Source organism: Hyla sarda, chromosome 7 (genome assembly GCF_029499605.1).
Source record: "Hyla sarda isolate aHylSar1 chromosome 7, aHylSar1.hap1, whole genome shotgun sequence".
NCBI lineage: Eukaryota > Metazoa > Chordata > Amphibia > Anura > Hylidae > Hyla > Hyla sarda.
This window is the reverse complement of record NC_079195.1, coordinates 197406062-197520790: the sequence shown is the minus strand read 5'-3', so window position 1 is coordinate 197520790 and position 114729 is coordinate 197406062. Positions and strand designations below refer to the sequence as shown.

The 114729-nt window shown below is 44.8% G+C and overlaps 2 protein-coding genes, 3 long non-coding RNA genes and 21 other non-coding genes across 33 annotated transcripts; 2 read left to right on the top strand and 24 right to left on the bottom strand.

Annotated features, from left to right (window-relative positions):
• Positions 1–4410: 4410 nt before the first annotated feature.
• On the bottom strand, positions 4411–29620 carry CACYBP (calcyclin binding protein). The gene is made up of 6 exons (XM_056532055.1): positions 29435–29620; positions 19563–19773; positions 17845–17941; positions 10341–10440; positions 7389–7483; positions 4411–4899 (listed from the first exon to the last, which is right to left on the bottom strand). The coding sequence occupies exons 1-6, from the start codon at positions 29453–29455 to the stop codon at positions 4737–4739; spliced, it is 687 nt and encodes a 228-aa protein (XP_056388030.1). The 5' UTR covers positions 29456–29620; the 3' UTR covers positions 4411–4736.
• A 23616-nt stretch (positions 29621–53236) lies between these two features.
• Positions 53237–68270, bottom strand: LOC130282982 (uncharacterized). Of its 5 annotated transcripts, XR_008846579.1 has the most exons (14): positions 67962–68270; positions 63198–63236; positions 62879–62911; positions 62651–62699; positions 61921–61963; positions 60406–60453; positions 58792–58820; positions 58574–58600; positions 57857–57903; positions 55825–55840; positions 55612–55645; positions 54608–54649; positions 53484–53528; positions 53237–53308 (listed from the first exon to the last, which is right to left on the bottom strand). It is a non-coding gene; the product is annotated as an uncharacterized LOC130282982 (long non-coding RNA). The 5 variants fall into 5 exon arrangements; XR_008846578.1 differs by lacking the exon at positions 67962–68270 and having other exon boundaries at positions 63198–64536; XR_008846581.1 differs by lacking the exons at positions 61921–61963; positions 62651–62699; positions 62879–62911; positions 63198–63236; positions 67962–68270 and adding an exon at positions 61401–61554.
• On the bottom strand, positions 53719–53791 carry LOC130283686 (small nucleolar RNA SNORD47). Its single transcript, XR_008846799.1, has one exon. It is a non-coding gene; the product is annotated as a small nucleolar RNA SNORD47 (small nucleolar RNA).
• LOC130283695 (small nucleolar RNA snR60/Z15/Z230/Z193/J17) lies at positions 54853–54929 on the bottom strand. Its single transcript, XR_008846808.1, has one exon. It is a non-coding gene; the product is annotated as a small nucleolar RNA snR60/Z15/Z230/Z193/J17 (small nucleolar RNA).
• LOC130283677 (small nucleolar RNA SNORD79) lies at positions 55713–55787 on the bottom strand. Its single transcript, XR_008846790.1, has one exon. It is a non-coding gene; the product is annotated as a small nucleolar RNA SNORD79 (small nucleolar RNA).
• Positions 56569–56633, bottom strand: LOC130283711 (small nucleolar RNA SNORD75). The gene has a single exon (XR_008846822.1). It is a non-coding gene; the product is annotated as a small nucleolar RNA SNORD75 (small nucleolar RNA).
• On the bottom strand, positions 57971–58049 carry LOC130283693 (small nucleolar RNA snR60/Z15/Z230/Z193/J17). The gene has a single exon (XR_008846806.1). It is a non-coding gene; the product is annotated as a small nucleolar RNA snR60/Z15/Z230/Z193/J17 (small nucleolar RNA).
• Positions 58670–58745, bottom strand: LOC130283687 (small nucleolar RNA SNORD47). The gene has a single exon (XR_008846800.1). It is a non-coding gene; the product is annotated as a small nucleolar RNA SNORD47 (small nucleolar RNA).
• LOC130283710 (small nucleolar RNA SNORD78) lies at positions 59547–59608 on the bottom strand. The gene has a single exon (XR_008846821.1). It is a non-coding gene; the product is annotated as a small nucleolar RNA SNORD78 (small nucleolar RNA).
• Positions 62027–62107, bottom strand: LOC130283692 (small nucleolar RNA snR60/Z15/Z230/Z193/J17). The gene has a single exon (XR_008846805.1). It is a non-coding gene; the product is annotated as a small nucleolar RNA snR60/Z15/Z230/Z193/J17 (small nucleolar RNA).
• LOC130283675 (small nucleolar RNA SNORD79) lies at positions 62764–62844 on the bottom strand. Its single transcript, XR_008846789.1, has one exon. It is a non-coding gene; the product is annotated as a small nucleolar RNA SNORD79 (small nucleolar RNA).
• Positions 62984–63062, bottom strand: LOC130283666 (small nucleolar RNA SNORD24). Its single transcript, XR_008846779.1, has one exon. It is a non-coding gene; the product is annotated as a small nucleolar RNA SNORD24 (small nucleolar RNA).
• On the bottom strand, positions 67020–67091 carry LOC130283690 (small nucleolar RNA SNORD74). The gene has a single exon (XR_008846803.1). It is a non-coding gene; the product is annotated as a small nucleolar RNA SNORD74 (small nucleolar RNA).
• A 5020-nt stretch (positions 68271–73290) lies between the features above and the next one.
• Positions 73291–83695, bottom strand: LOC130282981 (uncharacterized). 3 transcript variants are annotated; one of them, XR_008846575.1, is made up of 16 exons: positions 83436–83695; positions 82699–82737; positions 81089–81121; positions 80863–80911; positions 80230–80272; positions 79660–79711; positions 79378–79425; positions 78557–78585; positions 78339–78365; positions 77619–77665; positions 75880–75895; positions 75669–75702; positions 74760–74801; positions 73923–73947; positions 73552–73596; positions 73291–73374 (listed from the first exon to the last, which is right to left on the bottom strand). It is a non-coding gene; the product is annotated as an uncharacterized LOC130282981 (long non-coding RNA). The 3 variants fall into 3 exon arrangements; XR_008846577.1 differs by lacking the exon at positions 83436–83695 and adding an exon at positions 83278–83294; XR_008846576.1 differs by lacking the exon at positions 83436–83695 and adding an exon at positions 83142–83158.
• LOC130283684 (small nucleolar RNA SNORD47) lies at positions 73787–73862 on the bottom strand. Its single transcript, XR_008846797.1, has one exon. It is a non-coding gene; the product is annotated as a small nucleolar RNA SNORD47 (small nucleolar RNA).
• On the bottom strand, positions 75768–75842 carry LOC130283678 (small nucleolar RNA SNORD79). The gene has a single exon (XR_008846791.1). It is a non-coding gene; the product is annotated as a small nucleolar RNA SNORD79 (small nucleolar RNA).
• On the top strand, positions 75902–77332 carry LOC130282983 (uncharacterized). The gene is made up of 2 exons (XR_008846583.1): positions 75902–76068; positions 76125–77332. It is a non-coding gene; the product is annotated as an uncharacterized LOC130282983 (long non-coding RNA).
• On the bottom strand, positions 76856–76922 carry LOC130283712 (small nucleolar RNA SNORD75). The gene has a single exon (XR_008846823.1). It is a non-coding gene; the product is annotated as a small nucleolar RNA SNORD75 (small nucleolar RNA).
• On the bottom strand, positions 77734–77813 carry LOC130283694 (small nucleolar RNA snR60/Z15/Z230/Z193/J17). Its single transcript, XR_008846807.1, has one exon. It is a non-coding gene; the product is annotated as a small nucleolar RNA snR60/Z15/Z230/Z193/J17 (small nucleolar RNA).
• LOC130283688 (small nucleolar RNA SNORD47) lies at positions 78435–78511 on the bottom strand. The gene has a single exon (XR_008846801.1). It is a non-coding gene; the product is annotated as a small nucleolar RNA SNORD47 (small nucleolar RNA).
• On the bottom strand, positions 78656–78717 carry LOC130283709 (small nucleolar RNA SNORD78). Its single transcript, XR_008846820.1, has one exon. It is a non-coding gene; the product is annotated as a small nucleolar RNA SNORD78 (small nucleolar RNA).
• LOC130283691 (small nucleolar RNA snR60/Z15/Z230/Z193/J17) lies at positions 80338–80418 on the bottom strand. The gene has a single exon (XR_008846804.1). It is a non-coding gene; the product is annotated as a small nucleolar RNA snR60/Z15/Z230/Z193/J17 (small nucleolar RNA).
• On the bottom strand, positions 80974–81054 carry LOC130283674 (small nucleolar RNA SNORD79). Its single transcript, XR_008846788.1, has one exon. It is a non-coding gene; the product is annotated as a small nucleolar RNA SNORD79 (small nucleolar RNA).
• On the bottom strand, positions 81194–81272 carry LOC130283667 (small nucleolar RNA SNORD24). Its single transcript, XR_008846780.1, has one exon. It is a non-coding gene; the product is annotated as a small nucleolar RNA SNORD24 (small nucleolar RNA).
• LOC130283689 (small nucleolar RNA SNORD74) lies at positions 83092–83170 on the bottom strand. The gene has a single exon (XR_008846802.1). It is a non-coding gene; the product is annotated as a small nucleolar RNA SNORD74 (small nucleolar RNA).
• A 309-nt stretch (positions 83696–84004) lies between the features above and the next one.
• ZBTB37 (zinc finger and BTB domain containing 37) lies at positions 84005–108235 on the top strand. Of its 2 annotated transcripts, none has more exons than XM_056532052.1 (4): positions 84005–84076; positions 103549–104504; positions 105376–105475; positions 106904–108235. In XM_056532052.1, exons 2-4 carry the CDS (start codon positions 103576–103578, stop codon positions 107429–107431), a joined length of 1557 nt encoding a protein of 518 aa, XP_056388027.1. In that variant the 5' UTR covers positions 84005–84076; positions 103549–103575; the 3' UTR covers positions 107432–108235. The 2 variants fall into 2 exon arrangements, with proteins under 2 accessions (XP_056388027.1, XP_056388029.1); XM_056532054.1 differs by lacking the exon at positions 84005–84076 and adding an exon at positions 101364–101459.
• The last annotated feature ends 6494 nt before the right edge of the window (positions 108236–114729 follow it).

Genomic DNA, 114729 nt, shown 5'->3' with positions numbered 1-114729 from the left:
ACTTGGGGGTTCATATTCAGACATTGTCTTCTCTTCTACCACTGATTGCCATACAGTGGGCAAGTTTTTTTGCGTTCCTGGCAGTCGCTCAGGTTTCTTTTGGCTTCCTCATCTGTCAGGTCTGTTAGCCATCCATCCTAGGCTGTTCTTGGCATGTCATGCTATGGGATTCCCTTCTTCTCAGGCTATTGCGTCCGCGACTAGTGCTACAGTTTTTGGGCTGCCTGATGGAGTGTCCCGTTGTCTACTAGGGACCATACCAGTAGGCCAGACAGTGGTCTACATGGTTGCCTACACCACCTGTCATACATCAAACGGCTGATGCATCTGCGGCTGGTGTCCGGTACCTCACTACTGTAGGAGGTATCCGACGGGGTGTCCCATTGTCTACTATTGACCCTTACCAGTAAGCCAGACAGGCTGCTTGGTTTTCCTACAACGCCTGTCCTACATCAAACGGCTAATGTATCTGCAGCTGGAGGTCCGGTACCTCACCACTGTGTGAGGTGCCGACGGGATGAATCGTTGTTTACTATGGACCCATACCAGTAAGCCAGACAGTGGTCTGCGTGGTTGCCTACATCGCCTGTCCTACATCAAATGGCTATGGATCTGCAACTAGAGTTCCGGTTCCTCACTGCTGTGCAAGGTGCCGACTGGATGACTCATTGTCTGCTATGGACCCATACCAGTAAGCCAGACAGTGGCCTACATCACCTGTCCTACATCAAACGGCTGATGTATCTGCGGCTGAAGTTCCGGTACCTCATTACTTGTGAGGCGTCTGACGGAGTGTCCCGTTGTCTACTATGGACCCATACCAGTAAGCCAGACAACGGTCTGCATGGTTGCCTATGCCGCCTGTCATACATCAAATGGCTGATGTCTCTGCGATTGGAGTTCCGGTACCTAACTGCTGTGTGAGGTGCCAATGAAAAGCCTTGTTGTCTTCTATGGACCCATACCTCTAAGCCAGACAGTGGTCTGCAGGTTTCCTATACCATCTGTCACACGGTTAGTGTATCTGTGACTGGTCTTCCGGTACCTCACTACTGTGCGAGGTGCCCAACGGAATTACTTTCTGTTCGCTGTGTGGCTTACATGGAGCAACAGCGGTCTGCATGGTTTACTACACTGCCTGTCACACCTCAGCGGCTGGTGTTCCCGTACCCCACTACTGGGCGCGGTATATGTAGAACTGACCTGGCTGCATTCCACAGCTCCCCTGCCTCCCTCTATTTCCCAGGGGGAGGGTTTCTCAGCCTCCCCACCAATGAAAAAGGGGCACAATTATCACCTGTCTGTGTTCCCTTTTCGCCGGACATCTGGGGGTGTTCTTGTTCAGACTGTTGTCTACACTGTTTCCGCCGCCATCAGTCTCTGACCTCTGGGCTGCCGCAGACATAGCCAACTTTCCCGTACCTCACTGACTGGGTGTGGGATCTGTAGTAGAGTCCCTGCAAGTATTCAGGGTTGTTTTGTCGGACAATCCTTCGTCTGTTGGGTTCTGCACCACCGGGTCCCCCGATTCTTAGGCCACACCCCAGTACCCTGTTTTCGTGGGAGGTTGATTGGAGTGACTGAGTGCTCAGTAATCCTATTCCTGCCGACCAGACGGGTTTCCACATGGCTTACGATGTTGGGTCAACTACCATACACTTTTTCACACCGTGGACGGTAGTTCAGGTTACTCACTACCATGGTGTAGTTTCTAGGGAGTCTCCCCAGGTTGCCCCTTGGGCCTTATACAAGGCACCACATACTGGTTTCCAGGGTTACCTACTTGATCAGGTCCCTTTCTGCTGCCTGCTACTGTCTTCAGGCTGGTATCTCACTTCGCTGTGTGTTTTCATATGCGGGATTCGGCGTGTCCATGGTCCCTTCCCCACATAGCCAGACTGTGTCTGCATGATGTTCTAATCCACCTAGTCACCTCCCCAGGTTTGTACCAGTGGTTCTTGGGACCCTTTCTACCTGTTGGTCACGTTGTGTCTGCACTTTTTCCTGCTCCACATTCATTCTTCATCTCCTGAGTCTGCATCTGCAGCCTTGGTGTCTATCGCCATTAGGAGATGGGGGGTGGGCTTTTTTTTGCCTGCAGGTCCCAGGGACTTCTCAGCAACAGCAGCATCACTCTGTTCTCCTTTCTTAGGTTACACTGTTGGTCTGCTGGAGGCATACCTCCCTTCCTGCTGGTCTCTTAGATGTTTCTTTTGTGTCCGCAGACTTAGTATCCAACTACTATTGTAGGGTACCCATGTCTGTATTCTTACATATGCTAGGACCACCCTGGAGGTGTGGAGCCCACCTTTCTTTTGTTCGGTGGGGTGTGCATCGGGGCTTCCAGGGATTTTGTTTCTGCGGCGGTTGAGCCCTTCTTTTCTGACATGGGGCCTGCTGGGACGACAGTCCAGCTCCTCCCTATGCCTCCAGGTGTGTTTCCCGGGGTTTTTGGTCTGGGGTGGCTCAGGCAACTATCCGTCACTGTCTGGAATGGCTCTCAACAAGTCGTGTAGTTTTTGTCCAGCTCCAGTGTACAGGATTGTGATCCCTCCTGGGACACAATGTGGCTCCTCCAGACAGCGATGGGTTGCCGTCGGGACTGGGGGGGCTCCGTCCTCCCAGTGCCTGTCTCATGCTGTGGGGCAGCATTTCCCTGCTCCTCCTGTGCCTGGTGCACTTTCCCAATTCCCCTTCCACAGGGGGTACAGGGATCAGTGTGCTTGAGTTTTTTTCCCCTCTCGACCACTCTAGTTTTCCCTCCTCTGGAGGGTCCTTTTTGTTGAAATTTTTTTTCTGCCGCTACGATGTTGCTGTCTTGCCGTTTCCTGCTGTATAGGTGAAATATCTGGCGGGGCCCTTGTTTTTTGCTAAGGGCATTCAACAGAGCCTTTTCCTGTCTAGGCTTGTGGGCTTACTGTCCACTATCTCAGCCTGGCTCTCTCTGTTTTTTGATTGGCGACTGCTGCTCACGCAATTTGTCTCTCTCCTCCGTTTGAGAAGTTGGTACAATCTCCCTGGAAGGGGTGTGTTTTTCCTTCCCTTTTGTCTGTGTCAGTTGCACTGCAATGACACCGAAGTCTTCTGGAGTCATCCTTCTTGTGTCCAGACCCTGAGAATCCCAGCTGGGTTCTCATTTGTTTCTCCCTCCATTCCCATTCTGGCAGGATGTTTTGTTAGTGTGCTCTGGTCCGCTTGGACCACCGGGGTCTAGCACTGGTGGACCTCCTTGGCTTGGACTCTTTCCTAGGATGCTGTGGCGTGCCTTCCTTTCAGCGGTACTTCCGGTTCCTTGGGCCTGGGTGATTGTTCAGGTCTTGGGCATGTGATCCGGCCAAGACAACTCTGCGATCCCTTTAATCAAGGGGCAGTCTTTGTTCCACACTCCTTCACTGAATTTTTTGCGCACGTCTGTTTTCCTTACTCTTCAGGGGTTTGTCTTCCAGGGGACTCAACTTCTCCAGTTTACTTGTCGGTCTCTCCAGCATCCGAGATGCCCCCCTTTTTCAAGGTGTTTGCTGCTCCCTTCTTCCTTCGGGGCCCAAGTCCGCCCGAGTTGGAGGGCGTTCAGGTTCTCCGCTTTACACCGGTACGGCTAGTTTCGTCTTCTGGGTGCTCGTGGGGTCTGCGGCTGTTCAAGTCTTTGTTCTCATGCTCCAGACCTCTCTGGAGCAGGTTTCCATCTTTCTTTTTTCCTGTTGTTTCTTGTCTCTCTATGTGACCCAGGTGTCTTGGGTCTCTTCAGGGACGGCTTTTTCCTTTGGCGTCCTAGTCCATCTCCTTGGACGGGTGTTCTTCCAGGAGTCAAATTTCTGGGCCTAGTGTGTCCCCAGCCTGGGGGGGCTCGTTCGCAGGCTGGTCTCCAGTGTTTTTTTCCCCACCCTAGGGGACTGCTTTGATACGTCCCATCAGCAAGGTGTCCCCCAATAAAGAATATCTCGTAGTCTTCATTTGGGGGGGGGGGACGGGACACCACACCCACCCATTTCTTAATCTTTTTTCCGGTTCTTGGGTTGTTATCTGGGATTCCTTTCTAGGGTCCTTCGGATATATTTCCTTGTTGGTTTCTCCTACTGCTTTGTGACAAAACTGATTACCTCACTGCAGGTGGGCGGGTATATCCTGTCTGGATTTTTTCCTAGTGTCAGTGCCTTCTAGTGGCAAGAGCATATACCCATCAGTAAGGTGTCCCCCAATGAAGACTGAGATTTTACGGTGAGTACACAAATCTTTTTCTGTGTAGTGCTTGATTGAGATGATGTAAAACTACACCTCCCATCATGCTCTGAAAGACTCAGACTGTACTGTAGTCACATGTTAAAGATAATGACTCTAGAAGTAACAGTTATGTAAGTGTTGTTTAAGCAATTCCTAAATATAATTGCAATAAGTAGAACACTGGAGGACTAATCCAAAACAAAACGTATTTGGCAGAATTTATTATACAACAAAACGACATTTACAAAGATTTCCAAATAAAATTCCAGACAAAATATCTGCAATCAGATTCCAAGAAGAAAGATCTATTACAGTTAGAAATATGGAGGCCAGGGCTCTGACGTGTTTGTGTTTTGGTCTCAGTCCAATCAGGGGCTGTAGAAACAGCACAGTGCATGCTGGGAAGTAATCGGATTGTAAACAATGGACACTGTAGAGATCAACTCTACTGCAGGTAATGTAAGGCTGGTCCCTGTACAATGGATTTAAGGCGAAGGGGGACAGGAACGCAGCTCCCTTCAGAAATCCGTATCACCCTTTAGCTGTTTCTCTCGAGATTCCGCCCAGGCTTTATTCAGCGTTCTCTTCATCTCATCATCTCCTTCATCATAAATTTTCTTCAGAACATTCATCAGACCAGCACTGGGGTCTCCATCTGTGTCTGTTTCCAAGGAAGGTTTGCTTTATTTAAAAAAAATAAAACATTTTTTAATATGCAAATTAGTAAATGGGTAATAAAACTACAATATGGTACACGCCTTTAACCCCTTAAGGACTAAGCTCTTTTTTGCAATTCTGACCACTGTCACTTAATGCATTAATAACTCTGGGATGCTTTTACCGATTATTCTGATTCAGTGTGTTTTTTCGAGACATATTCTACTTTAACATAGTGGTAAATTTTCGTTGTTACTTGCGCCATGTAACATTTAGGAAGCCCCTATGGTGCCAGAACAGCAAAAAAAAGAAAAAAAAAAGGCATACTATTTTGGAAACTACACCCCTCAAGGCACGTAACAAGGGGTCAAGTGAGCCTTAACACCCTACAAGTGATGACTTTTTGTTAGTTGGATGTGTAATATTTTTTTTCACTAAAATGCTGGTTTTCCCCAAAATTTTAAATTTTTACAAGGGGTTAGAGGAGAAAATGCCCTTCAAAATTTGTAACCCCATCTCTTCTGAGTATGAAAATACCCCATCCGTGTGTGGACGTCAAGTGCACTGTGGGGGAACTACAATGCTCAGAAGAGAAGTCACATTTGGCTTTTGGAAAGCAAATTTTGCTGAAATGGTTTTTTGGGGGCATGACACATTTAGGAAGCCCCTATGGTGCTAGAACAGCAAAAAAAAAAAACACATGGCATATTTTGGAAACTACACCCCTCAAGGAATGTAACAAGAGATATAGTGAGCCTTAACACCCCACAGGTGCTTGACAAATTTCTGCTAAAGTTGGACGTGAAAATGAAAAATTAGATTTTTTTCACAAAAATGCTGGTGTTACCCCAAACTTTTCATTTTCACAAGGGGTAATTGGAGAAAAAGCTTCCCAAGATTTGTAACCCCATTTCTTCTGAGTATGGAAATGCCTCATATGTGGATGTCAAGTGCTCTGCGGGCGAACTACAATGCTCAGAAGAGAAGGAGCGACATTGAGCTTTTGGTGAGAGAATTTGGTTGGAATAGAAGTCGGAGGCAATGTGCGTTTACAAAGCCCCCCGTGGTGCCAGAACAGTGGACCCCCCCCATGTGACCCCATTTTGGAAACTACACCCCTCACAGAATTTAATAAGGGGTGCAGTGGGCTGTTGAAATGAAAAATTTCATTTTGTGTATGTGTATATGAATGGGTTTTACTTTTTATTTGGTGTAGGTGAAGTGTAGTGTTTTTAGGGTACATTCACACAGGTGAAGGTTTACAATGAGTTTCTCACTGGGAGATTGAGCTGCGGCGGAAAATTTGCCACATCTCAAACTCGCAGCAGATAACTTTCTGTAAACCCGCCCGTGTGAATGTAGCCTGTACATTCACATGGGAGGGGGCAAACCTCCAGCTGTTACAAAACTACAACTCCCACCATGTACTGACAGACCATACATGCTGGGAGTTGTAGTTATGCAACAGCTAGAGGCACATTGGTTGCGAAACAGTTTGTTAACTCAGTGTTTCATAACCAGTGTGCCTCCAGCTGTTGCAAAACTACAACTCCCAGCATGTACAGTCTCTCAGTGCATGCTGGGAGTTGTAGTTTTGCAACAGCTGGAGGCACACTGCTACACCTCCCAGCATGTCCTTTGGTAGTCTGCATGTTGGGAGTTGTAGTTATGCAACAGCTGGATGCACACTTTTTCATAGAAAAAATGTGCCTCCAGCTGTTGCATAACTACAACCCCCAGCATGCCCTTTGACTGTGCATGCTGCTGTTGCTAAGCAACAGCAGGAGGTGAACAGGCCTCACCTCCTGCTGTATCCTGCCGCCGGGACCATCGCCACTGCTGCCACCAATCCTGAGGGGACCCCTGCCGGACCAGGGGAAGGTAGGAGACCCCCGCCGGCCCCGATCACCACCCAGCAGGGTCGCGATTGATCGTGAGCCGGCACCCGTGCCATCTCACTTCTGCTGGGTAAGGGTGAATGGGGCTGTCTCGGACAGCCCCATTCACCCTTTTTTTTCCTGGTCACCAGAGACCTGGAAGAGCTGCAAATCACAGGTCTGAATTGACCCCCTCCCAGGGGTTTGCACGGGGTGACTGCTGATAGATATCAGCAGTCACCCCGGGCCAGTCCCCACCCGGCGAGCAGCGGGGACCGGAATTCCCACGGGCGGATGGATACGCCCTGCGTCCTGAATAGGTTAAGAGTACAAACAGTGATATTTTGTTCCTGCCTAATTTAGATTTACAAATCTGAGTCTCTAGATCCTATAAAAATGATGGTATATCCTAGCGATAGGAATATTTCTGTAAGAGTATTCAGATTCTGATGCATTTTTTGGCTCATCTAGGTCCAACATCCACTTTACCGAAGACCTCTGTTACTGAGTGCATAAAAAGTGTCTAAGACATATAAAAAAAATGAGGCGTAAGCCAGCAACTTTTGCACACTTCACCAGAAATTCTGTTGCATTTTCAATAATAAATCTTGGCCCCTCGTATTTGAAGATACTCACTCTTTCTCCTTTGTTTGCTTCTCAACCTGCGTCAAATAGTCCCATTTACTTTCAGACCTCTTTTTCAACATGATGAGCACCGTGTCAGTCTTAACCTGTAAAAATAAAATACAGTGAGGATTTAGGTATAGTAGACTCATGCGACAAATCTGTATGATAGTAGCACTGAAGACTGCACGTTGTGCTTTAAGATAATTTAAAATACAGTAGTTGGATTTCAATGTGCAAGATCTTTAGTTCAAGGAAATAAGCTGCCGTCATAGTTGTCTAGTACAGGCTTGTTCATCTATGCCAATGAGAAACTGATACTCAACCCAGGTATATAAGTTTATAGTGGAGGCAGTTTTAATAGCTGTTGGCTGAAGAAGTATTTGAATGACAGCTATTTTATATATATATATATATATATATATATATATATATATATATATGGCTGACTGGTGAACATGTCATTCTGGTTACAGAAAGGAGTAAGGTTTGAGGCCACCCATACACAGACACTTATCTGAAGAATCCAACCATTTCCCAACAGAGTCTGGCAGTGGCTCCCCTTCTCCCTAATCATCTCTTATCCTACTTCTTAGGAGGCGTCAGACAAGGACCTGTCTGCTTAGCCAATCACTGGGCTAAGGCAACCTCTTGACACAGGGCATACCTGTACGCCCTGCGCACGATCTATAATGCGGGGTCACACGGGTTGGTCCTGGCGGATAATAGCGTGCAGCACTGATCCTTGTGCCACGTGCGGTTAACCCTTTAGACATAGCGATCAAAGTTGATCGCAGCGTCTAAAGTTGAGAAAGTTGCATCCCAGCAGTTCAGTCGGGCTGATCAGGAACACTGCGGTGAAACCGCGGTATCCTGATCAGCTGGGACACCAAAGGAAGGTCCAAAATAGTGTATTGTTTGTCACTTTTTATAGCACAAAAATGATTAAAAAGCGATCAAAAAGTCCAAAACAAAAATGGTACTGATAAAAACTTCAGATCACGGCGCAAAAAATGAGCCCTCATACCGGCCCATACACGGAAAAATTAAAATTATAGGGGTCAAATGACAATGTTAAACATTAATTTTTGTGCATGTAGTTCTTAATTTTTCTAGAGGTAATACAAAATCAAACCTATATAACTAGGGTATCATTTAAACAATATGGACCTACAGAAGATAAGGTGTCATTTTTACCAAAAAATGCACTACGTAGAAATGGATGCCCCCAAAAGTCACAAAATTGCATTTTTCTTCAATTTTGTTGCACAATGAATTTTTTTTTACCGTTTCGCCATGGATTTGATTAAAATGACTAATGTCACTGTAAAGTAGAATTGGTGGTGCACAATATAAGCCATAATATGGAATTTTAGGTGCAAAATTTAAAGGGTTATACTTTAAAAGGTAAGGAGGAAAAAACGAAAGCGGAAAAACCCTGCGTCCTTAAGGGGTTAATGGATAAGGTCCTGCTCTGACTCCACGTCTCAGAAGCAGGGAGAATGCCATGGTCCCACTAATCTACTGTATCACTGAACATCTAGATACCTACAAGGGAAACAAAGCCTTGCATGTCACCCAATGAAAGAATTATGACTGTCAGATTTTTTGGGGTTGGTGGCTTCCTGGCTCCCTAACAGTCCCCTATCTATTCTATCCTCTGGAATCTTCGATTCTGGCAAGCTGAGAGTGATGGAATACATCCGTAATGGCTCCTGGTTGTCTCTGGAGGATCTCCAGAACTTAGGATCGCAGGGGGTTTCTGGTTGGCTCAACAGCTTCGTCACTTTGTTTGCTCGCTACCCTCGGGCTCCCTTTTTCCCAGAGTAAGGTCCCCCTTCATGTTCCTCTGCTCTGGGACTGGTGTAACTCGCCACACGCTCTCTGCAGTCTATGCCATGTTGGGGTCCCCGCCAGGCTCTCCTCCTCCAGGATATCTTACAGCCTGTGAACTTGAACTTGGTATTCCTTTTTCGAAGTCTCAGCGTACTGCCTTATTCCGCTGGGCCAATTTCTTCTCTATCTCTAAAAGGTACCAGGACGCAGGATTCAAAAGCCTAACTTCAATGGTGTCCTGACTAGCCTTCATAAAATGTTCCCTGCTACTTTACCTGCTACAGTTTTTCCATCCTGCAAGAGCTTGTATCCCAGCTCTGTGAAAGCATCCGGAACCCCCCCCCCCCCCTCCATGCGCCTGTGGATCCTAAATATACAGCCTATGGAAGAGCTCACTGCGCATTTTCATCACCGCACAGACCACTACTCTAAGACCTGGTTTTACTGGTCATTTTTTCAGGAGACCCCAGAATATCGTTCCCTGCTGCACGATTGAACCACTGTTCCAGGGCTGTCGGGACTAACACCCTCCAGATGTTGCAAAACCACAACTTCCAGAATGTCTAGGCATGCTGGGGGTTGTAGCTCTGCAACTTCTGGAGGTCCACAGTTTGGAGACAACTGTTTAAGTGTCATGATCTATTTCAAAATAGAAACAAACATACTCCACGATGAGGTTCCCTTATGGTAGGAGCCACAAGCTACTGACACTGGCCATAATTTGACTACATTGTTAACTTTCCTGTGCAAGGTGAAACTTTGCAAACTTTAAAAAAGTAAATTTGTTTTGCAGCTTTTAGGGTATGTTTACACTACAGATACGTAGCTGAATCTCTGCTCGCGGAATTCAGCAAGTGGAGATTCAGCCTGGCAGCCAGCGGTGGTAGGACCGCGCGGCACTGCGCCGTCACCATTGACTGCTATGCAGTGCTCGCGGACTTCCGCACAAAGAATGAACATGTTCTTTCTTTGCGCTAAACAATTTCAGCAGCAGAATTGTCCACCATTGAAATTTCGCAGTGTGAACGAGTCTCACGGAAGACCTATTCACACTGATGCTAATGTTGACTGAGCGGAATTTCGCTCACAGAATTCCACAGGACATACTCTTATGAAACATGTACTTACTTTTCTATAACTGCTGTCAGGGGAGATGGGCTTCAGGAGGTTGTTCACAGTCATGGCGTGATTCTTGCCATTTAGATCCTTCACTAATAAGTCAAACGATCTGCAAAAACACGTATCCACAATGAGGCTTTATAATGCATAAAGATCCCCTACAAAGGCTACTGAGGTCTAGCAGGTGTGCTAACTAGCTCCCTTAGAAATCCTACAGCAGGGAGCATTCACACACAATGGATCCGATCCGTTGCAGAGTTAACAAGGCAATTCTTATGTTTTTTGTTTTTATAAGTTTTATAAATTTTACATTCGTTTCACCAACAGGGAGAACCAACCCCCTCTATATCCACCCGTACACACCCCATATATTTCTGATGTATTTTTGAGTGCCTAGTAAAACCTGAAACTGTGGATCAGCAACATTAAAGGGGTAGTCCAGTGGTGAAAAACTTATCCCCTATCCTAAGGATAGGGGATAAGTTTGAGATCGCGGGGGGTCCGACCGCTGGGGCCCCCTGCGATCTCTCTGTACGGGGCCCCGGCTCTCCGCCGAGATAGCGGGTGTCGACCCCCGCACGAGGCGGCGGCCGACACGCCCCCTCAATACATCTCTATGGCAGAGCCGGAGATTGCCGAAGGCAGCGCTTCGGCTCTGCCATAGAGTTGTATTGAGGGGGCGTGTCGGCCGCCGCCTCGTGCGGAGGTCGACACGCCCCCTTCCAGCGGGCTGTTGGGGCTCCGTACAGGAGATCGCGGGGGGCCCCAGGGGTCGGACCCCCCGCGATCTGCAACTTATCCCCTATCCTTAGGATAGGGGATAAGTTGCTCACCACTGAATCACCACTGGACTACTCCTTTAAATGTGGAACAGATCAAGTGTGTGAATGCACCAATACAGTATATCCACCACACAATATACAGATATAATATTCCGTATTTATCGGCGTATAACACACACCCTCATTTTAACAGGGAAATTTGGAAGCTCTGTACTTAAAGGGGTATTCCAGGAAAAAAAATGTTTTTTTAAATCAACTGGCTCCAGAAAGTTAAACAGATTTGTAAATTACTTCTATAAAAAAAATAAAATATATATATTATATATATATATATATATATATATATATATATATATATATATATATATATATATATATATATATATATATATAATCGTAATCCTTCCAGTACTTATTAGCTGCTGAAGTTGAGTTGTTCTTTTCTGTCAGACAACAGTGCTCTCTGCTGACACCTCTGCTTGTCTCAGGAACTGTCTGAAGCATTAGAAGTTTGCTATGGGGATTCGCTCCTACTCTGGACAGTTCCTGAGACAGACAGATGTCAGCAGAGAGCACTGTTGTCAGACAGAAAAGAACAACTCAACTTCAGCAGCTGATAACTATTGGAAGGATTAAGATTTTTTTTAATAGAAGTAATTTACAAATCGGAAAAAGGAAGAAAATGTGTGCAGCTCACAACCAAGTCACTGAGGCTTAAAGGGGTACTCCGGTGAATTTTTTTTTTTTTTTAATCAACTGGTGCCAGAAAGTTAAACAGATTTGTAAATTACTTCTATTAAAACATCTTAATCCTTCCTGTCCTTTTTATCTGCTGAATACTACAGCGGAAATTCTTTTCTTTTTGAAACACAGGAACTGTCCAGAACAGCATATGTTTGCTATGGGGATTTCCTTTTACCCTGGACAGTTCCTAAAATAGACAGAGATGTCAGCAGAGAGCACTGTGCTCGTGATGTCAGCAGACAGCTCTGTGTTTCAAATGGAAAAGAATTTCCACTGTAGTATTCAGCAGCTAATAAGTACAGGAAGGATTAAGATTTTTTAATAGAAGTAATTTACAAATCTGTTTAGCTTTCTGGCACCAGTTGATTTAAAAAAATTTCACCGGAGTACCCCTTTAACCCCTTCCCGACCTATGACATACCTGTACGTCATGGGTGGCAAGGTGTTCCCGACCCATGACATACAGGTACGTCATGGACATTACTGCCGCTACTCGCGGCATCCCGCAGCGCCCGGAAAGATGGTGGCTATCACTGATAGCCAGCCATCTTACCGTGCGACCACGGGGGGTTTCGTCCCCCACCCCCCCCAGCGATCGCTGCTATCAGCTGGTCAAATCTGACTAGCTGATAGCAGCGTTTCGCTATCAGAATACTTAGCAGCGCGGTGTGTGAGTTCCGATCACGGGGATCGGGACACACACCGCTCTGCTAAGTGTCCCTGACCTGTCTCTCGACATCACTTACCCGTCCGAGCGGTGTCCCGAGCGGTCCCGGCGTCCTCCGTGCGGTCCCGACGTCCTCCAGGCGGTCCCGGCTGCGCTGCGTCCCGGAGGTGAGTTTCCGGCAGCAGTGCAGCATCTTCATTGGCAGCAGTGAGATCGCCGTAAAGCGATCTCACTGCTGCCTCTGAGAGTTTCAAAACTGCAACTCCCAGCATGCCCAGACAGCCTTTGGCTTTCTGGGCATGCTGGGAGTTGTAGTTTTGCAACATCTGGAGGTCCACAGTTTGGAGACCACTGTATAATGGTCTCCAATCTGTGCTCTTCCAGATGTTGCAAAACTACAAATCTCAGCATGCTCAGTCTGTCCAGGCATGCTGGGAGTTGTAGATCTCTAACATCTGGAAGAGCACAGATTGGAGACCATTATACAGTGGTCTCCAAACTGTGGACCTCCAGATGTTGCAAAACTACAACTCCCAGCATGCCCAGACTGCCCAAGCATGCTGGAAGTTGTAGTTCGGCAACATCTGATCCTTCAGATATTGCCGAACTACAACTTCCAGCATGCCTTGGCAGTCTGGGCATGCTGGGAGTTGTAGTTTTGCAACATCTGGAGGCACACTAGTTGGGAAACATTGTCCGTTTCCTACCTCAGTGCCTCCAGCTGTTGCAATTGTTGCAAAACTATAACTCCCAGCATGCACTGACAGACCATGCATGCTGGGAGTTGTAGTTTTGCAACAGCTGGAGGCACACTGGTTTGGAAACACTAAGTTTGGTTGCAAAACACTTGAAAGTTTATTACTTAACTTAGTGTTTCCAAACCAGTGTTCCTCCAGCTGTTGCAAAACTACAACTCCCAGCATGCACGGACAGCCAAAGGGCATGCTCGGAGTTTGCAACAGCTGGATGTTTGCCCCCTCCCCCCAATGTGAATGTACAGGGTACACTCACATGGGCGGAGGTTTACAGTGAGTGCTGCAAGTTTGAGATGGCGCAAATTTTGCGCTGCAGCTCAAACTTCCAGCGGCAAACTGGCTGTGAACCTCTGCTCATGTGACTGTACCCTAAAAACACTACACTACACTGACACTAACCTAAAATAAAAAGTAAAAAACACTACATATACACATACCCCTACACAGCCCCCCTCCCCCCAAAAAATGAAAAACGTCTGGTACGCTACTGTTTCCAAAACGGAGCCTCCAGCTGTTGCAAAATAATAACTCCCAGTATTGCCGGACAGCCATTGACTGTCCAGGCATGCTGGGAGTTTTGCAACAGCTGGAGGCACCCTGTTTGGGAATCACTGGCGTAGAATACCCCTATGTCCACCCCTATGCAAATCCCTAATTCAGGCCTCAAATGCGCATGGCGCTCTCTCACTTTGGAGCCCTGTCGTATTTCAGGGCAACAGTTTTGGGACACATATGGGGTATCGCCGTACTCGGGAGAAATTGCCTTACAAATTTTGGGGGGCTTTTTCTTCTTTAACCCCTTATGAAAAGGTGAAGTTGGGGTCTACACCAGCATGTTAGTGTAAAAAAATTAATTTTTTACACTGACATGCTGGTGTTGCCCTATACTTTTCATTTTCACAAGAGGTAAAAGGGAAAAAAGACCCTCTAAATTTGTAACGCAATTTCTCCTGAGTACGGAGATACCCCATATGTGGGTGCAAAGTGCTCTGAGGGCGCACAACAAGGCCCAGAAGGGAGAGTGCACCATGTACATTTGAGGCGATTTGCACAGGGGTGGCTGATTGTTACAGCAGTTCTGACAAACGCAAAACAATAAATATCCATATGTGACCCCATTTTGGAAACTACACCCCTCACGGAATGTAATAAGGGGTGCAGTGAGCATTTACACCCCACTGGTGTATGACAGATTTTTGGAACAGTGGTCTGTGAAAATGAAAAATAAAATTTTTGATTTGCACAGTCCACTGTTTCAAATATCTGTCAAACGCCAGTGGGGTGTAAATGCTCACTGCACCGCTTATTACATTCCATGAGGGGTATAGTTTCCAAAATGGGGTCACATGTGGGGGGGTCCACTGTTCTGGCACCATAGGGGCTTCCTAAATGGGACATGCCCCCCAAAAACCCTTTCAGAAAAACTCACTCTCCAAAATCCCATTGTCGCTCCTTCCCTTCTGAGCCCTCTACTGCGCCCACCGAACATTTTACATACGCATATGAGGTATTTCCTTACTAGAGAGAAATTGGGTTACAAATTTTAGGGTGATTTCTCTCCTTTTACCCCTTGTAAAAAATAAAAAATTGGGTCTACAAGAAAATGCGAGTGTAAAAAATGAAGATTTAGAATTTTCTCCTTCACTTTGCTGCTATTCCTGTGAAACACCTAAAGGGTTAAAACACTTACTGAATGTCATTTTGAATACTTTGGGGGGTGCAGTTTTTATAATGGGGTCATTTATGGGGTATTTGTAATATGAAGATCCTTAAAATCCACTTCCAACCTGGGCCCTGAAAAATTACGATTTTGAAAATCTTGAGAAAAATTGGAAAATTGCTGCGGAACTTTGAAGCCCTCTGATGTCTTCCAAAAGTAAAAACTTGTCAATTTTGTTAATGCAAACACAAAGTAGACATATTGTATATGTGAATCAATATGTAATTTATTTGGAATATCCATTTTCCTTTCAAGCAGAGACTTTCAAAGTTAGAAAAATGCTAAATTTTCAAAATTTTCATGAAATTTTTAGATTTTTTACCAAGAAAGGATACAAATATCAGTGAAATTTTACCGATAAAATAAAGTAGAATATGTCACGAAAAAACAATCTCGGAATCAGAATGATAAGTAAAAGCATCCCAGAGTTATTAATGTTTAAAGTGACAGTGGTCAGATTTTCAAAAAATGCCCAGGTCATGAAGGTGAAAATGGGCTGGGTCATGAAGGGGTTAATGCGGTTAAAGGATCAATCCCCACCGAGCGAAAATTTAATAAAATGAATACAAATTAACCGCACCTCAAGGATACTGCCCTACTGGGCACACAATGAAAAATAAGTAGAGACAGTTCGTATGAAAAGATGTGAAACATTTATTAAAACAAAAATTGAATTAAAAATGACCTAAAATGAACATTAGTTATAACATAGTTAGAGCGAATATTATAATTACAATTCTTATGCCATTGGGACCTAATGGCAAGGAAATGTATAAATAGTGGATGTAGTACTGCCGATAATATAACAGTCTGCAATTCTATTTGGTGCAAGATACAGATAATCCGGAGGAAGCTGATAATCCGGCAATGTGGATGTTATAGAGAGTAAAATATGCTGACAATAGTCTATGTGAATGAATGGATTTGCTCACCGTATCCAGAGCCGCTGGTCCCGTGCTGCGACGGGCCGATGTTGGCAAATCCTGCAGTTGCTGTGAGGTCACTAGCGGTTATTAGATATGGAGATCCTCACGAACCTGCGGAGCTTCATTGTCTGCCCAGTAGGGCAGTATCCTTGAGGTGCGGTTCATTTGTATTTTTAATTTACAAATCTGTTTAACTTTCTGGAGCCAGTTGATATGAAAAAAAATAAATACATTTTTTTTTTCACCTGGAATACCCCTTTAATACTACATCATCTCCCCCCCCCCCAACTCTAATTCCTCCCCCCATTTGCCACATCGTTCCCCCTGCTCCTCAGTCTTATTCCCCCCCCCCATGTCATATAATTTCACCTCCCTTTATGAGCCCCTGTGCCACAACATTTCACCCTGATTCCCTCTGTGCCTCATTTACTCCCCTCTGATTCCCCCTGTGCCTCATCATTTACTCCCCTCTGATTCCCTCTGTGCCTCATCATTTACTCCCCTCTGATTCCCTCTGTGCCTCATCATTTACTCCCCTCTGATTCCCTCTGTGCCTCATCATTTACTCCCCTCTGATTCCCTCTGTGCCTCATCATTTACTCCCCTCTGATTCCCTCTGTGCCTCATCATTTACTCCCCTCTGATTCCCTCTGTGCCTCATCATTTACTCCCCTCTGATTCCCTCTGTGCCTCATCATTTACTCCCCTCTGATTCCCTCTGTGCCTCATCATTTACTCCCCTCTGATTCCCTCTGTGCCTCATCATTTACTCCCCTCTGATTCCCTCTGTGCCGCATCATTTACTCCCCTCGGATTTCCTCTGTGCCTCATCATTTACTCCCCTCTGATTCCCCCTGTGCTTCATCATTTCCCCCCTCTGTGCTTCATCATTTACTCCCCTCTGATTCCCCCTGTGCCTCATCATTTACTCCCCTCTGATTCCCCCTGTGCTTCATCATTTACTCCCCTCTGATTCCCCCTGTGCCTCATCATTTACTCCCCTCTGATTCCCCCTGTGCTTCATAATTTACTCCCCTCTGATTCCCCCTGTGCTTCATCATTTACTCCCCTCCGATTCCCCTCTGTGCCTCATCATTTACCCCCCTCTGTGCCTCATCATTTACTCCCCTGATTCCCCCTGTGCTTCATCATTTACTCCCCTCTGATTCCCTCTGTGCCTCATCATTTACTCCCCTCCGATTCCCTCTGTGCCTCATCATTTACTCCCCTGATTCCCCCTGTGCTTCATCATTTACCCCCCCTCTGTGCCTCATCATTTACTCCCCTCTGATTCCCCCTGTGCCTCATCATTTACTCCCCTCTGATTCCCCCTGTGCCTCATCATTTACTCCCCTCTGATTCCCCCTGTGCCTCATCATTTACTCCCCTCTGATTCCCCCTGTGCCTCATCATTTACTCCCCTCTGATTCCCTCTGTGCCTCATCATTTACTCCCCTCTGATTCCCTCTGTGCCTCATCATTTACTCCCCTGATTCCCCCTGTGCCTCATCATTTACTTCCCTCTGATTCCCTCTGTGCCTCATCATTTACTCCCCTCTGATTCCCCCTGTGCCTCATCATTTACTTCCCTCTGATTCCCTCTGTGCCTCATCATTTACTCCCCTCTGATTCCCCCTGTGCCTCATCATTTACTCCCCTCTGATTCCCTCTGTGCCTCATCATTTACTCCCCTCTGATTCCCCCTGTGCCTCATCATTTACTCCCCTCTGATTCCCTCTGTGCCTCATCATTTACTCCCCTCTGATTCCCCCTGTGCCTCATCATTTACTCCCCCCTGTGCCTCATCATTTCCCCCCCTGTTTTTTCCCTGTGCACTACAGCAGGCTGGCCATGACCACATTAGAACAGTGACCAGTATATACACGCACACATCCAGCATACCACAGTTCTGCACCTACCGTTCGGTGAACTGGATTTGTACATTATCGGCAGGAATATTCTGAACGCCATTCAAAGTTATGTAGATTTTCACAAACTTGTCAGACTGATCCCACCCTGCCGAAAGAGAAAAAGGTTCTATTCCTATGTGCCAGTATTAGTATAATGTAAAGCTGCACCATTAAAGGGGTACTCCGGGGCTTAGACATCTTATCCCCTATCCAAAGTTGACTCCATCGTGATAGCTGTCACGCCCCCTCCCATAGGCTTGCATTGAGGGGCGGAGCGTGACGTCACATGGGGGCGGAGGTGTGATGTCACACGCTGCTGGCCCTGTGGTCGCCGGTAATCAGACACGAAGCGAACACGCTCCGGGGACTGATTATAAACAGGGTGCGGCGTGCAAGAACACGGGCGTCCCCAGCGATCAGGCATCTTATCCCTTATCCTTTGGATAGGGGATAAGATGTCTAAGCGCCGGAGTACCCCTTTAAAACAATGAAGACACTGCAGCAAAAAAACAGCATGATTTTGGGTAGGGTCATGGGGGAGATTTATCAAAACCTGTGCAAAAGGAAAAGTTACCCAGTTGCCCATAGCAACCAATCAGATCGCTTCTTTCATTTTTCAGAGGCCTTGTTTAAAAATAAAGAAGCGATCTGATTGGTTGCTATGGGCAACTGGGCAACTTTTCTTCTGGACAGGTTTGATAAATCTCCCCCATGTGCTGTATTTTGCTGCATATTTTCTGCATCTGATTTTTCTACCAGTTTACTTTGATGGGTAGGAAAATAAGCAGGAAAATAAGCCACGTGTGACCCTTCCCTTTCTCACAAAATGCTGCAGCTGATCGTCCCAGGTCCGGTGCCTGGCAAACTGCTCATGTAGCTGGAGGATTTCCCTTTTACCGGGCAGCACAGGGGAAAGGTAGTATTACATGATGAACAGTCAATTGAATGTCTATCCACGTAAAACATAGACAGCTTAACCCCTTATGATAGAATTTTTTTTTATTTTTCACTGCATTTAAGTAGCCCATGACTAAAGTGCTCAGGAAACGGATTGAGCGGAAGTCCCATGCACCTCCATAATAAAATAAGTGTGCCAAATTTTGGCCCAGTTTATGACAAAGTCTAGGGGTAAACACTTTAGTACATCTGCCCCATTGTGTTCAGGTGCATCTCAAGTGGTCAGAGAGGAATCAGTGCACTGTGCTACTGACCCACTGTAACAGGAGAACATCATGCGACATGCCATGTAACAGAGCATGAGATGCCTACTTCACAAAGATGAACCAATATTTTGCCTAGGTTGTATAAAAAAAAAAAAAAGCATACCTAAAAAACTAAAAACATTTTTTATTTAGACCGAGCTCACTACACAGCAGTGATAATTTTTACACTGTGGGCTTGCCATGCCCCTAACCCCCACAATATGGAAGTGTACAATATGGTTTTTTTTTATGCTGTTATTTGGGCTAATATATCAGATACAGGGGGAATACAGTCCGTGACATTTACTGTTGTGTTGACCTGGGTCTGCTTAGACCCAAGACTCACATGATCACTGGAACATGAAGGAGGAAGCTTTAGGGCAGTTTTTCCCAACCAGCATGCCCGGATAGCCTTCGGCTGGAAGTTGTAGTTTTGCAACAGCTGGAGGCCCCTGGCTGGGAAACACTGCCTCAGGGTCCATACATACTCTCATCCAGGTCTGTGTCCACTTTCCTCCTTCTTACCATAATTGTTGATTTTCACGGTGTAAGCGCTGGCCATGGGAGGGACCATGGCGGACGGTTTCTGGACGTCTGTGGACTCTCCCGCCTGCTGCTGTTGCCTGTTGGAAATTTCCGTCTCTAGTTTTCGTTGCTCCACAAACAACACATCCCGCACTCTCTTCCTGGTGGCCTTCTCCAGCAGCTGCTTCACTTCTTCAAGATCTTTCTGGAGCTGTGGGAAGGGGTAGAATAAGATGAATTCATTAATTCGCTGTAAATACATACATACATACATACACCCGGCGGCCATTGTACCACTAAGCCACCTGTCCTGAGAGTGACTCTGCTCAGTGCTGCCCCTGGTGGCAGACAGGGGTACCTCCTCCGGCACATACTTTCATTCAGAGGCTCCTGTGCTGCGGTCGTGTGGCTACAGATGCCACTGCCAACCAGGTGGATGTGGAGGGGAACAGTACACCTGACTGGGTGTCCGGACTATTAAATTTGCAACTCTGCCTAATAAGACTTTTACAGCGCCCCCCTAACATGTTTTGTCACTAGGTGTGACATCCTCAGGGAAATTGCCCCATAACCTCTGAGGACGTCACAACTAGTGATGAAACATGTTAAAACACTTTTACAGCGCCCCCCCTAACATCAGCACAAACACCTTACCATGGTGTACACTGAAGATATGCCAGGAAAAAGCGAATTATAAAGTACGCTTGTCAAGATTGGTGTTGGATGTGCTGGGCTTTTAAAGGAGATGTCCGGCGCAGACTTTCTATTCTTTTTCTATTCCTGCCCGGGCTGCAAAAAATAGACAAAACAAACTTTCACTTACCTCCATATGTTCTCCCGGAGCTCCGCAACAGCTGATTGGTCGGCCGGGCTGTTTGCTTCCTATTTCCTTTAGCCCGGTACTTCACACGGTGCTTCAGCCTATCACAGGCCGCAGCGATGACCCGCCTCAGCAGGTAAACAGCCCGGCCGACCAACCAGCTGTTGCGGAGCTCCGGGAGAACATATGGAGGTAAGTGAAAGTTCGTTTTGTCGTTTTTTGCAGCCCGGGCAGGACGGAATAGAAAAAGTCTGCGCCGGACATCTCCTTTAATTCACCGAATATATTTACCATTTGATTTAAGTTATGCTAATAAAAATTTAGTTTTATTCCTTAGAGTGAGGGATAAAAGTGGACCTTTACTCTGTTTTATTCGGCAGAGTTGCCTTCCAAATTAACATATGTTAGTCCACCCCTCATTTGGGTCAATTTTGAGTTATAACAAACTATTCAATTATCACATTCCTAATAGAGTATGGTAAACGGCGTAAACACAAAATAAAATTGCATGTGACAAATAAAGAAAGACAGACAAGGCCGCACTCAACGTCTTCTAGAAAGATCATTTGCTTCTCCTCATAACTAGCAGGTCGTTGGTGTATGTTTTAATCAAAATGTACAAGGCTACAAGCCCTCTTGCCACGTCACGGCCAACTGGGTAGAGCAGGTCCCTTACTTATAATGGCATAGCTCTGAGCGGAGACCACCTCTACCACAACACCAGTGCCATAGGAGGAACGGTCCAGTGGCTGAGCAACCCAAATTCTGCTCAACCTAGCCACCGCCCCAGACAGGTCGCCATAGCAACAATGGCTGCCGCACAGCATCTGCGCCAGGCTGCTAGATTCAAAGCAAATTTATCGAGCCCTGACTTTAAAGGGGTACTCAAGTTGAACTATTTTTTTTCAACTGGTGTCAGAAAGTTATACAGATTTGTAAATTATTTCTATTTAAAAATTGTAATCCTTCCAGTACTTATCAACTGCTGTATGCTCCACAGGAAGTTGTATTTCTTTCTGGAATTCTTTCCAGTCTGACCACAGTGCTCTCTGCTGCCACCTCTGTCCATGTCAGGAACTCTCCAGAGTACAAGCAAATCCCCATAGCAAACCTCTCCTGCTCAGTACAGTTCCTGTTACGGACAGAGGTGTCAGACAGAAAAGAACTCCAGAAAGAAATACAACTTCCTGTGGTGTATACAGCGGCTTATAAGTACTGGAAGGGTTAAGATTTTTAAATAGAAGTAATTTACAAATCTTTTTTTCTTTGGGGATTTATATGAAAAGGAAGCCCAGACCTCAAGGAAAGTAGAGTATTACATATATTTTGGAATCATATCTCTAAGACCGTGCTTCAAATAAACATGTTTTTTATTAATAAAATATATAATGCACAAATTCCCCTCACAGGGCCCTTGCGGGAGGAATAATTAATTTAGCAAATAAATTGATATGCATATAACATACAAAATGGTATAAAATCAATAAACGTTTAAAATATTAATAACATTTCAGCCATAGGTAATAGTGCATTGTGTTTCTTATTTAGCCTCTGATCGTCCGGATAATGGTCCATGTATATACTATTGCAATAGTGACTTGATATAATGATACTTGTTACCCGTTCCTGATACTGGCTCCTACGCTGGGGCGTTGATGTCCGTACAAGACTCGGGCTGGTCAGTAGGCGCTGGCAGGTGCGGCTGGTCCAGATTGCTCTGGACCCGGTAGATGTCGCACAGTAGCAGGTCCTCGTGGTGGCGGCATCTGATATCAGTTAGGAGAGAGTAACACCAGTAAATGGATCGTAGGAGCGGTAATGGCAACAGATCGGAACAGCACGGCAGGTAGATCTCCATACAGATGAATCACAGGAACGGCAGGTTGAAAGACAAATAGTCAAATATGATAATAGTACCCAAATTCCGGGCTCACAGTGGCTGGCACACCACAATGGCATTCAGTGCGTCTTTGTAAGATCCTGACACATACAAAGACGCACTGAATGCCATTGTGGTGTGCCAGCCACTGTGAGCCCGCTCCTACGATCCATTTACTGGTGTTACTCTCTCCTGACTGATGTCAGACGCCGCCGCCGCCACGAGGACCTGCTACTGTGCGACATCTACCGGGTCCAGCCCAATCTGGACCAGCCGCACCTGCCAGCGCCTACTGACCAGCCGGAGTCTTGTACGGACATCAACACCCCAGCGTAGGAGCCAGTATCAGGAACAGGTAAGCGAAACTGTCGTAGGGGTCGGTCGCAGAGCTTGTTATCCCACATGGGTAAGGTTACACATTGATTCTTACTGAGTAGTTTGTACACGCTGTCCATGCTATCACTTAGTCTCACTGTACATTCTCTGGCCTGGCTGTATATCAGCCTTAAGCTATATCAGATATACATCAATACTTTGTAAACATGTAGCATTCGTATGGATAGCCCATAGTGGCAAACTATTCCATATCTGCCATATATAGTGTGTGGACATTCTGTTTACTCAATTGTATGTATTTTTCCTGCTCTGCACCAGTTATTTTTGTGTTGGATTTCCATTGCACTACTTCATTTTTGCATCTATATGTTTTTTATATAAAACATCTTAATAAAGATTTACGGTATATGTTTATATTGAAAGTGGGGTCATAATAGTGCTGGGCGGTATACCGGTATGAACCGGATACCATTTTTTTTTCTCCCACAGTATGGATTTTTGCCCATACCGCTATACCGGTCGGGCCCCTCCCCCACCCTCCGAGTCAATAAAAAAAAATTAAACTTATCCGTAATGGGGGTGGTCCGGGCCATCCATTCTTCCTGTAGTGTCCGGCGGCATTCCGGGTGGAGGGTGAACCGGTCCTGGCTGTCCTCTTTCTCCGGGGGTCCTCTTCTCCACTCCTCGCAGGCTCCGGCCTAGTACGCTGCATAGACGCCGTTACGCCGTGACGTTAGGTGAGTTGCTGCGCACGGACGTCACTGCGCAGCAGCGTCTATGCAGAGTTACTAGGCCGGAGCCTGCCCGGAGTGAAGAAGAGGACCCCCGGAGAAGAAGGACAGCCCGGACCGGTTCACCCTCCACCCAGAATGCCGCCGGACACTACAGGAAGGATAGATGGCCCGGACCACCCTCCCCGGACGGTCCCTGCAGCAAGTGGGAAGGTGAGTCAGGGTTCTGGGATGGACAGGGGTCTGTATAATATACTATACCTACCTATGCCAACGGCTGTCTGGGCATGCTGGGAGTAGTAGTTTTGCAACAGCTGGAGGCACCCCTAGTTGGGAAACACTGACCTATACTATACACTACTATATAGTCCAACATGCTGGGAGTTGTAGTTTTGCAACAGCTGGAGGCTGTAGGGTTGTTTGTTACATCTATTTAAAAGGGTACTCCACTGCCCCAGTGTTCAGATCATTTAGTTCCAAAAGCCCATTTAGTTCCACTACGCCACCTCAATGCAAGTCTCAATGTAAAAAAAAAAAAAAAATACTGTGAAATACTGTGATACTTATTTAGAAAAATATATTTAGAAAAATACCGTGATTAGAGATGAGCGAACTTACAGTAAATTCGATTCGTCACGAACTTCTCGGCTCGGCGGTTGATGACTTTTCCTGCATAAATTAGTTCAGCTTTCCGATGCTCTGGTGGGCTGGAAAAGGTGGATACAGTCCTAGGAAAGAGTCTCCTAGGACTGTATCCACCTTTTCCAGCCCACCGGAGCACCTGAAGGCTTAACTAATTTATGCAGGAAAAGTCATCAACTGCTGAGCCGAGAAGTTCGTGACGAATCGAATTTACTGTAAGTTCGCTCATCTCTAACCGTGATCCTCATTTTTGGTCATATCGCCCAGCACTAGATCATAACTCCAATTTTTATTATTATGCACTCCTCTATGGGTGTCACTGGGACACGGTGGAGTTTGTGTTGCATTCTATTAGGACTTTGGTGTTCAATAGTATATACAGACATTGAATAACATTATACCATTCATATATATATAAACTGACCATTTATCCGGACGATCAGAGGCTAAATAAGTAACACAATCCACTATTACCTATGGCTGAAATGTTATTAATATTTTAAAGGGTACCTCTCAAACAAACTTTTGATATATTTTAGATTAATGAATGTTGAATAACTTTCCAATAGCATGTTAATGAAAAATATGCTTCTTTCTATTGTATTTTTCCCGATCAGTCCTGTCCGCAAGCATTTCTGACTCATGCTGGAGTCCTAAACACTCAGAGCTGCCAGCCTGCTTTGTTCACAGCCAAACAGGCTGTGAACAAAGCAGGCTGGCAGCTCTGAGTGTTCTCCTTTGTGAACAAAGCAGACTGGCAGCTCGTAGTGTTTAGGACTCCAGCATGAGTCTGAAATGCTTGCTGCCAGGACTGGTAGGGAGACCCCTAGTGGTCATTTCTTCAAAGTGGAAAATTAAATAGAAAGAAGCATATTTTTTAATAACATGCAAATGTAAAGTTATTCTGCATACATTAATCTATAATATATCAAAAGTTATTTTGATGAGAGGTGCCCTTTAAACGTTTATTGATTTTATACCATTTTGTATGTTATATGCATATCAATTTATTTGCTAAATTAATTATTCCTCCCGCAAGGGCCCTGTGAGGGGAATTTGTGCATTATATATTTTATTAATAAAAAAACATGTTTATTTGAAGCACGGTCTTAGAGATATGATTCCAAAATATATGTAATACTCTACTTTCCTTGAGGTCTGGGCTTCCTTTTCATATAAATCCCCCCAAAAATTACTTCATTCACCTTGGGTATAGGTGATTGCCCGGTTTTACCTCGGACAGTAGCTAATTGTGAGCTGCACCAATCCCTTTCATTTCTGTAATTTACAAATCTGTTTAACTTTGTGGCACCAGCTGATTTAAAAAAAAATGGTTTTCCACTAGAGTACCCCTTTAAGGACTCTCGCTCAGTTTAAAGCGATGTGGAAACTGTTGGATGCCTACCTGGAGAATCCTTCTAGGGGTACGTTCACATGTACAGGATCTGCTGCATATTTTTTAAGTTAATGGGTAGCAAAATCCGCTGCAGAAAATATGCAGCAGATCCTGTGCGTGTGAACGTACCCCAAGAGTGTATTCACATGTACAGTATCCAACGCATATTTGATGCACAGGATTTGAAGCTGCAGATTTCAAAGTAAACGAAATTAATGAACACAGCATTAAATCTGCAGTTTTCCAGCCATGTATGCAAATCAGCTCTAAGTAGTCAGGCAGGTGCGGCATCCTGAGGTAGTCACTGTGTTCCAGGCTGTAATCACGACTACTCCGATGTGATTGACTACCTACCTAGGCTCCTCCGATGTCACCGCTCTGCTCCAAAATCTGAAACGGCACTATCCCTGTGACCTGAGCTACCGTATTTATCGGGGTATACCACGCACCGGCCTATAACACGCACCCTCATTTTACCAAGGATATTTGGGTAAAAAAAGTTTTTTACCCAAATATCCATGATAAAATGAGGGTGCGTGTGTGCGCGTGTATACCCCGATACACCCCCAGGAAAGGCAGGGGGAGAGAGGCCGTCGCTGCCCGCTTCTCTCCCCCTGCCTTTCCTGGGGTCTAGAGTGCTGCTGTCGGCCCTTTTCACCCCCTTGTTATCGGCGCCGCTGCCCGTTCTGTCCCCCTGACTATCGGTGCCGGCGCCGATAGCCAGGGGGAGAGAAGCGGCGCCGACAGCCAGGGGGAGAGAAGGGGCAGCGGCACCCATTGCCGGCGCCGCTGCCCCGTTGCCTCCCCCCATCCCCAGTGGCATAATTACCTGAGTCGGGTCCGCGCTGCTCCAGGCCTCCGTCATGCGTCCCCAGCGTCGTTGCTATGCACGGCGCGGCGCTCTGACGTCATGCGCCGCGCCGTTCAGCGCATAGCAACGACGCCGGGGACGCACGACGGAGGCCTGGAGCAGCGCGGACCCGACTCAGGTAATTATGCCACCGGGGATGGGGGGAGGCAACGGGGCAGCGGCGCCGGCAATGGGTGCCGCTGCCCCTTCTCTCCCCCTGGCTGTCGGCGCTGCTTCTCTCTCCCTGGCTATCGGCGCCGGCACCGATAGTCAGGGGGACAGAACGGGCAGCGGCGCCGATAACCAGAGGGTGAAAAGGGCCGACAGCAGCACTCTAGACCCCAGGAAAGGCAGGGGGAGAGAAGCGGGCAGCGACGGCCTCTCTCCCCCTGCCTTTCCTGGGGGTGTATCGGCGTATAACACGCACACAGACTTTAGGCTAAAAATTTTAGCCTAAAAAGTGCCTGTTATACACCGATAAATACGGTACTTCTAAGCTTGCAAGACTTTAGTGTAAAGATGGAGCAGAGCGGTGACGTCTGAGGGACTACATCCTGGAGCACAGTGACTACCTGAGGATGTCGCACCGCCCCGGGGACTGCTTAGAGCTAATAAGCATACACCGTGGGACAACTTTGAAACCAATTTTCGTCACTATCACTGCCGACCCTCAGGACATGGTAAGCAAGACGATGTTACCCTATATAATTGGTTGTTACCAGTTATAGAGTGTGAAATCTGCTGACAGATTCCCTTTAAATAGTTACAGTGGTCCCTAAAGTTACAATATTAATTGGTTCCAGGACGACCATTGTATGTTGAAACCATTGTATGTTGAGACCAGAACTCTATGGAAACCTGGTAATTGGTTCTAAAGGCACCAAAATGTCATCCAAAAATAGGAAAAAGTGAGGATTAAAGAAAAATAAGTAGATAACTAATATAGATAAAGCAAATCCTTACACATAAAAGTAAGAAAGATCTGCTGGGAGCTGTAATCACTGTCTGTCAGTGTTTCCCAAGCAGGGAGCCTCCAGCTGTTGCAAAACTACAACTCCCAGCATGCCCGGACAGCCAAAGGCTGTCCGGGCATGCTGGGAGTTGTAGTTTTGCAACAGCTGGGGCCACCCTGCTTGGGATACACTGGTCTACGTAGAGGACAGGAGCTTCATCAGGGTCCTGTAAGTAAAAAAAAGTAATGGAGTCGCCCTCACTTGGTGTCCAAAGGAGCAGCTAATCCTGGCACAGGTAAAGTGCACAGAACATGTAATACCTCCCTGTACTGTAGGAGGCGCTACCAGACACCAGTCAGTGCATACGCTTCAGTAACACAGGGGTTTTACCAGTGAATGCCCATTTTGATTGGTCGGTTCTTCTGGACTGGACTCTCTGTACATTGTATGTTGAGTTTGGTTTCAACTTACGACGGTCCAGAAAAGACTATTGTATGTTGAGGCCATTGTACGTTGAGGGATCACTGTATATCTCATTCAGACAGCAGAATATCGGCCAGGACAAATTTTCTACGACCACTTAAAGGGGTATTCCAGGGAAAATTATTATTATTTTTTTTAATTATATAATCAGCTGGCTCCAGAAAGTTAAACACATTTGTAAATTACTTCTATTCAAAAAATATTAATCCTTCCAATAATTATCTGCTGCTGAAGTTGAGTTGTTCTTTTCTGTCTGGCAACAGTGCTCTCTGCTGACATCGCTGCTTGTCTCGGGAACTGCTCAGAGTAGAAGAGGTTTACTATGGGGATGAATGGCAGCTCCATCGAAATTATCAAGTAGAATTTTTACACTGGATTCCACTTAGAAATTCTGCTGTGTGAATGGGGCCCTAACTGCTAACAGGATGAGCAAGATTTTTTTTCATCCAACTCCCTTTTTTGTCTATCTTCCCTTTTGTTCCTGCCCTTTCGCCCTGTGTATTGTTCTTCCTTTAGAGGGGTACTGCGCCCCTAAACATCTTATCCCCTATCCAGGGGGATCCGGCTGCTGGGACCCCCTGCGATCTCTAACGCGGCACCCCGTAATCCAATGCATGGAGCAAACTCTGCTCCGTGCCGGATGATGAGCTACCACAGCCGTCACATCCCCTCCATGCATGTCTATGGGAGGGGGTGTGATGGCTGTGTACTAGACGTCACCCACCTCCCATAGACATGAATGGAGGGGGCGTGGTGTGATGGCACGGGGGAGATGATGTTTTGGGGCCGGATTCCGCTGTGTGAACATACCCTTACGGTAGGGTCACACAGAGCGCACACGCAGCGCATTTCATGCACCCACAGCGCAGGAGCCACTTCCTAGCTGCGGCCCGGTAGCTCTGTGCATCCGCTCGCTGCAGCAGATTTCCTGCCGGTGTAGTGTCCACGGCAAAACACAAAATATGGCACTACACCGACAGTCACAAGTGGACACACAGCGCTACCCAGCTGCAGCAGGTAGCTCACCCTTGTGAGTGCCGTCAGCACATCCGCAGCAAGAAATACACTGCGGATGTGCTCCACGTGGCTCTACCCTTAGGGCATATTTACAAACACAGAATCCGCTGTGGATTCAATGTAAGATCCACAATTGTGGATTTTACAAGGCAGTTCTTAATTATTTTTGATTTGATTGAACGCACCCTTAGGGTAGGGCCACATTTGCCGTATATGGCTGCTACCTATTTTCCTACCCCTTTAAGTCAATGGGTAGCAAAACTGGCTGTAGAAAATACGCAGCAAAATACGGCACATGTGACCATTGTTTTCCAACCAGTGTGCCTCCAGCTGTTGCAAACAAACTCCCAGCATGCCCAGACAGCCGTTGGCTGTCTGGGCATGCTGGGAGTTGTGGTTTTGAAACAACTGGAGGCACACTGGTTGGAAAACACTGTGCTAAAGGAAAACGAATAACCTGTAGCTCTTCTGTTATTGAATAACTATAACTCCCATCATGCTACGAGTTGTAATTTTGCAAAAAAAAAAAAAGCTTGTGAGAAATAGAGCACCACTATTGACAAACAGCTTGAAGAAACGCACCTAAAACAGTGTGTACTGGGCCCAGAGACAAGGCAGCCAAAATAGTTACCAGTTGGAAGCAATTGGTTTATCCAACCAGCTGTTGCAAAGCAACGGGGCATGATGGGAGTTGTAGTTTTGCAACAGACAAAGCAGGAGGAGCAGCTCTTACAAGGTCACGTGGGTCCCCAGCAGCCTCCTTACCTCCAACAGGGCACAATCCATGGCGCACAAGGCGATCCCGTCTCAAGGCAAGAACGATGAATGAAGAGATACAACCCTCTGGAACCTTCCGCAGCTGACCGCGACGTCACGGCTTGTCAACCCGCCCCCCTAGTGGGAGCCCCTTTTTTTTCACCATTCTAGAAAGCACTAGATTTTCTCCGGGTAAGGCGGCCATTTTTCTGGAGACCAATACATTTATGAGAGCGCGGAAAGAGACACAGAAAAATGGCGCCGTACGGAGTGGAGGCTCAATAAGTGCGGACGTAGGCGACCTCTAGCGACGCGAATCTTCTTCATTTGTAGGTAACGTGATAGCGCTGAGTGTAGCAGGTTACAGCGTGGTGCAGCCAGCCGCATTTGTGCAACCAAACTTTAGGCTTCTTTCTGCTGGACCAGTATTATTCCGCAACCTGTTGCTAAACTACAACCCCCATAATGCTCTGAAAGAAACCGCTGACAGGACATGACGGGAGTTGTAGTTTTGCAACAGCTGGCGAGCAGCAGACTGGGAAACACCGTTCTATGTCATTTTAGAACATATGGTAGTGGCCCGCATGTGTGAGAATGGCGCAGGCAGGTCTTTAAAAAAAGCCATTGTACCTCTAGGACTCATTCCAATGGGAAAAGTATATATTATTTGATCCATCAGAACCTATTAAAGGGGTAGTCCAGTGGTGGAAAAACGTTTCAGATTGCGGGAGGTCTGACCGCTGGGCCCCTGCGATCTCTATACGGGGCCCCGGCTCGCTGGCCAACTCTATGGCAGAGCCGGAGATTGAAGAAGGCAGCGCTCCGGCTCTGCTATAGAGTTGTATTGAGGGGGCATGTCAGCTGCCGCTTCGTGCGGTGGTCAACACGCCCCCTTCCCGCGGGCTGTCGAGGCCTCGTACAGAAGATCGCGGGGGGGGGGGCGGGTGGTAGCGGTCAGACCCTTAGGTCTTAGGATAGGGGATACTTTTTTCACCGCTGGACTACTCCTTTAAAGGGGTACTCCACCCCTAGACATCTTATCCCCTATCCTAAGGATAGGGGAAAAGATGTCTGATCGCGGGGACCTCCGCAATATAGCATGCGGCACCCACGGCCATCACACCCCCTGCCATAGACATGCATTGAGGGGACGGGGCGTGACATCACATGGGGGCGGAGTTATGACGTCATGGACTTCCGTTCCCGTGGTCGCGACCCAGACCCTCCAGCGCTTCCGGACAAGAAACAGGTGGGTGCCACATGCTATACTGCGGGGGTCCCCAGCGGCGGGACCCCAGCGATCAGACATCTTATCCCTTATCCTTTGGATAGGGGTGGAGTACCCCTTTAATATGTATTAACCAAGGGAAAACTTGTTTAAGGCCTTATTCACTGAAATATTAACGCTAAAGACTTAACCCCTTAAGGACCCAGCCAATTTTCACTGTAGGACACGGCCATTTTTTGCACATCTGACCACTGTCACTTTAAGCATTAATAACTCTGGGATGCTTTTACCTTTCATTCAGATTCCGAGATTGTTTTTTCGTGACATATTCTACTTTATGTTAGTCATAAAATTTTGTCAATACTTGCATAATTTCTAGGTGAAAAATTCCAAAATTTGATGGAAAAATTGAGAATTGCATTTTTCGAACTTTGAAGCTCTCTGCTTATAAGGAAAATGGACATTCCAAATAAATTATATATTGATTCACATATACAATATGTCTACTTTATGTTGGCATCCTAAAGTTGACATGTTTTTACTTTTGGACGACATCTGAGGGCTTCAAAGTATAGCAGCAATTTTCCAATTTTTCACAAAATTTTCAAAATCTAAATTTTTCAGGGACCAGTTCTGTTTTGAAGTGGATTTGAAGGGCCTTCTTATTAGAAATACCCCACAAATTACCCCATTATAAAAACTGCACCCCCCAAAGTATTCAAAATGACATTCAAAAGGTTTGTTAACCCTTTAGGTGTTTCACAGGAATAGCAGCAAATTGAAGGAGAAAATTCTAAATCTTCATTTTTTACACTGGCATGTTCTTTTAGACCCAGTTATTGAGTTTTTACAAGGGGTGAAAGGAAAGAAATCTTCCTAAAATGTGTAACCCAATTTCTCTCGAGTAAGAAAATACCTCATATGTGTATGTCAAGTGTTCGGCGGGCGCAGTAGAGGGCTCAGAAGGGAAGGAGTGACAATGGAATTTTGGAGAGTGAATTTTTCTGAAATGGTTTTTGGGGGGCATGTCACATTTAGGAAGCCACTATGGTGCCAGAACAGCAAAAAAAAAAAAAAAACACATGGCATACTATTTTGGAAACTACACCCCTCAAGGCACGTAACAAGGGGTCCAGTGAGCCTTAACACCCCACAGGTGTTTGACGACTTTTCGTTAAAGTTGGATGGGTAAATTATTTATTTTTATTTTTTTCACTAAAATGCTAGTTTTCCCTCAAATTTAAAATTTATACAAGAGATAATAGGACAAAATGACCCCCAAAATTTGTAACCCCATCTCTTCTGAGTATGGAAATACCCCATGTTAGGACGTAAAATGCTTTGCGGGCAAACTACAATGCTCAGAAGAGAAGGAGTCACATTTAGCTTTTCAAAAGCAAAATTTGCTGAAATGGTTTTTGGGGGACATGTCCCATTTAGGAAGCCACTATGGTTCCAGGACAGCAAAAAAAAAAAAAAACACATGGCATACTATTTTGGAAACTACACCCCTCAAGGCACGTAACAAGGGGTCCAGTGAGCCTTAACACCCCACAGGTGTTTGACGACTTTTTGTGAAAGTTGGATGTGTAAATGATTTTTTTTTTTCACTAAAATGCTAGTTTTCCCTCAAATTAAAAATTTTACAAGGGGTAATAGGACAAAATGCCCCCCAAAATGTGAAACCCAATCTCTTCTGAGTATGGAAATACCCCATGTGTGGACGTCAAGTGCTCTGCTGGCGCACTACAATGCTCAGGAGAGGAGCGCCATTGAGCTTTTGGGAAAAAAATTGTTTGGAATGGAAGTCAGGGGCCATGTGCGTTTACAAAGCCCCCCGTGGTGCCAGAACAGTGTACCCCCCCCACATGTGACCCTATTTTGGAAACTACACCCCTCACAGAATTTAATAAGGGGTGCAGTGAGTATTTACACCCCACTGGCGTTTGACAGATCTTTGGAACAGTTACATTTTTCATTTTTCAATTACATTTTTCATTTTCACGGACCACTGTTCCAAAAATCTGTCAGACACCTGTGGGGCGTAAATGCTCACTGCACCCCTTATTACATTACGTAGGGGGGGGGGGCTGCCTAATATTGTGGGGGGGGGAGCTGCCTAATATTGTTGGGGGGAGCTGCCTAATATTGTTGGGGGGAGCTGCTTGATATTGTGGGGGGGAGCTGCCTGATATTGTGGGAGGGGGTTGCCTAATATTGTGGGGGGGAGCTGCCTACAAATGTGGGGGAACTGCCTACTATTGTGGGGAACCTGCCTACTATTGTGGGGGAACTGCTGACCTAATGTGGGGGGGGGAGCTGCCTACAAATGTGGGGGGAGCTGCCTAATATTGTTGGGGGGAGCTGCCTAATATTGTGTGGGAACTGCCTACTATTGTTGGGGGGAGCTGCCTACTATTGTGGGGGAAATGCTGACCTAATGTGGGGGAGCTGCCTACTATTGTGAGGAACCTGCCTACTATTGTGGGGGAACTGCTGACCTAATGTGGGGGGGAGCTGCCTAATATTGTTGGGGGGAGCTGCCTAATATTGTGTGGGAAATGCCTACTATTGTTGGGGGGAGCTGCCTACTATTGTGGGGAACCTGCCTACTATTGTGGGGGGGAGCTGCCTACTATTGTGGGGGGGGAGCTGCCTACTATTGTGGGGGGGGGAGCTGCCTACTATTGTGGGGGGGGGGGAGCTGCCTACTATTGTGGGGGGGGGAGCTGCCTACTATTGTGGGGGGGGGGAGCTGCCTACTATTGTGGGGGGGGGGGGAGCTGCCTACTATTGTGGGGGGGGGGGGAGCTGCCTACTATTGTGGGGGGGAGCTGCCTACTATTGTGGGGGGGAGCTGCCTACTATTGTGGGGGGGAGCTGCCTACTATTGTGGGGGAGCTCCCGACCTAATGTGGGGGAGCTGGCAATCTAATGTGGGGGAATCTAATCTAATGAGCGGAGCGCTGCATTTTACCAGAAGACGGGGAGAAGTCATTATCGGTTTCGGCCGGACATTTTTTTTTATTTCGGTTTCGTTTCTGAAATTTCCATTTCGGTGCACCTCTAACAAATACCCCTATCGGTTCAGCCAAGACGCTAGAGAGAGTGTGATGGTGCAAGGGTTAAGGCCACCAGACCTCTGGGTATCCACTACTAGTCCCAGCAAGTCATCAAATTAACCCTTAGATAAATGTGTTTCCACCAGAGCTGCCTTCAGAAAGGTGAGCTCATATATTTAGAGATCAAAGACCAGAGCTGATTAATTAAAAAAGGTATCACAGTGCTATATATATATATAAAAATACAGAAACAAATGACATACAGGTACAAAAATATATAGAAGAGTTTTGCAAGGCAAGTTCAGAAAACAAAAATGAAGTTCTTACAGCATGATGATATAGCAGTCCATGAGAGTGAGTTCCAGCTTTTCTTAGGATGGTCTTGTCAGCTTTTGGCACAGCATTGAACACAGTTGAGTCCAGCATTTTAAGTCTTATCTGCTTCTTTGGAGGGAAACTCCATTCCCTCAACCCCCCCCCCTCCCCTCTGATCCCACCAGGTGGGGCATCTCTCTTCCTGACCCCTTATCTGTTTGATTATATGATGGGACCAGAGTGCATGACTTCAAAGGAGATACAAACAAACAGCCAGACCCCCAATAAAATGCAATACACAAACCCACAGTCTGAATGACCTCTCACCCCCCAGGTCTTAGTTTATACACAGATACAATAAAAACACATGTATGTTTCCATAATCGGGCCTTGGGCCTGACACCTCCCCCTTACGATGGAGACAGGGAGATCTTGCCTTTCCAGGCTAATAGATCTGTTTCCATTACTCCTCTATTTCTCCCTGACGCGATCGTACCAGTACTTCTGCCTGGACTGGGCTGCTGTGAGGTTGTCATGTACCAGCCCAGTCAATGTCTGCATCCTGTCCCTGAATCTCAGAACATACTCCACCACAGAAGTCTCAGGGGCATGTAGCCCCCCTTCCCATTCTCCCCTAACTAAATCTAGGGGTCCCCGCACTTTGCAACCATACAATAACTCAAAGGGCGAGAAACCTGTAGACTCTTGGGGTACCTCCCTGTAAGCAAATATCAGATGGGGTTAATACTTTCCCCAGTCTCTGCCCTCTGATTTTTCAAATGTTTTTAGCATTTGTTTCAAGGTGCCATTGTTACCGGACACTCTGTCCAACCAATGTAGAGGGTTGTGATCAGTTATGACAGTAAAATCCCTGCCATACAGGTATGGCTGTAATTTTTTGCAAAGCCCAGACCACAGCTAGACATTCCTTCTCTATGACCGCATAGGCCACTCCCAAATGTCCTGCCAGGGGGGGTCTCATGGGCCAACCTCAGCAGCTCTTTCCTGTACTGCCTAGGAACCACTAACGGCCTTTCTCTCTCCTGGACCCCTATCATGCCTTTGGAAAGGGACTCCCAGTACAAGATATCATTTTCCCAATATACCCGATGCCCATCTGTGTCAACACCTGTATGTTCAGCACGTTGTCTCAGCCCTTCAAGGGAAGGGTCACTGCGCAGAGCTTCCCAGAAATGCTCATTTCCCTCCCCCCATCTTGGGGCATCAGGGAGCACATTTCCCCCAGGTGAACTATCATCTCCACCTTCCTCTCCCTCAGTTCCAGACATAACAATGTTACAGGCATCATACACAGGGCTATCACTCCTTCCCTCCTTCTCCTTAGGCTCACAGGATTGGGACATATCACTCCCTGCTGGTCCCTCATCCTTAAATGTCACCAGGGGCACACCAACCCCTCCCCCTAGCCCATCTCCACTAGGTTTTAGCATTGGCAATGCATTGTCACCACATGTTACAATACACCCCATTTCACTTTTGGAAAACATTACTGGTTCAGTCACAGGTAAACATTTATCAATCCCCTGTAATCCCTTCCAGTTACCACATCTCGCAGTGTCTCCCAAAGTCTCGCACAGTACCTAAGAATGAACAGGGCTCTCTCCTAGCCCATCCAGTGTGCAGGTAGTGTCCTCTGGAGTATAATGACAGAGCATCCGACCAAAATCATTCCCCAGCAGAACATTAACAGGGATGTCCTCAGAGACCTCCACTTCCCGCAAACCTTGGCCTGTACCCCAATCCAGGTACACACGGGCCATGGGCACAGCAGGCCGCACACCTCCAATGCCTTTTAAAGCCATGGCTCTTCCAGGGATGATGTCCTCTATATCCACCACTGTCCTCCAGCTACTGGTGGAGAATTCTTTTTTTTGGGGCAAGTGGCACTCAATATTGTTGCATCTGTAACATCGGCGGGTGTCCCCCTGACCCAATGTGGCTCCTGTTGCTTTTGGGAATGATGGCAAGAATTTCCCGGCTGACCTGGTGGTGCTTGATGGTTGTGTGGCTCCCCTCCAGGTACTTGCTCCAGCTTGTGCAGATCCACGCTTTGCTGCTGGCGCCCGGTTGTTGGCAAAGTCATCTCCTAGTTCTGCTGCTTCCATGGCTGTCTTGGGCTTGCGGTCCAAAATCCACTCTCTGGCTTCAAAGCTCCGTGTTTGGAGAAACTGATCCAGGACCTCATAGGTAGTGACTTGTAGGCCCCCAGTCCATTGCCTGAATGCAGTCCTTAGCTGACCTGCATGTTCAGTGCAGCTTTCTGTGCCGCTTGGTTGCAAAGTCCTAAATCTTTTCCGATAAGCCTCTGGAGTCAGATCAAAACTTCCTGGTCACTTTCAGAGGGAAGCGAAGCAAACACATCCAGAGTTTTACCTCGCAGCCGTGGGGTTAGATATCGTCCCCACTGTTCCTTAGGTAGATGGAACTGCCGGCAAACCTTTTCAAATCCCCTCAGGAACACATCCAGATCACCATCTTTCTCCAACATGGGGAAATGTTCCAAGCGGGGTTTGTGGTCTCCTTGATCCTGCACATCACTCCGTGCGGATGAAGCATCCCCTCTCAGCCTCAGAACTTCCATTTCATGCCTTTGCTGGGCCTCTCTTTCTGCGGCTTGTGCCTGGGCCTCTCTTTCTGCGGCTCGTGCCTGGGCCTCTCTTTCTGCGGCTCGTGCCTGAGCCTCTCTCTCAGCAGTTTGGTACTGGAGAAGCAGTTGGAGTTTCATATTGACATCCACATTCCCAAGGTGTTGTAAGGCAGTCCGCATATAAGAGTCCAAGGCCTCATGGGGAGTACTGTCTTGATGGGGAGTAATGTTATATTCCCCAGGAGATATCAGTCCTTGGATGGCAGTTCCAGCTGTAGGACTTTGTATCATGTCACTCAGCTCTTCTGCACGGGCATCATACTCCACAAGATCAGCAATAAGTTGTTCCTTGTTCTTTCCTGCAGTAGGGATGTCCTTTTCTTGGCACATTAGCTCCAGTGCAGGTTTGGACTGCTTGTGATATGCCTTCATATTTCCGAGATGAGACAGAGGAGGTAAAACAGGAGATGGGGAGGACAGAACTGTATTGCATTTTTTTTGTATGTCTTTTAAACCAGCACTGAGCTCTGTCTTTGGAATTTACACACAAGAAGATGTATGCAATTTCTTTTTTAGTGCTAAGATTTCCCTATAGGTAAAATCCAGCAAGCACTAAAAATCTCTAAATATATCCCGACGCTGCCACCAGTTGTCACGATCACACCCTATCGGTCCAGCCAAGACGCTAGAGAGAGTGTGATGGTGCAAGGGTTAAGGCCACCAGACCTCTGGGTATCCAATACTAGTCCCAGCAAGTCACCAAATTAACCCTTAGATAAACGTGTTTCCACCAGAGCTGCCTTCAGAAAGTTGAGCTCATATATTTAGAGATCAAAGACCAGAGCTGATTAATTAAACATTTAATCTGATAAAAGGTATCACAGTGCTATATATATATATATATATATATATATATATATATATACACACAGAAACAAATGACATACAGGTACAAAAATATATGAGTTTTGCAAGGCAAGTTCAGAAAATAAAAATGAAGTTCTTACAGCATGATGATATAGCAGTCCATGAGAGTGAGTTCCAGCTGTTCTTAGGATGGTCTTGTCAGCTTTTGGCACAGCATTGAACACAGTTGAGTCCAGCATATTAAGTTTTATCTGCTTCTTTGGAGGGAAACTCCATTCCCCCCCCCCCCCCCTCCCCTCTGATCCCACCAGGTGGGGCATCTCTCTTCCTGACCCCTTATCTGTTTGATTATATGATGGGACCAGAGTGCATGACTTCAAAGGAGATACAAACAAACAGCCAGACCCCCAATAGAATGCAATACACAAACCCACAGTCTGAATGACCTCTCACCCCCCAGGTCTTAGTTTATACACAGATACAATAAAAACGCATGTATGTTTCCATAATCAGGCCTTGGGCCTGACAGTATTCTACGCCAGTGATTCCCAAACAGGGTGCCTCCAGCTTTTGCTAAATTCCCAGCATGCCTGGACAGTCAGTGGCTGTCCGGAAATGCTGGGAGTTGTTGTTTTGCAACAGCTGGAGGCTCCGTTTTGGAAACACTGCCATACAATACGTTTTTCATTTTTATTGGGGGGGGGGGGGGACAGTATAAGGGGGTGTATATGTTGTGTTTTACTCTTTATTATGTTGTAGTGTAGTGTTTTTAGGGTACATTCGCACTGGTGTGTTACGGTGAGTTTCCCGCTAGGAGTTTGCGCTGCAGTGAAAAATTTGCCGCAGCTCAAACTTGAAGCAGGAAACTTACTGTAAGCCTGCCCGTGTGAATGTACCATGTACGTTCACATGGAGGGGGGGGGGGCAAACCTCCAGCTGTTTCAAAACTACAACTCCCAGCATGTACTGACAGACCGTGCATGCTGGGAGTTGTACTTTTGCAACAGCTGGAGACACACTGGTTGGAAAACCTTCAGTTACGTTCTGTTACCTAACTCAGTATTTTCCAACCAGTCTGCCTCCAGCTGTTGCAAAACTACAACTCCCAGCATGCACTGATCGCCGAAGGGCATGCTGGGAGATGTAGTTATGCAACAGCTGGAGGTACGCAACTACAACTCCCAGCATGCCAAGACAGTTGTTTGCTGTTTGGGCGTGCTGGGATTTGCAGTTTTGCAACATCTGGAGGGCTACAGATTTAGAGAACACTGCAAACTACAAATTCCAGCATGCCCAGACAGGAAACAGTTGTTTGGGCATGCTAGGAGTTGTAGTTTTGCAAGATCTGGTGGGCTACAGTTTAGGGACCACTATATAGTGGTCTCAAACTGTAGCCCTCCAGCTGTTGCAAAACTACATATTCCAGCATACCCAAACAGCTGTCTGTGCATGCTGGGAGTTGTAGTTTTGCACCATCTGGAGGGCTACAGTTAGAGATCACTGTATAATGGTCTCAAACTGTACCCTCCAGATGTTGCTAGGCAGCCTCCATCGCCCGCCCGGATCGGTAAGTGGATCTTCCCCCCCCCCCTGCCTATTGTGGGTGGGCAGGATGGGGAAAATGAAAGTTAACCCCCCCGCCCCCGATCTGCTATTGGTGGTCGCGTCTAGACCACCAATAGCAGGGATAGGAGGGGTGGCACCCGTGCCACCTCACTCCTATCTCTTCAGGGGGATTGTGGGTGTCTTAGACACCTGTGATCCCCCTTCTATTCCGGGTCACTATAGACCCGTAATGACCCGGAATCGCGCAAATCGCAAGTGTGAATTCACTTGCTATTTTCCGCGATTGCCGACATGGGGGGGGGGGGTCTGATGACCCCCCTGGGCGTTTGCACAGGATGCCTGCTGAACGATTTCAGCAGGCATCCCGGTCCGATCCCCGACCGGCGCACAGCAGGGGCCGGACATCTCCATGACGTACGCGTACGTCATGGGTCCTTAAGTACCAGGTTGTCATGACGTGCGCGTACGTCAAGTGTCCTTAACCCCTTAAGGACTCAGGGTTTTTCCGTTTTTGCACTTTCGTTTTTTCCTCCTTACCTTTTAAAAATCATAACCCTTTCAATTTTCCACCTAAAAATCCATATTATGGCTTATTTTTTGCGTCGCCAATTCTACTTTGCAGTGACACTAGTCATTTTACCCAAAAATGCACGGCGAAACGGAAAAAAAAATCATTGTGCGACAAAATCGGAAAAAAAACGCCATTTTGTAACTTTTGGGGGCTTCCGTTTCTACGCAGTGCATATTTCGGTAAAAATTTAACCTCATTATTCTGTAGGTCCATACGGTTAAAATGATACCCTACTTATATAGGTTTGATTTTGTCGCACTTCTGGAAAAAATCATAACTACATGCAGGAAAATGTATACGTTTAAAAATGTCATCTTCTGACCCATATAACTTTTTTATTTTTCCACGTACAGGGCGGTATGAGGACTCATTTTTTGCGCCGTGATCTGAAGTTTTTATCGGTATGATTTTTGTTTTGATCGGACTTTTTGATCACTTTTTATTCATTTTTTTAATGGTATAAAAAGTGACCAAAATACGCTTTTTTGGACTTTGGAATTTTTTTGCGCGTACGTCATTGGCCGTGCGGTTTAATTAATTATATATTTTTATAGTTCGGACATTTACGCACGCGGCGATACCACATATGTTTATTTTTTTATGGGAAAAGGGGGGTGATTCAAACTTTTATTAGGGAAGGGGTTAAATGACCTTTATTAACACTTTTTTTTAACTTTTTTTTTGCAGTGTTATAGGTCCCATAGGGACCTATAACACTGCACACACTGATCTCCTATGCTGATCACTGGCGTGTATTAACACGCCTGTGATCAGCATTATCGGCGCTGGATCTCAGGCACGGAGCAGTCATTCGTCGATCGGACACCAAGGAGGCAGGTAAGGGCCCTCCCGGTGTCCGATCAGCTGTTCGGGACGCCGCGATTTCACCACGGCGGTCCCGAACAGCCCGACTGAGCAGCCGGGTCATTTTCATTTTAACTTTAGAAGCGGCGGTCAGCTTTTCTAAAGGGTTAATACCACACATCGCCGCGATCGGTGATGTGTGGTATTAGCCGCGGGTCCCGGCCGTTGATGAGCGCCGGGACCGACGCGATATGATGCAGGATCGCGGCCCTGCGTCGTTAAGGGGTTAAAGAACAACTCTGGGGTTTATTTCCATATATCACACACACACTAACCATCACTAGCTGTTGATCACCATTTGTTTTATTCCAGTACAGCTGCATCTATGCTTTTCAATACTGAACCTGGCTCATGTGACCACCAGTGCAACACAAAAAAAGTTACATGATAATGCCTCAATTCTAGGTCAGCTAATTTCATGTAAACTACAGGAGGACATCATAACCGACCAGATTGCTCTTATTAGCTTCCACTCACCTCCCACATTTGTATACTGCTGCTATTTTTATGGGATCAGAATATCCAGCAGAATCTCACAATAGCAGACACTGTCCGCTATTGAAAGATGGCCTCTATTAGGAAAAAAAGGCTCAAAAATCTTTCTAAATGATCGAATACTGTACTGTACTCACTCCAGAGTGTAATTACCTATAAAACATGATAAAAAGCAACATTACAGAAGAGTCTTACAGAATCACCCCTTATGACCCCCTGTACCATTTCATGCCCCTTGCCATTTTATTCCCTCTTGATCCTTCCAATGTCACTTCATTCCCTCCCCTTGAACCTTCTGTTCCACTTTATTCCCCTTGTGCCACATCACTTTTCCCCCCGTTGTTTTTACCTTGTCAGCAGGGGCTCTCAGCGGGTTTGACATTCTTCCGACTTTCTCTGCACTACACTCACTGAAAGGCTGTGAGCAGTGACGTTCCTGGCGTCACTCTTCAGTGCCCACAGCTGCTCTCAATAGGTGAAGCGAAGAGGCCATCAGAAGAACGTCAAACCCGCTGAGAGCCCCTATACCTGAGCCTGCTGGCCAGAAGAACAACAAAGGGAAGGAGATGTGGCACAAGGAGTAAGGGAGGGTAATGGCACAGGTGGGTAAAAAAAAAAAAAAAAAAAACACTGGGTGGTAAAGAGGGGCTGATGAATTTGCACAGAAGTGCAATGAAGTGGCACGGGGGGGGGGGGGAATCAAGGGGAAATGATGTGGCACAGGAGGTATTAAAGGGGGGATAATTTGGTACATTATGTGGCTGGCGGACGTACAGAAGCAGGCCTCATGGGAGCCCGGGCCCCGTACTGGGGTGTTGTCTGAACACTCCCTGACAGCGGATCGGAGAAATGACTGAGCACAGCTTCTAATCTGCAGTTACAAATCCTGCGCATCAAATCTGCGCAGGATCCTGTACGTGTGAATGCACCCTAAGTCAGAGCTTTTCATGTTGGTGCCACACTTTTTTTTAGAAGTGCATTGTTTGGTGATACACTCCTCGCCATACCACTAATAGCACGTATGACATTGCGCTGTCAACAACATGGGATGTGATACCAGTATCAGCATTTCAAATGTGGCTGCTACCTCCCCCATATGCCATTTTATCCCCTTCTGCTGCCTACCCACTGTGGAGGACAAATGGCTGCCTACCTAATGTGGGAGACTGCTTAAAAATATATAGAAATGCCCAAACTTCAAGGACAATATTGTTAATAGAAATTATACAAATATCTGCTGCCCCTTCTGGCCATCATCTGGGCGTCGCTGCGCTCCCTGGGGAGCTGAAGAGGCCTCTTACCGGGACTGGTGGCTCCTTGCGGACGGGACCGGAGAGCGGGAGGCCTGTGGTGGAGACTGGCGGGGATCCTCTCCTTGGCCGCGGCAGGATCCTGGGCGCCATCTTAAGACACTCCTTCCGGCCCTCTGTCTCCGGCTGTTGGTGTCTGCGTGGAGGAGCGCGATGGTGCCTCCGGACACCTGCACTGACTGCTGGGCCCCCCCGACGTTCTTGGAGGCTGTGGAGAGCGGCGAGTACCTTGAAGGTGCGGAGGGATGTTCCAGTGGTGCGGGAGGGAGAGCGGCCTCGTGCTGTGCCGGCCGCCATCTTGCAAGCCTGCAGGGCCTCTTGCCGAGGTCGCTGTGTTTTCCTCAGTGAGTACCTGGCCCTTCTGTGGGTAGTCAGTGGACAGTGTCCTGTGAGAGAGGGGTGCCCACCATACCTGGAGTCTCAAGAGCTGGAGGTCCCCTGGGTTGCTGTGTGAGGAGCTGTGGGGGCATTGCTGAAGGGGGGGCTGCTGTGGCTTGGGGGACCCCTCCTGCCCTTTGCACCATACCTGGGACTGTGTGCTGGATTGCTGGCTGGATTGAGTGCTGCCGGCTGCTGCAGCTTAAAGGGGAACCCTGATCCATATTTCTGTTGGCTGGACTGAGTGCTGAAAGTGTTTGCGGCTTAAGGGGGCACTCTATCTCCTGCTGCTGCTGGCTGGACTGAGTGCTGACAGCTGCTACAACTTAAAGGGGTGCCCTGACTCCTACTACTGCTGGCTGGACTGAGTGCTGAATACGGCTGCAACTTAAAGGGGTACCCTGTCTATTCATGCTGCTGGATAGAGTGCTGTACGCTAACATAACATATAGGGGTGCTATGACTCCTACTCTTACTGCTGCTGGCTGGACTGAGTGCTGAAAGATACTACACCTTTAAGCGGTGCCCTGATAACTGTAGCTGTTGGCTGGACGGAGTGTTGCCTGCTGTTGCAATTTATAGGAGTACTCTGACCCTCACTGCTGTTTGCTGAGTGCTGCAAACTGTTACCGTGCTGCTTGAGCGGTCTCCCTACTACATTACTTGCACTTTGCTATGGTGTGCAGGAACAAAGAGGGGGCCAGCACCTCTCAACAGAGAACCGGTGGGTCGTCCGCTGGTAGAAATACATTGACTCTACAACAGGAGGTGGCGGCCAAATTTGAGAGGTTTGCCCTGAGACACCCATCCCCTGACTCGCCTGACCACGGAGTGGTCCCTCTCCCAATGGCTGAAATGCCCCTTAGGGGACTGTGAGGATATTTTTGAGGCTTCTATTGAGGATCCATGTGTCTCCCTACCTAGTACTCCTCCTGAGCTTGCTGCAGCTTTCTTCTAAACCCCAGGCGGAACCTACATTGGCTGCTGTTTTCTCTGAAATACAAAGATGCAATGTGACTCTCTCTCAGCTGACCGTGCAGGTGGGAACTGTGCAAACTGACATCTCACTTATACGTCACGACCTACAAAAGGTGACTGACCGTACCTCTGCAGCGGAGGGTTGGATCAGCGACATTGAGGATACAGTTGTTTCATTGGTTCGGGACTCTACTAGACACAGCCATGATATTGCCCTACTTAAAGCTAAAGCAGATGACCTGGAAAATCGCCTGCGCCGTAATAATGTGCGCATAGTGGGTCTGCCTGAAAAATGTGAGGGGCGCTCTCCGATGGAATATATGGAAACATGGCTTAAGGATGTATTTGGGGCAGATAACCTGACTCCTCTCTTTGCGGTGGAAAGAGCTCACCGTGTTCCTACGAGGCCGTTTCCCCCTGGTGGCCCACCCCGATCTATGCTGGTGAAACTTCTTCATTACCGTGACAGGGATCTGATACTTCGGCTGGCTAGAGAACATCAACCCGTGACTGTGGACAATCACATCATCTCTTTCTTCCCTGATTTCTCAGCGGAGGTGCAAAAGAAGCGTGCCTCCTTCTTGGGTCTCAAAAAGAGACTGCGGGCCTTGGATGTACAATATTCCATGCTGTATCCTGCCAGGTTGAGGGTGGTTGCCTTGGGTACCACCCACTTTTTTGAAGGAGTGGATGCTGCTGTGAGATGGTTGGAGTCCCAGCTGCGCCGGAGGGCCCGTGGAGGCTCCCCGGGACCGGACCCGGACTGAACTGTTCCTCCCTGTGCTCATGCTGATGTTGTCATGTTGATATTTGCTATTGTTTGAAGTTGTTGACTCATGTATTTCTTTGCATATTATAGTTTAGGTTACCATGTGAGCCATATTGGGCTTTATTGTTAGTGGCCCTATTTGAATTTTCCTCTCATGCTAGAGGGGTTAGTCTGCTGGTCCACAAATCTGTTCCGTTTAAGGCTGTCTCCTCTAGCACTGACCCGGATGGTAGATTTGTCTGTGTATTGTGTGAGGTGTCTCATCGACTGCTTATTATAGTTGGTGTATATATCCCCCCTCCTTATAGTGGTGATGTTGTACGGCGTATTCTAACAATAGTATCTGGATTCCCGGTGGCCCCTGTTCTTATGTGTGGTGATTATAATCAGGTCTTAGATGCTTCTAAGGATAAGTTTTGGGGAACTCGGGCTCCTCCCTCTTCTAGACCTACTGGTCTTGCTAAGCTGTTGACTGAAATAGACTTATTCGATCTGTGGCGCCTCCGTAATCCCAGTGTTAGACAGTTCTCCTGTTACTCGGCCACGCATGGCACCCTATCTAGGATAGACATGGCAGTTGGGGATGGGACCATGGCTGGACTGGTTAGAGAAATTGCATATTTGGCCAGGGGGTTGTCAGATCACTCCCCGATCCGTTTACGACTTGATTTAACGGGGGGGGACTGGTGGAGTGTGCCCTCTGTGGAGACTGAACCCGTTCTGGCTACATTTGCTGACTACTACTGAACTAGTTGGTGCGGAACTCAGGGACTTTATTGCCCTTAATGAAGGTTCGGCTTCAGTCTCCATGGTTTGGGACTCTCCTCCGCGGTCTGTTTATTTGGAACATAAGTGTCCACAAGTCCTTCTCCATAGAGAGGGGTGAAAAGTTGACATTATCTGTGAATGAAGCTGAAGCTAGATATGTTTTGCACCCTACCCCTGGAACGAGGGAAGTGTGGCTGAGGGCGCAGGATGACTATACTAAATACTTGGAGGAGACGGCCAAACATAAGAGGTTTTTTAGTAAGCAGCGCTACTTTGAGTGTGGTGAGGGAACGGGCAAACTGTTGGCTTCCATTGCTCGGGCTCAGCAGAGGGTTGCGTATATTGGCTGTTTGAGGGATGATCGGTGGAGTGAGGTCACGAAGGATGAGGAGATCTTGGGTGTGATGGTAGACTTTTATAAGGAAGCTTACTCTACTAAGACTTCTTGTACTGGGGAGGCCTTGGGGCAGGGCATTACTTCCTTCCCTTTCTCTGGAGCAGAGGGACGAGCTGGACTCGCCCGTCTCTCTGAAAGGAATTGGAACTGGCCTTGAAAGATGCTGCTAATGAAAAGGCCCCGGGCCCAGATGGTCTTCTGAGTGAGGTATACAAAAAATTCTCAGGGATACTCCTGCCCCAGCTGTTGCGAGTGGTCGAGTCGGCGGCTTTGGAGGGCGCTTTGCCTCGTTCCATGATGGAGGCCATCATAGTACTTTATACCTAAACCGGGTAAGGACCTTTTTATGTGCTGGTTCTTACAGACCGATCTCATCACTGTGTGCTGACGTGAAGTTGCTGGCCCGGGTACTCGCCAACAGATTGAAGTTGTATTATCTCTAATTCACAGGGACCAGACTGGCTTTATGCCAGGTAAATCTACGGTGGATAACATTAGGAGAGTGTATCTTAATTTGCAGATGACACAGGAGGGCGCAGGGGCTAGATCGATTTTTTTCATTGGACGCTGCCAAGGCATTTGATAGCGTCGAATGGAACTCTGTGGGGAGTGCTGGGGGCTAGGGGGTTCGGACCCAGGTTTCTTTCTTATATTAAACTCCTTTATCATTGCCCGACTGCCCGTCTTCGGGTTAATTCCCCCATCATTTGAGTTGAGGTACGCGGCAGGGGTGCCCACTGTCGCCTTTACTCTTTGCATTAGCTATAGAGCCACTGGCTTGTCTCCTGCGATCCTCACCTAATATAATTGGATCCCGTTATGGCTCCATGGACGAGAGAGTGGCGCTCTACGCAGACGATATGTTGCTATCTTTGTGTGATACCGCTAGGTCTCTGACCCCTGCTATGTCTATCATTCCTGAGTTTGGTACCTACTCTGGCCTGCTCATTAATTGGGATAAGTCAGAATTGATGCCCCTGGATCCTTTGCCCCGTATCCCTCAGATAGCCCTCTCTAATATCCAGGTGGTTAAGGAATTTAAATACTTGGGTATTAACATCACACCCTTTTTACACGATTTTATACTTCGGAATCTGACGCCTCTGCTAGACAAGAGTTCTCAGAAGGTAGATGTCTGGTGTAAATTGACGATCTCAGGGGTAGGCCGGACTAATCTAACAAAAATGGTGCTAATGCCGCAGTTGTTATATGTGCTGCAGAACTCACCAGTGTGGATAGCCATGACTTTCATAGGATACAGCGGCTTTTCAGACAGTTGGTGGTGTGGTGGGGGGGGGGGGGGGGGGGGGCGACTGCTAGGATCAAACTTGAGACATTACAAAGGGGTAAAACTTCAGGTGGGCGGGTGTTACATAATCCCTGGCTGTATTATCTTGCCTCGCAACTACATCAGATTAGAGCAGTGTTTCCCAACCCAGTCCTCAAGGCACACCAACATTCCGGGTTTTTTCAGTTACTCCATTGGAATAGAACAGGGAAAAAATTTAAAATCCTGGACTGTTGGTGTGCCTTGAGGACTGGGTTGGGAAACACTGAATTAGAGGGTGGGCGAAGATATCGCTCCTGGGTCCTACGGGTCGGTTGTTTATGGCCAGACATGGAGGGAGAGTGCCACTGCATATTCTAGAGATTGGAGCCCTGACCAGACCTCCGGATTCCTCTCCCACTACCCAACTCCTTTGCAAGCTTTGGGGCCACGCGTGTAAGTTACTAGGTTTTACAAGTTTCATATCGTGTACACCGCTGTGGCGTAACCCAGGCTTGCCAGTTTTCTTCTGACTATGTGAAGTGGGGAATTTGGCTGTACAGGGGGTAGTCCGATCTTTTGAGGACTTGCAGGAGGAGTTCGCTTTACCGCGCTCCTCGTTTTATCGATACCGGCAACTCCATCAGGTGTACGAAACTCGGAATCGGCTGCGGCTGATGGAGGTGCAAACTAACAGGGTCCTAGAGTCGGTAGTTATGAAAAGGGAATCTGCGGGAGTTATTTCTTGGCTGTACGGTGAGCTCGAGTTTTTACCATGAACGGTTCCCCTTGACGGTCCGAACTAAGTGGGAGAGAGACCTTGGTGGGCTGAGTGATGAGTAGTGTTGCTCGCGAATATTCGCAATTCGAATATTATTCGCGAATATCGCATATTCGCGAATTTCGCGAATATAGCGCTGTATATTCGTAATTACGAATATTCGTTTTTTTTTTTGTTTTTTTTCTTCACAGTACACATCACAGTGATCATCCCTCTCTGCTTCCAGCTTGTGTGGTGTAAAGAAGGCTCGAATACTACTGTGTGAGACTGGCGTGCGAAAATTCGCATATGCGAAAATTAGCATATGCTAATTTTCGCATATGCGAAAATACGCATACGTTAATTTTCGCATACGCGTATTTTCGCACACGCGAAAATAAAACGAGAATATAACGAATATGCGAATATTCGCGAATATATGACGAATATTCGCGAATATATGACGAATATTCGTCCATATATTCGCGAATTCGAATATGGCCTATGCCGCTCAACACTAGTGATGAGGAATAGTCTATATTCTTGTCGCTTACCCCATCATTGTCCCTGTCGGAGGCTAACAGACTGTCACAGTTGTTCTTTCTGCACCGGGTGTATAAGACCCCTCTGTTCTTACATATTGTAGGTGTTCGGTCCGACTCTGCCTGCCCTAGGTGTGGGGAGCTGTAGGCTCACCTGCTTCACATGGTGTGGGCGTGCCCTGTTTTAGATGTCTATTGGGCTGATGTGTTGCGCCTTATCAGGGATGTTTATGGGGTTACACTGCTTAGAGAACCTAAGGTATGCTTACTTGGCCTTATTGGATGTGATAAGGAACCTTCCATGAAAGAGGTGGGGATCTTACGTGTGCTGTATCAAGCCAGGAAGCTGATCGCGCAGTACTGGATTACACAGACTCCGCCGAGTGCCTCTGATCTTATTAAAATAATATGGCAGTGCGCTTGGAGAAAGGGATATATTAAACGTAAATTTGATAGTATTTGGGGACCCTGGGTACACCATTTTGACCCCCCGATGACTGGTTTGTAATTGCTTGTGAGCCCTCGGCCTGTTTGTCATATGATAGGCTTATGGTCTGGGAATTTCTGTATGTGGCTTCACTCTTTTCCTTGTCTGCCCTTTTCTTTCCTCCTCTAGTGGCTTTGTTGGAGTGCCTGTAGGTACCGCTTGCTGGGGTTATGTATGCTGGGAGTCTCCCCATTGGTATATAAGTATATTCAAACCTCTAGTTTACTACTTGTGTATATTCCTGATGCTGCAGAGGGAAAAGACGGAATGTTTGTATGTACGGTGGGTGGGGTTATTGTTGGGGAAATTTTTCGTATGTTTAAAAATGTTTAAACTCTTAAAAAAAAATCTGATTTAAAAAGTAGTATGCTAAGTGTCACTTATTTGAAAGCAAAGCTGACCCTGACCAATCATTAGAATGAGCAGAGAGAAGGCCTCATTGCTGTGGGAGACATCTACAGCAGGAATATGATGCCTCTTATACAGCAAACGGGAGAAGTGGGGGTCTGAGCACTGACCATCACATGACCGTTTTTTTATGATGTCCAACACTTCAAGATCTACAGCAGGAAACGCCATACAGGCTCCTTAACCTATTACTCCGGTGAAATACTTTTTCAAGTCAACTGGTGCCAGAAAGTTCAACAGATTTGTAAATTAATGAGTGTTCAATAGACATTCGACACTGTCATAAGAGACTGCCAGCTAGTATGATATAATTGGCTATTTAATATAAAAATATGAAAATAAATGGATATGCAATATCTGGAAATCTGCCCCCACAGGGCCCTTGTGGTTAATAGGCTGACTCCAGAATACCAATATCAGTATAGATATAAGTACAAAGAAAATGCAATGACTAAAAATTCAATCCACCTGCTATGAAAAATGCTCTCAAACTGAATGACCTATAGAAAAAAAGGGACAGCCATGGGTACCAGGTTCGCATCGAGTTATGCCAATTTATTTATGGCAGCATGGGAGGCAGATACCATCTCCCCCATTCTCGGCGCGAACCTTGTACTCTGGCAACGTTACATTGACAACATTTTAATTTGGAAGGGCCCCAGGATGGACCTTGATGCCTTCATCGATGGGCTCAACTCCAACGCATACAACTTACAATTCACATCTACAATTAGTTAGGAGAAAATAGAGTTCCTTGATATTGAAATATTTCCAGTCTCAGATCGCCTCCACTGCAAAACATATCAAATTTAGCAGTTGCCACCTTCTCTCGGTGGCTAGTTAACGTCCCCACCGGACAATTCAGACGTTTAACACACAATTGTACAGAAGAGTCTCATTTCCAACAATAAGCCATAACTCTAACATCACAGTTCTTAGAGAGAATATCCCCCAGAAATTATTAAGAGATCCCTGGAGCATGTGAATAGTCTGGACAGAAAAATTCTTTGAACCTAAAGAAACCTATTGTAAAAGGAGTACAATTTTTATTTGCTGATCATCCTCTTTAATAAAGAATATAAAACGAATTGAATTTTTTTTCCAAAAGGCACTGGCACTTGATAAAACAGGATAAACTGATTGGGAGCCGATTGCCTGAGAGGCCTTCGATAGTTTACACTAAAGCCCCTAATTTGGGCATTACAGTGGCACCATCAATCAGGAAACCAGCAGGGGAAAGTGTTCCTCCTACATGGTTAAGTATAAAAGGATTTGTTCATTGTGGTATTTGTTCTAATTGTTTAATCACTAAGGGACAAAAGAAAACTTTGGAGGTCAAATCCACAGTTGGCTCCTTTAAATGGGAAATTAGTGAATTGATCACATGTAACTCAAAGGGTGTCATCTATATGTTGCAATGTGGATGTAATAGGCAATATAATCGGCAGAACTAAGCGTCCATTAAAAGTAAGAATAGCTGAACACAATATTATAAAAAAAAGGTTTTCAAAAACACCCTCTGTCTTTACATTTTTTTACAGGCACATAATAGAAACCCCGCCACCCTGACATTTGTAGGTATACAAAATTGTCAGGAAAGATTGGCGAGGTGGGAGTTATTTGACCAAAATGTCTAAGTTAGAAACACAGAAGATCTACGAGTTTGATAGTTTAGAACCAAATGGGTTAAATGCAAGTATAGAAATATTTGCGTTTTTGTAGTGGGAGGGGTCCCATATTTGGGACATTCCCCCCCCATATTGATCCCCATCCCATTCTCAAGATATCTATTACTTTTGCTAATTGTTATATATATGTATTTTATTATTTATTTGTTTCACTTTATTTTTATTATCGTTTGTATTTTTTATTTCCACTTTAATTTATTTTTATCTTTATTATTATTTTTTCATTAATATTTGTTTATTTTTTCAGTCATTTTTACTTTTACAATTTTTTATATTTATTTTCATTTTATATCTCATTCCTATCTATATGTTTTCATTATCTCAATTATTTTTATGGTTATATTGAACCTATTTGGACTGTCCTTCCTTTTTGGTATCAACATAAAAAACCACATTTTTATACATATATATGGCCACCTATTGAGGATACATTTGCTCTATACGATCTCTTTCAAATCAAAATTATACATTTAAGAAAATCTATATAGTTTTATACCTATACTTTGTTGTGGTATTGCATAGACTCCTGTTCACACAGTATACACTTATAATACCAAATCATCAGGTCTTTATAATATGTTCAAATGCTCCATACCAGAGTTTACCTGCATCAGGAGATCTCTCACATGTGATTTAATCATCCATCTATAAAAAGCTAGCATAGTAGCTACCATTAGGTTATTTTGTTTTCCACTGAAGGGGTCAGGACATTGCCTATGTGTACCCTGAAACACGTTTGGTTTTGTGTTTTATTTTTGCACCGAGATCACACTAAGGTGCAGTCCACCTGCGTTTTCTAAACTGTGCATCAGAAATCCCTCAATTTGAGAAGAGGCCACTGCATGGACTATTACCATTATCACCAAATCTGCCAAACCTTGAATTAGGTGGCAGAAGGACTATAGGAACCAGCAGACCCTCTAAATATCTGGATTGAAACCAAGGAGACCAGCGATACCTGTGTTAATTTAAAATCTTCCCGTCCAGAAATCCCGGGCGGACACCCTCCGGTTCATCCTAGGTGCCTGATACCACCAGAGGTCAGCTGACCTGCAACCAGCTGACCGCGTGCACTGATGTCACCGGGTGACGAACCGACTGGGGGGACAGCTTTCCCATAGTGGCTAGACTCATACGGGTGTCGCCGCCTCGGAAACAGAATATTTTACTGACACTACACCTCCATCAAAATCCAGGAGTGGTGAGTGGCACGAAGTGCCAAATTTTCCTTCTGACAGAATCGCTGAATCTGGACATGTCTATAGATTGGATATAATTTTATTTTACAGATTTGAATTTGGGTTTATTTTTCGTGGCCATATGAATATTACTTTACAGGAATAGTTACATCTATTGGATCAGATACATTTGTTTACAGGATAAATTGAACTGAACTGAAATATCATACACCTAATCTTGCAATAATATATTCGGGACAATATACCATTCATTTTGACTATTTTCTATAAGTCATCCAGTTTGCGAGATCATTTTTCGTAGCAGGTGGACTGAATTTTTAGTAATTGCATTTTATTTGTACTTATATCTATATACTGATATTGGTATTCTGGAGTCAGCCTATTAACCACAAGGGCCCTGTGGGGGCAGATTTCCAGATATTGCATATCCATTTATTTTCATATTTTTATATAAAATAGCCAATTATATCATACTGGCTGGCAGTCTCTTATAGGACAGTGTCGAATGTCTATTGCACACTCATTATTGACGATAAGACACTGAGGACTAAAGTGTTTTCCTTGATCCAATTTTGTATTTTTAACCCTTGAGTGAGGGTTACTTAGTTAACCTCGTGCCTTTTGCTGTGAGCTCCACTTGCCCTTTTCCAGATTTGTAAATGACTTCTATTTAAAAATCTTAATCCTTCCAGTACTTAGCTGCTGTATTCTCCAGAGGAAGTTTTTCCTTTTAAAATTTGTCTGACCACAGTGCTCTCTGCTGACACCTCTGTCCATGTCAGGAACTGTCCAGAGAGCAGTGGTCAGACCGAAAAACACCACAATCTCCTCTGCAGTATACAGCAGCTGATAAGTACTGGAAGGATTAAAAGGACAGCTGTAGCGGCATTACACTTATCCCCTATCCACAGGATAGGGGATAAGTGTTTGATCGCGGGCGGACACACACACGTTTTGGTTCAGAGAATATGTTATTGAAAAATTAAAAGGCATCATTATAGTAGGTAGTTATGGCTATTCTAGGGCGAGGAGGAAAAAATCAGAGCGTAAAAGCGAAAATTGGCCGGACAAGTGGATAGTCATGAGGGACAAGTAGATTTTGCTCCATTTTAGTCCAGTGGACAAGATACCATATCCATACATAGCATACAGGATGATGGACAATACAATGTTACAGCCTATATCTGTGGTGTGCCAATCTGGTGGGCAGAAGCAGGTAAGGGTCCATATGCCACCATTTTATCACTATTTCACCAGCCTATTAAAGACAAGACAAACACAGCTTTTATGTTCTATATCCACTTTATTACACATATTTCTGCTCCTTGACAGATTCTGTTCTTCATTTCTTTCAACCTATATAAAAAAAATATGAAATAGTAAGTTTTGCTTTTATAGCTGTTTCTTCAATATTTCATACATTAGGGTTGTCAGTACTTTTGATTTCATCTTTTTATCAGGGAGAGAGTTCAAAGTAATTGTCATCATTTCACCCAATATGAAGGCATCAGAGCAGAGATTAGTCACCTACCATATGGGATGGTTTGTAGTGGATCATAGGTTCTCTCCAGCACCTCTACAATGAGACAAGATCAGGTTATAGACCATCGATTCTGGTTACAGATTACAATATCTTCTAGGTTATATCAGGGGAATTTAAGACCAGAATTAGGGCTTGACAAGCTATAACTATTGTGCCACAGAGGGGGAAACCCCTTTAAGTCACCAAGGCCCATATGACATTAACCCCTAAGCTCTCACACTATAGCCTCAGAAAAAAGTGGAACGGTTAGTGATATCATCCTGGCTCATATGGCAGAATCATTTTCATCACTGGTTATAGGGGAGAGCAGGATTTAGATATTAAGAAATTTAGAAGGAGAAATAAATTACACTTACATTCACAGCATTCAACAAGTGTGACCTGTGGAGATATAAGAAAAGACGGTTAGTGACCCCCTAACAATGAACAGCAGGGAATCAGTCAGCTCTACATCACTCAGCTCAAGTGTCAGAGCCTGTGCCAAGCTGCCCGCACCCTTCTGCCTCGATGATTGCCGTGTGGGTCAGTGCTCAGGACTGAACCTTGTACATCTTGTAGGGAAGAAGCATTCATGCTGCAGCTCAGCCTCCGACACTTCAGTCAGTGCCCAGTGGTCTGCATCAGTGGGTCAAGTTATCCTCACAAGTAATTGGAGACCTGATTCTTACATTCATAATTTACAGACCACTGCAAGTGCCAGCAAGCCTGACTGTGTCCCAACTGGCCTTGGACAGTCACCTCCAGTGTAATGAATATTAACATGCATTTTATCTTAGAATAGGGTAGGCTGCCCAACATTTGTTCTGTGGCAGCACTAGCCAAGGTGTCATGCACTATGAAATCCCAAATGCAGTAGCCTACCATTGATCTCAATGGGAATTCCACTGCTTAGTTCACACATTAGAAGATCTAAGACATGTCAGGCAATGAGAGCCCAATGAAGCTCAGAAAACAGACAAGTCTTCTAGCAATATTAGCACAGGAATAGGGACCTTTATATTTAGCTTCTATTCTATGTTCTATACAAGTATGTCTGATTAGTCAGAGGTGTGTGACCAGGCCGGGGGGAGGAGATCAGTTTGACTGAACTACTAGATCTGCTGTGTACTTACCACATACAATCATCCAGTCACTAAGTGAACACTGAGTAATTGCTGTAGAAAAAAAAAAAAAAGTTATTAGTACAATATCCAATCCAGGATTGCATATCCCCACGAGTGCATTACTAGATATGATTGTGCCATGTATACATCAGCACTCTGGTTAGTGGAAGGCACAATATTTGGCCATGTCAGATAAAGTACAAGGCTTCCATACATGGTCACGTTACTACATTGAGCAAACTAGTAAAATTCTACAGGATAAATCAGATAGGAGCGAAAGAATGTTCATCACTGTCAGTCTGATGAACTATGAATTCATCATATTATCCTGTGCTGCACAACTTCCCTGCACACAACCCTCTAATAGTGGTCTCAAACTGTGGCCCTGCAGATGTTTCAAGACTTCAACCTGAGGCCTGTCTCCCTCCTCCCATTGTATGTGTATAACTACACTGGAGATGACCTGGGAGCAGTCTATGAGTCGGACCAAATGCTGGTGTAGTTGCCCACTGGCCCCTGGTTTTCTCATCACGCACAGGTAGGTAAGTGTTAGGTCCTGTGCCACTTGAAAAACCTTAGCATTTGTGTGCAGGCTCAGGTATGTCCATCTAAGGATATACTGGCTAATATCTCCATTTTACATCAGTTTTGAGGGTTAGCCAATGTCACTGTACATCCACCACAGTTATGCACCTACATTGCCATTTATATTATTCCTAATGTCCAACAGCCGCACCTATTCATCTGGTGTAGGAAGCCATTATGGTACTTGTGGTTTGTTGCAGACCTCCTCCATTGTATGCAGACCTGCCCCCCATTACAAATGCATATCGACATTTGGGGTTAGCATCTCCTGCCATGTGAGGCCACACCTTTGTAATTGTTCAAAGACTTCAACCCCCAGAATGCCCAGAAAGCCGTTGGCATGCAGGGGGGGGGGGGGGGGGGGTGAGGTCTTGCAACATCTGCAGGGCCACAGTTTGAGACCACTGCTCCAATACAAGAAAACTCACCTCATGGGCTGCACCTCCAGAGACAAGGCAATTCCTAAAAATGAAGACAGATTGTTATCACTGGTAAAACACAAGAAATTCTGTGCAAGTGATGACAGAGGCACGATCAGAGAAAGGTTCTCTTTCATTCTTATTCAGAGAGATTCCCATTGATTATTTATTAATTCATCATTGTGCTGTGGTAGAGGGTGAGAGATCATCATATGTACTTACATTAGAGGCCTTGTCACTGTAGAGGAAGAGAAAGGAGAGGCTTAGAAACCTGTGTATAGTAACATGTTCTAGTGGCACAGTTTAATAGAACATCACTGCCTCAATTTCTCAGGAGCTCATAATTTCGGCCTAGTGTGCAGCTATATTAATAAGCCTAAACAAACATTGGTCCAGAGCCATATCCATCCATTTCTTTTTAATCATAAAGGAAAACCCTGAAAAGCGTACAACAAGGTTGCAGTACTAGTCTGCAAATGCCAAGACACATTATCACTAGATAAGGAATACACTGAATTGCATGGCTGAAATGTTAACTATAAATGTAAATCAGACCCTTACTGTATTTTGGTCAAAACGTGTTTCCCCATTCACCATACAGAGGTGGCCTCATTGCAAATAGGACCCCAACATTCTATCGACTTCTTGTTTTTAGGCCACCACTGTGCTGATATTAGGGGGTGTAATGGTACATTTATCACAATCTGTACTAAGCCTCAAAATAAGTTATATTTTAATATAGCAATAATGCAAGTCTATTGCATATGTACAGTGCTGGTGTGCCGCAGTGTGAGCGGCTGTTACAACCTTAGATATGTAGGTGCACGCTGCTATTGCAAAACATACAAACGGAGGTGTCAACTATAGTTCATTGTATAGGACACTGACAAACTACATGCAACAGTACCCATCAATGCCAGGGTATTTAAGACCCATGAGTCCACAGCCCTGCTCCCGATGACCATAAGCCTCAGTATTTTTTATGTTGTCAGAAATCACTTCTGTCCACTACTCTTGAACCATCATCGGCTTATATCAGATCTTCCAATGAGTAAAATACACAGGCATGTTACATACTCCTCCAGCTGTGGAATTACAGAGCAGTCTGAACCTGGCTACATAAGCTACTAAAAGGGTATTCAGGAGAATCAGCTGGGCATTTATATTTGCACTAGTACAATGTACACGGCTTTATCATCTAATAATGACTGCCGCTAGAAGTGACAGCCTCCCACCAGTGTATTGATAGTGTATCTTGAAATCTAATGCATGAGACCTGACACTAGCATTGTGTGCACTGCAGCCCCTAGCATAGCAAGGCCTTTAAGGATAGGTGATGAGTTTAAGACGAGAGATCTCCTTTAAAGGAGTAGTCCAGTGGTGACTCAGTGGTGAGCAACTTATCCCCTATGGATAGGGGATAAGTTGCAGATCGCGGGGGTCCGACCGCTGGGGCCCCCTGCGATCTCCTGTACGGAGCCCCGACAGCCCGCGGGAAGGGGGCATGTCGACCCCCGCATGAGGCGGCGGCCGACACGCCCCCTCAATACAACTCTATGGCAAAGCCGAAGCGCTGCCTTCGGCAATCTCTGGCTCTGCCATTGAGATGTATTGAGGGGGCGTGTTGGCCGCCGATTCGTGCGGGGGTCGACACCCGCTATCTGGGCCTAGAGCCGGGGCCCCGTACAGAGAGATCGCAGGGGGCCCCAGCGGTCGGACCCCCGCGATCTCAAACTTATCCCCTATCCTTAGGATAGGGGATAAGTTTTTCACCACTGGACTACCCCTTTAAGATAGGGGATATGTTTTTCAGTTTTTCAAGATTGCAGGGGATCCGACCACTGGGACCCCTGCGGTCTCCTGGAAGCCTGCAGGAAGGGGGGGGGGGGGGGTTGACCACCGCACGTATTGACAGCTAAAACACCCCCCTCAATACAATTCTTCAGCAGAGCAGGAGTGCTGCCTTCAGCAATCCACGGCTCTGCCATAGCACTGTATTGAGGGGGGGGAAATGTCAACAAGTGCTCTGGCCAGAGAGCTGCTCCTCCTACGCCGCCCGCTGCTCCTCCTCCGCCGCCCCCCGCCCCCCCTTAGGATAGGGAGATCCGTTTTCTCAGGCCTGGACTACTCCTTAAAGACTAATTGAGATGTCTTAATTTCCACGTATTCTGCCTCTTCTAGGCCTTGGCAGTAACCTTATGTCTGTCTGGTTCAGTGCCAACAGCTATGGAAGAGTATCCTGAAAAATACTTACTGTAGAAGTCACAACTGGCCCAAGTCCTCAGCTTGTAGAGTAAAGACCTTTAAACAAAAAAGGCTCCCATTAGAACAGATTCTTTAGCTTATAAAAGTTATTATGACATTTCTGAAGACACATCAGATAGGAGCGAAAGACAAAAAGTATTCATCACTGTTCATCTGCTGAACTATGATCATCATAGTGTCTCCAAATATCCTGAACTATAGGAACATTTGCAATAGTTGTGATTAATCTAATGTACAAACTGGCAGATATCCCTGCTGTACCTTATGGACATTTCAGTGTTCTCCAGGAACAAACATGGCCGCTTTCATTCAGAACCACCACTGCTCATCCTCAGGTTGTGTAGGGTACAGCATCTCTGGTGGCAGTTTTGGGAAGAAAGCAGCAATGTTTCTCCAACAAAATTCAAGGCAAATACCAGATCCTTAAAGTGGTATTACAACCTTAGATATTTGCAGCATATTAACATTCATCCACCTCATCATTTCCTAACCAGTGTGCTGCCAGCTGTGGCCGGACAACAACGCTAGGCGTGTCTGGAGAGTCTTCGGCATGCTGGGAGCTGTGGTTTTGTAACTGCTGGAGGCATGCTGGTTGGTAAAACCTGCTCTACCTATCAGCAGTAGCTGCCTTACATACCCGGTGCCAATCTCTATGCTGCATATAACCCTTTATCAATTCAGCCACAGAGTTAAACCAATGTCTTACCTAGTTGTGTGTCCACATTATGCTGACCTGAAAAGAGTATAGGGAAGAGGATTAGTGTTCAGCATTTCATAGAAGTCCCTTATCTTACACTGGCAGGTTCTCAGAAAAAAGTGGAACGGTTAAAGATAATATCATCCTTAATCATCTGGCAGAATCAGTTTCATCACTGAAACCAAGATTAAGATTGAAAAGCAGTAATACTAAGAAAAGAGACTTACCAGGTTCAGCTAAGCAACGCATTCAGGACCTATAGTTAGAGAAAGTAGGTGGTTAGTTGTGCCAGTTATGATAGTAAGACATTACTAATTCTTTAGACAATGTAGCTCCAAAGTAGTCAGTCAGTTATGGGCTAGCCTCTTATCCCCACCATTCTCCTGAAGGCATTCCTTTATGGTATTATCTATTGCACATTAAGCACAAGCACGTTAGCACTTTCTCCATTATCCTGTGTACACTGTCTAATAGGACTGTTCTAGTATAGGGACAGGGTCCTGAGGCATGGGGGTCGTCCTCATTAGGATGAGAGCCCCAGATACATGCCACACAGTGAGGGGAAGGTGCTTATAGGGACATGATTGCACTACACTTTGAGGGATTGATAGGAAGTGTAGGGACAGCACATATCAGTCTTCCCTCCAGCATTTAACCCTTCATATCCCGTGCAATCTAGCCCCTGGGAAACGCGCAATAATTAAGGAATCACCCGAACTGACTAAGTAGGGGGTCTCTATTTTGATGAGTTAGTTACTGTATCACTGACTACAATATGTGCAATATATATGGGGGTGTTTAGTATTTGTTTGGTTTCTATTCTCTGTGATATTTCCCTTAGCGGTCACAGGTGAATAATATTTTAGTGTTTGTGTGTAGGGGGTTGTGTGTTTTATCAAAATATACCCAATAAATTGCGATTTTATAACTTTTAAGTCATACCCCAGTGATTTGAACTAAGACATTACTAAGGCTCAGGGGTCATGTCAGTATTTAGGTTTGTCCACACAAAATTCAGGTCAGACATTTGAAGCATCATTAATAACCCCCAACGTTACGTGTGTTCTGGATTAGTGGATGTAGTTAGTATATAGTCAGGGCATGCATAGCAGCATGTACACTATCCACACATCATGGCCCTCCATGACAAACACTAGACCTAGATATTGTACAGACAGGAGAATCTTGCCCTTTCAAGAACACTTAGAAACCCTGCATATTTGCTTGGGATTTCATTTTACAGGAGGAAAATTCTTCTGCAGACACTAGTCTTAACCCAGAATAAGCACAAACTGATCCTTCTAACTCTTCGTTCTGGTTGTGTGTTTACTGATTTCAACTTAAAAGGGGTATTGCAGTGAAAAACTATTTTAATATCAACTGGCTCCAGAAAGTTAGATTTGTAAATTACTTCTATTAAAAATATTAATCCTACCAGTACTTAGCTGAAGTAGAGTTCTTTTCTGTTAACAGTGCTCTCTGCCGACTGGAACTGTCTAGAGCAAGAGAGGTTTGCTATGGGATTTGCTCCTACTCTGGACAGTTCCTGAGAAAGACAGGTGTCAGCATAGAGCATTGTTAGACAAAAGAACTAACCTTCAGCTGCTGATGAGTACTGGAAGGATTAAGATTTTTTAATAGAAGTAGTTTACAAATCTGTTAAACTTTCTGGAGCCAGTTGGTAGGATTAAAGGGGTTTTCTGGTAAAACGCTCTTTTACATATCAAGAGAGGTGACTGCCAATAACTCATGATATACACGCTAGGTTGGGGTGATCTAAAGAGATACCAGACAAGCCAAATGTGTACAGTCAGCTTGTGTGAGAGATCAGAATTACCTACCATGTTCCTTTGTCTTTGCATTCTCTGCAGGTCCTCCAAGAGACCGCCCTAAAACCGGACAGAAGATAACACCGTTTAGAGATAAATACGCTGAGCAATGACATAGTAGTGTAATATTCAGTGGTCTGTGTCAGTGGGTCAAGTTATCCTCACAAAGTTATTGGAGACCTGATTCTTAAAAATAATCATTTACAGACCACAGCAAGATTTAATATGACTAAGCTGCCAATACAAAGCTATAAAAACACATGATAGCAACTAATCTAAACTTACATACTTGGCTGTTCTACAGGTAGTTGTATTTTTTTCACTGCAACATCCATGTAGTTTAGATTCTATTTTTTGTTGATCACTATGGGGGAGATTTATCAAAACCTGTGCAGAGGAAGAGTGGTGCAGTTGCCTATAGCAACCAATCAGATTGCTTCTTTCATTTTCCACAGGCCTCTTTAGAGGCCTGTGGAAAATGAAAGAAGCAATCTGATTGGTTGCTATGGGCAACTGCACCACTCTTCCTCTGCACAGGTTTTGATAAATCTCCCCCTATATGATCTGTGGCTCCCCCATTAGGTAAATTTAGAGCTCTGGGCATTAAGTGTCATTAATGTACAACTGTACTCATGTATCCAGTGACATTAAAGAGAATCTGACGGCTGGTTCACCCACCCAGGATACTGAGTTATAGTGTAGATCAGTGTGCCTCCAGCTGTTGCAAAACTACAACTCCAAGCATGCCTGGATAGCCTTCAGCTGTCCGGGCATGCTGGGAGTTGTGGTTTTGCAACAGCTGGAAGCACAATGGTGTAGGTGAAGAGCTGTAAAAAAAAAAAGTGGTCACTTAAATAACAGCCTCAAGAGTGAACCGGGATACAGGTTCCTCACAGGTTTGCTGGGACTTGGAAGCAATGGGCTTTTGATGCTAGCCACTGTGCTACTATTTTAGAATATTTGAGCTGATAGTAGTCACACAGGATTCAGTAATTTGAGCAACCCACGTTTTGTGGCTGCAGGTTCTTAGGCTTTGGGCCTAGATGAATTGGATTGATGCTGATGAGATTTGTGCTGCTTGATAGTCTTGCAGGAATAGAGCAAGAGAGCGAATGGATTCACTACAGCCCTTTATATAATAAGGGGCTGGACTAAGCTCATTGGTCAGCAAACCTGTAAGTTATGAACCCAGTGAACTCTAGATACATCACATGACCTCTAAAAAGGTCCTTAAGCATTTTATACATTACAACCGTGTATCACGTCACCACTAAGGCCCTGTACATATATTTTCTATACATTAAATATGTACACTCAAGACGACTAGGGGTAAGCCCTACAGGAGAGCCCTGTGAACATGGAGGGACTCTAGCTGCGGGGACCATAGACAAGGGGCAGGACCAGGTCCTGTACCGGGACACCACAGAACTCCATGAGCAGTTATCACATGAAAAGGTCTTGTCACTAACCTAGTTACATGGTTCAGTGCCAAAAGCTATTTAAGAGGAAGTTTATAATGATACTTACTGTAGATGTCCATAGTTTAGGTCCTCAGCATGCAGAATAAGACCTGTAAAAATATAGCAACATTAGAAGAGATTCTGTAGCCTAAAGTCATTATGACACTGGTACGAAGACACATCAGATAGGAGCGAAAGACAAAAGGTATTCATCACTGTTCATCTGCTGAACTATGTGATCATCATTGTGTCTTGGAATAACTTAGTAGTGGAATAGATTTCGCTATAGCCATATGTCCAACATTCACTTCTAGATTCAGTAGTGCAACAGCATAAGATAAACTCCTATGTTGCACATTAAAGGAGAAGTCTCACTTAGGTGTCTTATCACGGACAGTGACAGCTGGTATCCCCCAGCTCTTCTCATGTACGGAGCAGGTGTCTACATGTGCCCTCCATTCATCCAAGTGATGTGCTGGTGTATCTCCAGCTTTCCCATAGAGATGAATGGAGGGTGCGTGCAAACTGCCGACTCCATGCGTGAGGAAAGTAAGGGCACCGTACAGGAGATAGTGGTGGTCCCAGTCACTTATCTCCTGTCTTTCCAGTAGGAGACTAATAGACCTACATGAGACTTCAATTGTGCAACTTTATACTGAAGTATTTTGTAATATTTATCAGCTATAGTCACATTGGCTGAGAAACCCTGCCTTAGTGGAAAGGGGTTTTTATGTCCATCCCTTAATTACATTGCCTAATAAAGTCTGAGTAGTTCAGGGTAGAAGTTTAACACCAACCTGTAAGTCCAGTGTTGAGGCATCTTTGGTCATAGCCATCATCCTTGCTCTAGAAAGCAGAAGGACAATGTAAATAAACAGAACGTGCTAAAGAAAACCAAGTTCTATTCCTACACTGTATCAGTATGAAGATTAGTCCCTCATTATTTCTCAGAGAGATTCCCATTGATTATATCAAGTCATCATGTACAGATTTTTAAGTCGATTCATCACAGGCAGAAAACTTACCTGTAAGGCTCAATCCACAACTCTACTTTGGACCTAGAAAGAAAAGAGGCACAATATTACTAAGGAGAAGAGTCTGTCCACAGAGTTATGGTGCTCAGTAACTAATGCCTCAGAATAAGTATTGGTGGTATGCTAGCTCGTCATCCTGACCGTCAAGAGTAGCAAATAGGAGTCATCAGCGGCATTAGATCAGGACCAAACTCCCACCCACACACATCCTGTATGAGTAAAGTGTATCCTCAGAACAGCTATAAATATAATATAATTTCGCATTATAACTTGCCATTGGATCTTTAGCGATGTTGGATTTCCAACTTACATCATTCATAATACGTCCAATAGCATTTGAGCAAGATACCTGCAAGAAAAAGAAACACAAGGTGAGGGAGATTTATCAAAACCTGCCCAGAGAAAACATTGCTAAGTCGCCCATTGCAACCAATCAGATCACTTTCAATTTTGAAAAGGCCTCTGAAAAATTGAAAGCGATCCGATTGGTTGCTATGGGCAACTCAGCAACTTTTCCTCTGGACAGGTTTCGATAAATCTCCCCAGGTAAGTAAATCAAGACCAGTATTGGATCAATGTACCCTAGAGCAGTACTGCAAAACTACAACTCCTAGCATACCCCAACATCCAACAGCTGCCAGGGCATGTTAGAAGTTTTGCAATCTGGATGACTATACACATACCCTGCAAAAGATACTTCAGCAGCCATTGCAATATTACAACTCCTATCATGCGCTAAAATCAGTGATGGCGAACCTGTGGCATGCCAAGACCCCTGTGGGCACACGGCCATGGTTCGCCATCAGCCCATTCGGGACATCCGTGTCCCAAAAAGGAGATTTATTTATTTATTTATTAATTTTTTTTTAATACGTAAAATCTCTCGAAGGATCCATTGGGGGGACACAGACCATGGATGTATGCTGCTGTCTCTAGGAGATATGACACTGGCAAAAAAAAAAAAAAAAAAAAAAAGTCGGCTCTTCCCAGCAGGATATACCCGCCTCCAGGCCCTGAGCTAATCAGTTTTAGTTCCAGAGCAATGAGAGGACCGACAGGTCAAGGAGAAAACACGAACTGTCCGAGAACCAGAAAAAAAAAAAATATATAACTGAACTCACCCTCGGACAGAGAACAAAAGAGAAACCCAAAAGGGCGGGAGCTGTGTCCCACAATGGATCCTTAGAGAAAAGGATTTTTTTTTAAACTTACCGTAAAATCTTTCTCTATCGGCTCCATTGGGGGGGGGGGGGGGACACAGACCATGGGACGTACCAAAGCAGTCCCTTGGGTGAGAAGAAGAAAACCCGGTTAGGCAGATGGCTGAACCACCACCGCCTGCAGTACCTTCCGGCCCAGACTAGCATCAGCCGATGCGAAGGTATGAACCCGGTAAAACCAAGAAAGTATGCAAAGACGACCGGGTAGCCGCTTGCAGATCTACAAGGCCGAGGCCTTGTTCTGGAGAGCCCAAGATGCCCCCAACAGAATGGGTAGAATGAGCCAAAACCCTGAAGGGAGGGATCTTCACCCTACAGCGATAGGCTTCTGAAATGGCATACCGGATCCACAGATTGCAAGGACCTTCCGTAAGGACGAAAAAGGAATCGAACTGACGAAAGGAAGAGGTGACAGAGGTAGGTCCGAACAGCCTGCACCACATCCAGATTGTGGAGTAAACGCTTTTTGGGATGAGAAGGAGCGGAACAAAAAAAAAAAAAAAAAAAAAAAAAAAAAGACAGAAGGACGATGTCCTCATTGAGATGAAAAGCCAAAACAACCTTGGTCATTTTCTGGCCAGATCCTTTTTTTGCCTTTGTCCTGGTGAATCACAAAAACGGAGAATGGCAGGGAAGAGCTGCCAATTCGGACACTCTGAATAGAGGCGATAGCTATAAGAAATGCCACTTTCCAGGAACAAAGGTGCAAGGACCCTTCCCTAAGAGGTTCAAAAGGGGGACCTTGGAGGACACCCAGAACCAGATTTAAAGTCCCACGGGGGAAAAGGAGACCGATGAGGGGCAGTATGTGCCACTCCTTGAAGGAAGATCCAGACATGAGAATTAGAAGCCAGAGGACGCTAAAAGAATAGAAAGGGCCGAAACCTGACCCTTAACCCCTTAAGGACCCGCCCCCCCCCCCCCCCATTTTCTTTTTTTTTCTCCTTTCCTTTAAAAACAATCATAACTTTCAATTTTGCACTTAAAAATCCATATGATGGCTTATTTTTTGCACCACCAATTCTACTTTGTAGTGACAGTCATTTTGCCCAAAAAGCGACGGCAAAATGGAAAAAAAAAAAAAAATCAGTGAGACAACTGAAAAAAAAACGCTATTTTGTAACTTCCGTTTCTACGTAGTACATTTTTCGGTAAAAATGACACCTCTATTCTGTAAGTCCATACGATTAAAATGATACCCTACTTATATAGGTTTGATTTTGTCGTACTCCTATATGCAGGAAAATTTATACGTTTAAAAAATTGTCATTCTGACCCCTATAACTATTTTTCCGCGTATGGTGCGGTATGAGGGCTCATTTTTTGTGCCGTGATCAGAAGTTTTTGGCAGTACCATTTTTTGGTCACTTTATATCATGAAAAAAATGAATTAAAAAAAAAATCAATAAGTCCTATTTTGGACTTTTGAATCTTTTTGCACGTACGCCATTGACCATGCAGTTTAACGATATATTTTTATAATTCGGACATGTCCGCACGCGGCGATACCATATATGTTTATTTTCATTTACACATTTTTTTTTTATGGGAAAAGGGGGGGGGCGATTCAAACTTTTAATAAGGGGAGGTGTTAAATTATCTTTATTCACTTTTTTTGCTGTGCTATAGCTCCCATAGGGACCTATAACACTGCACACACTGATCTTTTACATTGATCACTGGTTTCTCATAATAAACCAGTGATTGATCGACGATTCTGCCGCTTGACTGTTCATGCCTGAATCTCAGGCACTGAGCAGTCATTCAGCGATCGGACAGCGAGGAGGCAGGTAGGGATCCTCTGGCTCCGGCTGTCTTGTAAGCCGTTTGGGATGCCACGATTTTGCCACGGCTATCCTGAATAGCTCCGAGCTAACCGGCATGCTTTCACTTTCATTTTAGACGCAGCATTCATCTTTGAGCGCTGCGTCTAAAGGGTTAATAGCGCGTGGCGCCGCACACTATTAGCCACGGGTCCGGGCCCAACCCGCTATGACACGCCGTGGCCCCGCTTTATAGATCGGGAGTAAAGATGAGCGAACTTACAGTAAATACGATTCATCGTGAACTTCTCGGCTCGGCAGTTGATGACTTTTCCTGCATAAATTAGTTCAGCTTTCAGGTACTCCGGTGGGCTGGAAAAGGTGGACACAGTCCTAGGAGACTTTCCTAGGACTGTATCCACCTTTTCCAGCCCACCGGAGCACCTGAAAGCTGAACTAATTTACGCAGGAAAAGTCAACTGCCGAGCTGAGAAGTTTGTGACGAATCGAATTTACTGTAAGTTCACTCATCTCTAATCGGGAGCGGGCTCATGGCGTAACGTTAAGTCATGGGTCCTGAACAGGTTTAGGGAACTGAGAGACAACCCCAGTTCCAATCCCTACTGCAAGAAAGAGAGAAGACTGGAAACCGAAAACAGCTGAGCGGAGCATCAAGGAGCAAGTTACCTGCGCGTCATCTTCAGTGTTCCGACCAGCACTCCTCTGGTCCCAGGACCTAGGCCATAGCAGTAGATTGTGACCCCTGACCGGCGGTCAGAACACTGAAGTGGGGCAGTACACAGACATACAGCCTCCAGCCATACACTGTATATGGCTGGACGCTGTATATCTGGGGGGACTGTACTGCCAACCTAATGTGGGGGAACTGTAAACTATCAATTTGAAAAAAACAAATTTGGTCATTGAACTCTGTTGAGTTTTTAAAAAACAAAAAAAAGGTTATGGCAACTGTACGAGTTTTTTCTAAACTTAACCCTCAGTATTCTGATTTAATTGCTGTGCTGGCACTTTGAGGGAAAAAAAAAGTTGGCGTGCATTTCGGTTTGGGCACTCGGGCTCAAAAAGGTTCGCCATCACTGCCCTAAATGCATAATGGAAACAAGTTTTTTAAACAGATGAATCCTATTTATAGCCTGTTCAGAGACGTTGGTATTCATCTCTCTGATGTCCCTACCAACAAGTTTATCACATTCAAACAAAGATTGTTGGACTAACATACCGTACAGTCAATAGTGAAAATGAGACTTTTATAAACACAGGCTGGAGTTGAAGAAAAGGCTTAAAAGATAGAGGCTATCCTCAAGAGATAATTGAAAAGGGCTTATATCAAAACAGAGGAAAGAGAGAACAATTACTAACCTCTAAGAGAAAAGAGAACAAGAATAAAAACAGCAAACGAATCGTGTCCTTTTGCCAACTCCCCCATTAAACAGATAATCAAAAAGAGTATTATGGACAACTGGTTTTATTTTGAAAATGATGAAGAATTGGGGAAGGAAGCGAGAGAAAAACCGATCGTTACGTTCAGAAGGTCCACCACTATAGGAGATGTCATCAAGAAAAAAACTATGGCTCAGGATAAGAATGATCATTGGTTAAGACAGGTCACCCCTAAGGGCAACTTTCCTTGCAGAAATTGCAACTATTGCCGTTATAATTTGTCCAGCAGGAATTTTATACTAGGGAGTGTAAATATCTACATTAACCAATTGATCACCTGCCAGTCGACCCATATTGTGTACTGTTTAATTTGTCCCTGTAAACAATTCTATATAGGGAAGACAAAGCAAAAACTAAATGTACATGAGGGAGGGAAAACTTATATTCTCTGTGGTCAGGGAAGGAAGCGCCTCGCTTCATCGCCCATATGATTGAACATCATGACAGTGTGGGCGAGTCGCTCAAGTTCGCTGGACTAGAGTCGACACCTAGCGGCGTTGATAAACTTATTTTGCTGCGCCTTGGGCGTTTTTGATCCTTCGCTTAAACGGGCATTGTGGTTGTTGTAGTGCCTGGTGACATCTCCTTGCTCTAAGACTGTTCTATGTTAAACAAAGATTGTATTCTCACAATTCTCAGAAAATAGTAACACTGCTGACAAGATAAGCAAAGCTGCTCCTTGTAAAAGGGTTAAACATCACGGCCGCATAAACATGGCGGACAGGCTCCCAGGTAGGGGACCTGTATAATCCACAGCCATCCTGGTAAAGGAAAGGAACAGTGGAGAGCGAACAATATTACACACGAGTAATAAAGTTACAATATTCAATGAGGGAGAAGAGGACAAAGGAATGATCTGACCCGCAGCTGCAGGTTATGGATGTGACACATGGCTTTTAAGGGACCACTATGTTCCCAATTCAAACATCTATTGGTAGAATTAAGATTGTTCCCAAAATGTGTTGCTGCACTGTACATTTGATAGTGTATTAAAAAAATAATAAAGTTATGGCACTAAAAAGGCGAGGAAAAATGTAAGTGACATTTAGGCCAAAATAGGCTGTGCCCTTAAAGTTAACCTTCAGAGGGCACAATGTACATTAGTTTTGCTCTGGTACATAGCGAACAGTGATGTACATATAGGTCACAGGGTGCAGTACTAGCTGGAACCTCATGAATAATGGCGGACATGAGCAATCCTACTAATGTCCACCATTAAATGGGCACTCATTAAAACCTTTTTTGCTATTGCATTCCTTATGGTAAATACAATATTTCTAATATACCGTACTTTAAAGCACAAAAAAAAAAAAATTATATATTTTTTTTAACAAAGCTCAAGAGCACATTTCCCCCCAATCTCATACAAAGACTTTGGACCGAAGCCCAAACACCGGAAGTGCAGCCTGGAGTGCTGAGAGGGGGGGGGCAGAAGTGAGAGGAGCTATGATTGGATGAGGCTGGACACCCCCCCTCAGCACTCCAGGCTGCACTTCCTGTGTTTGGGCTTCGGTCCTAAGTCTGTATGAGATGGGGGAAGTGTGCTCTTGAGCTTCTTTAAGCTCAAAACAGTTTTTTAATGAGTTACCATTTAACACTTTAGATGCAGTTTTCAATACTGATCACGGCATCTGAAGCATCTGCAGAGCTCAAGAGGATTCATCAGACCACCCGCATCACAATTAAGGGGGTCCGATGAGTAAAGATGACAGCTGGAGCTCCTCAGCAATCTTTGCTCTGCATTCTGGCAGACCATATAAGTAGAGAGCTCCTAATACTAATTGTAATCCGCAATTAAAAGATGGATATACAAGTCAATTTCTCTGGGGAAATAGGACTGAAGACCCTAGTCACAAACAAGTAAAATAAACATGGCTGCATGTAGAAATGTCTGAACTATTAATATAAAAGGATTTTGTTAATTCTGTACAGTGAACTGCATAAACTTAAAAGTTATAGGGGGGGGTCAGAAGGGGACAATTTGAAAAACTTACAAAATAAGTTTTACTTTAACCTGATGCAGACAAAGCCTAGGACATAAAGGGGTACTCCAGTGGAAAAAAAAAATTCTCTAATCAACTGGTGCCAGAAAGTTAAAACAGATTTGTAAATCACTTCTATGAAATCTTAATCCTTCAGTACTTAGCTGCTGTATTTTTCGAATTTCTTTTTCTGTCTGATGACAGTGCTCTCTGCTGACACCTCTGTCCATAGCAGGATAGGTTTGCTTTGGGGATTTGCTCCTGCTCTGGACAGTTCCTGACATGGACAGAGGTGTCAGCAGAGAGCACTGTGATCAAAGTAAAAAAGAACTTTGTTGAGCATACAACAGCTGATAAGTACTGGAAGGATTAAGATTTATATATAGAAGTAAATTTATAAATCTGTATCTTTCTGGCACCTTGCACTTTGTAGTGGCGAGTAATGAAGAAAGCCATGTCCCTGTAGTGGAATGTAACCCTCCGCACAGGGACACACTTGTGCTTTACAGCTGGCTCTCACTCCAACCCCTAACTGCGATCAGCACTGAGAAGGGATGAGCGTGCTGAGCATATCACCAGCAGAGGGCACCCTTACCTGCCCACAGATAGCCAATTTACTGAAATCAGCCAGTACTCCAGGATAGACACCTTATCCCCGATCCTAATGATGTGTCAGACCATTAGGACTATAGCAATCTCCAGGATGGCAACCCAGCTCTCCTTTATGGAGCTGCAGAGTGGTGGTCAACACATCCCCCTCCATACAGCTCTATGGAGAGCTGGAGATTCCTTAGTGCAGCGCTCCGGGTCTACCACAGATTCATTGAGGGGCATGTCAGCCATCACTTTATGTGTGGTTGACATGCACCATTCAGGAGAGTTTGGGGGCTGTACAGGAGATTGCAGGGGTCCTTAGTTTGTCCCAGGGATACTCCTAATTGTAAAATTTCATTTAAAAAGCCTCTCCGTGCAAAAAAAATAAAACAACCTTAGAACAGAACTATACAAGTTGCATATTGTTGTACTGTAAAGCCGATCCCCTAAAGAAGTTCCAAAATTGTGGCTCGTTTACCCACAATACCATAAAACATACCGCTAAAGAAATGAGTGAAATGTCACTAAAGTTCACTTTAATGCACAGACAATAAGTGGAAAAGAGGTAGTATAGCTCTTAACCCCATCATGACAACAGATCTAGTCCATCATAGTGCAGCACAGGATGTATGGAGAAGGCTCCTGACTCAAGCCGGCTCTATAGTTGACCCCAGTTTAACCATTTAGATCAATTGAAGAGTCTAAAAGGGACCTTTAAATGTTCTCTGGTGGTCTAGTGGGGTGGATTGTCCCACACTGTTTTGGGGGGGGGGGGGGGGGAAGAACAATTCATTGTAAAGATAACTGGAGGACTTACCTCTGCTTCTGACCTCTTCATGGCTGTAATTTAATTTTTTTTTAGCCTTAAACACATTATCCCCTTCCACATTAAAAGTTCGAATCACCACTTTTCAAAATAAAATATATATATATATATATAAACACTTGGGGAGTGATTGGCGCAATTTTCGTGCAGCTAGTTGAGAAAAAAAAAATTGAGTGCAATTTCAGAGGGACCACTTTTGGCAAAAGTGACTGAAATGCAGTGCTTTATTCTTTACTATGCAATGGATGAGATTTATTGGCTGCCTTTTTTTAAAGGGGCAGGAAACATTCATACCACTTCTGTCTTGCCTTTGAAAAGTGACACCCTACAGCAAGTTCAAAGTCTGCACAGTTTAGATACATTTAGGACAGAGGCTACACATTGATAAGTCTCCCCCTGGTAATCATCCAAACTAGTAAAATACATTAGCCATATGGTAAATTGTGTAAGCTTAAAAAAAGTCCATTGTGTATTTCGCTCACTGAAAACCAGAAAAAATGAAGCTAAGGAAGCAAAAATGTCCCAATATATAAAAAAAAAAATTAAATATCAAAGCACAACCAATGAGCCCAAATACATCCTTATACAGAAAATGCACTCATTTTTGTATGAATATTTAAAATAAAAACCTATGAATTGGTTATCATAATTGTAGGGAGCTACAGAATTTAGCTATATTACCAAAAAGTGGTCACCAAAGATTCCAAAAATGATGTTTTTGTTCAATTTTGAGAAATTTTTTTTTGTCTTTCACCAATAATTGTGGTGAAATTATTGTCATTACAAATTACGGTCTGTGGCACAAGAAACAAGCCCCCATATGGGTCTGTAGGTGGAAAGTTTAAATTATAGCTTTTAGAAGGCGGAAGAATAAGTACAACACAGCGATGTCCTTAAGTGGTTAAGGCAGATCTGAGAGGCCAAACTAATCTCAGCAAGATGGAGACCAGACAGCCAAATCAAAAAAATTCCCTGCAGAGTCCCCAACAAATGCATATTGCTCTTCAAAAATTACATTCTAAAATGAGCTCTTCTTCAGGTAACTGGAAAACTGTGCCAAGATTGAGAATCTCAGTTCTACTGGCCCTCTGAGAGATTACACAGAAGAGGACCTGTCAAACCAGATTCTCAGATTATATTCCCTAACTACTGCTAACACCCCTTATGCCCAAAAAAAAAAAAATTTAATATATAAAAAAAAGTTGAGCTTTTAAAAGCTTGTCCTTTGTGTGAGCTCCTGACAGAAGAAAGTGGGCATTCCCCAGCAGGCACAACATCACTGAAGCCTGTGAGAGTTGTGCCTCACCATGCCCCGCACAGACTCGAGTATAGTCTCCTGCCAGGCTAGGAGGAGACCAAACTAACAGACTTGCACAGATTACAGAACAGAGACACCTAGTGGCTGTTTTTTTTTTTTCCAATTAAAAATTAAGGTTGAGAATTTTAACAGCATGTAAATTGCATAGTGTCTATGTTAAATGTTTAGTTTGGTGACAGGAACTAAAGTTTGACATTTCATGTTTTGATTGAAATGGGAAGGTCCCAGCATGCTGACCAATTATTGGAGTGAGAAGCATTTGGTGTTTACATTTAGTGTGTGGCCGTTATTTAGAAGATTACGGCACATAATGTTATGCTAATGGGGTAAAAGTAGTTTTATTTGGGTAGGAGCTTTGGAAGGGGTTAACGGTGCACACTATGCCTTGTTCCCTTAACATATGGGGGGGGGGGTCTGAACAAAGTAGCACCATGCTCCGGAACCCCCCCCCCCCATCTGAAAAGGGGAAACAAAAGGGAGAAAACAAAAAAAATACTTACTAAAACAGACCCAATTTCCTGGAATATACTGCCAGGAAGTAGCCGACTTTACCTAGTGTCAGCACCTCAGGGCCAAGAGCATACACGCATCAGTAAGGTGTCCCCCAATGAAGAGCCACTGAGAAAATATATCTTATTTTACACTTTAAGTCCCTCCCAGTGGACCTAAGCTTGCATTCACTGTATAATGCTATGATCTCTTGTGTGGTATAGTGATTGGCACACCACAAATACAGCCAAGTGACATCACTAGAGCACTGATCAGGCAGCTGGTAAGGCAATCATCCGCCACCATTTCAGCTCTGACCACTAATGTTGCGGGGGTCTGATGTGCTCCCTTATCTACCTGGCATCTAGTCCCTTATTACTCCAGGGTGGGGTGGATTGAGTAGCAGATGGTGTCATGTCAAGCATGTCCACCCAGTGAAGTCTAGTTATACAAGGACTTCTGCACAGAATTAAAAATTACATGTAGCAAAAAGCGGCACAAACTTAGTTTAGCAAAACCTGTGGAACGTTGCCGAATATCCCATAGCAACCAAGCAGCTCACTTTCATTTTCCACAGGCCTTAAGCGATCTTATTGGTTCCTATGGGGGGGGGGGGGGGGTCCTAGACTAGACACCCTTTATAATCTACCAGGACAGGGGCAAAGACGTGCTATAGATCACAATAGGAAAGTTTAGCTTTTTGCAAGTGTGTGACTGCCAAACCCTGTAAGGCCAGTCTATTAGACAAAAGACAAAACACAGCTTTTATGTTCAATATCCACTTTATTACACATATTTCTGCTCCTTGACAGATTGTTCTTCATTTCTTTCAACCTATATAAAAAAAAAAAATATGAAACTAAGTTTTGCTTTTATAGCTGTTTCTTCAATATTTCATACATTAGGGTTGTCAGTACTTTTGATTTCATCTTTTTATCAGGGAGAGAGTTCAAAGTAATTGTCATCATTTCACCCAATATGAAGGCATCAGAGCAGAGATTAGTCACCTACCATATGGGATGGTTTGTAGTGGATCATAGGTTCTCTCCAGCACCTCTACAACGAGACAAGATCGGGTTATAGACCATAGATTCTGGTTACAGATTACAATATCTTCTAGGTTATATCAGGGGAATTTAAGACCAGAATTAGGGCTTGACAAGCTATAACTATTGTGCCACAGAGGGGGAAACCCCTTTAAGTCACCAAGGCCCATATGACATTAACCCCTAAGCTCTCACACTATAGCCTCAGAAAAAAGTGGAACGGTTAGTAGTGATATCATCCTGGCTCATATGGCAGAATCATTTTCATCACTGGTTATAGGGGAGAGCAGGATTTAGATATTAAGAAATTTAGAAGGAGAAATAAATTACACTTACATTCACAGCATCCAACAAGTGTGACCTGTGGAGATAGAAAAGACGGTTAGTGACCCCCTAACAATGAACAGCAAGGAATCCGTCAGCTCTACATCACTCCGCTCAAGTGTCAGAGCCTGTGCCAAGCTGCCCCCACCCTTCTCTGCCTCGATGATTGCCGTGTGTGGGTCAGTGCTCAGGACTGAATCTTGTAGGGAAGAAGCATTCATGCTGCAGCTCAGCCTCCGACACTTCAGTCAGTGTCCAGTGGTCTGCATCAGTGGGTCAAGTTATCCTCACAAGTAATTGGAGACCTGATTCTTACATTCATCATTTACAGACCACTGCAAGTGCCAGCAAGCCTGACTGTGTCCCAACTGGCCTTGGACAGTCACCTCCAGTGTAATGAGTATTAACATGCATTTTATCTTAGAATAGGGTAGGCTGCCCAACATTTGTTCTGTGGCAGCACTAGCCAAGGTGTCATGCACTATGAAATCCCAAATGCAGTAGCCTACCACTGATCTCAATGGGAATTCCACTGCTTAGTTCACACATTAGTAGATCTAAGACATGTCAGGCAATACGAGCCCAATGAAGCTCAGAAAACAGACAAGTCTTCTAGCAATATTAGCACAGGATATAGGGACCTTTGTCTTTAGCTTCTATTCTATGTTCTATACAAGTATGTCAGATTAGTCAGAGGTGTGTGACCAGGCACTAAGTACCCCAACCATGTTTAAATATGCAGTTTTAGATATTTTACAGTTCCCCTTTAAATCACTGAATTTCAGATAAGAGCAAGAGATTTCATAGGAGATCAGTTTGACTGAACTACTAGATCTGCTGTGTACTTACCACAAACAATCATCCAGTCACTAAGTGAACACCAAGTAATTGCTGCAGAAAAAAAAAATAAAGTTGTTAGTATGATATCCAATCCAGGATCGGTTTTCCTATATTCCCACCAGTGCATTACTAGATATGATTGTGCCATGTATACATCAGCACTCTGGTTCGTGGAAGGCACAATATTTGGCCATGTCAGATAAAGTACAAGGCTTCCATACATGGTCACATGTTACTACATTGGGCAAACTAGTAAAATTCTACAGGATAAATCAGATAGGAGCGAAAGAATGTTCATCACTGTCAGTCTGATGAACTATGAATTCATCATTCTCCTGTGCTGCACAACTTCCCTGCACACAACCCTCTAATAGTGGTCTCAAACTGTGGCCCTGCAGATGTTTCAAGACTTCAACCTGAGGCCTGTCTTGTATGTGAATAACTACACTGGAGATGACCTGGGAGCAGTCTGTGTTGGACCTAATGCTGCTGAAGTTGCCAACAGCCCCTGGTTTTGCTCATCACGCACAGGTAGGTAAGTGTTAGGTCCTGTGCCACTTGAGAAGCCTTAGCGTTTGTGTGCGGGCTCAGGTATGTCCATCTAAGGATATACTGGCTAATATCAAATTTTTACATCGGTTTTGATGGTTAGCCAGTCACTGTACATCTACTACAGTTATGCACCTACATTGCCATTTATATTATTCCTAATGTCCAACAGCCGCACCTATTCATCTGGTGTAGGAAGCCATTATGGTACTTGTGGTTTGTTGCAGACATCCTCCATTGTATGCAGACCTGCCCCCCCATTACAAATGCATATCGACATTTGAGGTTACCATCTGCCATGTGAGGGGGGGTTTGCAACATCTGCAGGGCCACAGTTTGAGACCACTCCTCTAATACAAGAAAACTCACCTCATGGGCTGCACCTCCAGAGACAAGGCAATTCCTAAAAATGAAGACAGATTGTTATCACTGGTAAAACACAAGAAATTCTGTGCAAGTGATGAGAGGCACGATCAGAGAAAGGTTCTCTTTCATTCTTATTCAGAGAGATTCCCATTGATTATTTATTAATTCATCATTGTGCTGTGGTAGAGGGTGAGAGATCATCATATGTACTTACATTAGAGGCCTTGTCACTGTAGAGGAAGAGAAAGGAGAGGCTTAGAAACCTGTGTATAGTAACATGTTTAGTTAGAGATGTGTGAACTTACAGTAAATTTAATTTGTCATGAACTTCTTGGCTCGGCAGTTGACGACTTTTCCTGCATAAATTAGCTCAGCCTTCAGGTGCTCCCGTGGGCTGGAAAAGGTGGATACATTCCTAGGAAAGTCTTCTAGGACTGTATCCACCTTTTCCAGGATAAGGCATCAACTGCCGAGAAGTTCGTGACGTATCTAATTTACTGTAAGTTCGCTCATCTCTAGTTCTAGTGGCACAGCTTAATAGAACATCACTGCCCCAGTTTCTCAGGAGCTCATAATTTCGGCCTAGTGTGCAGCTATATTAATAAGCCTAAAACATTGGTCCAGAGCCATATCCATCCATTTCTTTTTAATCATAAAGGAAAACCCTGACAAGCGTACAACAAGGCATCAGTACTAGTCTGCAAATGCCAAGACACAAGCACTGTAGATAAGGAATACACCGAATTGCATGGCTGAAATGTTAACTATAAATGTAAGTCAGACCCTTACTGTATTTTGGTCAAAACGTGTTTCCCCATTCACCATACAGAGGTGGCCAAATTGCAAATAGGACCCCAACATTCTATCGACTTTTTTTGGGCCACCACTGTGCTGATATTAGGGGGTGTAATGGTACATTTATCACAATCTGTACTAAGCCTCAAAATTAGTTCTATTTTAATATAGCAACAATGCAAGTCTATTGCATATGTACAGTGCTGATGTGCCGCAGTGTGAGCGGCTGTTACAACCTTTGTATGTTTTGCAATAGCAGCGTGCACCTACATATCCAACGGAGGTGTCAACTATAGTTCATTGTATAGGACACTGACAAGCTACATGCAACAGTACCCATCAATGCCAGGGTATTTAAGACCCATGAGTCCACATCCCTGCTCCCCATGACCATAAGCCTCAGTATTTTTTCTATGTTGTCAGAAATCACTTCTGTCCACTACTCTTGAACCATCATCGGCTTATGTCAGATGTTACAATGAGTAAAATACACAGGGATGTTACACTCCTCCAGCTGTGGAATTACAGAGCAGTCTGAACCTGGCTACATAAGCTACTAAAAGGCTATTCAGGAGAATCGGCTGGGTATTTATAGTTGCACAACGTACACGGCTTTCTTTAGTAATGACTGCCGCTAGAAGTGACAGCCTCCCACCAGTGTATTGATAGGTCTCATGCATTAGATTACAATATACACTGTCAGTATCATTGTGTACACTGCAGCCCCTAGCATAGCAAGGCATTTAAAGGAGATCTCTAGTCTTGAACGACCAGGGATCCAACTGCTAAGACCCCTGCAGTCTCCCGGAAGCCTCGCGGGGGGGGGGGGGGGGGTGTTTACCACCGCACGAAGCAGTGGCTAAAACACCCCCTCAATACAACTCTTTAAGAGAGCAGAAGTGCTGCCTTCGGCAATCTCCAGCTCTGTCATAGCGCTGTATTGAGGGGGCGTGTCGACTGCTGCTTTGTGTAATGTAGACACGTGCTCTGACCAGAGAGCTTCGGATAGGGAGATCCGATTTCTGGCCTGGACTACTCCTTTAAGACTAATTGAGATGTCTGAATTTCCACGTATTCTGCCTCTTCTAGGCCTTGGCAGTAACCTTATGTCTGGTTAAGTGCCAACAGCTATGGAAGAGTATCCTGAAAAATACTTACTGTAGAAGTCACAACTGGCCCAAGTCCTCAGCTTGTAGAGTAAAGACCTTTAAACAAAAAAAGGCTCCCATTAGAACAGATTCTTTAACCTAGAAAGGTCATTATGACATTTCTGAAGACACATCAGATAGGAGCGAAAGACAAAAGTATTCATCACTGTTTATCTGCTGAACTATGTGATCATCATAGTGTCTCCAAATATCCTGAACTATAGGAACATCGTACATTAGATTAATCACAACTATTGCAAAACTGGCAGATATCCCTGCTGTACCTTATGGACATTCCAGTGTTATCCAGGAACAAACATGGCTGCTTTCATTCAGAACCACCACTGCTCAGCCTCAGGTTGTGTAGGGTATAGCATCTCTGGTGGCAGTTTTTTGGAAGAAAGCAGCAATGTTTTTCCAACAAAACTCAAGGCAAATACCAGATCCTTAAAGTGGTATTCCAACCTTAGAGATTTGCAGTATATTAACATTCATCCACCTCATCATTTCCTAACCAGTGTGCTGCCAGCTGTGGCCAGACAACAACGCTAGGCGTGTCTGGAGAGTCTTCGGCATGCTGGGAGCTGTGGTTTTGTAACTGCTGGAGGCATGCTGGTTAGTAAAACCTGCTCTACCTATCAGCAGTAGCTGCCTTACATACCCGGTGCCAATCTCTATGCTGCATATAACCCTTTATCAATTCAGCCACAGAGTTAAACCAATGTCTTACCTAGTTGTGTGTTCACATTATGCTGACCTGAAAAGAGTATAGGGAAGAGGATTAGTGTTCAGCATTTCATAGAAGTCCCTTATCTTACACTGGCAGGTTCTCAGAAAAAAGTGGAACGGTTAAAGATAATATCATCCTTAATCATCTGGCAGAATCAGTTTCATCACTGCAACCAAGATTAAGATTGAAAAGCAGTAATACTAAGAAAAGAGACTTACCAGGTTCAGCTAAGCAACGCATTCAGGACCTATAGTTAGAGAAAGTAGGTGGTTAGTTGTGCCAGTTATGATAGTAAGACATTACTAAGGCTCAGGGGTCATGTCAGTATTTAGGTTTGTCCACACAAAATTCAGGTCAGACATTTGAAGCATCATTAATAACCCCCAACATTACGTGTGTTCTGGATTAGTGGATGTAGTTAGTATAGTCAGGGCATGCATAGCAGCATGTACACTATCCACACATCATGGCCCTCCATGACAAACACTAGACCTAGATATTGTACAGACAGGAGAATCTTGCCCTTTCAAGAACACTTAGAAACCCTGCATATTTGCTTGGGATTTCATTTTACAGGAGGAAAGTTCTGCAGACACTAGTCTTAACCCAGACTAAGCAAACTGATCCTTCTAACTTAGTTCTGGTTGTGTGTTTACCGATTTCAACGTAAAGGGGGTATTGCAGTGAAAAACAATTTCAATATATACTGGCTCCAGAAAGTTAGATTTGTAAATTACTTCTATTAAAAATATTAATCCTACCAGTACTTAGCTGCTGAAGTAGAGTTGTTCTTTTCTGTTAACAGTGCTCTCTGCCGACTGGAACTGTCTAGAGCAAGAGAGGTTTGCTATGGGATTTGCTCCTACTCTGGACAGTTCCTGAGAAAGACAGAGGTGTCAGCATAGAGCACTGTTCGAGCACTACCAAGAGGTGACTGCCAATAACTCTTGATATACATGCTAGGTTGGGGTGATCTAAAGAAATACCCGACAAGCCAAATGTGTACAGTCAGCTTGTGTGAGAGATCAGAATTACCTACCATTTTCCTTTGTCTTTGCATTCTCTGCAGGTCCTCCAAGAGACCGCCCTAAAACCAGACAGAAAACAACACCGTTTAGAGATAAATACGCTGAGCAATGACATTGTAGTGTAATATTCAGTGGTCTGTGTCAGTGTGGGTCAAGTTATCCTCACAAAGTTATTGGAGACCTGATTCTTTAAAAATCATCATTTACAGACCACAGCAAGTGCCAGCAAGATTTAATATGACTAAGCTGCCAATACAAAGACATCCTGACAACTGTTGCTGCATTGTACTCACCCATGTTGTAAGACGCCAGTCCCATAAAGTGACCAGAAACTAGTGACTAGGTCTAGAAGTAGAAACAAAAGCATAAGTAGAAGGTATTATACAGAAACTAATGCTGCAAGTTGTATATTAAATGCTATAATTGGAATCTAGCAAGAAGGTGCAGCATGCTAGAACTAATGGCAATAAAGTGTTACGCCAGGATACAATTGTTAACATACTGCTGTGTTGGAATGTATATAACAAGTTATGGCAAGCTGCTAATTCAGATAGAGCTAATACAAACCTCCATGGGAAAGTCAGGTTTGTTAAAGCATCATCATGTAACAGTATGGAAGTGGCCTGTAGTAACATGTGCTTTGCATATCTGGAGATATATCAGCCATTGCTACCCAAAGAGGTGATTTGCATGAGCAGCACCTAACAGGTCGCTGTGGAGTCACAGGCTACATCTATTGTACATTCTATCATTTCAGTTTTAGAACTCCATGAGCAGTTATCACATGAAAAGGTCCCATCACTAACCTAGTTACATGGTTCAGTGCCAAAGCTATTTAAGAGGAAGTTTATAATGATACTTACTGTGGATGTCCATAGTTTAGGTCCTCAGCATGCAGAATAAGACCTGTAAAAATATAGCAACATTAGAAGAGATTCTGTAGCCTACAAAGTCATTATGACACTGGTACGAAGACACATCAGATAGGAGCGAAAGACAAAAGGTATTCATCACTGTTCATCTGCTGAACTATGTAATCATCATTGTGTCTTGGAATAACTTAGTAGTGGAATAGATTTCGCTATAGCCATATGTCCAACATTCACTTCTAGATTCAGTAGTGCAACAGCATAAGAGAAACTTCTATGTTGCACATTAAAGGAGAAGTCTCACTTAGGTGTCTTATCATGGACAGTGACAGCTGGTATCCCCAGCTCCTCTCATGTACGGAGCAGGTGTCTACATGTGCCCTCCATTCATCCAAGTGATGTGCTGATTTATTTCCAGCTTTCCCATAGAGATGAATGGAGGGTGCGTGCAAACTGCCGACTCCATGCGTGAGGAATATAAAGTTGCACTACAACATCTACCTTAGTTATGTAGTCATAGGGTTAATGGAGATCTGCAGCACAATACACTTATCCCTTATTTGCCGGGGGGAATGGCCATAAACACCCTCTCCACTGAGTAGTTCAGGGTAGAAGTTTAACACCAACCTGTAAGTCCAGTGTTGAGGCATCTTTGGTCATAGCCATCATCCTTGCTCTAGAAAAACAGGACAATGTAAATAAACAGCACGTGCTAAAGAAATCAAAGTTCTATTCCTACACTGTATCAGTATGAAGATTAGTCCCTCATTATTTCTCAGAGAGATTCCCATTGATTATATCAAGTCATCATGTACAGATTTTAAAGTTGATTCATCACAGGCAGAAAACTTACCTGTAAGGCTCAATCCACGACTGTACTTTGGACCTAGAAAGAAAAGAGGCACAATATTACTAAGGAGAAGAGTCTGTCCACAGAGTTAGGCTGCTCAGTAACTAATGCCTCAGAATAAGTATTGGTGGTATGCTAGCTCGTCATCCTGGCCGTCAAGAGTAGCAAATAGGAGTCATCAGCGGCATTAGATCAGGACCAAACTCCCACCCAAATAAACACACCCTGTATGAGCAAATAGTTTCCTCATAAGAGCGCCTATAAAAAGGGCCATTACCCCACAACTGCAAATAGCAATTTAAGTCATTTGCAGTGTTTATAGTGAAGCGAGTCCCTTCTCTGTCTTCCCCTTCCGGCAGCTGACAATATACACCCATCATTCTAGGAAAAAGAAGCTAAGAAGTCTAAACTATACTGTCATGTATAGTTATGGATTCAAGATCTATATGGACAGAAGGTTAATTCAGGGATTTATTCTGATGCCATATTTGGATTCGGGAAGGAATTTTTTAAGTCTAGTATGAGGGTTTTTTGCCTTCCTCGAGATCAACGCCATAAAGACTCATTAGGAATATAGGTTGAACTTGGACTCTGGTCTTTTTTCTACCTTAACTATGTTACTATGCTACCACTTGTTCACCGACAAGCAGAAATCTTTGCAGTGAACACAGTATAAGAAAATAAAGAGACTGGGCTGTAAGGGAGCAAGCATGTTTCCTCTTTGAAAAGGAACACTGCCAAACCCTTAACACCAGATTGTGCCAACTTCACTGGGTTTCCCGGTGCCTCAAGCTGCTGCAGAACTACAGCTGCCAGCATGCTTTTAGCTTTGCAATGGCCAGAGGTACCCCGGTTGGGAAACCCCATGTTACATTTAACACCTCAGACGTTTTGCTCAGTGGCTCCGTTAAAGGAGTACTCTGGTGCAGAGTACCCCTGGCCCGCCCTGCAAAAAAAAAAAAAAAAAAAAAAAAAAAAAAAAAATCACTCACCTTCCTGGGTTCCCGTGGAGCGCCACTACAGCTGATCAATCCTCCGGTCCATCTTCTTCATACTTCTGTGTGAACGAGGAGCCGCATGGCACTCAGTCTACTATGGGGCAAGGCAGAACATCGTGGCGGCCGGCGATAGGCTGAGCGCCATGTGACGATTCGCTCACATCACCGACCGCCACGATGTTCTGCCTCGCCCCATAGTAGACTGAGCGCCATGTGACTCCTCGTTCACACGGAAGTATGAAGAGGATGGACCGAAGGACCGATCAGCTGTAGTGACACTCCACAGGAACCCAGGAAGGTGAGGGATTGTTTATTTTAATTTTCTCTTTTGCAGCCTGGGCAGGACAGAGCAGGAGTACTCCTTTAAGTGTAGAGCCCCTCACAAGGCAGAACACATTTACTGAGTACACCAGGTGTTCACTCAAGATTAATTAAGTACTAACCCCCACCCCCCAAAAAACAGATCTCAAAACCTCCATTCTCATGACACATAGTCAGTCCCTCATTGATTCACTGTTACACATTCCCTCCCCCCCAATGCTGTGGATAGGAGTATAACTCAATTTATGATCATGGAGTAGCTAGATCTTCAGCGATTCTTAATGCCAAACTTACATCATTGATAAGATCTCTGAATGCATTTCACCAAGATACCTGCAAAAAAAAAAAAATAATAATAATCAGAAAGACAAGTGTTAGTCATGACTAGTGTCATAATTGTTCTTCCTGCAAAACTCCAACTCTGTGTTTCCCCAACCAGGGTGTCTCCAGATGTTGCAAAACTACAACTTCCTGCATGCCCAGCCAGCCTTCAGCTATCTGGGCATGCTGGGACAGTTTTGCAACAGCTGGAGGCACCCTGGTTGGGGGAAACACTGACAGAGGATCCCAGGCAGTTTGGAGCCCAGTTACATTTAAAATACATAATGTCATTCTGCAGCCATTGCAAGACTACAACTCCCAGCATGCCCTGAGCACGATGGGAGTTGTACTTAAATAACCAAGGTTAAAGCCTGATCAGAGACGTTGGTATTCATCATTCTCTCAGATGTCCCTACCAACATAATTTTCATCACATCCAGGCAAAGATCATCACACAATTCATAGCAAATTGTAATATTACTAAGAAGACTAAGAGCAGCTCCTCGTAAAGGGTTAAACAGCATGGCCGTCTAAACATGGCGGACAAGCTACCGAGTAGGGGACCTGCAGAATCCACAGCCATCCTGGTAAAGGAAAGGCGCAACGAAGCAGCAGATAGAGAGCAATGTCACCACTACAGGAGACTAATAAAGTTATAATGATATTGAATGGTGAAAGCCCCAGCACACACGACTGAAGCGCACACCTACCTCTCACCACGGAGAAAGGGACGAAGAGGACTATTCAAGACCGCGTCTGCGGTTTATATATGCTACAAAATACCGGATGTGACGTCAAAACTTAGGGGCGGGGCACACCGGACTGCCTGAATTCCACCAATAGGATGTCCCATCTCGTTACTTAGCGGGAAAGCCGAAAGTAGCCGAAGAGGAGAATTTACGGAACTTGCGTAACTTCTATTGACGTTCATGGTAGTTGCGCAAAAAGCGTACTCTGTTTACGTAACTCTGGGTGTTACGTAAACAGCGTGGCTACGTTATTTGCGTACCTTCTATTAAAATTAATATGAGTTACGCAAATAGCGTAACTTCCCCGCCTCGGCTGCTTTCGGCTTTCCCGACTACCGCAAACAGGTGGTAGGAAAAAAAAATGACTTGAAGAGGAGTGATATTAATGAAGATTTTATAGTCTACTATTCTCTATCTCACGCCCTCCAGCACCTCCTACTCCCCACCCAATATGGCGCCCAATTACCCCCCCCCCCCCTTTCTCCATCCAAGGGTTCACTTCCGGGTTAAGAAGGCAGAAGAGTGAAGGTATTTTGACATAGCACTTCCGGAGCGTTGTGTTCCGGCGGTGGCCCCGTCCCGGCCCGTCCGCGCCCCCGGAGGTAGGTGGCAGGATTCATGAGGGAGGGGAGGGCACTCAGGGGGGTTGGAGTGTAGGGCGCGGCTTTAGGACCGCACGGCTCATTCTCCCGGGTCGGGGAGGGACCAGTCTATATCCAGCCCGCCCACTGCCACCCTCATCAGCCCGAATACTACTACCCCAGGGGGTAACCCCAGCGCCCGCCGCCCGCCGCCTGCACCGCCCTGTCTGAGGGGCAATAGATTTTCAATAAGCTGGACGTGGATTGGTTTACAGCTCTTTGACTGTTGTAAAACTACAACTCTCAGCATGCCCAGGGTGTCCTAGAATCCTGGGGGTTTTAGTTCCACACCGGTTGAAGACTTCTACGTTGTTTTTGCTGCGGCCACAATGAAAGAACTTTTACTATTATAGATGCAGTTTATCATGATGTGAAACTACAAATCCCAGCATTGCCCGACAGCCTGAAACACTACACTGTCCGCTATTGTGACACTACAACTCTCAGCATGCCCCCAGACCAGTGTTTCCCAACCAGGGTGCCTCCAGCTGTTGCAAAACTACAACTCCCAGCATGCCCGGACAGCCTTTGGCTGTCCGGGCATGCAGAGAGTTGTAGTTTTGCAACAGCTGGAGGCACCCTGGTTGGGAAACACTGCCCATGACAGTCTGGCGCACCATAGCTTGCTGATCACTTCCTTAGATCCTTGTTTACCAACTGGTGTGCCTCCAGCTGTTGCAAGACTACAAGTCTCAGTTTTTACTTTAGCAAGTCCGATTTTGTGATGCTAAATATTGCAGCCCAGGTGCTTGTAAATTGTGTAAAACTACAACTCCCAGCATGCCCTGACAGCCTGGAAAGCCACAGGTTACAGATGACTATCTTAGACTATGTAGAGCTTGTCCCTGTACATGAGGTCTGTAAGGCTGGGTTCACACCACGTTTTTCAAATACGGTAACCGTATACGGTTTTCCGCAAAAAAAAAAACGTATACGACTTTATCCGAAACCGTATGCATAGAGAATGCATTGTAAACCGTATTCCAAATGTTGTGTACGGTTGCATCCGTTTTGCCTCGGATACGGTTTTGCCGATTTTTCAACCGTAGGCAAAAACGCTGTCGACCACGTTTTTGCCTCCGGTTGGAAAACCGTATGCGAACCGTATGCGGTTCTTTTAACATTGTTGTCTATGAGAACCGTACACAGAATTTCAGAATGCGGTTGCACACGGTTTTTCTAATCCGTTTTTGGAGTTGACACATGCGCAGATTGGAATTTCAATAGAACAATAGTAACTTTATTAAATTGCTGGAAAACTAATTCCAACAAAATAGCAAAACCGTTGGCAAAAACTGATGCAGACGGATAGAACCGTACGGGGGAAAAACCGTATACGTTTTAATTTGGAGTCATACGGTTGCATACGGTTTTTGCCATACGTTTTTTAGCGGAAAACCGTATACGGTAACCGTATTTGAAAAACGTGGTGTGAACCCAGCCTTATGCCCCAGGGGTTTCAAAACTACAACTCCCAGCATTCTGAACAGCCGCTCAACGGCTCAATTCGCAGCATGCCGGGAGTTGTAGTTTTGCAACTGCCGGAGATCCACGGTTTGGAGACAACTGCCTTAGGCAATGCAGCCCAGGTCTGTGGCTCTCTAGTCTATGTGAAACTACAACTTCCAGCATGTCCTGACAGCCTAGAATGCCACAGATTGCAGATTACTATGTAAGAGTATTCAGCCCATGTTCTTATAGATTCTCTCTAGCGCTCCAGATTTTCCCACCATTTGGCCACCAGGATAGGCTGGGAGTTGTAGTTGCACAGCAGCTGGAGCACAACAGGTTGCAGATCACTACTTTAGGCCAGTGTTCTCCAAACTGTGGACCTCCTGCTGTTGCAAAACTGGCTGTCTGGGATTACTAGGAGTTGTAGTTTTGCAACAGCTGGATGTTTGGAGACAACTGCCTTGGGCTATTCAGCGATGCAACCCTTGTGCAGAGGAACAGTGTTGCAGTTGCAAATTGCAACCAATCAGATCACCTCTTACATTTAAAAAAAAAAAAAAAAAAAAAAGGCCTCTGAAACGTGAAATCTGCAATCTAATTGGTTGCTATAGGCAATTGCACCACCGTTCCTCTGCATAAGGTCTGATAAATCTTCCCCAGTGCATCAAGAAGAATAGGAAAACTTGCCTTCAAAGGGTGTGCGGCTTAATGGTTAAGGCTAGGTTCACACTGCGGAATTTCTGGACAGAATTTCTGCCGGAGATTTAGCCAGCGGCATTAAGACCGCACGGACTGCATTGCCGTCCCCATAGACGGCAATGCATTTCCGGGTGGATCTTTTGGGAGATCTGCTCAGAAATGCATTGACATCTATGGGAACGGCAATGCAGTCCGCACGGTCCTAGTGCCGCCGGCTTGATCTCCGGCAGAAATTCTGCCCAGAAATTCCACAGTGTGAACCAAGACTTATGGTTATGACAGTACAGAGGCAAAAATGCCACATCATTGTGCCTATAGCAAGCCAACTTATATTTGGTCCAAACACTAGACCAGGGGTAATCAGCTATCACTGATAGACTTCAGATGTTTAAGAGCCGCAAAAGATGCGCATTCCCAAAAATTAAGAAATACATGTAGCTAGTGGTATTTATTCATATGCTACAAAAAAATTTCTACTTATCCCGGTCTCCGCTGACACCTCGCCTCCCGTCGCATTGCTGCTCCGCTGCCAATCACTGGCTACAGCAGTGTCCCCTCACAGTCAGTGATTGGTGGAGCATTAAGGCAACATCATGTCTACAGCTCCAGGAAAGCTAGGAAGTTAGTTAGGTAGGTGGGTGGGTATTTAGGTAGTTAGATGGGTAAGTAAGTGGGTGTGTGTTTAGATAATTAGGTTGGTAGGTATGTGGGTGTTTATGTAGTTAGGTGGGTTGGCAGGTGTTTGGGTGTTTAGGTAGTTAGGTGGGTAGGAAGTTGGGTAAGTGTTAAGATAGGTAGGTGGGTGTTTAGATAATTAGGTGGGTAGGTAGGTTTGTGGGTGTTTAGGCGGGTAGTTAGTACCATAATAATCGGCCCATCAGACACACATTACAATTCTACTTATGTGCCCACTGCTTCTGGCATTGGAGCACTGTGTGCCGCAGGGCAGAGCAGACAAAGCACTTAAAAGGGAAAGCCCCCTTTAAGATTGCATGGTCTATGTCAAGGAGGCTGACCCTATACCAGAGGCAGATTCATTCAGTTTAAAGTAAAGCTGTCATCAGTGTCACCTGCACTAACCTGTGGGTACAGACAGGTATTACAGGTGAAAATGATGACAGCCACACTTACCTGGTCCTGTTCCAAGCTCTGGTTCCCCCGCAATCTTCCGCCGTATCTTCCATTCCGGGGCCGACATGGAGCTTTGTGATGTCATCGCTCCTGCTTCTCTGCTGGGTTCCCCTGCTAGCAAACAGCAGCAGTGACGTCACGAAGCTCCGCTCATGCTCCAAATCTTCCCCACAACGAAAGAGACAGCAGAAGATTGCGGGAGAACTGGAGCACGGAACGGGATCAGGTAAGTATGGTTGTCATCAGTGTCACCTGCACTACCTGTCTGTACCGACAGGTTAGTTCAGGTGAAACTGATGAGATTTCCTTTAAAGGGAACCTGTCACTTTCAAAATGCTTTCCTCTCTGCAGGTATCAGGTTATAGAACTGGAGGAGCTGAGCAGATTGATATATAGTTTGTAGGATAACTTGTCATTTAATCATATAAATCTCTGCTCATTCTGGGCCAAGTAGTCATGTTGGCGGTCCTACTCCGTGATTGGCAACAGAAGATGATCCAGCAATTCAAAAGAATGTTCGGCTTTATTAGGTATTTTCAGGTAAAATTGTGCATCCACTTCACACCACAGATGCCATCTTGACGCGTTTCGAGCGCATGTTCTCTTTGTCAGAAGATGATTGACGACTCTCTACATGCACACTTATAGAGGGACAGCTGTCAATCACGAAGTAGGACCGCCCACATGACTACTTAGCCTAGAATTACCAGAGATTTACATGAACAACATAAAAACTATCCTGCAGATTTGGCTTTCCTCCTAAATCTGTGGAAAATCCACAATAAACCTGCAGTGTTGTGTTTTTATGGCCTTTTTTTCTACATTCTTCATGAGATTAGAAATCCTGGAATCACGTGATCAGAGAATTCTAATGGATAGGAGGTCACAGACAAAAAAAATTATATATTGAGACCCACTTTTTGGGAAAAAATGCTACAAAAAAAAAAATTTTAAGCCAAAAAGGAGTCACACATAGGAGCTTTGTGGACCCTTCGGGTTCTACTTCACCTTTCTAAACTGCAATGAATTGTCAGACTCTGGTTTCTATGGTACCTATGTCTTGTTTTCTCCATAAAGCTTTATTGTTCTTATGAGAAAAGTCCATCAATGTGTTTATTTGACTAACCAGAGGTAAGAAGTGCTGGTACTTTCCTCGGCTACTCCTTATTAGGTTATCTGATCTGTAAACTGTATGGGGATAAGTGATGTATATATGTAACAAATCACTCGAGTCACTATATACATAGAAAAATAGGTATTAAAGGGGTACTCCGGTGAAAACCTTTTTTCTTTTAAATCAACTGGTGGCAGAAAGTTAAACATATTTGTAAATTACTTCTATTAAAAAATCTTAACCCTTCCAGTACTTATTAGCTGCTGAATGCTACAGAGGAAATTCCTTTCTTTTTGGAACACTGATGACATCACGAACACAGTGCTCTCTGCTGACATCTCTGTCCATTTTAGCAACCATGCATAGCAGATGTATGCTAAGGGCAGCATGGTGGCTCAGTGGTTAGCACTGCTGCCTTGCAGTGCTGGGGTCTTGGGTTCAAATCCCACTAAGGACAACAATTAATTAAGCATTAATATTATTATAATAACGTCAGCAGAGAGAACTGTGCTCGTGATGTCAGCAGAGAGCATTCCAAAAAGAAATGAATTTCCTCTGTAGTATTCAGCAGCTAATAAGTACAGGAAGGATTAAGCTTTTTTAATAGAAGTAATTTACAAATATGTTTAACTTTCTGCCACCAGTTGATTTAAAAGAAAAAAGGTTTTCACCGGAGTACCCTTTTAATCTCCTGTAAGGGCTTAGTCATACTTGTGTATTTTGCTGCAGATTTTCTGCAGCTTATTTTGCTGCCCATTAACTTGAATGGGCAGCAAAATTCACTGGACAAAATCCGGACATGTGAACGCACCCTAAAAATATATTATTTTTATACTTTTTTTTTTTTTTTACTTAAATGGGTAATGCGCTTTAGGAAGTCCTTCATTGACTAGGAGAGTCCCACAAAAATAAGCTACAGTACAGGGTGTCCTGGTGCTAGGACCCAGAGCATTATGCTGTGATCTGCTGTTGAATCTGACAGCAAGTGTCCTGTTTAAAGGGGTACTCCGGTGGAAAACATTTTTTTTTAAGTCAACTGGTGCCACAAAATTAAACAGATTTGTGAATGACTTCTATTTAAAAATCTTAATCCTTCCAGTACTTATCAGCTGCTGCATGCTCCAGAGGAAGTTCTTTTCTTTTTGCATTTCCTTTCTGTCTGACCACAGTGCTCTCTGCTGACACCTCTGTCCATGTCAGGAACTGACCAGAGCAGGATAGGTTTGCTATGGGGATTTGCTCCTACTCTGGAGAGTTCCTAAATGGACAGAGGTGTCAGCAGAGAGCACTGTGGTCAGACAGAAAAGAATTCCAGAAAGAAATACAACTTCCTCTGCAGCATACAGCAGCTGATAAGTACTGGAAGGATTACAATTTTTAAATAGAAGTAATTTACAAATATGTTTAACTTTCTGGCACCTGTTGATTTTATAAAAATTGTTTTCCACCCGAGTTCCCCTTTTAATTTTCCTGCAGTGCCTCCACAGGGCCCATAAAGAATTACATGGGTCCAATTTATACCATTGGGCCTTCCATGAAATGCATGGATGTGCGAACTCCTGCAAATTTGATGTTCTTCAGATTCTCATGTTCTTCTGAAACCCCCCACAAACAACATGTTCTTCTGAAAGACCCCTTCTATTAAAGGGATACTCCAGTATCCCTTTAATAGACACTAGAATTTGCAATAGCGGCCATATTGGTTGTCACTCAGCTTTTCGAGTGGTTATATTTTGATATAACATATAATTCAGGTTTTTAATTGCAGTTAAGGAATACAAAGACAGGAATGGATCTGAAAAGATGAGCAGTCTGAGTCTATTATCTATACGTGTATTTATGATCATCTATTTCTGGCTTTGTGTTAAGTAATTGCAATTGAAAACCTGAACATGTGAACACACCCTTAAAGGGGTACTCCAGTGGAAATGTTTTTTTTTTTATGTCAACTGGTGCCAGAAAGTTAACCCAGATTTGTAAATTACTTCTATTAAAAAATCTTTACCCTTCCAGTACCTTTTAGCAGCTGTATATGCTACAGAGGAAATTCTTTGCTTTTTGAATTTCTTTTTTGTCTTGTCCACAGAGCTCTTTGCTGACAACTGATGCCCATATCAGGAACTGTCCAGAGCAGGAGAAAATCTTTATAGCAAACCTATGCTGCTCTGGACAGTTCCTGACACGGACAGAGGTGTCAACAGAGAGCACTGTGGACAAGACAAAAAAGAAATTCAAAAATCAAAGAATTTCCTCTGTAGCATACAGCTGCTAATAAGTACTGGAAGGATAAAGATTTTTTTTATAGAAGTAATCTACAAATCCCCTGTCTATTAGCCCACACACATCACTGCATACGTGTGAGACTGCAGAGTCTCTAGCAGTGAGCTCTCAGCCTTGAGAGCAGGGCTACATTGTTTCAGTCTCATTCAATCTGCAACATTGTATTTATTCCAACTAACACTGCATCACTATACCTATTGAGACGGCCGAGTCTCTATTAGGGAGCTCCCACATAAAGAGGCGGGACTTTACCGTTCACTGTGGACATTACTGTTGCTAATACCAACAGTCACCAACCATTTTTTTCATCATTTTTACAACTACTGCTGCTATATTTATTGGGATTTTTTTTAAATGTGTACATACTATAATCTATATGCTAGATAGCCACAGACGTGTGGTCACCAATTAATTCTGTATTAGAAATTTCAATTTCAATTTATTAGATTCCTTATATAGGTATATTTTTTTGCCATATTAAATATTATATTACTGTTTCTGTTGAACCACAAGGGCCCTGTGAGTCACGGTATACTTACATTTTATCTAATTATTTTATACACACAATTTTAAATAAGACAATTTTATTTATCCAATATTCTAGACCCTGAGCCTCAATTATTTTACTAATTTACAAATCTGTTTAACTTTCTGGCACCAGTTCATTAAAAAAAAAAGTTTTCCACCGGAGTACCCCTTTAACCCCTTAAGGACCATGGACGTACGCGTACGTCTAAGCTCACTGGTAGTTAAGGACCAAGGACATACGCATACGTCCATGGGAATTTCGGTCCCTGACGCGCACCGGGCGGGGACCGGACCGGGGTGACTGCTGATATCGATCAGCAGTCACCCCGCGCAAATGCCCAGGGGGGGTCATCAGACCCCCCATGTCGGCGATCGCTGCAAAACGCAGGTGAATTCACACCTGCGATTTGAGCCGATTCCGGGTCATACGGGTCTATGGTGACCCGGAAAATAAGGGGGATCGGGGTTGTCCAAGACACCCACGATCCCCCTGAAGGTATAGGAGTGAAGTGGCAGGGGTGCCACCCCTCCTATCCCTGCTATTGGTCATCTATAAGCGATGACCAATAGCAGATCGGGGGCTAGGGGGTTAACTTTCGGTTTCCCTGCTCTGCCCACCCACAATAGGCGGGGCAGAACGGGGAAACCGAAGGGGACCAGCACCGAAGTCCACTTACCGCGGCGGAGGCAACGATCAGCGACGGGGATCGGTGGCAGCAGAGGACGGCGATGCGGCTCTCTGGCTGGTGAGTTGCCTAGCAACATCTGGAGGGCCACAGTTTGAGACCACTATACAGTGGTCTCTAAACTGTAGCCCTCCAGATGTTGCAAAACTACAACTCCCAGCATGCCCAGACAGCTGTTTGGACATGCTGAGAGTTGCAGTTTTGCAACAGCTGGAGGGCTACAGTTTGGAGATCACTGTGCAGTGGTCTCTAAACTGTAGCCCTCCAGATGTTGCAAAAAACAACAACTCCCAGCATTTCCGGACAGCCACTGACTGTCCAGGCATGCTGGGAGTTTAGCAACAGCTGGAGGCACCCTGTTTGGGAATCACTGGTATAGAATACCCCTATGTCCACCCCTATTCAAATCCCTAATTTAGTCCTCAAATGCGCATGGCGCTCTCTCACTTCGGAGCCCTGTCGTATTTCAAGGAAACAGTTTAGGGCCACATATGGGGCATTTCCGTACTCGGGAGCAATTGCACTACAAATTTTGGGGGTCTTTTTCTCCTTTTACCCCTTATGAAAAGGAAAAGTTGGGGGCTACACCAGCCTGTTAGTGTAAAAAAAATGAAAAAGAATTTACACTACGGAAATACCCCATATGTGGGCGTAAAATGCTCTGCGGGCGCACAACAAGGCTCAGGAGTGAGAGCGCACTATGTACATTTGAGGCCTAAATTGGTGATTTGCACAGGGGTGGCTGATTTTACAGCGGTTCTGACAAACGCAAAAAAATAAATACCCACATGTGACCCCATTTTGGAAACTACACCCCTCACGGAATGTAACAAGGGGTAAAGTGCACCTTAACACCACACAGGTGTTTGACGAATTTTCGTTAAAGTTGGATGGGAAAATGAAAAAAAAATATATATATATATAATTTCACTAAAATGCTGGTTTTACCCTAAATTTTTCATTTTCACAAGGGAAAGTGAAAGGAAAGTGCTCTGTGGGTGCACTACAATGCTCAGAAGAGGAGCGCCATTGGGCTTGTGAAGAGAAAATTTGTCTGGAATGGAAGGCCACGTGTGTTTATAAAGCCCCCATAGTGCCAGAACAATGGACCGCCCCCCCACATGTGACCCCATTTTGGAAACTACACCCCTGAAAAATGTAAGTTTTCATTTGCTCAGCCCACTGTTCCAAAGATCTGTCAAACGCCAGTGGGGTGTAAATGCTCACTGCACCCCTTATTAAATTCTGTGAGGGGTGTAGTTTCCAAAATGGGGTCACATGTGGGGGGGGGGTCCACTGTGCTGGCACCACGGGGGGGCTTTGTAAACGCACATGGCCCCTGACTTCCATTCCCCTGACCTTTTCCAAAAGCTCAATGGTGCTCCTCCTCTTCTGAGCATTGTAGTGCACCAGCAGAGCACTTGACGTCCACACATGGGGTATTTCCATACTCAGAAGAAATGGGGTTACAAATTTTGGATGTCATTTTCTCCTATTACCCCTTGTAAAAATGTTAAATTTGGGGAAAAATCTGCATTTTAGTGAAAAAAATTTTTTTTTTCATTTACACATCCAACTTTAACAAAAATTCGGCAAACATCTTTTCCAAAGTAGTAGGCCATGTGTTTGGTTTTTTTTTGCTGTTTTTGGGGGGCATTTTCTCCCATCACCTTTTGTAAGAATGGTAAATTTGGGGGGAAAAACTGCACTTTAGTAAAAAAAAAATTTTTTTCATTTACACATCCAACTTTAACGAAAAGTCGTCAAACACCTGTGGGGTCACTGGACCCTATGTTATGTGCCTTGAGGGGTGTAGTTTCCAAAATGGTATGCCATGTGGGGGTTTTCTGCTGTTCTGGCACCATAGGGGCTTCCTAAATGTGACATGCCCCCCAAAAACCATTTCAGAAAAACTCACTATCCAAAATTCCATTGTCGCTCCTTCCCTTCTGAGCCTTCTACTGCGCTCGCCGAACACTTGACATACACATATGAGGTATTTTCTTACTCGAGAGAAATTGGGTTACAAATTTTGAGAGGATTTCTCTCCTTTTACCCCTTGTAAAAATTCAAAAACTGGTTCTACAAGAACATGCGCGTGTAAAAAATGTAGATTTTGAATTCTCTCCTTCACTTTGCTGCTATTCCTGTGAAGCACCTAAAGGGTTAACACACTTACTGAATGTCATTTTGAATACTTTGAGGGGTGCAGTTTTTATAATGGGGTCTTTTATGGGGTATTTCTAATATGAAGACCCTTCAAATCCACTTCAAACCTGAACTGGTCCCTGAAAAATTCTGATTTTGAAAATTTTGTAAAAAATTGGAAAATTGCTGCTGAACTTTGAAGCCCTCAGATGTCGTCCAAAAGTAAAAAACAGGTCAACTTTATGATGCAAACATAAAGTAGACATATTGTATATGTGAATTAATATATAATTTATTTGGAATGTCCATTTTCCTTATAAGCAGAGAGCTTCAAAGTTCGAAAAATGCAATTTTCAATTTTTCCATCAAATTTTGGAATTTTTCACCAAGAAATTATGCGAGTATTGACAAAATTTTATGACTAACATAAAGTAGAATATGTCACGAAAAAACAATCTCTGAATCTGAATGAAAGGTAAAAGCATCTCAGAGTTATTAATGCTTAAAGTGACAGTGGTCAGATGTGCAAAAAAGCTCTGGTCCTACAGTGAAAATTGGCCTGGCCCTTAAAGGGGTACTCTGCCCCTAAACATCTTATCCCCTATCCAAAGGATAGGGGATAAGATGTCAGATCGCCGGGGTCCCGCTGCTGGGGACTCCCGGGATCGCCGCTGCAGCACCCCGCTGCCATTACTACACAGAGCCAGTTTGCTCTGTGCGTAATGACGGATGATACAGGGGACGGAGCAGCGTGACATCATGGTTCCGCCCCTCGTGACATCACGGTAATGATAGCGTGGTGCCGCAACGACGATCGCAGGGGTCTACAGCAGCGGGACCCCAGCGATCTGACATCTTATCCTCCTTTGGATAGGGGATAAGATATCTAGGGGCGGAGTACCCCTGTAAGGGGTTAAGGATGGAGTTTTTTTTTGTTGTTTTTTTTATTGCCTCCAGGTAGTGTAGTACGACCCATGATGCATCTGGTAATTTATGCTGCCACACTGAAATTAGCTAAAAATATTCACATGCTGATTTACCCAATGCTGTATAAGCTGTATGTTCGGTATTGTTCCTCTGCTCTTCCCTAGATCTTATTTGTCAGTGAGCGCAGTCGGCGTGAACAGAATGGCAGCTGTTGTGACATCGTATGTGATAATATTATTCAGCGCTGAAACCTGAAAGCTTTTCACATTTTAATTTATAAGGATTTTTCTTGGTTCCGCGGTTACAGATGTGGCAGTATTAGTCTTATTTTTTCTGTTTCATTTCATTTGGGACCACCACCCTCAGTGTCCAGGATAAAAGGTAACTCAGATCCTGGCCATTTAACCACCTAGACCACTGCATCTAGGCCAGGGGTTCTCAACCAGGTGTACATGTACCCAATGTGTACGCCAAGGGTTATGCATGGGTACGGCAATTCAATGACAAATACCAGTCATGCATTGGCCAGTATTTGTCAGCGCAGAGCGGGATTGGACGCCATGGAAGCTCACTATACTGTACCGTGGCCGGAGCTGCAGCCACTTTACGTGAGCTGCAGTGGCTGCCAGGCCTGACGTGTGACGTCCCTGACATTGCACCGAGATGCCGTCACAGCGCAGAAGGACGTCACACGTCAGTGCGGCCCTCCGACTCCCGCCAAACAGGATAGACACAGGCCTGGTAAGCATGTTAAACTAAGTCTAACACCGCAGTATGAGAGGGTGTTATTGTATGTATCTCATATATTGGCCCAGGGGGATCGGGGGGATATACTTTCACCCTTTGGGGGTACAGTCGCCACTGATGTAGGCAGATAAATATTGGGTAGGTGTGCCCATTGCCATGATGCACTTTTTGGAGTTGTGATGGTAGTATCAATCCAATGGGATGCAGTAATTTTTTTGCAGGCTTGGCATAAAAAGCTGCCTTTTGAGCATATCAGGATAGGAGTATTTCTTACTAAATTCTAAATTCTTCAGGAAATTGACACCCATTTACAAAAAAATTATGCACCCCCAAAGATATGTCAGGCATGCAGTTATGTCTAAGGCAGATACAGTCATGGCTGTAAATGTTGGCACCCCAGAAATGAAGTATTTCTCACAGAAAAGGATTGCAGTAACACATGTTTTGCTATACACGTGTTTATTCCCTTTGTGTGTATTGGAACTAATCCATAAAAGAGAGGGGAAAAAGCAAGTTGGACATAATGTCACCAAACTCCAAAAATGGTCTGGACAAAATTATCGGCACCCTTAACTTAATATTTGTTTGTACACCCTTTGGAAAAAATAACTAAAATCAGTGGCTTCCTATAACCATCAATAATCTTCTTACACCTCTCAGCCGGAATGTTGGACCACTCTTCCTTTGCAAACTGCTCCAGGTGTCTCTTATTGGAAGGCGCCTTTTCCCAACAACAGCAGGGTCATTGTCCTGCTGGAAGACCCAAGATCTCAGACGCAAACCCAGCTTTCTCGATCGGCTCCATTGGGGGACACAGACTGTGGGTATATGCTGCTGCCACTAGGAGGCTGACACTAGGCAACAAGAAAAGTCGGCCCCTCTCAGCAAGATATACCCGCCCACAGGCACCTGAGCTAATCAGTTTTAGCTTAGTGTCAGTAGGAGGCAGACACAGGTCTGGAGTTCTCCAGACCTGGTCGCTTATTTTTCTTATTTTTGAGTTTAGGGGTGTAAATTTAGATTTTTCTCTCCCTTTTATTTCTATCTTTTTAGGTGGGGTTTTAGGAACATAGTGTTCACTGTTTCCCCATTTGCAATGAAGGGGCACAGGCATCGAGTTATGCACTGTCAACCCCTTTTCACCAACGGTAAGCACCTTGGGTTGTACCTCTGGGTCCGGTCCCCCTACCTTCCCTGCTCATCTCGCTGTTTCAGCCCGGCATGATGCAGGTGTTTGTTTACTAGCTGACTGAAGCCTTCATTAGGTAAGTTTTCTAAGGACAAGGTGAGTATTTCTTTCCCTTTCTTTTCAGGTTTGTAGTCCTGCTCAGGATTCGCAACCTATGTAGCCCCCCTATTTGGAGCCCACTCCTCTTTATTCACTCTGGAGACAGTCTCCTGCTCGGCCATTCTGAACATTGGGGATATAAACAGTGGTGCAGGACATTTTAATATGTGTTTTCACATTATTAGGGGCATTTTCACAGCTCTTTTTGCATGCGCCCGGCATATTTTCGCATCGGCCGCCTCCGTATGCAATGCGACCGGAGTGCCGGAGTTTCTGTTCTCTGTCGGCCGCGCTGTCTCCTTTCTCCCGGCTGCACTTTCCTTACTATACTTGGCATACAAGTTTTTTTTTAATGATGGCTGCGGCGTGTTCTCCTCACGGAGTTTAGCTCCGCCGACTCCCTGCCGGCAGGGATTCCGGCCCTATAGTGCTTCAGCGTCCGTATTGAGGGTTCTTGTTCCTTCCTATCAGCGCGGTGCGTGCACTGCAGGGGTCATTTTGAACCAATGAGGGCCTGGCTGGTGCTGTTTCTGCCCCTCCTTCTCATTGGGCTAGCCCTCCCCTCCCTCTCTCTCTCTTCTCTGCTGAGGACCGGTGTTTCTTCACTCAGCCTGCTTCTTCTCTTCCTGAGGGACACAGACACTGGGTGAGACTGCTCCACTTTTACTTTTGCTTGCACTATGTCCGAACCCAGAACTAACCCCCCCTCCCCCTCCAGACATGTCCCTGCGGCCCTAGTCACCTATTACGCCTGTGTGGGCTGCAAAACTAAAATGCCTTGTGGCTCTGCTAAACCCACTTGTCCTGCCTGCACCACTGCGCTCCCCAGCCCTCCTGGTATATCTTCCCAGGACGTTCTCCTGGTCGCCATCCTAGGTCTCCAGAACTGCGTACCAGGTCCGTTTCTCCTTCATCCAAGGCTGCCACCCGCTCCCACTCTCCTGGGGAACTGGCAGATGAGGCGTCAGTAGACAACTTGGTCTCGGCCATCAGAGACACTTTTCACCTAGAGGACCCAGGAACTTCAAACCCAGCTCCAGAAGTTTCCTTTCCCTGCTCCCGTCCCTCTTCTAAGGTTTTCAGCTCTCATGCTGAATTTGACACCTTACTGGAAACAGCATGGAAGCATCCTGACAAACTCTTTCAAGGGACTAAAAAGGTTCAGGCACAGTTTCCTTTTGACCAGGACCTCATTACAAGATGGACTTCTCCACCAACCGTGGATCCTCCGGATTCCCACCTGTAGCGACTACTCTGCCCTTGGCGGATGCAGCATCCTTTAAGGACCTGGCGGACAAGAGGATTGAAAATCTGGCAAAATTCGCCTTTGAAGCAGCAGGGTCATCTTTACTTCCTACCTTTGCTTCTGCTTGGGTGTCAAAAGCCCTTTCTGTCTGGGCTTCTCAACTCTGCCAGGGCATTTTGTCAGGACGATGGTGACGTTTATGGTGAGTGATTACCGAAAAGTATATAAACCATGTGAATACTTTTAATGTTATGCCTGATGAAGGAGGTGGCAAAAGCCCTTGTAACCTCGGAAACACGTCGCAAATAAACTTTATGAAGAATACTAGCTGCATCCCTCTATTCACATGACAGATCGATTTACTCCAGCAATATTACACGCCATCTTGGAGGGGGGGGGGGTTTGCGATAAAGTTTGCATCCCCCCCAACGTGGAGTAAGTTATAAAACTGACCAATGTATATCCCCTCTTCCTTCCCCATCTTTTAAACTGATGCCCTTCTGTGCGCTGGTTACTTTTATCTATTTCTCCCTATGTTGTCTGCACGGTTGTACGTGGAGTCCATCCGGACTAATACTCTGACGCTCTCCAGCATTGATTGGATACCTACCTTGGTGGAGGAACATCTTGCAATAGAGATAGAGATATATATATATATATATATATACCAACGTGGCCCAGAGGGTGTTTGCGGTGGATCCTATTGTATATGGGACCAACTGTTTTTATTATTGTTTCAGATTCAAGCTCTCCCTTTGAGTTATTTTTTTATTTTTGTTATTATTCTTTCAAGACCCGACCTTCCTGGAAATCGGATAACCGTTCCTGCCGTTTCATGCCCAAGTCAGGCACCCGTAAGCCTCCCTCTGCCTGAAGGGACGCCCCCACCTGAAGATTCTTCTCGGGTGGGAGGGCGTTTGTTCCTTTTCCGGAACGTTTGGTCCGCCCACGTGCAGGACTCTTGGGTACAAGATGTTGTTTCCAACGGATATCGGATAGAGTTTGCCTCCTTTCCAAGGGATCGCTTTTTTCATTGGGAGTGCCTTCTCCAGGACCATCCTGTTCGTGTCCAGTCGGATAACTCCACAGCCGTGGCTTATGTCAAGCACCAGGGTGGCACATGCAGCTCAGCAGCGATGGCTGAGGTCTCCAAGATCCTTCTCTGGGCGGAGTTCAGGGTTCCCTCTCTCGGCGATTCACATACCAGGAGTCAAAAATTGGGAGGCGGACTTTCTCAGCCACTCCTCAGCTGACCCTGGCGAGTGGGCTCTTCATCCAGAGGTGTTTGCGGAAATCTGCAACCTCTGGGGCACCCCGGATGTGAACATGTTTGCATCCCGACACAACCAGAAAGTTCCTCACTTTGTGGCGAAGTCCCAGGATCCCTTGGCCCTAGCCGTGGACGCCCTAGTGATTCCCTGGTCGCACTTCACCCTCCCCTATCTCTTCCCTCTTCTTCCTCTCCTTCCCAGGGTCCTGAGGAAGCTCAAAGCGGAGGGCCCTCCCGCCATTCTCGTGGCTCTGGGCTGGCCCATGTGGGCATGGTAGGTCGATGTGGTTTGTCTAGTGGATGACGTTCCACTGCGTCTCCCAGTTCTTCCTGACTCTCTCAGGGTCCCCTTTGCCACCCCAATTTACTGCCCCAGTTCACTGCATTTGATGGTGTGGCGGTTGAGACCGCGGTTCTGAGGGCCAGGGGGTTCTCTCCACAAGTAGTTCGCACTATGATCAGGGCGCGCAAGCCCTCCTATGAGAAGATTTACCACTGTACTTGGTGGTCATATTTACGTTGGGTTGAATCTCTCTCCTTCTCTCCAGTTACGTTCTCTCTCCCATAACTTCTTTCCTTTTTACAGTCGGGGCTGGAACAATGCTTGTCTCTCAATTCCCTTAAGGAACAAGTTTCAGCTCTCTCCATTCTCTTTCACCGTCCCCTGGCATCCGATCCTCAAATCCGGACTTTTCTACAAGGTGTGTCTCATGTGGCCCCGCCTTACAGATCCCCTACTCCCCCTTGAGATCTCAATCTGGTTCTCAGTGCCCTGCAGGGTACTCCCTTTGAACCTCTCCGGGACGTTCCCCTTCATCTCCTTTCCTGGAAAGTGGCCTTCCTCCTTGCAGTCAGTTCTATTAGGAGGGTTTCGGAGCTGGCAGCCCTCTCCTTCCACTCCCCCTACCTGGTCTTACACCAGGACAAGGTTGTTTTTCATCCGGTTCCGTCCTTTTTACCTAATGTGGTATCCGCCTTTCACCTTCTGTCTTTTTGTCCTGCTCCTTCTCATCCCAGGGAATGTTTGCTCCATGGGCTTGATGTGGTATGGGCTGTTTGGATTTACCTCTGACTCACTTCTTCCTTTTGCTGGTGTGACTCCTTCTTTGTGCTTATGGAGGGTCGTCGTAAGGGGCTTCCTGCTTCAAAGGCAACCATTTCGGAAGCTTACCGCTGCAAGCGGAAGACTACTTCTTTCAGGGTCTCAGCTCATTCCACTCGTTCTGTCGGAGCCTCCTGGGCTCTCCGCAACAGGGCTTCATCCTTGCAAATTTGTAAGGCGGCCACCTGATCGTCTTTTCACACTTTTACGAAATTCTACCAGGTACATACCTTTGCATCTGCTGATGCTAGTCTGGGTCACAAGGTGTTGCAGACAGCTGTGGTTCAGCCTTCCATCTAAGCCGAAATTTTTTTTACCCACCCCGGGGACTGCTTTTGTACGTCCCACGGTCTGTGTCCCCCAATGGAGCCGATCGAGAAAAGTAGATTTTTATGCTTACCGTAAAATCTCTTTCTCTGAGGATCCATTGGGGGACACAGCACCCACTCATTTATTTTGGTGTTCCTGGTTCGGTTAACTGTCCATGGGTGTTTTCAGTTAGTTTTTATTCTGTGGTTTCCTCAGACAGTTACTGTTTTTTCTTACCTGTCAGTCCTCTCCTACTGCTTTGGGACTAACTGATTTGCTCAGGTGCCTGTGGGTGGGTATATCCTGCTGAGAGGGGCCTACTTTTCTTGTTGCCTAGTGTCAAGCCTCCTAGTTGCAGCAGCATATACCCACGGTCTGTGTCCCCCAATGGATCCTCCGAGAAAGAGAGATTTTAAGGTAAGCATAATAATCTACTTTTCTGACACTGGGCTGTACAGTGCGACCCAAAATCCTCAGATTTCATAATGCCTTGTACACATTCAAGGCACCCAGTGGCGGAGGCAGCAAAACAACCCCAAAACATCATTGAACCTCCACCATATTTCACTGTAGGTACTGTGTTCTTTTCTTTGTAGGCCTCATTTTTGTTTTTGGTAAACAGTAGAATGATGTGCTTTACCAAAAAGCTCTATCTTGGTCTCAACTGTCCATAAGACGTTTTCCCAGAAGGATTTGGGCTTACTCAAGTTAATTTTGGCAAAATGTAGTCTTGCTTTTTATGTCTATGTCAGCAGTGGGGTACTCCTGGGTCTCATGCCATAGCATTTCATTTCATTTAAATGTCCACAGATAGTTTGTGCTGACACTGATGCTCCCTGAGCCTGCAGGACAGCTTGAATATCTTTGGAACTTGTTTGGGGCTGATTATCCACCATCCGGACTATCCTGCGTTTACACCTTTCATCAATTTTTCTCTTCTGTGAATGCCCAGGGAGATTAGCTACAGTGCCATGGGTTGCAAACTTCTTGATAATGTTGCGCACTGTGGACAAAGGCAAATCTAGATCTCTGGAGGTGGACTTGTTACCTTGAGATTGTTGATATTTTTCCACAATTTTGGTTTTCAAGTCCTCAGACAGTTCTTTTCTCCTCTTTCTGTTGTCCATGCTTAGTGTGACACACACAGACACACAATACAAAGACTAAGTCAACTTCTCTCCTTTTATCTGCTTTCAGGAGTGATTTTTATATTGCCCACACCTGTTACTTGCCCCAGGTGAGTTTTTAAAGGAGCATCACATGCTAGAAACAATCTTATTTTTCCAATTTTGAAAGGGTGCCAATAATTTTGTCCAGACCATTTTTGGAGTTTGGTGTGACATTATGTCCAATTTGCTTTCTTTCTTCCCTTTTTTGGTTTAGTTCCAATACACACAAAGGGAATAAACATGTGTATAGCAAAACATGTGTTACTGAAATCCTTTTCTGTGAGAAATACTTCATTTTCTAGAAAAATTTCAGGGTTGTTAACATTTACGGCCATGACTGTATGTAAATAACTAGTGGTGTGGTCTTATTAGACACTGGGTCTTGCCACAGGAAGGTATAGACGTATTTCCCTTGCTACCCTATAAATAGGCTCACAGAGGCTACTTTTGGGTAGTGTACCTCTTGTTATGAGATGCTGGTCATGCCTCTACGATGCACTTAAAGACATTTTGCCCAGTTGACAGTCTTTGAGAGGGAAAAAAAAAGAATCGTCTTTTGAGTAATTGTCCACCATCTAGGCCGTTCTGACCCAGCCATTAGGAGGTGTTGGGAGCAGTGGTTACATGAGGGCACACACACATTGTGAACAGGCTTTGGATGGCCTAGACAGATCACCAATAGAGAGTGTTGTTTGATCCGCCAACAAATACAAGCAGCTCTGTTTTTTTTGTCCACCTTTCAGACACATGTGGCACCCTGATTACATACTGTCATCTCTGCCTAGACCATTCCAAAATGAAATTTGGTGTCACGGCGCCCATTAAGTGTCCTGACTTTGACAGCCAGCTACAGTCACATTGATTACCAGTGGTGTTGTGAACAAAAAACCTTGGCCTACCTGGTCAACAGATTTTGCCTACCTGGTCAACAGATTTATTACCAATTTAACATTTTTTGCTGTGTCAACTTTGGCAGGAGTCTGCAGGATCTACAGATTGAACATCTGTGGGCAAATGTGCAGCAGTATGCTATAGGGAACCTGTATGCCTCTGCCCAACAATATCTCATCTTGTATCCAGGCTAGAGGTGCAAAACAGGGTTCTAGACCCTCCTTTCATTTGTACAGTGCTCCCAATAAACTTTCATCCTAATGTTTTATCACTTACATGTATCATTATTACATTAAGACATACTGAACTGTAATGTTTCATTCAATTCTGTGAATGATTTTGTCAAGGCATGTAAAAGAACGGTGTATAGGCAATGGCAATTTCTAGTTACATATATTTATAAAATGAAACTTTGTATTTAAACTATCTTCCATTCCTTCCCATAGGGTTGAGTGCTTACAAGAGGGGCAGCCATGGAGAAAGGAGGCAATATTCAGCTGGAGATTCCGGAGTACAGTAACTCTGTCCTGAGCCATCTGAACCAGCTGCGGATGCAGGGGCGTCTCTGTGATATTGTGGTCAATGTACAAGGCCAGTCTTTTCGAGCACACAAAGTGGTCCTGGCAGCCAGCTCGCCCTACTTTCGAGACCACATGTCCTTAAATGAAATGAGCGCAGTGTCATTGTCCGTCATCAAAAATCCAGGGGTCTTTGAACAGCTGCTTTCTTTCTGCTATACAGGCCGTATATGCTTGCAACTTGCAGACATCATAAGCTATCTGACAGCTGCAAGTTTTTTGCAGATGCAGCACATTATAGACAAGTGCACGCAGATCCTCGAGGGAATCCATTTAAAAATTAGTTCACCTGAATCGGAGGAAGAGTTAAGCCAGAGTAGACCTAAACACCAAGAAAGAGTCCAGGATTCCCACCGAGTCAGCCAGAGTTTGACTCGTTCTTTAAGCCCACGGCACAGCACTCCAAGACCCTCAGGGAATCGGCGGGGTCAGGTAAGCACTGTACTGGACATTAGAGAGTTGAGTCCAGCAGAGGAATCCACAAGTCCTCAGATGGTGGAGCAGGGATCAGATGTGGAGAGCAGGGAGCCCATTCTTCGAATCAACCGAGCTGGACAGTGGTACGTGGAAACAGGGTCAGCAGACCGAGGGGAACGGAGTGACGATGATGTCAGGGTGATGGGGGCCCTTCGTATCAAGACAGAGAACCTGGATGAGTGGCTGGGTCCTGAGAACCAACCTTCTGGAGAAGATGGAAGCAGTGCAGAAGAGGTGACTGCCATGGTGATTGATACAACAGGGCACGGTCCCACGGGACAAGAAAGCTACAATTTGGGGTCTTCTAACACCAAAGTGTCCAGGCCAACAAGCAGTGAGGTGGACAGGTATGTGAAATATTATGCACCTATTTCTTTCAGAGAAAGACCAGCTTGATGGTCAGGATCTCTTCAGAGTATAAAGATCAGAAGTATTTTGCTGGGGGATATAGCTTCAAGCTGTTGGGTCCTCAAGTATGGAGCCTTGCTGGTTAGCGTTTGACACATATGATAAGAGTTTTGCTGTTGGCGCTCACTACTGACCCAAGGTCTGTGGATTGCTAAGGAGCTTCACTGTACCATGTGGAGAAACCAGAGTTTATGTATGCTTTTCATGGTGTCCATCTGAAAAATAACAGTTTAGGGCTAATGGTCATTGCTATATAAGGGCTAAGTTACATTTTGTGGTATTATGGTGGTAATACTGCAGTGTAACCACAGTAGTACCCTAGGGTCCAAAAAAAACCTTTAAACAATCCCCACTTGTTTTAGGGATCTCTTTACAATAAACTGATCACAAAGTGCCATCCTACTGAAGCGCCCAGTGAACAGCTGTAATCTATAGTGAAACCTATAGTTTTCCTGCAGTGCCACCACAGGAAAGATGATGTGTGACCCTATGCTCATTCACATCAATGGGTACTTTGTGTAATGGAGGAGTAGAGAGAATATCCAGAGAGAGAGAGAGAGAGAGACTTTCTTTCTGACTGATCTCGACTTAAGCCAAGAGAGTCCTGAATATGCCCCCTCCCCTTTGTTTTCCCAAAATTCCCCAATATGTCATATAAAAATGTTTTTCATAAACTGGATGACCCTTTAGGTTCCATCATTTGTGAGCTCCACAATGTCAGAAATGTCCCTTCTATAAGAAAGTTAGAAATGTAGTTACATAAGTTAGTGGGACATTTCCTAAAAAAAACTTTTTATTTCTTTATCAAAGATTTAGCCCTTCTGGTAGCGTTGGCACCATGCCGGAACGACACAGAGCAAAGAGTGAGTCTCCCCGGCGTTTGGAGGAACCAAAGCAACACAGCAACCAGGTCAGTTGTTTATTACCCTCTGGAGGTCATGTGAACGGACAGAACTGAAGTCTAGATGGTAAAGCATCAGCTAATAGCTGCAGAGCAGGTTTCAGAGAAGAGGGCATCATTTTGGCAACATTTCATGAGCAGCCCAATAATGTGTATCAGTGTGGATGTCTCCGCTGATCAGCCTTTGGAACAAACTGTTCCGAACACTGGAGCCGGGAGCTCAAGATGTCATAGCCCCGCCCCCTCAATGCAAGTTTATGGGAGGGGGCGTGACGTCGCAAACACCCAGCACCGGCTCCAGCGCTCGGAACAGTTTGTTCCAAACGCTGAGCAGCGGAGTACCCCTTTAAAGTGTCCCTGTCCTTACAAAAACATTTTGACATGTCATAGAAACATAAGACTGAGACAAAAAGGTACGAAAAAAGTATATAAGCTTTATTATTGGTAACAATAATTAAAATCCAGAATAAAATGGAACAACAGCAGACAGACTACTCCGGCATCTTAACAAGGGCCTAAGAAAAGATGGGACTACAATACATAAGCAAAACCTGTTGTGTACATACATAAGGAAGTATAGCTGTATAAAAACATACTAGCAAAAATATACCTGTATGTGTAAACGGGTTTCAGTGCTGAGACAACCAACGATTATTAAAATGAGTGGGGAGAAGCACACAGTTATGCGCTTTATTCTCGATCTCACTATGTAAACTAACAAGGACACTTTGAAGCCTTACACAGCTTGAAAACTTGCATTTAAGGCACTATAGTAAAAGTATTAAAGGGTTACTCCGCTCCCCAGCGCCCTGAACATTGAGTTCCGAACGCTGGGTGCGGGCTTCCATGTTCATGCCCGCCCCCTCATGCTCACTCCCATAGACTTGGATTGAGGGGGCGGAATGTGACGTCATGGGGCGGGGAGTGACGTCACGAGGGAGCGGGCGTGAACACGGAAGCCCGCACCCAGAGTTCAGAACTCAATATTCCGGGTGCTGGGGAGTGGAGTAACCCTTTAAAGGGGTTGTCTTGTGAAAACTATCTTATCTATCCCTGTCCGACTGCTGAGTCCCCCCACAATTTTCGAAACAGGACCCCAGCTCGTGCTTCATTTATTTCTATGGGATCACTGGAGATGCCCGAGTGCTGTATCCCGGTTTCTTTGTTGCTCCCATAGAAATTAATGTAGTTCGCACCGTCTATAGCACATGTTCTTCACTGAGAGCCGGGGTCCTATTCTGGAGATTGCGGGAGGCTCTGTGGACAAGGCTGGTATGATAAAGGGGTTTCCCACCAACAACTCTCAGCACCTATCTGCAGGATAGGAGATACATGATGTGATTAGCGGGGGGATTAGTACTGTATCACCAATGGTTACAATACTTTATTTTTTATTTTTTATAAATATTCTATTCCTCTTCTTTCTTTTTCATATAGGGAGATGAAGGAGGAGTAATTGGAGTGAGCGGTTATGTAGAATATCTTCGCGAGCAAGAGGTGTCTGAGCGGTGGTTTCGCTACAACCCACGATTGACCTGTATTTACTGCGCCAAGTCTTTCAACCAGAAGGGCAGTCTGGACCGCCATATGAGGCTTCACATGGGTATCACTCCTTTTGTGTGTCGAATGTGTGGTAAGAAGTACACCCGCAAGGATCAGCTGGAGTATCATATACGGAAGCATACAGGCAACAAACCCTTCCATTGCCATGTGTGTGGGAAAAGCTTCCCCTTCCAGGCCATCCTCAATCAGCACTTTCGGAAGAACCACCCTGGCTGTATTCCTCTAGAGGGTCCTCACAGCATTTCCCCTGAGACCACCACAGTTGTCACTTCTAGAGGTCCAGCCGGGGAAGAGTCTCCACCTCATGAAGAAGCTGGTGGAGTGGCACCTTCAGCAACAGCTGAGATTGCCTATGGCGGTGATACGGCTCACGGCTCTGTGTCCACCACTGGACCAGATTAAGAAAAAAAAAATTTCTATATATATATATAAACAGGAGGACACAAGTAGACTAATTTCCTCCCTTTTACCTCAGCAAAACTTCACATTTTTATCCTTCCCTCCTGCTCCTCTCTTTTTCCCAGTTGAGTTCTCAAGAGATTGTCTCCTGGGGTATTTGTAGATTGGAGAATTTTGGGAAGTTTGCAAATTTCATTGCCAAATTCAGAGAAATTGTATTAGCTTCCTTTTGTGCTCCTTTCCTTTTAGACCTCAACAAAAAAAAAAAAAACAACTGTTACCATTGTGTAACCAACAGCTAAGGAAATGGGCTACTGTTTTTTTTACATGAAAAGGCCCATTATTTTTTTCCAGTCCAGTCAGTGACTATTGGAGATCATGCTGTACATGTTGAAACAAATGCAGCTCTCCAGGAGCATTTCAAGGTGGTTTTGCACCTATTCATTGAATTTTTTATTTTTTTTTCTGAATCACGCTTGGCAAACTGGTTGGTCCTGGCTTTCAAAGAAGTTTGATGGTGCTGTTTTAGGAATATTAGTAAGGTGCTTAAATATACTTCTGTAGCAGAGTCAAAGACTACCGGTGCATGTGAGAGAAGTGTGAAACGTTAGGGAACGCTCGGAAAAGTGAGTTTCGGAGGCAGTGATGCAATAAGTAATCCTTGAGAGAGGTCTCTATGGTGTTGGCGACCACTCTGAGCAGGGCTGGATTTATGCTTTATGTACTCCCCATCTAATAGTCACAGAGACTTTGCTAGTCATTACACACAACAGATTTGTATTTAGGAAAGGAGGCCAACAAATCAGTGTTTCCAAACCATGGTGCCTCCAGCTGTTGCAAAACTACAACTCCCAGCATGCCCGGACAGCCTGTGGCTGTCCGGGCATGCTGGGAGTTGTCGTTTTGCAACAGCTGGAGGCACCATGGTTGGAAAACACTCCCCTGGATGCACACAAATTTAAGCCAAAATGATGGTAAGAAGCATTAGTGCCAGTAATCCTGACTTCTATGACTTCCAATTATACAATTTACTTAGTATGCTAGGAAAATTTCCTTTACAGGTGGTTATTTGTGCTTTAAAGTCAATGTCCACCATGTAGTTTTTGGTCCAGTAGTTCCTAAGGGATAATTTCTCAATATATCTTTATAATATTTTTCTGTTACAGAAATTAAAGGGGGACTTTGGGAAACTGAAACTTATCACCTTTGCACAGGATAGGGGATAAGTGTTTGATCCTGGAGTTGGGGTCCGACCGATGGGACCTTAGCAATCACCTGTACAGTGACGGCCCGTTCAGCCAGTTGCCAGCTGAGACTGTATAGGCTGAGTGGGCTGTTACTTCATGAGTCTGGGCCAAAGTGACCGCAATCAGACCTTTATCACCTATCCTGTGGATAGAGGATACGTTTCAGTTCCCCAGAGTACCTGTTTAAGTGAATACATTCAAACTGCCTGCAGCCACCTCTAGGGGGAGCTCAAGAGCTTGCTGCATACAGTTTATTTTTTTTATTTTTTTTTTTCATCGTATCCTAGTGGAGGCAGCAGGCAGCCGGAATTCGGTCATTTAATTCTAGAAAGGCAGTTTGGAGTCATAAAACGGAACTCTGACCCTTATAAAGATATAGGGGGACATTTATCATTGTCTTTAGAGCCTTTTTTTTTTTTTTGCTTATATTTAGCGCTTGAAAGCACTGTTTTTGCGACTCTTGTCTGTAAGCACAAAGCTACACACAGTATGGCAAAAGTCAATTTCAGTTTTCACTTTGCAGTGAATGCAAAAAATGGCGCACATTAACACCACAAATCTACACCAGCCCAGACCTGGCTTACAAAACTGCCTTTGGGGAGGGGGGGGGGGGGGGGGGGGCACTGTTAAAACTTTGCGCAGAGGAGAGGAGGAATCCTACAAAATGATGTTCTGTAGTGATTCATTGTTTTCTGCTTACGTGCGCCAAATTGATCAACCCCTTCCTCCCGCGATAGTATGATAAATATATTGCATCTAAGCAAACCAATGCAAAAATAAAGGACTTCAAAACACACTTTCAAAAGACAATAATGATAAATCTCTCCCATGGTGGGGGACATGAGTCATATTAATAATTATATATATATATTAATAGTCTCAATTATACATGTGTTTGTGTGTATGTAATATATATACATATATATATATATATATATATATATATATATATATATATATATATACTTTTCCATTGCTTAGATAATCCTACACCACTCCGGTTATGGGAACATTTTGCCATGCCTGTAGATGTTTCCTTGCAAATGAACGACTAGGGCGAGACTTTTATCTTATATAACTTAAAATAAATCCAGCCCTGGGATGTAAGAAGTAAAAATAAGTGATGCCTTTTTTGCCCTTGGCATCAATTGCCTTACCAGCTGCCTGCGCTGAGAGCTTTGCCTATTAAAAATGAGCATGTACTAAGCTATTTTTTTTTTTACTTACAATGGTGGCGTTCCCACCAACCCAACCATGTTTTTATCAGAAAGGCCCATTTTTCGGTTGCTTATTTATAAATGACTAGCATTTTAGATGCTCCACTCGCACTTTTTACCTAACTGTAGTGAACAAGGGAGATTCACCCCATCGACCTTCTTGCAACCATTGTTTTTTTTAGCAGAGTGAATACGCTTTAACACAGACGTTTTTTACTTGTTGTTTTTATTTTGTCAGTATAAATCTTCATTGTGCTTGTTCTATGCCATAGACAGGTAGATTTGGTCTGTAGGTCTCCCGGCATGTACAAGGTTAGTGACAGTAGTTCATGTATTTATTTATTTTCTGTTTTTTGTTACCTACTACACACAATTTATATTACTGTGTATCATTTGTTTTGTACTGTTACAAGTTACATTTTTATTTCATTTTTTGGGTTTTCTAATGACAATGCAAGTCGCTTTTGTAGTGTTAGGCTGGGTTCACACTACGTTTTGTAACTACGGTTCCCGTATACGGCTGGGAGGAGGGAGGGTGGGGCTTAATCGCGGCGCCCGCACTCAGCCGTATAGGGGAACCGTATTTAATGCATGTCTGTGAGCCGACCGGAGTGAACCGCAGCCTCCGATCGGCTGCTTTTTCGGCCGTATGCGCTTTCCCGATTGCAGGCAAAAATGTGGTCGACAGCGTTTTTGCCTATGGTCGGGAAACCGCATACGGCCGAAAAAGCAGCCGACCGAAGGCTGCGGTTCACTCCGGTCGGCTCATAGACATACATTAAATACGGTTCCCCTATACAGCAGAGTGCGGGCGCCGCGATTAAGCCGCACCCCCCCTTCTCCCAGCCGTATACGGGAACCGTAGTTACAAAACGTAGTTTGAACCAAGCCTTAAAGATTTCGGGATATTCAGACACATATAAGTTCAGTGCTTTGACAGAACTTTCATGGGTAAACTGCTGTATGCCCATTAAATTAAAGGAATACTGTAATGGAATATAATGCCCCGTTAAGAAAACCCTTAAAAACGGCCATTACAAAATCCAATTCAAGTTTATGGGATTTTTTGATTATCCGTTATCACCCGTTATGAATAATGGACGTTATTTGTGACAGGGGAAAAATTAGTGCATGTAACTTTTTTTTCTCTCGTCACAAATAACATCCACTATTTATAACAGGCTATGACTGGTGATAACGGATAATCAAAAAATCCCATAGACTTGAATGGGATTTTGTAATGGCCGTTTTTAAAGGTTTTCTTAACGGGACATTATAACGGGTCTTTAAAACGGATCAACATGTAGCGTAAAAGGAGCCTTATAAGTTATATATTCCAAGGGGGGGTCCGTCCGTACGGGGCCAATCTCCTGTACGGGGTTGCGGCAGTCCACAGAAAGGGGGCGTTCCATCCCCGCATGATGCAGCGGCCAACAGCCCCCTCCATGTATCTCATAGAGATACATGGAGGGGGCGTGTCTGCCGCGACTTCCTGCTGGGAATGGCACAGCGCTTCCTGCAGACTGCCGCAACCCTGTACTGGATATCGTGGGGGGGGGGTTCCCAGCAGTCGGACCCACTGCGATCTATAACTTATCTCCTATACTTCGGATAGGGGACAATTTATATTCCAATACAGTACTCCTTTGAGTCAGTGTCTCCCAACCAGGGTTTCTCCAGCTGTTGAAAAACTCCAACTTCTAGCATGCGCGGACAGCCGAAGGCTGTCCGGGCATGCTGGGAGTTGGAGTTTTGCAACAGCTGGAGGCACCCTGGTTGGGAAACACTGAATTACGTTAAATGGCTAGTCCCATCTGGATATTTATGGCATGCCCAACAGAATATGCCATACATGTCTTATAGATGTGAGCCCCATCTCAAGAATGGGATCAACACAGTAGGGACACAATAGCGATATAGGTTGAACTTGACGGACACTTTTCAACCTTATGAACGATGTTACTAGTCTGCTTGCTGCTGCTGGAGATGATCGAGGAGCGGAAACCAGCCGAGGTGACTGTTTTACACTGCTTGTATAACTCTCAATGGTGTTAAAGGGAAAACGCAAACAGCGTGGCACCACAAGTTGTGGGACTCGCATTGGACACATATGGCATATCCTGTGGACGTGCCATAAATGTCCAGATTGGAATAGCCCTTTAAGCTAACAGAAAAGGTTCTCCTAGCTGCTGTCTAATAGCTAACGTTTTCCATCATGTCCAGCTTTCCTTATAAATGCTAAACCAATTTATTTCAATGACCACCCTGCGTAACAGTATCCTTCTCTGTTGACAGGGTGGCACTGATTGTCCAATCTGGATATCCCCCTTTAAAATCACCCCCCGTAACCATGCATGCTTGGATTAGTACTGTAATTAAAGGGGTATTCCAGAGGGAAAAAAAAGTTTTCAAATCAACTGGTGCCAGAAAGTTATACAGATTTGTAAATGACTTCTTTTGAAAAATCTTAATCATTCCAGTACTTATCAGCTGCTGTATGCTACATAGGAAGTTGTGTAGTTCTTTCCAGTCTGACCACAGTGCTCTCTGTTGACACATCTGTCTGTGTCAGGAACTGTTCGAAAGTAAAAGTAAGAGCGCTCCATGGTGTATTAAAAGAGATATAAAACAATATAAAGGGAAGGCATAAAAGACGCTCACCCCAAAATGTTGCGTAACAACATACACAACAATGGAACATGTAAGAAAGCGAGAAATCTGCTGCCCTCCGGCTGTAGTATTAACGAGGATCGGTAAGGCTTCAAGCAGGACGCCGGCTCCACGAGGCGCAGAATATACTCAAGGGGAGACCAAGTAAAATCCAAAAGGTAGTTTATTCCCAGGATGCAACACGTTTCACTGCAGTTCCGCAGCTACCTTTTTGGGTTTTACTTGGTCTCCCCTTGAGTATATTCTGCGCCTCATGGCGCCGGCGTCCTGCTTGAAGCCTTACCGATCCTCGCTGGAACTGTTCGAAGTAGGAGAGGTTTGCTATGGTCATTTACTCCTGCTCTGGACAATTCCTGACACAGACAGAGATGGCAGCAGAGAGCACACAGACTGGGAAGGACTACACAACTTCCTAATGTAGCATACAGCAGCTGATAAATACTGGAAGGATTAAGATTTTTAAATAGAAACCATTTACAAATCTGTATAACTTTCTCGCACCAGTTGATTTGGAAACATTTTATTTCCTCTGGAGTACCCCTTTAACAGGTGGAATTTTGTTAAAAAAGTTTGGGAAAATGATATTCTCTGTGAATTTAGAGGCCCCATTCTAATAAATGGTAGCATATGCTTTCACAATGGCAGCGTCTATCATGTAGGGTAGTGTACCCCAGCCTGCGGCTCCCCAGCTGTTGCAAAACTACAACGCTTATCCGTCAGAGCATTATGAGAGTTGTAGAGTTACAGCTTAGGAAACACTGATGTAGATGTACACTATGGGTTCTGTCAAAGTACGCAGTATTTCTGTTCTTATAGAAGCAACTCATCCGTGAGTAATGGCTTCCTTTACATCAGTGTTTCCCAACCAGGGTGTCTCCAGATGTTGCAAAAGTACAACTCCCAGCATGCCTGGACAGCCTTTGGCTGTCCAGGCATGCTGGGAGTTGTAGTTTTGCAACACCTGGAGCCACCCTGGTTGGGAAACAATGCTTTACATCAAGACAAGCTTTTCCCCCCGCTGTCCTTTTTATCCTTATAGGTGAATTGCTTTATTTCTCTTAAGTCTGCCTTTTGTTTGAGGATCTGATCAAGCAAAAGCACAGGCTCTATGGCTTTATCTTGGCATACGTGAAAAGTGATAAATGAGCTGGTGGTATCCAAAAAAAAAAAAAGACCCTAGTCCAAGTGAAGCTCAGGGTTTTGACTCCTTTTTTCACCACGTACCTCTTTAGTCCTAGGTTTCGGTATTGTGCAATGAGAAACAGAAGGTTGAGGACTCCTTTGCGTGGATATGTTAGTTTTAAGCTTTTAGATAGAATTAAGGTCCTCTCTTCTAGTTACACTTTACATAGCTGGGCTCTAGGATAGCGAGGAAGCGTCCACTTTTCTGGGCTTATAAATGAATTGCGTTCATTGAAAATATTTCCAGTTTTATATCGTATTATCTTATTGGGGGGCAAGTATTAGAGATGAGCGAACTTACAGTAAATTCGATTCGTCACGAACTTCTCGGCTCGGCAGTTGATGGCTTATCCTGCGTAAATTAGTTCAGCCTTCAGGTGCTCCGGTGGGCTGGAAAAGGTGGATACAGTCCTAGGAAAGAGTCTCCTAGGACTGTATCCACCTTTTCCAGCCCACCGGAGCACCTGAACTAATTTATGCAGGAAAAGTCATCAACTGCCGAGCCGAGAAGTTCGTGACAAATCGAATTTACTGTAAGTTCGCTCATCTCTAGCAAGTATGGCTACAACCCCAAGCCAACGCAGAGGGGAAAAAATCATAGAAAAAAAAAAAAAAAACTCAGTTTGCTTATGATGTTTTATTAAAATTCTTGTATTGATGCGGATACAAACAATTTTATATCGGTTTGTAAAGTAGCACTTTAAATGGAAAATAGCCTTACTTCTTAAGGCAATAAAGCACCAATACAAGTCATAGGTTCTTCTATTCGGGTGCTAGAGCGCCATAGTCACGTCATGATTTTATTGCAATAATTTCGAACTTGATGGAATATGGATCCTAGGACATTTCAGTATATATTCAAGAAACTATTGCTTATTAAAGGCCACAATTGTAGGGCGAAGCACTTAAAATAGCACTTAACTTGCGGTTTGTAAGGGATGTATGTAGCATTTAGGATTATGAAGCAAGTTAAAATGATTCTCTA

Excerpts from the sequence above, each read along its gene's own strand:
- CACYBP (XM_056532055.1), bottom strand. The coding sequence starts at position 29,455 with ATGGATTGTGCCCTGTTGGAG. Across the intron at positions 10,441-17,844 it reads CAAATCCAGTTCACCGAACG|ATCGTTTGACTTATTAGTGA; the intron begins GTAGGTGCAGAA and ends GTGTTTTTGCAG. Across the intron at positions 7,484-10,340 it reads CTGACAGCAGTTATAGAAAA|GTTAAGACTGACACGGTGCT; the intron begins GTAAGTACATGT and ends TTATTTTTACAG.
- ZBTB37 (XM_056532052.1), top strand. The coding sequence starts at position 103,576 with ATGGAGAAAGGAGGCAATATTCAGCTGGAGATTCCGGAGTACAGTAAC. Across the intron at positions 104,505-105,375 it reads ACAAGCAGTGAGGTGGACAG|ATTTAGCCCTTCTGGTAGCG; the intron begins GTATGTGAAATA and ends TCTTTATCAAAG. Across the intron at positions 105,476-106,903 it reads CAAAGCAACACAGCAACCAG|GGAGATGAAGGAGGAGTAAT; the intron begins GTCAGTTGTTTA and ends TTTTTCATATAG.